The sequence below is a fragment of the Phyllobates terribilis genome, unplaced genomic scaffold, assembly GCF_046119375.1.
Source record: "Phyllobates terribilis strain yellow unplaced genomic scaffold, ASM4611937v1 Scaffold_7__3_contigs__length_470593459, whole genome shotgun sequence".
Taxonomy (NCBI): domain Eukaryota; kingdom Metazoa; phylum Chordata; class Amphibia; order Anura; family Dendrobatidae; genus Phyllobates; species Phyllobates terribilis.
The window spans coordinates 392,414,377-392,552,812 of record NW_027362767.1 but is presented as its reverse complement, the minus strand read 5'-3'; the positions used below and the strand labels follow the sequence as shown (position 1 = coordinate 392,552,812).

General features: G+C 47.6%; 1 protein-coding gene across 1 annotated transcript; it reads left to right on the top strand.

Annotated features, from left to right (window-relative positions):
* The first annotated feature begins 32,042 nt into the window (after positions 1-32,042).
* LOC141154965 (cytochrome P450 2G1-like) lies at positions 32,043-134,133 on the top strand. Its single transcript, XM_073641545.1, has 9 exons — positions 32,043-32,294; positions 32,393-32,555; positions 71,848-71,997; positions 104,827-104,987; positions 105,262-105,438; positions 107,063-107,204; positions 111,487-111,674; positions 130,078-130,219; positions 131,584-134,133. The coding sequence occupies exons 1-9, from the start codon at positions 32,127-32,129 to the stop codon at positions 131,769-131,771; spliced, it is 1,479 nt and encodes a 492-aa protein (XP_073497646.1). The 5' UTR covers positions 32,043-32,126; the 3' UTR covers positions 131,772-134,133.
* The last annotated feature ends 4,303 nt before the right edge of the window (positions 134,134-138,436 follow it).

Genomic DNA, 138,436 nt, shown 5'->3' with positions numbered 1-138,436 from the left:
GAAAGACTGATCCTGATGCATTTAAAACCACCTGCGGCATGGGGGTGGGGGTGGAGTGCTCAGTCACATTTTTTCATTTATTTCCATTTTCTACAGCAGTTATGCTATTCATATTTCATATTTCATATCTATATACTCAGTGTTACAGTGTGCTACTTTATTTATTCATTATATATGGAGGTAGCTGCTCTTAGTAAGCACCTGTTCACACCTAGTTTTTGTAGTGGAAGTGCCGTCATTTTCTTTGTTACTAGATTCAGCGTTGACTGAGCACTCCACCCCCACCCCCATGCCGCAGGTGGTTTTAAATGCATCAGGATCTGTCTTTCCCACACATAAGAAGACGGAGGTCTCTTAGAGAGGTATTCACATTGGTAGGTCCTGACATCGAGAAACTCCTTACCGCGGCTGTCAGGTACACATGAATTGGCCAATTTATGCGTTAAGATTTCTCATTTATTTAAGCAGTAATGCTATTCATTTTCCATACTTCATATTTACATGCGCTAAAAAAAATTTTCAAAAAATTTTTTCATTTATTTCTATTTTCTACAGCAGTTATGCTATTCATATTTCATATCTATATACTCAGTGTTACAGTGTGCTACTTTATATGTTCATTATATATGGAGGTAGCTGCTCTTAGTAAGCACCTGTTCACACCTAGTTTTTGTAGTGGAAGTGCCGTCAAGATTTTAGAATAGACCCACTGATTTTTAACGCCGTTTTCCACTCATCACTAGTGATGAGCGAATGTGCTCGCCACTACTCGGTACTCGCTCGAGCATCACTGTGCTCGACAAGCTCTGCGAGTATTTCTGGGTTGCTCGGGCAGGAGCTCGGGTCCCCGCCCTGCATGTTTGGCGCTCTTTAGAGAGCCAATGAACATGCAGTGATTGTTTGACATGCACTGTAATGCCGTAGCCATGTTGGTTATGGCATTACAGTGATTGGCTGGCAGCATAGTGTCATCGGGTCTATTTAAGACCCCGTGACGCTAGGCTCGTCAAAGTCTACCCCGGAAAAAGGCAGAGTAGGGAGAGATGCTGCTGAGTCAGGAAGAGATTTGCTTGTTTACAGTTAGTAAAAGTATTCCACAGCATATCTATATATCCAACTGAACTAACAGTCCTTCTGAGGACTAATCCAGCTGCATATATTCAGTGGTGATAGCAGGAGTTAGGCAGGCAGACAAGGTTTGTGGCAAACTGCACGTTCTGTTTGCTGCTGCTGTTGTTACAGACATTTGTAGACATAACTCCAGATATCAGGGGCCAGGGCTATTTTTTTTTATCTTAATCCAGGTTATTTGCATAAAAAGCAAGGCAGGCAGGGTATGTGGCAGACAGTGTATACAGCACAAGAGGGTCCATTGCACGTTCTGACTGATCCTGCTGTTACAGATATTTTTAGACATAACCACAGGTATAAGTGGCCAGGGCTAAATTTTTTTTATCTTAATCCTGATTATTTGCGTAAAAAGCAATCCAGAGTACACCATTTTTCTGCTTCATTTGATTGTTAGCACTGGAGAATACATCCAGATCTTTTCCATATTACAGCGATAAAAATCCATAAATTTGTTGTGAACGTGGAAAATATTGGCCTACATTTACATTTTGTGGCAGTTTGTCAGTGAAGCTATTCACATGAGGCCACTGTGAAGAATAGTATTAGTAAACTACAGGACCGCTATTTAAAACCGTGGTTGTCCGTCAGACTTATCACATATACTGTAACTGCTGTTCAAATCCAGCCATTTGTATAGAACGTGGTAAATATTGTCCTCCATTTAAAATGGGCAAGGCGCGTGGCGAGGGACAGGAAAGGGGACGTGATGGTGATGGTGCATGCAGAGGCCGAGGCCGTGGGCAAGCTGAAATTGTGCCACAACAAACACCCACATCATCTCACCCAACCTTCCTGTCCCAATTCCTAGGGGACTGCAGCACACCACTATTGAACCCAGAGCAGTGTCAAAAGGTTGTTGGTTGGATAGCGGAAAATGCTTCCAGTCACTTTGCCACCAACACCACCAGCACCCTGTCTTCCACCTGGTCAAGTCTCAGTAGCCGTGAGTCTGGACTGAATATTCCTCACCCTGTTCCTCCTTCCTCCCACCATGCCGAGTGCCCGGAGACAACTGATCCCACAATTGAACACTCTGAAGAGCTGTTCACTTTTCCATTTATAGATTTGGGCCTTTCGCCCTGTCCACTTGAAGAGGTGCAAAAGGAGATCGCATGTAGCGATGCCCAAATATTTGAGCAGCCACTGTCTCACGAAGGCGACGGTGGGAAAGTGTCACAAGAGGTGGATGATGATGAGACACAATTGCCAGAAAGTCAGGAGGAGGACCAGGGTGCGGAAGTGGAAGATGAGGTGGTGGATGATATAGTAACTGACCCATCCTGGCAGGAGGACATGCAGAGCGAGGACAGCAACACACAGGGGGAGGGAGGCATAGCACCCCAACAGGCAGGAAGAAGCAGTGTGGTGGCCGCAGACAGAAGGCAGGCAACCGTTCCCCAAAACACCAACACGAAGGAAGTTGCCAGTATAACTGTTAGGTCTTCCCGAGTCTGGTTGTTTTTTAAAGACTTTGCCGATAACCCCAAAAAGACCATTTGCACCACATGCCAGGCCAGCATCAGCAGGGGTGGCAAAACGACCAGCTTGACCACCACCAGCATGATCAGGCACATGGCAGCAAAGGACCCGACTTTGTGGGCCGAAACCCACGGTCCAGAAACAGTGTCTGTGTGTGACACCACTACTTCTTCCTCTGTTATGCGTGCATGCCAATCCTCAGTCCATGGCACATGCAAAGATGCCTTCTGCACTGCAGCTGTTGTTGCACACTCTCAACTAGCACCATCAGCAAGTACGTCCACGTCCTTGTCCCAGTGCAGCGTTCAGCCAACACCCCACAGGCCACACTACTAAATTCACAAATTTCACGAATACTTGCTCTCGAAATGTTGCCTTTTAGGCACGTGGAGACGGAAGCTTTCCACATCCTAAGAGCGGCACTTGTCCCTCGGTACACGGTCCCCAGCCACCACTATTTCTCCCAGTGTGCCGCCCTGCATTTCACAAGCACATGTCCCACAACATTAGCCGTGCCCACAACATTAGCCGTGCCCTCAACAACGCAGTAACTGGGAAAGTCCACTTAACTGTCGCGCCCCCTGGGCCGTGGGGTACTCGGCAGACGGGACTCCGGTGGCTGGCCCGATCCGTGACCCAGGGCGGTCAGTAAAAGGGGAGTAGTTATAGGGGATTTAAGTGTTCGTGACGCCACCTGTGGATTGCGGCTAGAGGGAGCCGCTGCTGCGGAGCAGTCCTCTGGAGCTGGTGTTATGTCAGCAGAGATGGTGGGGCTCTCCACAGGTAGAGCTAGCTCCAGGGCAGCATGGGGTGTAATGGATTGTGATGCAGGGGAGAGACAGCAGGACGGTCCCGGAGGAAAGACGGACACTCACACGGGGGTAAGCTTCAGTACCTTTACTGGTGATGTTGCAGGCACGGTCCAGGGTACTCCAGGCGAAGGGCACACATTTGGACTCTCCCCAGTGAGCGGGTATAGGGTCTCCTTATTCGTTGCTTTATTCTCTAAGCTTCTGACCTGCCTGGAGCTAGGCCTAGCTTGGTTACTGTCTCTCTTTGCACCTGCTGACCTGGTGGTAGGGCCTTCTCTTTGGAGATCACTCTCCCTGGACACTGGGGCCTCCGTGACTCCTAGCCCTGGTACTGTAATCAGCGTATGGTGAACCTGGGACCTGTAGTCCTCCAGGGGTTCCGGTGGTTCCTACTGGGTATAAGGAGTCCCTGTAGGTGTGGACCCGGTGTCCGGTATATATATCGGGGTGAGCCTGGTATGCTCCTCTGCCCCCTCACTACTTCTTCCTTCTCCTCTCGCCTTCGGCCCACTCAAGGCCCTCACTAGGCCTTCACACATGCTGTACACCTTGGCTCGCATAAGCACAGCAGCCAGCTTGCTGCCTCTTCGCTGCTCTCTGAGCGTCAGCACGCTCTCTGCTTAACTCTGAGCTCTGTCCCTCTCTGTCTCTAAGCAGGAACTAATCTGAGCTGCTTGGCTCTACCCTCCCTATATATATCCCTAACGTTCTCCCTCTGCTGGTCTGAGGTGGTAGGGTGGAGGTGTGTGAATGTGTGAGGGCCTCTTGTGGAGAAGTCCATCCATGCACCCTTCTGGGTTCTGTGGCACCAATGCGCAGCAGGGCGCCACATTCCCCCCTAGTAAAACTCAGTATTCCTGGACTGAAGCATTTTTCTCAAAACAGGTTTAAACAATAACATTTCTTCCCTTTCTGGGAGGCACTTTTTTTGAACGTTACAGGTAACATTATAATACAATAATAACAATTATAAATAACATTAATTAAGTCATAGTAAGTCCCGTAACCTGGTGTCCATTTCACCGATGAAGGAACATGAGGGACCCGCCTGAAAACCCTCAACGTAGGCCCTGGGAGTGGCTACAGGGCATAGGTGATCCAGGTGCTGGACCACGTCTTCGGCCACGCCAACCGGGTTTTTGTTAGGTGGTCATTTATATGGCACTCCAGGGAGTGCAGCTATGTACATGACAGTTTTTGGGCTGCTCACAGTCCTCAGCCACCGAGTCCTTTATATATACCCTTATGGGTAACTAAATAAACACATATATTTCAGTTTATACAATAAGCATTATGCAATACCCTACTGGGTAACTATTTATACTGCAGGTATTTTTAACTTACTCCTTATACCTTACAGGGGTCTGGCATTTTGTGCTACCTACGTAGTACTGGAATGCGTGTAGTGTGGATGCTTGCGCTATTTTCCGCTCTATGTGTTGGTGGACTGCAAGACTGCCTTAACTTCTCTACGGGACTGGCAAGTACACTGGTGACTGGGCCTACTGGCTCTGCTTCTGCCGGTGATCCTTCTTCCGGGGATTCTTCCTGAGCAGGCTCTTCTGGGGCACTTACAGGTGTTGCTTACAGTGGAGAGTCTTCTGGCTGTTGGTAGAAGTGTAGCACAGGTATTATTACCGCTCCATCCAGTTGAGGCCAATCTGCCGGGAAATCTACTAAGACAGTATGGAGTACTTCTTCTTTAGGCTCCTCCGGTAAGGGGAGTGGCACTTCCTGCTGGGGCTTCAGCGGACTTGGGCACAACTTCATATAATCTCTCGATACCGTTGCAGTTGTTCTTCCTCCGTCTTTGCTAATTAGACAGGTTTTTCTATTGTCGAATCTAGAATTCAACACAGTGTAAGGTTCCCTTTCCCACTGGTCATCAAGCTTGTGGCTTCTTCTCTTTCGTTTCAGCACAACTTCTCCACATGTCAAGGGTTCTGCGGTGCACTCTTTTTATACTGTGCTTCCTGCTTATCTCTCACCCTATTTAGACTGTCTTCTACACAGGCCTGTACTCTCTTGTACTGCTCCTGTCGAGTCACATCCCAATCTTCAGTGGACATGTCTGCTTCCGGCTCTACCACTCCAAGCTCCAGGTCCATGGGCAACTTTCCGGGTCTTGCTCTCATGAGGTACGCTGGAGTACAATATGTGGAACTCACAGGTATGTGATTGTACAGATCTAACAGGTAAGGTAGTTTGTCCGACCACTGGTTTCTTTCTTCTAAAGGTAAGGTCTTCAACAGGTCGATGACTATGTTATTCATCTTTTCACATAACTTATTGGTTTGGGGGTGGTACGGTGTAGCTGGAATCTTCTTACACCCGTACAGATGGCAAAACTCTTTGAAAAACTCGGCTTCAAAGGCAGGGCCTTGATCCATCAGCACCTTTTATGGGTATCCATGGGGTCTGCAGAAATAGGCTTGAAACGTTCTTGCTGCAGTTTCTGCCGTCAGATCCTTGACGGGGGCTACCACCAGGAACCGGGAGTAGTGATCCACCATGGTCAGTGCATAAGAGTAGCCCGACTTGTAAGGTGACAGCTTGATGTGATCCAGGGCGATGATCTCCAGGGGCTGGGTTGTCTTGATGGACTGCAGGGGTGCCTTCTGGCTGCTGTAGTCTTTTCATCTGAGACTGCCGGGTCCACAATCCCGGCACCACCTCTCTATGGAGCTCTGCATTCCAACCAAATAAAACCGACTCTTCAGGAGAGTTTCCAGCTTTTTCCAGCCAAAGTGCCCTGCTTGATCGTGGTAGGCCTCCAACACCATCTGGATGTCCGTCCTGGGTACTACGATCTGCCATACCATCTCATGGGTCGTAGAGTTAACATACCTTCGTCACAGCTTCTCTCTATAGATGAACAGCCGGCTTCTCTCATTCCACAGTTGCTTGGCTTGTGGAGAAGCATCCTTCTCCAGGGAGGAACCTTCCTGGGTTATCAGCTCCTTGATACGGCTGACAACCGGGTCGCAGTCCTGGGTCTCCTTCCAACTGTGGTGAGGTAAAGGGCTTAGTATCTTACCACGATACCTCCTGGAGGTGTGCTGCTCGTGGACCATCCCATTTCTGTGGAAGGCAGGTAGCTCAATCTCCTCCAGGTCATCCACTTCTTCTTCAGTATCCGACTGGTGTGGCATTCTGGATAGGGCATCGGCGTTAGCGTTCTTGCGGCCTGCCGGTACTTGATGGTTTGACAGCTGGGCCATCCAACGCTGTTCCATGGCTCCCAACTTGGCTGTCTCTAGATGTGTCAAGGGGTTGTTGTCAGTATAGGCCATGAACTTAGTGGAGGCCAGGTAGTGCTTGAATCGTTCAGTGATGGCCCAGACCAAAGCCAGGAGCTCCAACTTGAAGGAGCTATAGTTTTCTGGATTCCTTTCAGTAGGATGGAGCTTCCTGCTGGCATAGGCAATCACCTTCTCTTTGCCATACTGCTTCTGCCTTAACACAGTTCCTAGTCCCTCATTGCTGGCATCAGTGTACAGCAGGAAAGGTTGGCTGTAGTCAGGGTAGGCAAGGATTTCTTTGCCAGTCAGGATCTCTTTCATCACTGCAAAGGACTCAGCCTGCTCTTTACCCCACTGGAAGGGGGGGTTCTTGACTCTGTGGGACTGTCCTACCAGGAGATCTTGCAAAGGCACTGCCTTCTAGGTGTAGTCCTTTACAAATCTCCGGTAATACCCGAACAGTCCCAGGAACTGACGTACCTCCTTGAGATTCTTCGGCTCCGGACATTTCTGGATGGCAGAGACCTTCTCCTTGTCTGGGGCTACTCCTTCTGGACTGACGATGGGCCCCAGGTACTGAACCTTCTGTTTGAGCAGGTGGCACTTGGAAGGCTTCAATTTCATCCCATACCAGGACAACGACTCAAATACCTCCGCCAGGTGCTTCAGATGGTCCTCATACGTCTTGGAGTACACTATCACGTCATCCAGTTATAGCAGCACAGTCTCGAAGTTACGGTGTCCCAAACAGCACTCCATCAATCTCTGGAACGTTCCAGGGGCGTTGCAGAGTCCGAACAGCATACTGTTGAACTCGCAGAGTCCCATCCGGGTAGTGAAGGCCGTCTTCTCCCGGTCCTCCTCAGCAACTGCTACTTGCCAGTACCCACTAGTAAGGTCAAGGGTAGAGAAGTAATTTGCAGACTTTAATGCAGCCAGGGATTCCTCTCTACGGGGCAAAGGGTATGCATCTTTATGTGTTATGCGATTTACCTGTCTGTAATCTACACACATCCTCATGCTTCCATCCTTTTTCCTGACCAGGACCAGGGGAGTTGCCCAGGGGCTACAGCTATCTCTTAATACCCCTGCTTTCTTCATGTTGTGCAACATTTCCTTCGCTTTCTGGTAGTGTGCTGGTGGGATTGGCCTGTAACGTTCTTTGATGGGTGGATGGTCACCTGTGGGTATATGGTGTTGTACCCCTTTAATCCTCCCAAAATCAAGTGGGTGTTTCCTGAATACCTGATCTTATTCCTGGACCACCCTGTATACACCTTGTTTTTGATGGACAGGAGTGGCGTCAGTCCCAACATGGAGCTGTTGACACCAATCCTCCAACTGAGCTTCGGAGTCATTGTCCTCCACCGTATCTGGTGGGGTCAAGGATTCCACTGTGTGTATGGCCTCATCATTCATGGTGTACAACCTGGCAACAGTGGCGTATCTTGGTAATTTAACTTCATCCTCCCCATAATTTAGGAGACGTACGGGTACCCTCCCATTGCATACATCAACCACCCCCCCCGGCGGTTAAGAGTGTAGGTCTGTGCTCTGAGCTAATGGGCTCCACTACTGCCTGGTAGTTGTGTCCTTTGAGACCTACTGCTGCCCTACACCAAATCAGCATTTCACTCATCGGGGGAAACACAATGGGTATCGGGTCTGTCACCCGCACATTACCAATTTCACCACCTGTTAGCTTTACCTGTTGCTGGTACAGGAGGGCTCGTATCTCTCTCTGGAGCACCGTCCTCTGCCCTGGTTTGGCGGTGTCAGCAATCTGTTGGAGCAAAAACAACACTTCTCCCAAACAGTTAACGACAATATTTGTACCAAGTATCATGTACAAGTCCGTATCACTAGGGTTAGTTTCCACTACAATCAGTCCCTGGTCCTTTAGCTCCGCTCTCCCCACCTTCACTGTCACGTCCTTAACCCCTACTAGGTTAAGAGGAAGGCCATTAGAGGCATACACGGAGAGGTTCGGGGAGGCGGCCGGAGTTCATCTATGGACCAGTACCTTTTGTAGAGGACATCAGGTATGATGGTTACCTGAGATCCAGTGTCCAGCAGGGCAGGTGTCGCGATGCCATCCAGCACAATGGACAGGAAAGGCTTCCCTCCTATGAACCGGTGGTACCAGCTGGATGGGCCTGCTTGATTTACTCCTGGGTGTCGGCCCTCGGCCCCAGGGTTTGCTCGTTTAAAGGACAGTTCCGCACTGTGTGGCCTACCTTTTGGCAGCAGTAGCAGATTAATTCTCCTGGAGGGTGACGTTGGTCGTTGGTCCTCCCACAGGGTGGAGTTGTCCTCCTCCGGGGTGGTGTTGTCCTCCTACGGGGTGGCGTTGTCCTCCTTCTTCTTCTCATCCAGGGGACATCCTCAGGGCTGTCGGCGAGTAGTATTCTTCCTTCCGGCTCGGGTTCCTCCAGTAGCTGCAGGGTGCTCAGGACACTGGCCAGGGTTTTACTTAACTGGCGCACTTCAGAGCGTAGGCTGTCCAGCTCGCTAGGCGGCACGGTTTGCATCTTTGTTTCCGCCGTTAATGAAGAAGCAGTTGGTGCTGTGGGCACTGGGGTGGCCCTACCCTGGTAACGCTGGATAGCAGTATCTGATGTTTCCAGGGGCTGCAGACCCTTTATAGCCATGTCCTTAAGGGTGTCAAAGGTGGCATCTGGATGGTCTAAGGCCCACCACCGTACAGTTCTGCTCTCCTCCTAGGACCTCAACCCCCGGATGAACTGTTCTGTCAGCATTTTATTTTCATTTTGTATGCTGGCTGGACTAACATGTTTCAGGGCCCGCAGGGCTTCCTGTAAGCTCCAGGCGTAGTCCCGGACACTGCCCTCAGGTTTCTGGACACAGTGGTAGAACCTCATCCGGAGATCTGTCTCAGTGCGGTTTTCAAACACAGTTTGCAGTCTCTTAAAGATGAGGGATACTGATTCCTGGTCTGCGGCTGGCCAGGTTTCAACTTCCCGCTCTGCAGCATCAGTCAATTGTCCCAGCACAACAGAGGCTCTCTGTTTACCGGTCATAGAATACATGTCTGGCACACCGCATATTTTTCTCTTGAACCCGGACAGGGTGTCTGGTTTGCCATTATACTGGGGAAGCCATTTTGCTCCAGGGATATACGGCAGGGCCATGGGTAACAATGGGGTCACAACCCCTGCTGGTGGAGCGGCCGCTCCGGCCTGTGCAGCGCCGGGTGCAGGTTGGGCATCTGGCGCGCTATCTGGTGCTCTGGCGTCTTGCTGGTGGTCGGCCATGGTTGCGTCCCCCGAATGAACCGGAGCCTACCTTCTTCACTTTCTTATCAGGTATGCTGCAGCTCCGCGGGCGACTGTCTTCTTCCAGGACCTTGCGTTGCTCGCGTCCGACGTCAGAGCATCCTCTAGACTCCTTCCAGGACCTGACGCTTCCTGGTTTGACGTCAGGGGCAGGGCGTGTTCTGGGCTTCGCGCGCTTCCAGCAGTTATGTCTCTCCTATTCCCGCTGTTACGCCCCTCTTCTTCCTGCACGGCAACAGGAAGATGGTGGACAATGGCGGGAAATCTCGGGCATGGCGGGAAAACTTCACCACACAGAGGATTACATTCTCTTAAGGCGCACAGTACCCGGTGGCAACGGGCAAGGAATCCCGTTCGTGACGCCAAAGCTGACGCGCCCCCTGGGCCGTGGGGTACTCGGCAGATGGGCCTCCGGTTGCTGGGGGATATCACGGTGGCTGGCCTGGTCCGTGACCCAGGGCGGTCAGTAAAAGGGGAGTAGTTATAGGGGATTTAAGTGTTCATGACGCCACCTGTGGATTGCGGCTAGAGGGAGCCGCCACTGCGGAGCAGTCCTCTGGAGCTGGTGATACAGCATCAGGGATGGTGTGGCTCTCTACAGGTAGAGCTAGCTCCAGGGCAGCGTGGGGTGTAATGGATGGGGGTGCAGGGGAGAGACGGCAGGACGGTCCCGGAGGAAAGACGGACACTCACACGGGGTTAAGCTTCAGTACCTTTACTGGTGATGTTGCAGGCACAGTCCCGGTTACTCCAGGCGAAGGGCACACTTTTGGACTCTCCCCAGTGAGTGGGTATAGGGCCTCCTGATCCGTTGCTTTATTCTCTAAGCTTCTGACCTGCCTGGAGCTAGGCCTAGCTTGGTTACTGTCTCTCTTTGTACCTGCTAACCTGGTGATAGGGCAACTCTCCCTGGACACTGGGGCCTCCGTGACTCCTAGCCCTGGTACTGTAATCAGCGTATGGTGAACCTGGGACCTGTAGTCCTCCAGGGGTTCCGGTGGTTCCTTCTGGGTATAAGGAGTCCCTGTAGGCGCGGACCCCGTGTCCGGTATGTATATCGGGGTGAGCCTGGTATGCTTCTCTGCCCCCTCGCTACTTCTTCCTTCTCCTCTTGCCTTCGGCCCACTCAAGGCCCTCACTAGGCCTTCACACGTGCTGTAGGCCTTGGCTTGCCTAAGCACAGCAGCCAGCTTGCTGCCTCTTTGCTGCTCTCTGAGCGTCAGCATGCTCTCTGCTCAACTCTGAGCTCTGCCCCTCTCTGTCTCAAAGCAGGAACTAATCTGAGCTGCCTGGCTCCACCCTCCCTATATATATATCCCTAACGGGCTCCCTCTGTTGGTCTGAGGTGGTAGGGTGGAGGTGTGTGAATGTTTGAAGGCCTCTTGTGGAGAAGTCCATCCATGCACCCTTCTTGGTTCTGTGGCACCAATATGCAGCAGGGCGCCACATAACCATAGACACGTGGACAAGTGCTTGTGGGCAGGTATGGTACATCTCGCTGACAGCACACTCGGTTAATATAGTGGAAGCCAGGACCCAGTCAGAACTTGGAATGGAACATATATTTCCTATGCCGAGGATTGCGGGTCTTTGGTCAATCAGGGTTGCCCCCCCATTCTACAGCTCCTGCACCTCCTCCTCTTCCTCAGCCTCCATCTCCAAAATTACCACATCAGTCACGAGCTTGAAGCACTGCAGCAATGCCTCGGCCAAGAGGTAACAGGCTGTTCTGAAACTAATATACTTAGGTGACAAACCACACAATGCTGAAGAGTTGTGGACAGCTATGAAAGAGCAGGCAGTTCTGTGGCTGACACTGCTGAACCTATAGCCAGGCATGGCCGTGTGTGACAATGGCAGGAACCTGGTGGCGGTTTTGAAGCGAGGCGAGCTCACACACGTACCATGCCCAGCCCATGTGCTTAACCTCGTGGTTCAGCAGCTTATCAATACCTACCCGAATCTGCAAGATCTGCTTTACAAAGTACGCAGCATGTGTGCCCATTTTAGAAAGTCAACTACAGCTTCAGCCGCCCTTGCTGTACTTCAGCAGTGTTTGCAGCTTCTAGCTTACTGACTGGTGTGTGATGTCCCCACGCGTTGGAACTCTACATTGCAGATATTTGGAAGGATTTTTGAGCAGAAGAAGGCAGTTATTGACTACCAGCATCAACATGGCCATCGGTATTCAGGTCAGACTCCACACATAAGACCTCAGGAGTGGACATGGATGTCAGACATCTGTACCTTTCTCCAAAACATTAAGGACTCCACCAAGATGGTGAGCGATGTTCACGCCATAATTAGCATCACCATCAAGCTTCTCTGTCTTCTGAAACACTCTCTGCTCACAATTAAAGAGGATGCATTGCAGACGGAGAAAGATGAGATGCAGCAAGGAACCATACAGGGAAATTCCACACAGCCCAGCCTCATCTCATCCCAATGTGGATTGGCTGACAATGAGTAAGAGGAGGAGGAAGTTTCCTGCGCTATAGACGGTACTACCTACTCAACTGTCATACCGTCTGTTCAGCGTAGGTGGCCTGAGGACAAGGAGGAGGAAGAGGAGGAGAGCATGGTCAGTCGTCCTCTTGGTGAGGACATGGACGTCTTGCCTGTTAGCAGTCTGGCACACAAGGCTGAGCTTATGTTACACTGCCTTTCTCATGACCCTCACGTTGTCTAAATTTTGGGTGACAGTCATTACTGGTTGGTGAGACTTCTAGACCCACGCTAAAAAGAGAACTTTCTTATTCCCATGCCGGACTGGCCTAATAATATGGGACAGTACAAAAAGGCCCTTGTTGCGGAAATATTGAAAAAATTTCCATCTGAAAACGCTGGCGATAGAGGTCACAGTTCATTGGACAACCAAGGAGTACACGTGAGAGAGACAAAAATCCAATCCAGCAGAGGCAGGGGAACACGGTCAAAGTCCTGGGACAGTTTTCTCAGACCCTCCCATTGCACAGGCCCTGAGGTGCAGGGTACTCTCACAAGAAGGGAAAAATTTGGGAAGATGCTGACTGAGTACATTTCCAACCGTACCAACATCCTTCGTGATTCCTGTGTGCCTTATAATTATTGTGTATCAAATCTGGACATGGACATGAACTGTCTCTTAGGCCTTGGAGATCACGCCTGCCCTGCTGCTAGTGTTTTGTCAGAGTGGTTTTTTAGTGCCGCTGGTGGAATTACACTGTGTGCCGAATTATTAGGCAAATGAGTATTTTGATCACATGATACTTTTTATACATGTTGTCCTACTTCAAGCTGCATAAGCTTGGGAGGCAACTACCAATTAAGTAAATCTGGTGATGTGCATATCTGTAATGAGGAGGGGTGTTGAGTAATGACATCAAAACCCTATATAAGGTGTGCTTAATTACTTGCTTTCCTTTGGCAAAATGGGTCAGAAGATAGATTTGACGGGCTTTGAAAAGTCCAAAATTGTGAGATGTCTTGCAGAGGGATGCAGCAGTCTTGAAATTTCCAAACTTTTGAAGCGTGATCTCCGAACAATCAAGCGTTTCATGGCAAATAGCCAACAGGGTCGCAAGAAGCGTGTTGGCCAAAAAAGGCGCAAAATAACTGCCCATGAATTGAGGATAATCAAGCGTGATGCTGCCAAGATGCCATTCGCCACCAGTTTTACCATATTTCATAGCTGCAACGTTACTGGAGTATCAAAAAGCACAAGATGTGCGATACTCAGGGACATGGCCAAGGTAAGGAAGGCTGAAAAACGACCACCTTTGAACAAGAAACATAAGATAAAACGTCAAGAATGGGCCAAGAAATATCTTAAGACTGATTTTTCAAAGGTTTTATGGACTGATGAAATGAGAGTGACTCTTGATGGGCCAGATGGATGGGCAAGAGGCTGGATCAGTAAAGGGCAGAGAGCTCCACTCCGACTCAGACGGCAGCAAGGTGGAGGTGGGGGTACTGGTATGGGCTGGTATCATCAAAGATGAACTTGTGGGCCCTTTTCGGGTTGAGGATGGAGTGAAGCTCAACTCCCAGACCTACTGCCAGTTTCTAGAAGACAACTTCTTCAAGCAGTGGTACAGTAAGAAGTCGGTATCATTCAAGGAAAACATGATTTTCATGCAGGACAATGCTCCATCACATGCATCCAACTACTCCACAGCATGGCTGGCCAGTAAAGGTCTAAAAGAAGAAAAAATAATGACATGGCCCCCTTGTTCACCTGATCTGAACCCCATAGAGAACCTGTGGTCCATCATAAAATGTGAGATCTACAGGGATGGAAAACAGTACACCTCTCGGAACAGTGTCTGGGAGGCTGTGGTGGCTGCTGCACGCAATGTTGATCGAAAACAGATCCAGCAACTGACAGAATCTATGGATGGAAGGCTGTTGAGTGTCATCATAAAGAAAGGTGGCTATATTGATCAGTAATTTTTGGGGTTTTGGTTTTTGCATGTCAGAAATGTTTTATTTCTAAATTTTGTGCACTGATATTGGTTTACCTGGTTAAAATAAACAAGTAAGATGGGATTATATTTGTTTTTTATTAAGTTGCCTAATAATTCGGCACAGTAAGTTACCTGCACAAACAAATATTCTCCTAAGATAGCCAAATCTAAAAAAAAAACCACTCCAACTTCCAAAAATATTAAGCTTGGATATTTATGAGTCTTTTGGGTTGATTGAGAACCTAGTTGTTCAACAATAATAAAAATAATCCTCTAAAATACAACTTGGCTAATAATTCTGCACACAGTGTATAACTGATAGGCGCATCCGCCTGTCAACTGAAAATGCTGAGAGGCTGAATTTTATAAAAAATGAACAAGGGCTGGATTGGGCCAGACTTCTCAACGCTACCGAATGATAGCAGAGTAACATAAACTCAAATGCAGTGTCTTTTTTTTTGAGAGGTCTAACAACCCATGCACTTCTGTCTTCACATGTCATAATCATTACTGTGGCCCACCTCTATGTGTCTTTAAATTGTTATTGGGGTTTTTTCTAAATTTTGGCAGCCGTTGTACTCACTGCATACCCTATAACTGTTTTGCAGACCCGCTCCTTTCTAATGGGAACATGTCGTTACTGAGGCCCACCTCTATGTGTCTTTAAATTGGTTTTGGGTTTTACCCAAATTTAGGCAGCCCTTGCAGTCACTGCATGGGCATTACCACTATAGAAGACCCACTCCTTTGTAATGGGAACATTTTTTTTTACTGAGGCCCTCCTCTATGTCTCTTCAAAGGGGTATTGGGTTGCGTCCGAATTTTTGGCAGCCCTTGCAGTCACTGCATATGCAATAACAGTATAGGAGACCCACTCATTAATAATGGGAACAACAAAACATAGCCGCCTGATGACTCTCTAACAATAGCGAGGGTCGACTGCTGGCCCTTTAATAATAGTAAAATGTTAAAGTGATATTTCCCGGTGAATGTATTTTTCACCATTGAAAGAAATGCAAAAGTGCAAAAACGCATCAAAAACGCTATGTGTGAACAAAGCCCAAGGTGTGGAGGAGTATTTTTGTTTTTGGCTAATTATTTTATCTTTTATACAAGTCATTACCTTGGAAAGGATGTTTCTTATTATTTTTCCCAAGAAAATCCATTTTGGTCTCGTTTTTATATGTTTTTTTGTGAGTCCGTAAAAATGGCATAATACTCTGACAGCATTGTTGACAGCAGTGACCTGGGAGTTAGAGATGCTTCCAGGGGTCTTCCCCATGCTGTACCCATGTCATTTGAGCACTTTTCCCATAGATTGGGACAATTTTTAGGCCCTCTGCAGACCGCCGGGGGGCCGCCAGAAAAATGCTTGAGTTTCCCATAGACTTACATTGGGCTCGTTGCTCGGGTCGAGCTCTCGAGTATTCCAATTTGCTCAACTCGAGCAATGAGTGCCCGAGCATTTTAGTGCTCTTTCGTCACTAGTGGTGATGTACCTTGCTGGCCCAAGTCGCTCGATCAGCTCATCGACGCATGGCATGGGATATGCGTCAAATTTGGGGACTTCATTCAACTTCCGATAGTCGTTGCAGAACCTCCAGTCACCATCGGGCATTGGGACCAAGACAATTATGCTCGAACAACCGCTCTTAGATTCTTCAATGACTCCGAGTTTCAGCATACTAGCCACCTCTTTGGAGATCACCTCTCGTCGGGCCTCAGGTATCCAATAGGACTTCAAGTTCTCCCGCACATGTGGCTCTGTCAGAACCTTGTGTTCTATGACCCTTGTGCAGCCTGGCAATTCCGAGAACAGATCCCTGTTCTTTTGCAGTAACTTCCGACACTGCTGTTTTTGGGCCTTCGTGAGCGTGTCCGCTATTGCGACTCCTCCAACGTCATCTCCTGCCTCGTCCATCAAGCATGGAGCTTCCACAGCCTTTCTGTCTTGCCACGGCTTGATAAAGTTGATGTGGTATATCTGGAATGGCTTATGTCGTCCCGGTTGATGAACCTTGTAGTTCACCTCACCAACTTTTTCAACCACCTCATACACCCCTTGCCACTTGGCCAAGAATTTGCTTTCCACGGTAGGAATCAGAACGAGGAATCTATCACCAGGATTGAATTACTGCACTCTGGCTGAGCGTTGTAGACCCTGGCCTGCGCCCCTTGTGCCTGGAGGAGATGATCTTTTACAATGGACAGCACCTTCGCAATCCATTTCAGCATCATAGCGAAGTGCTCGATGACGCTCCTGTGGGGTGTGACTTCTGCTTGCCAGGTTTACTTTGCTACATCCAGTAGACTCCGCGGATGTCGGCCATACAGGAGTTTGAGCGGCGAGAACCCCGTAGAGGCCTGTAGAGCCTCTCGGATGGAGAACAACAGATACGGTAGGAGACAGTCCCAGTCTCTACCATCCTTTTCTATAGCCTTCCTCAGCATTAGAGATGAGCGGTGTTCGACTCGAACTGTTCGCCAATCTCAAATTCGAGCTGTTTTGGGCGGTGTTCGAGTCGTTCGACGAACTCGAATGATTTGCAAAAAATTTGACTGTTCGAGGTTATGTTCAATAACTATTCGTGCACCAAAAGCGTAACTGGATTTTTTCACAGTAATACTGTTAATCAATGTTAATAGACAGTTTCAGTGAAGAGTGGGCGGGGGAGGGGCAGGGGATGGATCTCTGCAGAAATAATGCCGATCTCCATTTTTTTTTTCCCGCATTTACAGTGGGGCGGTGCAGTCTGTCAGCCTATCAGCAGTGCACACACCCAGCGAAGTGCTTTTTTTTGCACACAAGCAAGGACATGTGTCATTGGCTGTGTATGTCACATGTCCTTGCCCTATAAGACCCAGCCATTTTCCCCGTCGCCACCATTTTCTCGCTGCTGCAGCTGAGTGTTAGACGGCACCGCTACTGCTTTGGGCGCCATACAGTATAACTGTGTGAATTGCGAGCGAATTTCCTGTTACATAGAGAGATAGGTTTAGGGAGTAGGGACTAGTTCTAATTGCAGCCTTTTTGAGGGCTAGGTTACAGCAGTTCAAAGCACTTTTTGCCAGGCAGGTCTGTGCCAGTGCTGTGCAAGTGTTTTTCACAGCATTTGGTGAAATGTAGCTCAGCCAATCCTTTTGGGCCTGTAGCAGTGTCTGTTAGTCAGCGGAGTAGCCCACCTGTGAAGGAAGCTACACCGCCTGTGTATCCAATTCTAATTTTTTACTGCATCTAACCCAGGAAATCCTTTTGGGCCTAGTAGCAGCGTCTGGTAGTCACTGGAGTAGCCCATCTGAAGCAAGCTACATCACTTGTGTATCTAATAACAATATTTTACTGCATCTAACCCAGTAAATCCTTTTGGGCATAGTAGCAGTGTCTCATAGTCAGCGGAGTAGCCCACCTGTGAAGGAAGCTACACCGCCTGTGTATCTAATTCTAATTTTTTACTGCTTCTAACCCAGGAAATCCTTTTGGGCCTAGTAGCCGTGTCTCGTAGTCATTGGAGTAGCCCAGCTGTGAAGCAAGCTACACCGCCTGTGTATCTGATAAAATTATTTTACTGCATCTAACCCAGCCAATCCTTTTGGGCTAGTACCACAGTTTGGCCACTCACCTCTGCTCGGTATCCATCCATCGTTTTTTGTGCAAACAACTACAGAGTTGCCAATTAGTTAACCACCAAAAGGAGTGGCAAAAGGCCTGCTGCTGGTGGAAAGGGGAATAGGCGTGTTGGAAAAGGAAAAAAAGGTTGTGTCTGTGGGGTAGGTGGTAAAGCAACAGTAACATCTGCACAAGAAAGACCATCCTCCAGCCAAACTAAGATGTCTACTTCTTTTCGTGGACAGTGTGATATGATCCCTTTCTTACTGACATGCCCATCGCTTCAAATTCCAGATGAGGTACACAAACAGCAGGTGCTTCAACGGATATCAAGTGCTCCTTTAAGTGGGCTCTCCTCCACCTCAACTTCAATATCACAAATACTCCAGTCCTCAGAGGTGTTACTCCAATCGCACTTGCTTCCTCACAGCTCCCAAGTCTCCAGCTGCCCGTCTGAATATGGGGTAACACAGATGGTTGATTCTGCAGAGCTGTTTACTCATACTATAGCCTGGGAATCAGAGGTCTGCTCCAAAGCTTCAGTGTCTGCTAGTCAGCGTAGTAGCCCAGCTGTGAAGCAAGCTACACCACCTGTGTATCTAATAACAATTTTTTACTGCAACTAACCCAGTCAATAATTTTGGGCTAGTAGCAGTGTCTCGTAGTCAGCAGAGTAGCCCATCTGAAGCATGCTACAACACCTGCGTATCTAATAACAATTTTTTACTGCATCTAACCCAGGAAATCCTTTTGGTCTAGTAGCAGTGTCTCGTAGTCAGCAGAGTAGCCCATCTGAAGCATGCTACAACACCTGGGTATCTAATAACAATTTTTTACTGCATCTAACCCAGGAAATCCTTTTGGGCTAGTAGCAATGTCTCGTAGTCAGCAGAGTAGCCCATCTGAAGCAAGCTACATGGCCTTTGTATCTAATAACAATTTTTAACTGCATCTAGCCCAGGCAATACTTTGGGCCTAGTAGCAGTGTCTGCTAGTCAGCGGAGTAGCCCAGCTGTTAAGCAAGCTACACTGCCTGTAGATCTAATTACAAATTTTTAACTGCATCTAGCCCAGGCAATACTTTTGGCCTAGTAGCAGTGTCTGCTAGTCAGCGGAGTAGCCCAGCTGTTAAGCAAGCTACACCACCTGTGCTTTGGACACTTAATTTTTTCAAAGGAAATGCTTAGGGCCCCCGAGACACTCAGTCAAAAGCATCGGGGAGGAACCCCAAAGTAGAGGGGCTGGGACTGGCGGTAGCACGCCTTGTGGCGGACCGCCAAGCTCAATCCTTTTAAAAGCTTTTTAACTGCAGCAGCTTTAGTGGACGCTACTGGAGCTGGAACTCTTTTTTTATTATACAAATACAAAACACATACAAAACGCAAATATAACCACAAATACAAACATACAAGAAACAAAAAACCCCAACAAGACATAGCCCAAATCCAAAATCACAGAGTCCAGTTAAAATAACATGTACGGTAAGAAAAAGTCTCTCACTCACCGGGAGACCCCCGGCTAGGGAAGACCTCAACTCGCCCCTCATAGCCATGACCCCTTCCATTCACCACATTCATACCTGCACATTCACACCTAACCCCCTAAGAAAAAAAAAAATAAAATACTGGCCCATCACCCAAAGAAATAAGCCAACCTGGCCAAGAACTTAAACTTACTACTTTGCACTCACGAAAACCACTTCTTTTTTTTTCCCACCACCATTTTTTTTTTTTAATCACCCAAGGTCCCACGATAGTCTGTGGCCTTATCACAGCAAGGTCCCACGAAAGTTTGTGGCCTTCATTAAATTCTTCACACATAATGGGTCCTTTTTCCCCCATCCCTTAGGACGTCATTTTTCCCAAAACCCCTCCCCCCCTGTTACCGCCCACCCAACCTACACTAAACCCCCCCCACATGCAAATTACACATACATATACATACAATACACAACATAAATATACATGTACATACACTATACAACATAACTATAACAATAAACACAACATAACAATAGAACAATATACTTAGACAACTTTTAACTACTTACCATGACATAACAACTGACCAAAACCATGAATCAAAAGTCAGACCCAAGTTCAGTGCTTGCAAGCCCTATATTCGGGTCTCCAATACCGTAAAACAAAAAACTACAATGTGACGGGAGCAGCCCACCACCAGGAAACTGGAGACTACCGAGGCTCTCACCCTAATCTAACACATAACAGCCTGTCCCTCCATATTAAAGAAAAAGAAAAACCTGTTCCTACCGCCCTACCAATCTTTCCCTACCTGTCCCTACCTGTCCCTCTCTGACCCTCACTACCAACCTAATACTAACTACCTATCCCTGAAGACTGTCCCTGTCTGTCCCTCCCTGACCCTACATACCTATCTGACCCTACAAATAAAATATAAAATATAGGAAGAGACTGAACTCACCCTATTACAGACACACGTAACCTAACTCTCCCTAGGGCACGCTAAATGAGAACCCTCTCTACAGAAGGAAAGCCTTACCTGCACCCTGCCTCTCGTACTCCAGCGAGCGCACTTTTGCCAGGTCACCCAGGATGTTCCTAATCACCTCTTCCCGGGGGAGGGCTTTCTGCTGGGTGGATACCAAACACCGTGTAGAACCTAGTCACTAAGCTAACTAAGAAAACTGTGCCCTGATCTCGGTCACCAAGGGACCTGAATGCCCCATAGGCCCACTCCGCATAGGAAAGGCCTGCCAGCCTGGGCCAGCCAATGGAAGCTCCCACCCTACTGTAGACCTCTGTATTAAAGGGACACCGAAGCAGGAAGTGCTCCATGCTCTCAAGCATGCCGCCACACTCCTAGCGGGGACAATCCCGGTCATCAGAGTTCCTGTACTTCAGGTTGTCCCTCACATACAGTCTCCCATGGAAGCAGCGCCAAGTCAAGTCCCAAAACTTCAAGGGGATCCGTTTAGAGTTCAATAACCCAAGCTGTACCTCCAGATCCCGGCTTGGGCAATCCTTGAGCGCCAGGGGCTTCTGAAAGTGGGTCAACAGGACCCTATTGTCAAGTAACCTCCTTGACAAGGTCCTGATCTACCACACTCCCAGACCCCACCGGCGGATCACCTTCAGAACTGGGGTAGCATAAGCCGGAAGATGCCCATGAGGCATTCAAAGGTCCTTCACCTGCCCTCCTGTCTCCCATTCCTGGAAGAAAGGCCAAAACCACCCCCTACAGGAGAATACCCAAGGAGGAGCCCTCTCTACCCAAAGGTTGGAGATGTTTGCCTTAAGAAAGGTGTTTACTAGAAACACCACTGGGTTGACCATACACAACCCTCCTAGTCTCCTCGTGCGGTACGTGACCTCCCTCTTGATTAGGTTCAGCCTATTCCCCCATAATAGCTGCAAGAACAGAGTGTAGACCCGTGTCCAAAGAGGTTCTGGCAAGATGCAGACACTGCCCAAGTATATTAACAAAGGGAGCAAATACCCTTTGGCCAGGCTAACCCTTTCCCTCAGGGTCAAGGACCAACCCTTCCACTGATCCACCTTCTGGGCGGCGACCTTAAGCGTGCCCTCCCAGTTTTGCTGGGGATAGTCTTCCGGGCCGAAACTGATGCCTAATATTTTTGCTCTGGCCTGAGGCCCTGGAAGGGTGTCCGGGAGATCAAAAGTAGGATCTCCCCCTCCCAGCCAGAGACTCTCACACTTATCCCGGTTGATCATGGACCCGGATGCCACCGAGTAGCGCTCCACCTCAGACATGACCCAATCTGCCTTACCTCTCGAGGATACAAAAAGGGAAATGTCATTGGCGTACGCCACTACCCTCAAGGCGGCCTCTTGCTCCGCCCGGTCCATCCCGACTCCCACCATCGGTCCGCGCTCCACCCTCCTTAGAAGGGGGTTGATCGCGAACACATATGACAGTGGGCTCAAAGGACAGCCCTGGCGGACGCCAGACATCACCTCAAAAGGGTGTCCGACCCAACCGTTCACAAGCGGAAAAGTCACTGCCCCATTGTATAACACTCTCAACCAATCAACAAACCTCCCGGGCTGACCGTACCTCAGAAGGACGGACCAGAGGTACTCATGGTTAACCCGGTCAAAGGAATTCGCCTGGTCTAAGGACAGCAAGTACCCCTTCCAGTGACCTGCCCTGCCCTGCTCCACTGCCTTCCAGACACCGAGCACAGCACTAAATGTATTGCGGCCTGGAACAGAGCAGTGCTGGGCCCCCGAAAGGAGCCGGGGTGCAAATTTCACCAACCGATTAAAAAGCACCTTTGCCAGAACCTTTCGGTCCGTATTGGCGCTATGGGACGCCAATTCTCAATATGGGACGAGTCTTTACCCTTTGTCAGGATAATCAGGGCTGACTTCCTCATTGAACTGGGCAGAGTGTCTGAGGAGAGACACTCATTAAACACCTCACTCAAGAGGGGGACCAAGGAGTCCCTTAAATTCTTGTAAAACTCGGATGTTAAGCCATCCGGACCAGGCGACTTTTTGGGCCGGAGCCCATCAATTGCCCATCTCACTTCCTCTTCCCTGATTGCCTCTGCCAAAACATGAAGAGAGGGGTCATCCCCTGGCTCAGGGATGGTTTCAGCCAGGAAAGCCGACATCTCATCCAGAGGTGTATGTAGAAGGATCTGACCACCTCCAAGATCCCTGATTTGGATCTGTTCAGGGATCCCGTACTGTCGATCAGTCCTGTTACCACCTTACAACTGACTGACAACCTGCAGTTCCTGTAAGGGTCGGGCGAGCGGTACCTCCCGAGATCCCTCTCAAAAACCAAGGATGTGTGCCTATCATACTGACACCCCTTGAGCAGGCCTTCACCCTGGAGATTTCCTCACGGTCCCCTCCAGTCGAGACGAGCTGCTCGAGTTTCCTCCCCAGATCCCGATACAGGCTGTACCTATTCAGGCCCCTGAGGCTCGAGAGCTGACGGAAGAACCTTGCAACCCTTCTTTTTAAGATCTCCCACCACTCAGGCTTAGTGCTACAGAGACCCAAGAGAGGTACCTAGCTCTGAAGAAATTCCTCAAAGGATTGTCTTACATCCGCTTCTTCCAACAGGGATGAATTCAGCTTCCATAGGCCTCTCCCCATCCGGGGGGTCTCTGTAACATTCAAGGAAAATAAAATAAAATAGTGGTCGGAGAATTCCACCTCAACAGCGGACACTGCAGAAGAGACGGCTTCCTCCTTTAAAAAAAACCTATCTATCCTAGACCTACTGCTACCCCTATGAAAGGTGAAACCCCCGTGACCTGGGGTGTGCCAGATGTGGACATCCACCAGGCGAGCTTCACTCACTATACTATTCAAGGCTATGCTATCGTAATCGAGCCAGTCGCCGGGGCCTCCCCTATCACGGGATCTAGTTATAGTGTTAAAATCCCCACCGAAGACCACCTGCCGGCTTGTAAAAAGATAGGGCTTGACCTTCAGGAAGAGACATTTACGGTCCCACTTAGACTGCGGGCCATAGATATTAATGTGCCAAAGCTCTTGTCCCCTCATGAAGACGTCAAGAACCAAGCACCTCACCATTTCTACCTCAATCACCCGTCTGCATTCCACCGAAGCGGCCTTAAAAGGACCGCTACCCCGCTATACGGCTCGGCCGCAAGAGACCATTATGAGGGCCCACTCCTCCACTCCCTTTTTGCTTTATAAATGGCCTCCATGTCCGTTAGTCTGGTCTCCTGCAAAAATAAAATGTCAGCCTCAACTCGGGTGAAAAAATCAAAGGCCGTAAATCTGGCCGCATCTGACTTTATGCTGGCGACATTAATCGATGCCAGAGTCAACGTTTAGGTTCCGCCATCATGGGTGATTGAGTTAGATGGCCTTCTTTTTCACCTTACCCCCCTTCTTCCTCTTGCCGTCTGAGGAGGAGCCCGAGTCACCCCTCCTCTTTAGGGATACTGAGGTGTCCATGCCCACTCCTCCAGCATAGGACACCTCCTTCCCAGTAGAGGTTTCCTCGCCCCTAGACCCCGGGGCAGTCCCCCCTCCAGGGGAAACAGAGTCCCTCGGAGGACGGACCCTGCCGCCCTCTGAAGGCACCTCAGATGTTGTCTCCGGCTCCTTACCCCCGACCTCCGACACAGCAGAGTCATCGAGGGCTTGGAACAGATTGGAGAGGGGGATCAGAGGGGAGCCGGTAAGCCCTTCCGTGGGCACCATAGCAGTCGGGGGGGAGGGCTTTAGATTTTTTTGCCCTTTTCCTGTTCTTTTTCCTCCGACTACTGGTCCTTTTGTCACCCGATTTTTTTGGCTGCTCCACCACCTCCTCATCCAGACTTTCATACTGGGAGGAGTTATCGGAAGCAGCCGCCTCCTCCCTCTCCATCCTCCTGATCTCCTCGCTCACCGCCTTTTCCCCCAGGGCCTCAGAGGCTCCAGCTGCAGCCTCTGGGGAGGGGACAGTCATCACCCCAGTTGCCTGAGGTTTATCCTGCCCCCTGTCCCTTCGGCGCCTCACCTGTTGCCAATGATGGGCAGGTGTATTTGCCTCGCCTTTCCTCCCTGACCCCTCAGCTCCCCTCCCGCCCCCACCTCCAGTTCCAGCAGAGGATGCACCGCTGGGGACCCCCCCACGGCTCTCCCCCGCCTGACCAGAGATGGTGTTGGAAAAGGAACGGCGGCTATACGGGTGACCTAGATCACCACACAGGTGGCACCTAATGTCTCCACAGTCTGCGGCCAGATGACCTACCCTGCCACACAAAGCACATTTCTGTACCTTGCAGCCAGCGCTGAAGTGGCGGGGGTCACCGCACCTGTGACAGACCTTTGGTTGCCCCTGGTAGAAGATCAGGATCCTGTCCCTCCCCAGGAATGCTGAGGAGGGGATGTGGGTGACAGTACCACCTGAAACCTTCAACTTCATCATGAAGGTCCAGCCCCCTGACCAAATGCCAAACTCGTCCCTGTTCTTTTTTGGGACCTCCATGACTTCCCCATAGCGAGAAAGCCACGTCATGATATCAATCCCAGAGAGTGACTCGTTATTGGTCAGAACGGTCACCCTCTTTACACCATTTTGGCGAGACACCGCCTGCACGGCAAAGTCTCGCCAGCCGGGCTCCCCCTTTACCAGTTCGAAATTCGACTAGAAAAGCTCTAAGCCCTCCGGCCGAACAAAACAGATGTCATGATCTCTCCCATGACCTGTTTATACCAAGGATGGTGACAAAGATGAGGGGGCACACTATGCGTCTGGAGGAAAGGAGGTTCCTGCACCAGCATAGAAGGGGATTCTTTATGGTCAGAGCCGTGAGACTCTGGAACTCTCTGGGAGAGGAAGTGGTGATGTCCAACTCACTTAATGAGTTCAAGAGAGGCCTGGACGCCTTTCTTGAGAACAATAAAATTACATCTTATGCTTAGTTAATTAATCCAGGGATTTAATCTGACTGCCAGATTGGTGTCGGGAAGTGAATTTTTCCTCAATGATGTAAATTGGCCTATACCGCATGTTTTTTTTTTTTTTTGCCTTCCCCTGGATCAACGCTGCGGAATAGCTGCAGTGCACAAGAAATAGGCTGAACTGGATGGACGCTTGTCTTTTTTCGGCCTTATAAACTATGTAACTACAAAGATGGAGGTACCAAAAGGATATGGATCAGGGCAAAGATGTCAACCGCCCTGAAATCCATCTTCAGGAGGAGCTCCACGACCTTCGCTCTAGGCGGGCATGCTTCACTGCCCCTCCACCGAAGACGGACCACATTCCTCTTGGCCACCCCCTGCCCGGCTGTCGGGAGAGACCATACTGTTTCCCCCTCCCTTTTATCTTGTAAGGCAGCCTGGCCGTGCCTGTCCAGCCACAAGGCCAGGTCCACCTCTCTTCCCTCTACCATGATCGTCCGTTCTCTCTTCTTGAGAGCCTCCAGAAAACGGCGTCGCAAGTCACCGTCCCTGAGATCCAGAGGCGAGGAAACCCCCCGAGAGGACCCCGAGGCCCCGGCCACTACCCCCGCAAAACTCCAAGGGCTTGCGGCCGGGGGGGGCAGATGAACCAGCCCCCTCCCCGTGCACCCCTCTACCAACAGACACTCCATTCGCACCCCCTACCACAGACACACCGCCATTTGTATCCTCAACCACATACACATTCATACCCACACCATCCCCATTTGTGTCCACAATCACCCCATTCGGCCCTCTCTCACTCCCATGCGCACTGGGGTTGGTGTTTTTTGTCTTTTGAGCACTCTTTTTATGCACTGTTTCACTATTACCAGTATCCATATTACCAGTGTTGTTGGTACTAGTAGTGCTGCCATCTTCTGGTGGCGTCTTCCCTGCCGGGGGGTTCTGCACATTCAGTGCTGCTGGACCTTTTAGGACCACAGTGCATGGTTTAAGATGTGCGGCACAACTGTACCCAGCAGACCTGGAGCTTCCTGCCTTACTGGCAGGAAGAGAGCCAGGTGTAGCTCATCCTCCTCCAGCACCATCCAGCTCTGCTGTAGCACTCCTTGAGACACGCACTGCCGGAGCCCCTGCCCCAAACCCCCAGACACAGGGGACCCCGACAGGCAGGCACCCCCTTCAGCCACAGCAGCAGCTCCCCCAGCTGGGGTCCCTACAGCTACAGGAGCTGCCGCCGGAGCCGGCGCTAAGCCCAGCCCCCCCGGGGCGTAGCCATGCCCACATGGGGTGGACCCTGTCCAGGAAGTCACGCCCCCTGCACCTGGCAGCACAGTGTGGCCCTCTGAGGCCACTCCCACCTGGGCAGGGGACGCCAGGGAGGCCACGCCCCCCAAAACCGGCCACGACGGGACCCCCAAAGCCGACCCGGAGCCGGGTCTACTCTCCCCAGTCCAGCAGCACCAGTTCCCAGCGGCACAGCACTCCGTAGCGTCACACCCTTGGCCACAAAGAGCTTGGCCACAACTACTCCGGCGGCCGGCCCCAGGCTGGGCCACTCCCCCTCAGTGTCCACCAGTGGCGGAGCCCCCGGCGCTGACCCATTACTGGGCCCCTGCGCCGGGGACCCCGACTTTGCTGCGGACCCCAGTAGGGGAGCAGGCCTCACCACCTTCTTATTACGAGCCGGCTCTGCCGGAGCCGCGGGCCCTGCACTCTTTGTCTTGCCAGATGCCTTATCAGGTGCCTGGGTCCCCAAAGGTGATCCAGTTTTAACAGATCCGTGAGTGGGGGACCCAGACACCCCAGCACACACCGCCGGAGATGCGGCCCCGGCTGCCAGTGTGCCGCCAGAAGTGCGGGTGGCAGTTACGCTCGCCGCCCCCCACACGTCATCAGGCACACCAGGTGCCAGGCCAGCCCCCTCTCTCACAGGGGACCCAGCCTGAGCACCCCCACAGGTTTTGCCCGCCGCCGGGCTGCCCTCCGTGCCATGCTCCATGTCAGACACATCCGACACACCACCTTCATTACTGCAAACAGAGGCGGCGCTCTGTGTGCCATGGCCTATAGTCTCCCTGCTCCCTCCCTGAGGACCCACAACAGAGCCTGAGCTGGGGTGGGTAGCGGGTGCCGCACAACGGGACCGGGGGGCCCCAGAGAGGGTGAAATATACAAATTTATGTGTCACAGATGTTTTCTTTTTCTTAGCTTTTTTTGCTTTCTTTCTCTTCATCCCCCTCCTTCTTGCCTCATCCTCGCAGATCTCGTCCCCGAATGTCAGCTGGTTAAAACATACCGGGGACTCAATATGACTGATCTGCTTCATGACGAGGCAGCCCCCCTCACTACTACTACCACCATCCTCATCCTCCCCTTCGCTCCCGCTGCCCTCTGAAGGGCTAGAGTCAGGCTGGAGAGCCATCTGCTCAGGGGCTATCCCGCTATGCGATGCCTGGAGATCACTTACCAGGCCACCAGATGGCGGGTAGGGTGCGACCTCCTCCTCGCAGACCTCTTCCTCCTCCTCATCCTCCACCACCACCACCTGGCTGGAGCTCCGTGACCCCTCCAGAGATCCACCGGCCATGGCTCTGAACCGGTCGTCGTTTTCCAGCTTTTTTCTGAAAGGCCCGCTGCCGGCCAGGATGGCACACCGCCAGCTCTCCACCTCCTGGATGGCCATCTTCATCCTTTTGACCGCGGTGGATAGCTCAGGCTTCTTGCTGCTAGAGGCCCTGTCGGACCTCTCCTGAGCTACCCTCAACTCCCCCCAGACGGATTGTAGCTTCTTTGAGGCGTCCTCATACTCACAGAGGTGCGCATGGATGCGGGAGCCATAGGTGACAGTGGATTCCTTCACCACCTTGGTGCCTCGCTCAAGGGGCACCGCTGCAGCATCCCTGCTCATACTCGACCTACCTCCAGGGGGAGGAGCCGCCGCAGCCACGGCCTCGGGGGTCCTCATGCCGGACCCCTTGCCTTGTCTGGACATGGGCACCTTAGCCGGCTTAGACCGGGGGGCAGGAGTCGGGGGCCCAGCCCCGGAGGCCAATCCAAGAACAAGCCTGCTTTCCTGGGAAGGGGGAAGACAAAAGTCCCAGATGGAAAAAAAAACCTCCATTCCCAGGAGCTCTCTCCACACACCAAACACAGCAGCACAAAGCTTGCTCCTCCTCCTACTCTTCCTGTTACCGTGGCTGCTGGCAGCAGACTTGCCCTCCAATAGATCCTTGTAAAAGGATTTAAAGTGTACTCATTCAAATTATAGAGCCAATTTAAATTACAGAGCTTAGACCTGCCTCCCCTGTGGGGGGTCTCGACCAACCAGCGGACAGGCACCAGTATTGGGAGAGGGGGGCTGGCCGTCAGGGTCCACCGCGGCTCTGGCACAAACCCGGTGACTCGGAGGTCGCACAGGCAGGAATGGCCTGGAAGCGTCGGCTTCGCACTCCAGCGTAGTCCCTCTGCCCGCTCGTGCCCGTAACCTCAAAGGGATGCGCCAGCTGCTTTTCTTCCCAGGGCTGTTCCCCGCTCAGCAGGAACGTGGGGGAGCTCAGATCGGCCTTCCACCGTACTCCCTTACCTCCCTCGCCCTCTTTCCTTCTTCCGTTCTCCATCTAACCCCTCGGCTCTGTTGTGTCCACTCTCCCTCCAGCTCTCTACTTCTCACAGGTGGACTATCGCGTGTATTCACACTGTGGCTAATCTTTTGGGCCCAGGCATAAGAAGTCGTCGAGGTAATGGATAATATGTGCCCCTTTAGAAATGTCCATGACGACCCATTCGAGGAAGCAACTAAACGCCTCAAATAGTGAGCAGGATATGGAGCACCCCATGAACAAACAGCGATCTATATAGTATGCTCCTTCCCAGAAGCAGCCCAATAGGCGGACACTATTCGGAGGCACAGGTAGTAAGTAACCGGAACGCCCCCTCAATGTCTGTTTTGGCCATTAGGGTGCCTCTTCCCAACTTCTTGACCCGCCTGATTGCCTTGTCAAAGGAGGTACAGTATATACTACTGTACTTGGTTCCACGTCGATGTTGTCATTTACTGACCTGCCCCTTGGATATGACAAATGGTGGATTAGTCTGAATGTATTGGGTTCCATTTTTGGCACGACTCCCAACGGGGATACCACTACATCTTGTAAGGAAAGTGTTCTGAATGGAACCGCCATTCTACCTAAAGATATTTATTTTTTTAATTTTCTTGTTGCGACGTCTGGGTGTTGGGAGGCTGATTTTAGATTTTTACTCCAGCCTTTCTTGATTTTAGAAGGGCATGACATGCCTATATCTGAGTCTCCTCCTCCTTTTACTCCTCCACCTCTTTTCTTTTCTCATGACTATATGTATTTGTCACTTTTCCATGTGTTAGTTGTGTCTTCTGAGCAGTTTGTCAGCTTTTGGACACCTTTGAAGGTGTTTTCTATGTGTTTTCTATGTGTTTCTATGTGTTTTTGTTTGCCTGCCATTGGTTTTAACGGTGTTCGACGAACCATTCGATGAACCGTTCGGCGAACATGCCGGTGTTCGACGAACCGAACCGAACCTGAACACTACGGGGGTGGCTCAACACTACTCAGCATGCTCTTCAATGTTTTAGTAAACCTTTCAACAAGACCATCTGTCTGAGGATGGTATATTGAAGTCCTCAGTTGGGAGATTTGCAGGACCTTGCTCAACTCCCTCATCACCTTACTCATAAAGGGAGTTACCTGGTCGGTCAGGATCTCCTTTGATAAACCTGTATGGGAAAAAACGTAGACCAACTCGCAGGCTATACTCTTGGCAGAGGAGTTTCTCAGGGGAATTGCTTCCGGATTGCATGTGGCATAGTCCAGGATGACCAATATGTATTGATGCTCACAGGCAGATTTAACCTGGGGACCAACCAAGTCCATGGCAATTCTCTCAAACGGCTTTCAATAATGGGCAATGGCACGAGGGGACTACAAAAGTGAGAGGTGGGGGCGGTTAACTGGCACGTAAGGCAGGACCTGCAATACTTTAATTTTTCCCGGTGACACCGAGGCCAATAGAACCTCTGCATAACACGTTCCTGCATTTTTTCCACCCCTAGATGTCCTCTCAAGAAATGTCCAAACCTTCCATCTATAGGGACCCGGCACTATTAACTATTCCACCAGCTCTTCCCTCACTTTCGTGACCCGGTACAACAATTCCCCAGTTATCATAACATAGGGAAAACTTGTCAGCCCCTGGCTCCTGTGCCTTCCCATTTATGACCTTGACATTATTGAAGGCTTCCTTCAGAGTTAGGTCCCTATGTTGGGCGGACCCAAAATTCTCGATAGTCACCCCTAACTCTGGAATGTCAGACTAAGGGGACCCTACCTCCTCATCCCCCACAAGGACAGAAAAAGGAAACCGGTCTGACTCTAGGTGTGGTGATACCTCTTCAGTGTTACTTGGTTTCTTAACTGCGCCAGTGAACCTTGAACCCTTCCCCCACAGATCCCAATATAAGCAAAAGTCCTGGCCTATAATGATAGGGTGCAACAAGTCCTGAACGACGCTAACCTCGTGGGACTCGGTACTGTGGGCCGTTTACATCTCCACTCTGGCCATAGGATAGTCATTAGCATTGCTATGAATGCAACGTACGCCAACTTTTTCCCCCGAGATCAGTTGGAGAGGAAGAGTAGCCCTCACAAGGGTCACCAGACTCCCGGAGTCTTGCAGCGCCGTTACCTGCTGCCCGTTCACCTTCAAGGGACACGCTTGTGGCCCTATGCTGGGAGGACAGTTCACACTGCAGGCCGGATACACGTAATATGAACAGCTGCATCCTATGCCGCAGTCCATCTGCTCGGGGGTCAGGGGACAATGGGCGACTATATGGCCTGGGCCGTGGCACCTCCAGCAGATCACATCACCCGTAGGGAACTTGGGCACAACCTCCATCGCCCCTTTGGACCTTGGATGCCCCACCCCCTTTTGGGCCTTTGCAACCTGTTGGGGCCCCCAATACAGAGTGGACTGCCTTCCCAAGGAACCTTCAACCCCCTGGTATTTCTCAACCCCCTGGTATTTCTCAACCAGTCCAACCAGTTCACCCACATTCCGGGGATCACTCTGGGCAACCCAAGTCTGTATGGACCTCGTAGGGAGTGCACAAACCTGTCCATTACCACTAACTCTACCATATGCGCAGGCGTAGAGGATTCCGGCCACAGTAATGCCAGTAGCCAACATGGCTATGGCATTATCAATCCCTGCATGTTTATTGGCTAACAGCCGTGAAACAAACATGCGGGGCACTGACTCGAGAATTCTGCTCGAGCACCCACAATACTCGATCAAGTAACGAGCGTACCCAAGCAGCACAATGCTCGATCCAGAATCGAGCAGTGGCAAGCACGCTCGCTGTTATACTAGTTGTGTTGAGCTCTTTACAATGTTCTTGCTTGATTTATTATAATCAGCAGAAAGTTTGTAAGTTTTGCTAATTAACTTAATTTGCAATGAGGGTGCAATCATTTTGATTCCAATTGTAACAAGAAAAGCAAAAGTATATAGTATTACATAAAATGATTATCCAAAATAAATCAATTATATAACTTGTTAGTAAGGAGTTAACATCACTTCTAGTGGAACCTGATCATGCTGTCTCCGCCTAGTCATATCCACAGTATTTCTGATCACTTTTGGCAGGAGAGCTATTTGAGTGCATTCAGTGTGAGATCTAGGTCTGTGAACATGGACATTACATGGACAGGGATCCTGATCCTCATCTGCATTATCATCTATTCAACATGGGACACCTTGTACAAGAAACGTAACCTTCCTCCTGGTCCTACACCCCTGCCTCTCGTGGGAACATTGCTGCACATTAAGAGAGGGGAGATGGTTAATTCACTCATGAAGGTCACTTGCTTTTATTTCTCTGTAAACTAGGAAAATGAACAATTTAGATTATTTTAGTTACATTTTGGAATCATGTCGATGTGTAACCTTTTTTTCAGCTTTGGTCTCAATATGGATCAGTGTATACCCTTTACTTTGGTTCTCGGCCAGTGGTCGTTCTCTGCGGATACGAGGCAATGAAGGAGGCACTTATTGACCAAGGAGAAGTATTTGGTGCCCGGGGACCCCTATATATGCTGGAGAATTTTACCCAGGGTTATGGTAAGCACAACATTTGAACAATATTCCATAAAAAAATAATTGATGCAATGCAAGGATAACTGTATATACAAAACGATCATAGACGTTTTGTATATACAGTGTCTTAAATATGAGTGTCTGAGCAAAGCGTCTGAATACTTATGACCATGTGATATTTCAGTTTTTCTTTTTTAATAAATTTGCAAAAATTTGTACATTTCTGTTTTTTTCAGTCAAGATGAGCTGCAGAGTGTACTTTAATGAGAAAAAAGATGATCTTTTTAGAATTTACCAAATGGCTGCAATGAAACAAAGAGTGAAAAATTTAAAGTGGTCTGAATACTTTCCGTACCCACTATACATGCCAATGTGACCAAGAAGTTAACTTTATTTGTATTTTTGAAACCTTTTATTAATTTGATAAAGGGAAAGAAGTGACCAGTCGGTCCTGCACTTGGCTGTCTTCTCAACACCCGCTCCAGTTGACTAACATGTCTCTCCCTATGCCCACACTTATGAGAGACCTATCAATCAACTATGGTGGGGCAGAGAGAAGATAGGCTGTGACTGGCAACGTGAATCTCGTGACTGGTTCTTTTTAAGGAGTAAGAACTACTCCCATTCCTTACTTTTACATGGGGTAGCTGGCCAAAAATATGTGCATTGGTGTCTACTGGTGAATGCTCAGAGGGTTTGTTTAAGGTTTAACACAATGTCCCAAGAAGAAAGCAGAATCAAGATAGAATCTGGGATCACAGCCATGGCTAAAAGGTTAAACTGGGTCCAAAGAAATCACATGAACGCCGAGCGGGATAGGATACAGCTGCTTTAGGATTGTATAACAAATGTCAACAATGTTTTGTCAGGTGTCCAAAGCAAATGCCTGTGTTCATGTGAGCACCGGACATGTGAGGGAGATACATCTGGATAATACAGAGTTGAATTCAGTTCCTCTGATCAATGTGGTACCTGTCAAATGATACCTGTCTGAAGTAATGCGATGAGCCAGTGCTGAGAAATCAAGCTTGGAAGCCGCATTAGCCTGGAAATGCAATCAGGATGTGTTAATATACACCGACACAACATCGGGCTAATATGCATTCAAAGCTCGATTTCTCAGCGCTGACACATCAGATTACTGCAAGACAGGTAACAGTTTAATTGTTGTACTAGGACCTATACAGCCAAACTGCTAGATTCTGTAGTAAAATCGTCCTTATAGATTAAAGGGGTTTTCCGCCCTGAACTATAAGTCTGCAGTGACTTTATATGATTGCAGACTTGTGAATCCTTACACCGCGCTCACTATGTGAGATGTGTGTCGGTTTACCAGAGTGATATAATTGTGTAAATCTGTATTCACACCAGTATAACACTGTATAACATATGTAAGGTTTTAACTATGTGAATCATAGAATCATAGAATCATAGAATCATAGAATGGTAGAGTTGGAAGGGACCTCCTGGGTCATCTGGTCCAACCCCCTGCTCAAAGCAGGATTCACTAAATCATCTCAGACAGATGTCTGTCCAGCCTCTGTTTGAAGACGTCCATTGAAGGGGAACTCACCACCTCTCATGGCAGCCTGTTCCACTCATTAATCACCCTAACTGTCAAAAAGTTTTTTCTAATATCTAATCTGTGTCTCCTCCCATTTAGTTTCATTCCATTGCTTCTAGTCTTTCCTTGTGCAAATGAGAATAAAGATGATCCTTCTACAATGTGACAGCCCTTGACATATTTGTAGACAGCTATTAAGTCTCCTCTCAGTCTTCTTTTTTGCAAGCTAAACATTCCCAAATCCTGCAACCGTTCCTCATAGGACATGGTTTGCAGACCAGTCACCATTCTGGTCGCTCTTCTCTGAACTTGCTCCAGTTTGTCTATGTCTTTTTTAAAATGTGGTGCCCAAAACTGTACACAGTATTCCAGATGAGGTCTGACCAAAGAGGAGTAAAGTCCAATAATGACTTCACGTGATCTAGACTGTATGCTTCTGTTAATACATCCCAGAATTGTATTTGCCTTTTTTGCTGCTGCATCACACTGTTGACTCATGTTCAGTCTATGATCTATTAGTATACCTAAGTCTTTTTCACATGTACTGTTGCTTAGCTCTATTCCTCCCATTCTGTATATGCTTTTTTCATTTTTATTGCCCAGATTTAAAATGTAATGATTTAAAATGTATTGTATTACATAATTACATAAGGAGAATAAGCAGTTAACATATTGATGATAGGGTAGTAATGGTGAAATCTGCTCAACAACCAAAGGGGAGTTGGAGATTGGTCTAGCTCCAGTGTGGGAGGGGCTTAGTTATTTGTGCTCAGAGGATTTCTCAGTGACAGTTGAAAAACATATGTGACAGGAATAAGTGGAGCGGCCATTTTGGGGATTGTCTGGAATATGTACTGAACAGAAGAGGATGCGCTGGAATGGAATTCGGCAGCATTTGCTTGTGAAAACACCCCATTGACTCCAGAGAAAGGGGATATTGAAGCTGAGATTGGTCATGACCGGAACCCATCCAAATCTGAGGAAATTCCTGTCAGAAACACTGTCCAGATATGATAAAGGCCGGGATCTATGGTGAAGAGGTGTTGAACACCACTAAGAAATTAAGCATCAATGGAACCGCTCACCTGTTAAAGGTGAGTAACTGTTCTCACATTACAAAATATTCAAGGCTAAAGTATAGCCTATAGTTAGTTGGGTATATTGACTTCTTCACACAATGTTTGTTGCTAGTATCAGCGTCCAGATCTTTCGGATTTGCTGCCACGGTTTATGCTGACTTAATAACTATTCCCGATCCACTTTGAGGTACCGACACGGCACACTACGGACTCCGGATCATACTCGAACTCCAGTTTGGTACAGGAGGAAGTTTCTGCACAGCATCTTAATGCTGGACAGTTATTTAACTACGTGCAACTATATGTACGGCTAAACGTCCATCACTTTAGTTTGTGTTGGGTATTTTCATTATAGTAGACGATGGACTGTTCCTCTGTGAACACTACGGGAAGGGAAAGGGAAATTTGATTGGGTAAATAGAGGAAATATTTGTAAGATTGTAAAACCTCTGTTTTATACCGCTGGCTAGCCTGTACATTACATGCATATAATTAACCTAATTCTTAAGGTGTAAAATGGTAATAGGCAGCCAGTTTAGACAGGTATGCCAGCAGGCAAATTTATAAAAAGAGAGAGTAAATACAGATTGCTTAGGAGCCATGCTGTATAGCACTGAGGTTCAGCTGTTAGCTAATGTTCGCATAATATTTAAATGTTTTCTTTTTGTATGGTCTGGGTATAAAATATACAGTTAAATAAGGAAAATAGTTTAGTTTGAGATCAAACTGTGTAAGAGTTTGTTTTCTCGCCCATGGCTCTGCCGTGTCCTGAAGAACACTCTTGGTACACGACTTACAACTTGGTGTAGTCGGCAGGACACAGTGATCGTTATGGACAGGAAAACGGCGGGAAGTGACGCACCCCCTGGGCCATGGGGTACCCGGAGCCGGGCCGGTAGATGCTGGGGTTTGTAGTCACAGTGGCGGTGACCCAGGTGGTCAAACCAAGGGTAGTAGATGTATATAGGTTATATAATGTCCGAATACACCACCTGTGGAGTGCGGTTAATAGAGACCGCCACTGCGGAACAGTCCTCTGAAGCCGGTGGTATAGCAGCAAAGGTGGTATAACTCCCCACAAGAAGAGTTAGCTTCAGGGCAGTGTGAGTGGATGATGGTGGTTGTGCTGGGTGTCGCGGTGCAGAAATAACCACAGAGTCCGTGCAGTGCACTCCCAGGGTCTTTACTGGTAGCAATTAGACAGGCCTGGACTGGAGTACTGGCTAGTGATAAGAGTCTGGTCAGTCTGGGAGCAAGCATAGAGTCTGTAACGGGTCTGGGAGGTGGAACCTCTGAGCTACTATACAAAGGGGCAGTCCTTGTAAGGTGGCTCCCAGGGAAAGTGGGCAGGCAGTCACTTAAAGTGACAGGGATAGTCTCTGGGTAGAAGGGCAGGAGGTCACGGCGAGTGACGGGGACAGTCTCTAGACAGGCGGGTGGTCACGGCAAGTAACAGCAGGATAAGAGTCTCTAGACAGGCGGGTGGTCACGGCAAGTGACAGCAGGGTAAGAGTCTCTCGACAGGCAGGTGGTCACGGCAAGAGACAGCAGGGTAAGAGTCTCTGGACAGGCAGGTGGTCACAGCAAGTGACGGCTAAGCCTCCAGGTAGGGTAGCAGGTGAGCGCTCCCAGGTGAGCGGGTAAGAGTCTCTGGACAGGCTGGCAGGCAGGCAGGTATCAGGCAGGTATCCAGCAGGTATCTGGCAGGTGCTTCCTGGTCCGCAGGCGGACTGATCCATAGACAGACTGGCAGATGCTGATAGGCAGACTGTCGGACCGTAGGATTGCAAGCAGGTAGACAGCACTGGAAAACAAGCTGGCAACGGGACCTGAGGGCTGAAGCAGAGTTGAAAGGCTTTGCAACAACATTGCTCGGGCACCTCCATTTTGGAGGAGGTGCCTTATATATGGTGAGATCCTCCGGCCATTGGCCGGGGACTCCTTAGGACGGCAGAGCGGGAGAAGGACTCCGGGCACGGAGCGGAGAGGTGAGGGGAACGGCGTCCCTGCCTAGCAGGAGGCAGGGACGCCGACGCTACAGAGTCCACCTGGGCAGGTGGAGTTGTAGGCCTGCCGTTCTCACTATTCTCTTTGGCTATTCTGCTTTTAGCTGTGATGTAGCCCACGTCCCTGAGTGTAATGTGCGGTGCTCACCCGTATGGCTGGCTGCTCGGGCCTCGTGGATGCCTCGCTCCTCTGTAGCGGTACTGGTCCCTCGGTGCAGCTGAGCCTCCGGGCGTCTGATGGGGCCAGGAGACCTGCAATCTCCTGCCCTGCGGTATCTGCTGCTGGTCCTGAAGTTTCCCACAGCCTCGGACTCCGGTGTCCGGTTCTCTGTGTGCTCCAGCTAGGACGAGCTATCTCCAGCTCCAGTCCCTAGCTCCTCTCTCTTCAGTGTCCTAAACTCAACTCCCTGCACTAAAACTAAACTAACCCCGCCTCCAGATACCAGTTTCCAAGGGGAGGAACTCCCCTTGCTGGCCTGGAGTCAGGAAAGTGTTGCATGTATAGTGTACCTGACTAAAAGTGCCCCCGCTTGCTTCCAGACATGGTATTACCTCTTTTGAGGGAAGCAATACCACTGTGGCAACCAGGCCCTCTGGGGTGCCACATTCCCCCCTAGTTAATTTCAGTACTCCGGGACTGAACATATTTTTCAAAAGTAACAATAGCAATAATCAAGTACATTAGAATATTTACAAGCATTATAGTCTTTAACAGGTTACAGTATAATCCGCAACCAGGTGTCCATTCCACTGCGCAAGGTGTAATTTGAGGGACCCATCCAAAACCCTCCACGGAGGCCCTGGGGTGGCTGCAGGGCATAGATGATCCAGGTGTTGGACCATGTCTTTGGCCACCTCCAACGGGTTTTAGTTCAGTGGTCTTTCACTAAGGGGGGCACTTTAACAAGTGCAACTATTTACACGGGGAAGTTCTTTGGTTATTCACTGTCCATAACCTAAAAGTCTCTGGATCCCTTTTCGGGTAACTGGATAAACAGGTTAAATGCACGCATATAAAACATTTCAAAATCGGCAATATCTCTGTTATACCTCTACAGGTAACTATATACAGCATACTTTGCATTTTAAATTCTCCAACAAGCAGGGGGCTGACCTCTTGTACTTCTGGTGGATCTGCGTAATACACTATCTGTCAGTGCTCTACCCTGGTCCCTTGTGTCTACCCCTGGTGTGGTGGGTTCAGTGTGAACTGCATCTCTAATATTTTGAGTTGACACTGGTAGGTTGGGCAACTTCCTATGGATTCTTTGGCTTACTGTGGGTACGACAGGTTCACTATTAGCAGAGGGTTGATTCTCCTGGTCTGCTGTCTATGAAACTTCTGCCTCTGGGGCCAACTGTTCTTCCAACTCTTCTGGGACTTCTGCAGCTTCCTGAGGGGCTGGTTGGATAAAGGTAAGGACTGGCACAACAATTGCATTGTTCACTTGTGTCCACGACTGGGGAAATTCTCCGAGTACTGTTTTGACCATTTCTTCCACTTCCTCTGTGGGTTGAGGGCTATCCTGGTCTTCTTTAGTGTGTTGTAATTACTCGGGACATTTCTTCAATTGGTCTCTTGAAACTGTTGCTGATGTTTCTCCTCCATCCTTACTAATGAGGCACACCTTGGTGTTGTCATGACTCGAGGGTAGGATGGTGTACGGCTCTAGTTCCCACTGGTCATCCAATTTGTGGAGTCACCTCTTTCTCTTAAGGACCTGTTCTCCAGGTGACAATGGAACAGCAGGTGCATGTTGATTGTGAGTCTTCTCTTGTCTTTGTCTTGCTTGGGACAGACTTCTTTCAACACTCTCTTGCACTTTGCGGTATTGTTGTTGCCGCTCAGTGTCCCAATCTGCATCTGGGGAGGCTGTCTCTGGTGTTAGGACTCCCATGTCCAGGTCGATGGGCAGCTTACCAGGTCTCGCTCTCATCAGGTAAGCAGGTGTGCAGTTGGTAGAGTTCATTGGGATATGGTTGTATAGGTCCACCAGATCTGGCAACTTTTCTGGCCACAGGCTGCGTCTTCCAGGGGCAACATCTTCAACAGGTCTATCACCACCTGGTTCATCTTCTCGCACAACCCGTTGGTTTGGGGGTGGTACGGCGTTGTCCTGATTTTCTTGCAGCCGTACAGGTTGCAGAATTCCTGGAACACCTCCCCTTCGAAGGCTGGACCTTGGTCAGTAAGCACACGGTCAGCGTAACTGTGCGGGCGGCAGAAGTGCTGCTGGAAAGCTTTGGCTGCTGTCTGAGCTGTCTGGTCCAGGAACCGGGAGTAGTGGTCTACGATGGTGAGAGCGTAGACATAGCCTGACCTGCTTGGGGCTAGCTTCATGTGATCCAAGGCTACCAGTTCATGTGGCTGTTTGGTGATGATGGGCTGCAGGGGAGCCCTCTGGCTGTCACGGTCTTTTCTTCTCAGGTTGCATAGTCCGCATTCTCGACACCACCTCTCGATTGCTTTCCTCATGCCAGCCCAATAGAACCGTTCACGTAGCAGGACTTCCAGCTTCTTCCATCCGAAGTGTCCTGCTCCATCGTGGTACGCTTACAAGACCATTGACGCATCCTGCCTCGGGACCACCACCTGCCAGACCAGCTCATGTGTCCGGGAGTTGATGGCTCTTCGACACAGCTTCCCTTCAAAGATGAATAGCTTGCCTTTTTCTTTCCACAGCTGCTTGGTCTCCTCAGGATCATCTGGATCAGGGTGCGCGTCAGCTCGTGTCAGCAACTCTTTGACTAGGCAGACAGCCGGGTCACTGTCTTGTGTTTCTGCCCATCCATGGTGGAGCAATGGATTAAATGTGGCCTCCCTGTTGGCAGAGCACCTGTTCTTCACACAATGGGAGCACTGGGTTACTCCATGATGATGGAAAGCGGGGATCTCTATCTCTTCCAGCTCCTCCGGGTCTTCTCCCCCATCTGGCAAGTTAGGCATCCTGGACAGCGCATCGGCGTTTGCATTCTTGTGCCCAGCCCGGTACTTGATGGTGAACTCAGAATTAGACAGTCGGGCCATCCATCTTTGTTCCAGGGCACCAAGTTTCGCAGTCAGTGTCCAGGTGCGTCAGCGGGTTATTATCCGTGAAGACGGTGAATTTGGAGGAGGCGAGATAATGCTTGAAGCGCTCTGTCACAGCCCAGACTACGGCGATGGAACTCTAACTTGAAGGAATTGTAATTTTCGGGGTTCCTTTCTGTGGGTCAGAGCTTCTTGCTGGCATAGGCAATCACTCTGTCTCTGCCTTGCTGTATCTGGGACAGCACCACTCCTAGCCCCACGTTACTTGCGTCTGTATGGAGTGTGAAGGGTTGCCCATAGTCAGGGTAGGCCAGGATCTCGTCTCCCGTGAGAGCCATTTTCAGCCTGCTGAAGGATTCGTCTTCCGGCTTATCCCATTTGAATGGAGGCTTCGGGTTTTTGGCCTTCCTGGACTGGCCTACCAGGAAGGCACCTACCTGCATGGGTGCCCCATCTTGGTGAAGCCTTGGATAAATCTTCGGTAGTAGCCCACCAACCCGAGGAACAGGCGCACTTCCTTGATAGTGGAGGGTCTTGGCCAGTCCTAGATTACTGTGACCTTGTCAGGGTCTGGTGCTACACCTTCAGCGCTTACCACATGACCTAGGTACTGTACCTTGGGCTTCAACAGGTGGCATTTTGACGGCTTCACCCTTAGGCCAAAACCAGCTAGGGCTTCAAACACCTCTGCCAGGTGCTTCAAGTGATCTTCACAGGACTTGGAGTATACTATGATGTCATCCAGGTACAGCAGGACTGTCTCAAAATTCTTATGTCCTAGACAGCACTCCATCAACTGCTGGAAGGTTCCTGGGGCGTTGCAGAGCCTGAATGGCATGCAGTTGAACTCACTGAGGCCCATCAGGGTTGTGAATGCGGTCTTTTCTTTATCCGCCTCAGCCACAGGAACCTGCCAATACCCACTAGTGAGATCCAAAGTAGAGAAATAATTAGCAGATCTTAATGCAGCTAGTGACTCCTCAATCCTGGGTAATGGGTATGCATCTTTATGTGTAATGCAGTTGATTTGCCTGTAGTCTGCACACATTCTCATCGTGCCATATTTTTTCCTTACGAGAACTAATGGAGCTGCCCACGGGCTACAACTATCTCTTATCACCCCAGCCTCCTTCATCTCTCGTAACATCCCTTTGGCATTTTGGTAGTGTGCAGGGGGTACAGGCCGGTACCTTTCTTTAATGGGTGGATGGTCTCCCGTGGGGATATGGTGTTGAACCCCTTTCACCTGCCCGAAGTTGAGTGGGTGTTTGCTGAAGACCCTTTCATACTCCTGGACCACCCGGTATACTCCATGTTTTTGGTGCTGAGGGGTGGAGTCAGTGCCCACGTGTAGCTTCTGACACCAGTCCTCCATCTGTCCCTTGGAGCCATTATCCTCCGCCGGTTTGGATGGAGGTAAGGGTTCCACTGTTTTTATAGAATTGTTGCTGACGGTGAATAATTTGGCAAGGGTACCATACCGGGGCAAATGGACTTCTTTCTCCCCAATATTTAGGATGCGGACTGGCACTCTCCCATGGCGGACATCAACCATCCCCCTGGCTGGCAAGATGTTGGGCCCACTGTTAGAGTATACGGGCTCTACCAAGGCCTGGTAATCTCTACCCCTGAGACCGATTGCTGCCCGACACCATATCAACATTTCACTTCTTGGGGGCACGGCAATGGGGAACGGGTCACTCATCCTGACACTGCCAATTTCACCACCAGACAGTTCTACCTGTTGTCTTTTCATCAGGGCCCTGATCTCTCTCTGCAGAACCCGCTGCTGACTGGAACTAGCAGTCTCCGCACCCTGCTGTAACAAGACAATAATTTCTGAAAGACAATTTTCAATGACATTAGTGCCTAAGGTTATCCTGGGATGACTTTCTCGGCAATCAATGTCAACAATTGTTATTCCTTGCGCCGGCAATTCAACTTTGCCAACCTTTATGGTCACTTCTTTAAAACCCACTTGAGATACGGGCTGACTATTGCTGGCATAGATGCTTAAATGTTCATCTGGACGGCGGGTAATGTCCGAATCAGTCCAGTACAGTTTGTAAAGAATGTAGGGGATAGTGGTCACCTGTGATCCAGTCTCCAGCAACGCGCTCATTGGGATGCCATCAAGCACGACAAGTAGGACCGGTCGTACCCCCACATATTTGTCTCGCCAGTTGTGTGGGCCTGGTGGTCTTACCCCTGGGGGTTGGCCCTCTGCCCTAGGTTTTGCTTGTTTAAATTACAGTACCTTGCATAATGTCCTGGCTTGTGACAGTGTAGCACCCCGAGGGCTCGGCTGCTACAGGGGTATTGCACCTCGAACCAGAGGTGTGATATTCCACTCCCGGGTAAGGATGGAGTGTGGACCAGGACTCAGTAAGCTGCATGCACCACACACACCCCATTTCCGAGGGACAGCTCAACGGTGCTCCCACTAGACAGAAGTGCAGGCACGACAGCATCTGTTCCTGGCTGGAGTGGGGAGGGGGAGGAAAACCCAGTGGTGTAGGAGCAGATAGGGGTGGGTCTCTGGGCATAGGTAGGAGCCCATTGGTTGCTAGTCACCTGGGCTCGGGTGTTAGAAGGAGGTATATAAGGTGGGCACCATCTTAGATCAGGGTGCAGTCTGAGGAGAAGTGACAGGAAGCAGAGCCTCTGCATGGGCTCTGCTCCGCAGGCAGGCCTTGTCAGAAGGCTGGAGCCTGAGAGAGGGAGAAAGGAGAAGGAATAGAAAGGACAGAAAGAAAGGAAGCAAGGAACAGGAACACAGAGAAAGGCCCAGAGACACGAGTGAAGAAGGAACCCTAAGAACCCACGAGATAACGGGTGAAGGGTTGGCAGAGCAGGGTACCGGAACCCAAATTGGTGGAGGCGACTAATCCTCAGCCAAAACCGGAGGTTGTGACTAGAGATGAGCGGTGTTCGACTAGAACTGTTCGCCAATCTCAAATTCGAGCTGTTTTGGGCGGTGTTCGAGTTGTTCGACGAACCCGAACGATTTGCAAAAAATTCGGCTGTTCGAGGTTATGTTCGATAACTGTTCGTGCACCAAAAGCGAGTCCTGCATGTCTGGCGCTATTTAGAGCACCAATCATGCAGGGATTGTCTGCCACTCACTGTAATGCCACAGCCATGGTGGTTGTGGCATTACAGTGATTGCCCAAATCGATGGGAACAGTGCCAACAGTGAAACATGAAAAGCCGGCAATTCAGCAGCGGCATACACCTGTACCCGACAATTTAGAACCGAAAGAATAGAGCTTCACACATAGATTAGATAGATATAAACATGTCAGCCACATATATACGAAGTACAGTGAAAGTGCTGCTTACTGTACTTGTCATTTAGCGTAAAGGATTTATCAAAAAAAATAATAGTGTTTTCATGCACCGTCTCTTTAAAAAAGCCGGCCGGCAATTCAGCATCTGTACCCAACAATTTATAACAGACAGAATAGAGCTTCACACATAGATTAGATAGATAGAAACATGTCAGCCACATATATATGAAGTACAGTGATAGTGTTGCTTACTGTACTTGTCATTTAGCGTAAAGGATTTATCAAAAAAAATAATAGTGTTTTCATGCACTGTCTCTTTAAAAAAGCCGGCCGGCAATTCAGCAGCGGTACCCGACAATTTATAACAGACAGAATAGAGCTTCACACATAGATTAGATAGATAGAAACATGTCAGTCACATATATATGAAGTACAGTGATAGTGTTGGTTACTGTACTTGTCATTTAGTATTAAAATAAAGGATTTATTATTAAAAAAATTGGCGTGGGGTTCCCCTTAATTTTAGGCTCTAGCGGAGGTTAAGCAGACGGCTGGGGCAGATGTTTGAAGCCTGGGAAGGGGGTAATACCCACGGAGCTTCCCAGGCTACTAATATCAGCCCCCAGCTGAATACATAGCCTTTACTAGCTATTAAAATGTGGGACACCCCAAAAAAAATGACGTGGGGTCCCCCCTAATTTAATAGCTAGCAAAGGCTAGGCAGACAGCTGGGGGCTGATATTAATAGCCCAGGAAGGGAGCCATGAATATTGGCCCCCTCCCAGGCTAGAAACACCAGCCGTCAGCCGCCCCAGAAATGGCGCATTCATAGGATGCGCCAATTCTGGCACTTAGCCTCGCTCTTCCACGCTGCCCTGGTGCGGTGGCAGGGGGTAATAGGGTTGGGGTTGATGTCAGCTTATAATGCCAGCTGACATCAAGCCCAGGTTAGTAATGGAGAGGCGTCTATAAGACACCCCCATTACTAACCCCATAGTCAAAGTTAAAAAAAACACAAACACCCAGAATAAAGTCCTTTAATTGAAATAAAGACACAATCCTTTATTGTTCTAAATTAAACCATACTTACTGTCACGCCCATTCCAGCTGAAGCCAACGATCTCCTGCAATAAAAGAAAAAGAATAAAGCAACCTCATCCTTACCATTCCAGGGTTCCCACGACAGCTTCAGCTCTGCTACATCGAGATGACAGGCTGGACCGCAGCAGAACGCTGCCATCCAGCCTCTCATCCCGCAGACACTGAGAAGCGCAGGCTTGCTTGCGCTGCTCAGCGTCTCTCTGTGACGACATCCAGATGAGCCGAGTTCATGTCCAATGAACTCGGCTCACCTCATGCACGTCACTGACAGCGTGGGAAAATTCTCACGCTGAAGCGGTGAGTGCAGGAGAATTCTCCCACGCTGTCAGTGACGTGCATAAGGTGAGCTCATGTCCAATGAACTCAGCTCACCTCCTGCACTTCACTGACAGCGTGGGAGAATTCTCCTGCACTCAGCGCTTCAGCGTGAGAATTCTCCCACGCTGAAGCGCTGAGTGCAGGAGAATTTTCCCACGCTGTCAGTGACGTGCATAAGGTGAGCTCATGTCCAATGAACTCAGCTCACCTCCTGCACGTCACTGACAGCGTGGGAGAATTCTCCTGCACTCAGCGCTTCAGCGTGAGAATTCTCCCACGCTGAAGCGCTGAGTGCAGGAGAATTTTGCCACGCTGTCAGTGACGTGCATAAGGTGAGCTCATGTCCAATGAACTCAGCTCACCTCCTGCACGTCACTGACAGCGTGGGAGAATTCTCCTGCACTCAGCGCTTCAGTGTGAGAATTCTCCCACGCTGAAGCGCTGAGTGCAGGAGAATTTTCCCACGCTGTCAGTGACGTGCATGAGGTGAGCCGAGTTCATTGGACATTAACTCGGCTCATCTGGATGCCCTCACAGAGAGACACTGTGGAGCGCAAGCAAGCCTGCGCTTCTCAGTGTCTGCGGGATGAGAGGCTGGATGGCAGCGTTCTGCTGCGGTCCAGCCTGTCATCTCGATGTAGCAGAGCTGAAGCTGTCATGGGAACCATGGAAAGGTAAGGATGATGTTGCTTTATTATTTTTCTTTTATTTCAGGAGATCGTTGGCTTCAGCTGGAATGGGCGTGATGGTAAGTATGGTTTAATTTAGAACAATAAAGAATTGTGTGTTTATTTCAATTAAAGGACTTTTTTCTGGGTGTTGTGTTTTTTTTAAATACTTTACTAGAAATTCATGGTGGTCATGTCTAATATTGGCGTGACCCCATGAATTTCGGGCTTAGGGCCAGCTGATAATGCCAAGCTGGCCCTAACCCCTTTATTACCCAGTGAGCCACCGCATCAGGGCCCTGGATGAGTTGGGTACAGCGCCAGAAGATGGCGCTTCTATGAACGCGCCATTTTCCGGGGTGGCTGCGGACTGCAATTTGCAGCGGGGGTGGCCCAGAAAGCTTGGGCCTCCCTGCGCTGCGGATTCCAGCCCCCAGCTGCCTAGTTGTACCTGGCTGGACACAAAAACAGGGCGAAGCCCCACGTCAATTTTCTTTAAATTATTTCATGAAATAATTAAGAAAAAAAGGGCTTCCCTATATTGTTGTGTCCGGCCAGGTACAAATAGGCAGCTGGTGGTTGGGGGCAGCCCGTTCCTGCCTGCTGTACCTGGCTGGACACAAATATAGTGCGAAGCCCCACGTCAATTTTTTTTAAATTATTTCATGAAATAATTAAAAAAAAAGGACGTGGGGCTTCGCCCTATTTTTGTGTCCAGCCAGGTACAACTAGGCAGCTGGGGGCTGGAATCTGCAGCGCAGGGAGGCCCAAGCTTTCTGGGCCCCCCCCCCGCTACAAATTGCAGTCCGCAGCCACCCCGGAAAATGGCGCGTTCATAGAAGCGCCATCTTCTGGCGCTGTACCCAACTCATCCAGGGCCCTGGTGCGGTGGCTCACTGGGTAATAAAGGGGTTAGGGCCAGCTTGGTATTATCAGCTGGCCCCAAGCCCAAAATTCATGGGGTCACGCCAGTATTAGACATGACCGCCATGAATTTCTAGTAAAGTATTTAAAAAAAACACAACACCCAGAATAAAGTCCTTTAATTGAAATAAAGACACAATTCTTTATTGTTCTAAATTAAACCATACTTACCATCACACCCATTCCAGCTGAAGCCAACGATCTCCTGCAATAAAAGAAAAATAATAAACCAACCTCATCCTTACCTTTCCATGGTTCCCACGACAGCTTCAGCTCTGCTACATCGAGATGACTGGCTGGACCGCAGCAGAACGCTGCCATCCAGTCTGTCATCCCGCAGACACTGAGAAGCGCAGGCATGCTTGCGCTCCTCACTGTCTCGCTGTGACGGCATCCAGATGAGCCGAGGTCATGTCCAATGAACTCGGCTCACCTCATGCACGTCACTGACAGCGTGGGAAAATTCTCACGCTGAAGTGCTGAGTGCAGGAGAATTCTCCCACGCTGTCAGTGATGTGCATGAGGTGAGCTCATGTCCAATGAACTCAGCTCACCTCCTGCACGTCACTGACAGCGTGGGAAAATTCTCCTGCAATCAGCGCTTCAGCGTGAGAATTTTCCCACGCTGTCAGTGACGTGCATGAGGTGAGCCGAGTTCATTGGACATGAACTCGGCTCATCTGGATGTCGTCACAGAGAGACGCTGAGCAGCGCAAGCAAGCCTGCGCTTCTCAGTGTCTGCGGGATGACAGGCTGGATGGCAGCGTTCTGCTGCGGTCCAGCCTGTCATCTCGATGTAGCAGAGCTGAAGCTGTCGTGGGAACCATGGAAAGGTAAGGATGAGGTTGCTTTATTATTTTTCTTTTATTGCAGGAGATCGTTGGCTTCAGCTGGAATGGGCGTGATGGTAAGTATGGTTTAATTTAGAACAATAAAGGATTGTGTCTTTATTTCAATTAAAGGACTTTATTCTGGGTGTTTGTGTTTTTTTTAACTTTTACTATGGGGTTAGTAATGGGGGTGTCTTATAGACGCCTCTCCATTACTAACCTGGGCTTGATGTCAGCTGGCATTATAAGCTGACATCAACCCCAACCCTATTACCCCCTGCCACCGCACCAGGGCAGCGTGGAAGAGCGAGGCTAAGTGCCAGAATTGGCGCATCCTATGAATGCGCCATTTCTGGGGCGGCTGACGGCTGGTGTTTCTAGCCTGGGAGGGGGCCAATATTCATGGCTCCCTTCCTGGGCTATTAATATCAGCCCCCAGCTGTCTGCCTAGCCTTTGCTAGCTATTAAATTAGGGGGGACCCCACGTGATTTTTTTTGGGGGGTCCCCCATTTTAATAGCTAGTAAAGGCTATGTATTCAGCTGGGGGCTGATATTAGTAGCCTGGGAAGCTCCGTGGGTATTACCCCCTTCCCAGGCTTCAAACATCTGCCCCAGCCGTCTGCTTAACCTCCGCTAGAGCATAAAATTAAGGGGAACCCCACGCCAATTTTTTTAATAATAAATCCTTTATTTTAATACTAAATGACAAGTACAGTAACCAACACTATCACTGTACTTCATATATATGTGACTGACATGTTTCTATCTATCTAATCTATGTGTGATGCTCTATCTTTCTGTTCTAAATTGTCGGGTACCGCTGCTGAATTGCCGGCCGGCTTTTTTAAAGAGACAGTGCATGAAAACACTATTATATTTTTAAATAAATCCTTTACACTAAATGACAAGTACAGTAAGCAACACTATCACTGTACTTATTATATATGTGACTGACATGTTTCTATCTATCTAATCTATGTGTGAAGCTCTATTCTTTCTGTTCTAAATTGTCGGGTACAGATGCTGAATTGCCGGCCGGCTTTTTTAAAGAGACAGTGCATGAAAACACTAATATTTTTTTTAATAAATCCTTTACACTAAATGACAAGTGCAGTAACCAACACTGTCACTGTGCTTCTTATATGTGTGACTGACATGTTTCTATCTATCTAATCTATGTGTGATGCTCTATTCCTTCTTGTCTAAATTGTCGGGTACCGGTGTATGCCGCTGCTGAATTTGCCGGCCGGCTTTTTTAAAGAGAGTGTCTTCTGAGCAGTTTGTCAGCTTTTGGACACCTTTGCAGGTGTTTTCTATGTGTTTCTATGTGTTTTTGTTTGCCTGCCATTGGTTTTAACGGTGTTCGACGGTGTTCTAAGGTGTTCGACGAACAGTTCCTCGAACATCCCGGTGTTCGACGAACCGAACCGAACCCGAACACTACGGGGGTGGCTCAACACTAGTTGTGACCACATCTTGGTGCGACCCCTCACTACATCCACCAGGAAAGCATACCACATAGGGTCAGGGAAACCGGAGAGAGGTTTCGCCAACAGAAGGCCCGAGGAAGCTGGACAAAGGTGGGTCACTGGTGGGGACGGCCAGAGAAAGGAAAGGAAGGGAGCCCTGCGCCACGCTCTGGAATTGCCTGGGAGTTGGTCGAGCCCCTTGCCTGGTGGACGCAGCACGGCTTGGGCAGTCACCGCCGGTACCGAGGTGACTAGGACCAGTAAAAAACTGTGAGTAAAGCATTGGAAACTGCAACCACACGTCTCTGTGTTTCATCGCCGCACCAGCACCATTAGTATTGGGACGCTCACACCATCACTCCCATCCTCCACACTAGCTGCCCTGAGGCAATACTTCTCCCGTGGGGAGTTATCCCATACTTGGCTGCGCATACAACATCAGCCTCAGCGGTCAGCAGCGCAGCGGCGGTCCCCACTGACCGCAATCCACGGGTGGCGTAGTCGGACACTTATTACAACACAAATAGACTGCCACTGGTTTGATCACCCTGGGCACGGACCGGGTCAGCGCCACGGAGACTACAACCCCCAGCATCTTACAGAAGGCCCGGCTCCGGGTATCCCCTGCACAGCACAGGCCCAGGGGGCGCGTCAACAGCGGCGGCAGATGGGTTGTCCATCCTGGTCATAGCGGTCACTGTTCCTCCCTCTGGTTGGTGGAATCCTCCTCTGTTGTCGCCACGGGACGTCCTCCGGACTGGAAGCCAGCTGGATCTTCCCTTTGGGGGACACCTGCAAGGACTGCACAGTTTTGGTTAATGCAGCTACACTTTTAGTCAGCTCTTGGACATGAAGGTGCAGGTCTGTAGACGGATCATTGTCCAGAGTCTGTGCATCAGCTCCCACAGGCTGTGGGGAAAAAGGTGCCACCTCCTGGCGGTAGGTGATAGCTGGGCGCCGGTGAGATGTAGCGCCACCTGGTGTTGCTTCTCGCAGCACCCGGATGGCTCTGTCTTTAAATTGTGCAAAGTCCAGATCAGGGTTTTGCAGAGCCATTTTGTGCAGCTGTGTCCGGTGAGCGCTGGACAATAGACCCTCAATAAACTGCTCAGTTAACAGTCTGTTCTCATCATGCACACTGTCGGGGTCTACCTGTTTGATGGCCCTCAGCGCCTCCTGCAGGTTTAAAGCATAGTCCCGTACACTGTCCTGCGCCCGTTGTTTGCACCCATAAAACCTCATTTTTATCTCAGCTGTGGTACGGGTGTCAAAGGTGTCCTTTAGGCGGGCCAGTATCTTTTTCACAGTCCCTTTGTCTCTGGCTGACCAGGACTTCACTTCTCTCTGGGCTGCTCCAATTAACTGGCCTATGAGGATGCTCACTTTCTGCTCCTCGGACAGGGGATATACTTTAAATAAGCTGCTCAGTCTTTCTTTAAAGTCACTCAGGGTGTGTGACTCCTGAGTACTGGGGCAACCACGCCGCCGCCAGTATTTATGGCATGGAGAATGGCATTACCGTGGCAGCAGCTGCGCCTGCGGCTGAAGTTCCCTCCATATTGGGCGTCTTTCTCCCCCCTAGTGAACCGTGGCCTACCTTCTTTCACTTTTCTTCCATAGGCCGCAGTTCCGCAGGCGATGGTCTCCTTTCAGGACCTGGCGTCGCACGCGTCTGACGTCAGCGCTCACTGGGGCTCCTTCCAGGACCTGGCGCAGCATCAGTGCGTGGGGCGGGGCTTGGGATTCACGCACTTCCAGCGGTTACGCCCCTCTTCTTCCCGCGCGGCGACCCGGAAATGGCGGACAATGGCGGGAAACAGCGGCAATTGGCGGGAAAACTTCACCACGGTATGTGACACAGTTCGTGAAGGCGCACAGTACCCGGTGGAAACGGGCACGAAATCCTGCCAACTACGCCAAATGGTGACGCGCCCCCTGGGCAGTGGGGTACCCGTAGCCGGGCCGGTAGATGCTGGGGTTTGTAGTCACAGTGGCGGTGACCCGGTCCGTGACCCAGGTGGTCAAACCAAGGGTAGTAGATGTATATAGGTTACATAATGTCCGACTATGCCACCTGTGGAGTGCGGTTAATAGAGACCGCCGCTGCGGAACAGTCCTCTGAAGCCGGTGGTATAGCAGAAAAGGTGGTATAACTCCCCACAGGAAAAGTTAGCTTCAGAGCAGTGTGAGTGGATGATGGTGGTTGTGCAGGTTGTCGCGGTGCAGAAATAACCACAGAGTCCGTGCATCGCAGTCCCAGGGTCTTTACTAGTAGCAATTAGACAGGTCTGGACTGGAGTACTGGCTACAGATAAGAGTCTGGTCAGTCTGGGAGCAAGCATAGAGTCCTCCTGGGCAGGTGGAGTTGTAGGCCTGCCGTTCTCACTATTCTCTTTGGCCATTCTACTTGTAGCTGTGATGTTGCCCACGTCCCTGAGTGTAACATGCGGTGCTCACCCGTATGGCTGGCAGCTCAGGCTTTGTGGATGCCTCGCTCCTCCATAGCGGTACTTGTCCCTCGGGGCTGCTGAGCCTCCGGGCGTCTGATGGGTCCAGGAGACCTGCAATCTCCTGCCCTGCGGTATCTGCTGCTGGTCCTGAAGGGTCCCACAGCCTCGGACTCCGGTGTCCGGTTCTCTGTGAGCTCCAGCTTGGACGAGCTAGCTCCAGCTCCAGTCCCTAACTCCTCTCTCTTCAGTGTCCTAAACTCAACTCCCTGCACTAATACTAAACTTAACCCTGCCCCCAGATACCAGTTGCCAAGGGGAGGAACTCCCCTTGCTGGCCTGGAAACAGGAAAGTGTTGCATGTATAGTGTACCTGACCAAAAGGGCCCCCGCTTGCTTCCAGACATGGTATTACCTCTTTTGAGGGAAGTAATACCACTGTGGCAACCAGGCCCTCTGGGGTGCCACAGAAGCATTTCCCCAGAGTAGGCTCAGGGCCCTGTTCAGGGTGCCTCAGCCCAGGTAGGGTACCTTCCAGCAGGGACACTATTCTATCACTTGGCCAAGTTTGATGGCAATAACATGGGCCTTCAGGATTGGATGAAGAGGGTGCAGAGTGCAGATAAGGTGTGTAACCTGACTCTAGAGTTATAAGCAGAGGTAGCTCTGAATGCTTTAGAGGGTGATGCCAGCGGACGTTGATGGTGCGCTCTGAATCTGAGAGGGACACCATAGATGGGGGTGGACCGCCAGACCTTGACTCCGGGACAACAAAAGCTTCTCGAAGAATCTTTGTGGGAATTTCAGGAGGCGTTTCCAAGACATAATGAAGACTTCAGATGTGCTAGTGATGCGCCCCCTGAGCCGTGGGGTACCCAGTGCCGGGCCGGTAGATGCTGGGGGTTGTAGTCACAGTGGCGATGACCCGGTCCGTGACCCAGGGCGGTCAATCCAAGGGAAATTATATGTATAGGTTTTATTTAAGAGTCCGACTACGCCACCTGTGGAATGCGGCTAAAGGGGGCCGCAGCTGCGGAACAGTCCTCTGAAGCTCGTGGTATTGCAGCAAGGATGTTATGACTCCCCACAGGAAGAGTTAGCTTCAGGGCAGAGTGTATGTTGGTGGTTGTGCTGGGCATTGTAGTGCAGGGAGTGTTGGTGCAGCAAGAAACACAGAGACAAGGTGGTGCAGTCCCAGGGTCTTTACTCACAGTTATTGCAGTCCAAGTTACAGACCTCAAAGTTACTTCCCGTGCCGTGCTGCATTTACTCGGTGAGGGGATCAGTCCACCCTCAGATATCTCTGGAGTACTTAGCAGGACCCCCTTCTGTGTCTTCTCTCTCGCTGTCTCCCTGAACCTGATACCAAGTGTCCCAGTCCGGTTACTGCGGGCCTTGGCGGGCGACGTCTGTTCTGTCCCCTGGGTCCTATATAGCTACCTTCCTGGTAGGACTGGTATGGAATGTGGGCTACAGGACATGAAATTCTGCAGCCTCCGGTTTCTAGTTGAGATATGCAATCTTCTGCTAGTTGAGGGATCCGGTTCCCTGTATACAGCCTGACCCCTCCACCTCCCAGTAGATGCGGGCGTACGGGTGGCCTTCTGCACGGCCGTACCCCTAGGGTCCCTTCTTCCGTTCCTGGAGCCTCTCCGCTCTCTCTCCTCTTTTCTCTCCTTCTCCTCTCAGACTTGGGCCTCACTGTCCAGGCCCACCTCTGGAGCAGAGCTCGCACAAGCCTCTGCTCCTGTCACTTCTCCTTCTCTGACTGAACTCTGATCTAAGATCTTGTTTTATTTTAAATCTTCCTCTCATGTGCTCCCCTAAGCTGCTTCCTCCACCCACACTCACTACACGATTCCCTCTCTCTGGGTTCCCCCCACTCCAGCCAGGAAAGGGGCTCAGCAAGTACGTGGGAGGCATCTTGCCCCTCCTGCTGGCCTGGAGTGGTGTGTTGGATGCAGGTGTTTGGGTCCTGAGCTGTACTCCTTCCTTACTTGAGAGTGAGATACCACACCTCTAGCTGAGATGCAATACCTCTGTGGCGACCGAACCCTCAGGGGTGCCACACCCCCCCCTGGTAAAACACAGCACGTCCGCAGGCTGGAACAGAGTAAAAGACAAAGTATTTTAAAGATATGCAACATTTTTTAATGCATTCGCATAGAAGATTACAAACACAACATTTCTTCCCTTTATGGGAGGTTCTCTTTCTTTAACGTTACTGGTTACGTTTTCTCTTTCAAAAATATTATAAAACTTTATAAAGGACATTTCTCTTTCCATACACATATAAGACATTATTCAACAGGTTAATATATCAAAGCATTTTTTAAGAACACTGTTAATAACATTTTTCTTCATATTAATCATTTGTCATATCAAAACATTTTTCTTGGCAACACATTTTTCACACAAAAGTTTTGTCAACCAGTCACAGTGCAATTTGCAACCAGGTGTCCATTTCCTTTAATAAAGTGCTAACTGGTAAACAAGAACATGAGGGACCAGTCTGAAAACCCTGAACGTAGGCCCTGGGCGTGGCTGCAGGGCATAGGTGATTCGGCGTTGGACCACGTCTTCGGCCACGCCAAACGGGTTTTTGTTCTGAGGTCATTTGTTGTACATTTATAAAACCAATAGGGGGCACTTTAAGAAGTGCAACTATTTACAAGATCAGTTTTTGGCTGCTCACAGTCCTCAGCCTGTCAGTTTTTGGTACCCTTACCGGGTAAGTATGCACACATAACTTTTCAACTTATGGTGGTACCCTGACGGGTAACTTATTTACAGTTCAAGTTCCAGCTATTGTGCTCAGTAGTGGTGCTCACTCCGGGGAAACTCTTGCCCACTGTAGGCTGACCCAGCCGGGTCTTCAGCACTGTAGGGTGAGGAGCTGCTCTCTTTACCCACCCGGTGGACATTCAAGGCATACCAGCCTAGTTCACCTCGATGTCTGGTGTACGTGACATAATCACCCGGATACAGATCCCGGTCCGGGTGACCTTCTTTTAGGTGGGACTCCACGTCCCTCCGGTTAACGGAGAGGTCAGTATCGGTATGCAGGTCCCAGATGAACCCCCAACCCCCTTCCAGATTAAACTTTACAATGACCCTTTACGCACGGGGGCCGGATGCTGCTCTGCTGGTTCTGCGGGCCTGGGCCTTCTCCTCCATGTTGCGGGCCTCCAACTTCTCCCAACGTACCCGCCGGACGAGTTGCTCTGTCTCCAGTTGCGCCAGCTCCCGCCTGCGGGCCACCGCTGCCTTGGTTTCTTGGGAAAACCCCATGAGGTCTTCCCCGAGATTATCCCACTCATACTCCTCTTCCTCACCGCGGGAGTCGGCAGGGGGCTGGGGAGCTGGCAGGAGTGCGGGCTGCAGATCCTCCACCTCCGTGGACCAATCCCACGGACGGCGTCTGCACATCCACTCGAGTGTGGGAGGAGGCGGTTCCTGCAAGGGGCCCAGGAGTGGGCCGGTGTCGCTGGTGCCGAGAGGTAATGGTTCTGGGGCCTGGAGGACGTTTGGGGTGGGCTCGACCGGGGACTGGTGTCCTGGGAGGAGGGTTCAGAATGGGTCCTCGCTTGCCGCAGCCGGGGGCAGAGGGCCTTGCTGGGGTGTCAGGATCGGGCCGGTATCTGTAGCGCCCGGGGTTGGCGGCTCCGTCAGAGGGCCCAGGAGCGGGTCAGCGACTCTAGCACCCGGGACAGGGAGGCTCCTCTTACCTGCTCCCGTGGCCGCGCTCGCACTGCACTCTGCCTCCTGGCGCTGGTCCGGATCCGCCACAGCTGGGGCGCTGCCCGTGCTTGGCAGCAGTGCTTGCTGCCGACTCGCCAACCTTTCCACCATTTCTTTCTTCCAGCCGATGATAGCGTCTTGCTGGGCCCTCCCCATCCTCTGGCTCAGGTCTTCCATCCTGGTGCAGAGGAACTCGGAATACTCCCGGGACAGCCTGGCAACTAACTCCTCCAGGGTGAGGGGTGCCTCCTGTGATGGCAGGCAGCTTGCAGGGATTCCGGCTTCACCTGACTCCATCTTCCCTGCCGGGTATGGTCCGTCTGGAAGGATCCAGACCACACCCCATCTTCCAGTTTTATTCTTCCCTCTCCCCTTTTTGGGGCGGTCCCATGTCTGCCTGCTGTCGGTCACACCTGGGGGCGTCTCTTCCAGACTGATGGACAGGTCCAGGGTTAGGACCACAGTTGCAGTGGGTGGCCGCGCTTTTGGCACCAATTTTTGGACCTGGCCTACAATGGGAGGTGATCTTTGGTTGTTGTTTGGCTGGCACACAATGGCGCCCGTTCTTCAGGGGCGGGCGCCACATTCAGTAAGAAACACAGTCTTTTAGGCACACAATACCCGATGATAACAGGTGGGTTATGTATCCTGCCGACTACGCCAAAGTTGACGCGCCCCCTGGGCCGTGGGGTACCCAGTGCCGGGCCGGTAGATGCTGGGGGTTGTAGTCACAGTGGCGGTGACCCGGTCCGTGACCCAGGGCGGTCAATCCAAGGGAAATTATATGTATAGGTTTTATTTAAGAGTCCGACTACGCCACCTGTGGAATGCGGCTAAAGGGGGCCGCCGCTGCAGAACAGTCCTCTGAAGCTGGTGGTATTGCAGCAAGGATGTTATGACTCCCCACAGGAAGAGTTAGCTTCAGGGCAGAGTGTGGATGTTGGTGGTTGTGCTGGGCATTGTAGTGCAGGGAGTGTTGGTGCAGCAAGAAACACAGAGACAAGGTGGTGCAGTCCCAGGGTCTTTACTCATGGTTATTGCAGTCCAAGTTACAGACGTCAAAGTAAGTTCCCGTGCCGTGCTGCGTTTACTCAGTGAGGGGTTCAGTCCACCCTCAGATATCTCTGGAGTACTTAGCAGGACCCCCTTCTGTGTCTTCTCTCTGGCTGTCTCCCTGAACCTCATACCAAGTGCCTCAGTCCGGTACCTGCGGGTCTTGGCGGGCGACGTCTGTTCTGTCCCCTGGGTCCTATATAGCTACCTTCCTGGTAGGACTGGTATGGAATGTGGGCTACAGGACATGAAATACTGCAGCCTCCGGTTTCTAGTTGAGATATGCAATATTCTGCTAGTTGAGGGATCCGGTTCCCTGTATACAGCCTGACCCCTCCACCTCCCAGTAGATGCGGGCGTATGGGTGGCCTTCTGCACTGCCCGTACCCCTAGGGTCCCTTCTTCCATTCCTGGAGCCTCTCCGCTCCCTCTCCTCTCTTCTCTCCTTCTCCTCTCAGACTTGGGCCTCACTGTCCAGGCCCGCCTCTGGAGCAGAGCTCGCACAGAGCCTCTGCTCCTGTCACTTCTCCTTCTCTGACTGAACTCTGATCTAAGATGGTGTCTTATTTTATATCTTCCTCTCATGTGCTCCCCTAAGCTGCTTCCTCCACCCACACCCACTACATGGTTCCCTCTCTCTGGGATACCACACCTCTGCCTGAGATGCAATACCTCTGTGGTGACCGAACCCTCAGGGGCACCACACTAGCGCATTGAGCACAAAATCCCCAGTGGTAATACTGTGCCAATTCGAGAAAGATACCGGCAAATTCCCCCAAAAATGTATCAGGAGGTGAAAGATATGGTGGCAAGCATGTTAGAGAATAAGGTGATCCAGGAGAGTCAAAGTCCTTGGGCTGCCCCAGTGGTCTTGGTGCAGAAGAAAGACGGGTCCCTCCAGTTCTGTGTGGATCACCGAAGATTGAATGCCCAGACTGTCCAAGATCCCTATCCTCTTACGGGGATCGAAGAGTCATTATCCGCCCTGAGTAGTGCAAAGTTCTTCTCAACTCTTGACCTGGCCAGTGGGTACTTGCAGGTACCGATGGCAGAGAGGGACAAGGCAAAGACGGCCTTCATCTTACCCATTGGACTGTAGGACTTTAACAGGATGCCGTTTGGCTTGTCAAATGCCCTAGGGACTTTCCAACGGTCGATGGAACATTATTTGGGTGACCTCAACTTTGAGTTAATATAGATATACTTGGACGATGTGGTGGTGTTTGGGGCCTCCTTCAAGGATCACTTGCTGAAGCTGCGACAAGTCCTGGGGCGGTTGCGAGATCACAGCCTCAAGATCAAATCCAGAAGGTGCCAACTGTTTCAACATCAGATAGAGTACTTGGGACATGTGATAACCTCAGAGGGGGTGCAGTCGGCTACCAGCAAGGTAGAAGCAGTCCAAAAGTGGCCTCGGCCGAATACTCTCCGGGAATTGCGGGTCCTTCTAGTTCTGGCCGTGTACTAAAGAAGGTTTATACCCAAATTTGCCCATTTGTCTGGCCCACTAAAGAAGCTTCTGAGGTGCATGATGGGGGGCAAAGAATCGACCCATCAAGTAGGGACCACAGCAGCATGAGGCCTCTGAAGCGATGAAGAAGGCCCTTATCAGTTCTGGCGTATACGCGGTTTGATACTCCATTTTTGTTGTACACTGACGGGAGTCTACATGGACTGGGGACTGTGCTATCTCAAGTCCAAGACGGACATGAGAGGGTGATTGCTTACGGCAGTCGATCCCTGAGAGAGTCGGAGCGCAATCCTGACAACTATAGCCCCTTTAAGTTGGAGCTTTTGGTACTAGTGTGGGCCATGACCGAAAAATTTGCCGAGTATCTGACAGGTGCCGAAGTGACTGTAATGACGGATAATAATCCATTAGCGCATCTGGAAAATGCTAAATTGGGGGCTCTTGAACAAAGGTGGTTGGCTCACCTTTCCAAGTACCAATATCACATCCGGTTCCGATCAGGAAGAGAGAATGGTAATGCTGATGCGCTCTCTCGAGTTGCAGTAGGATTGCCGATCCAGGATGTCGATAAAGAGCTGGAGGACACTGAAACACCAAATTTCAGCCGGTTACCTACATTCCAAAACTTGGCACATTCAAGTCGGGTAGCTTCCGGGATGCTGGTGGTGTTAGGGAAGACTTTGGCTGATTGGGGAAGAATTCAGAATGACTGTCTGGACCTACGGAGACTGAAAGATTGGGTCCGGATCAAAGTCTGGCCAAGGGCGGAAGAGCAAGCCTGCCTGTCCCCAGAAAGCCAGAAGCTGCTGAGGTAGTGGGATAAGTTGATCGTTACCCAGGGGCTGTTGTGTTGAGCTGTTTACTTACAATCGGAGTTGCAATACCGACAGCAGATAAATATTCCCATGTCTTTGGGGCCGGCGGCTGCCCGGGAGGCCCATGAGAGGGGTGCCCATTTTGGGAGTGAGAAAACATACAGATTACTCCAGTGCCTGGTGTATTGCCCGGACTTGAAAGACATGGTGACTGAGGCATGTTTCAGGTGTTGGCCTTGCGGACTGAGTAAGAGCCCTGAACAACAGGCCCCTATCCAGACCATTTGAAAGTCTGCGCCCCTAGATATCCTGAAGATTGATTATGTACAAATTGGGTATTCAGTCTCGGGACACTCATACTATCTGGTCATGACACATCATTTCACAAAATATGCGGTACCTACCAGGGATCAGACAGCAGAGTCAGCCGCTGAGGTGGTCTGCAAACACTTTATACAAGTGTTCGGTTGTCCGCAGAAAATTCATTCGGATCAGGGGGCATGCTTCCAGGGCACACTGATGGCCGAGCTGTATCAGCTTTATGTCATTGAGTGTTCCCGCATGACTCCATATCACCCCCAAGGGAACGGGGCATGTGAGCGGTTTAATCGCACTCTGCTTCAGATGCTGCGGACTCTGGATAATAGTCAAAAGGCTCGGTGGCCGGAATACTTACCCAAACTGATGTGGATAACAACAGGGTACACAGTACCACTGGTTGCTCCCCACATATGCTCATGTTCAGGAGAGCAGGCCGGGAGATTGAGGATCTCCACATGCCCGATCCAATGGGGCCACCGCCGAGAGATACCACTGCATGGGTGAAGGAGCACCACCGCCAGCTGAGAGCAGTTCACGAGGTTGTGGGGGAGCACCTGAGACAAGTGGTGCACCCAAGCCCAGGACCCGTGCAGAAGGATGAGTATGCTCCGAGCGACCAGGTGATGGTCAGGGCCAAGAGGCCCTCCCGGAAGTTAGATAGGCGGTGGGAGGTGGTCCCATATAAAGTGAAAAGGAGAGTGGACCAAACCATTCCGGTCTATGAGATCGAGCCAGTAGGGACAGGGGGATCCTCTCAGAATCTGCACCGTAACATGTTGAGGCACTCCACTTTTGAGGAGCCTATGGCCGCGGAGGAGGTATCTGCTCCTACCTTGAGAACCTCCCATGGAGGAGGAGTGGTGGGTGGTTTCGGTCCCAGAATCTATACCACCTCCAGAGGTTGCTGAGCCACCACAGAGGGAAGAAGTTGTGCAACTTCCTCAAAGTACGTACCCGTTCCCACTGTGTCCGATCCTTCATCTCTGCGTAGGACAGCTAGGTCCAATTCTTGTGTATCTCCACAGAGTAATGCGCAAGATGAATTTGTATGGGGAGGGTTGCCGAGAACGTCAACCTGTAGTGGGGTGGTATGTGAGATGAGTGTCGGTTCACCAGAGTGATATAATTGTGTAAATCTGTATCCACACCAGTATAATACTCTACTTGTTAAAAGAATGTATGTATGTATGTATATGTGTGTGTGTGTATATATATATATATATATATATATATATATATATATATATATATATATATATATATATATATATATACTGTATGTAAGATTTAGCTCTGTGAATTATTTAAAATGTATTGTATTACTTGACTATATAAGGAGAATAAGCAGTTAATATATTGATGATAGGGAAGTAATGGTGAAATCTGCCCAACAACCAAAGGAGAGTTGGAGATTGGTCTAGTTCCAGTGTGGAAGGGGCTTAGTTATTTGTGCTCAGTGGATTTCTCAGTGACAGTTGAAAAATACGTAGCAGGAAAAGTACGTGACAGGAATAAGTGGAGCGGCCATTTTGGGGATTGTCTGGAATATGTACTGAACTGAAGAGGACGCGGTGGAAGGGCATTCAGCAGCATTTGCTTGTGAAAACACCCCATTGACTCCAGAGAAACGGGATATTGAAGCTGAGATTGGTCATGACTGGAACCCATCCAAATCTGAGGAAATTCCTGTCAGAAATGCTGTCCAGAGACGATAAAGGCTGGGATCTATGGTGAAGAGGTGTTGGACACCACTAAGAACTTAAGCATCAATGGTACCGCTCGCAGTGAGTAACTGTTCACACATTACAAAATATTCAAGGCTAAAGTATAGCCAGTAGTTAGTTAGGTGTATTTACTTCTTCATACAATGTTTGTTGCTAGTATCAGCGTCCAGAACTTTCGGATTCGCTGCCACGGTTTATGCTGATTTAATAACTATTCCCAATCCACTTTGAGGTGCTGACACGGCACACTACAGACTCCGGATCATACGTGAACTCCAGTTTGGTACAGGAGGAAGTTTCTGCACAGCATCTTAATGCTGGACAGTTATTTAACTACGTGCGACTATATTTTTACGGCTTAACGTCCGTCACTGTAGTTTGTTTTGGGTATTTTTATTACAGTAGACGGCGGACTGTTCCTCTCTAAACACAACAGGAAGGAAAAGGGAAATGTGATTGGGTAAATAGAGGAAATATTTGTAAGATTGTAAAACTTCAGTGTTATACCGCTGTCTAGCTAGTTTGAGATCAAACTGTGTAAGTTTGTTTTCTCACTCATGGCTCTGCCGTGTCCTAAAGAACACTCCCGGTACACGACTTACAACTGCACGCTCTGAGGAATCTCCAGTGCCAGTGCTGGGAGCGGCAGACCTGTGCACGCAAGTATGTGATTTACATATATGTGGACATGTGCCAACTAGACGGTTGTGGCCTTGATCAATGCCAGTGTATTGAGAGAGCATACCTCCCAACTTTTGCAGGAAAGAAAGAGGGACAAAATATTTTAGCCATGCCCCATGCCACGATCCAATCCATGCCCATTTACCATTTCTTTCTCCCCTGGCAGGAGAAGATGTCAGAGGGGCGGCGGCAGTTAGAGAAATTCTACAGATGCCTGAGACTGCAGGGTGTAGACCGAAATCAGAGACTGTCCGCTGTATCTGGGATGGTTGGAACTAGAGATGAGCGGATCGATTCATGGGACTTTGGTCCAGTGTCCGGGTCAGCGCTACCTGGCAGCTGGACAAGAGGCCACGGATCTCTTACTATCCGGCGTATTAGCCAAGGCTGGCACGACATCATCTGTGCGTCCTGCTCATCTCTAGTTGGGACCTGTGGATTTATGTTTTGTTCCTTCATTCACAGTCGGAGCCTCCAGAACTTTCTCATCTTTACGTACCTTCACTATAAAACATCTGACTTTTTGTTGTCTGTAAGGCCGTGTCCAGCATAATTACTGTTTTTTTTGTTTTCTGCAGGTGTCCGCACCAAACTACACAATAACAATCTTCTCTGATAATTGCGTCACTGCTGCATTTTTTTTAGGCTTTTGTCCCGGTTATTTGATGCGTTTTTGTTGCAGTTTTGAAGCCACATTTTTTTATAGTACAGAAAAAGCTTTGATACTGCACTTAAAAAAGTAATGTGTTTTTTTTTATGCACCACGTAAAAGCCTCTAGAGAAAAAAAAGCTCAGCGGTGTCTTTGCACTATAGGGGACGCAGTTTTCATGAAATCACATGCACTTTGCTTGGACAGTTAAACACAGCAGAATTTCTGTGAAAAAGAAGCAGACGAAAAAATGCAGCATTTACGCTACATGTGAACACGGCCTAAATTTCCAAGCAAAGTGGATGTGATTTCATGAAAACTGCACCCTCTATGAGTATAACGATGCTGCTGAACGCTGCAGTTTTTGTGCTTTTTTCTCTATAGACTTCCAAGTGGAGCCTCAAAAAAAATGAGGAAAAAGAACGCCATTGCATTTTTAAGAGCAGAATCAAACCTTTTCTGTATTGTCAAAAAAAAGCGTTAAAAATGCGGCTTCACATCTTCACCAAGAGGTGCATCAAATAAGAGGGAAAAGACATAAAAGTAACAGGGGATTACCACTACAGGACTAGGTCTCACATGCGGACCAGTCAGGCTAAACGGTTTAACCATGCTCTCACCACTGATTGACAGCTTGCTGATAATGTACTCTGTACACAGGAAGCTGCCAATCTGGGATACGGACAGGGTTATACACAGCATAGCATTCTGAGCACTGCTTTATCTACATCAGAGAAAATAGTGATTGTATCCTAACTATGTAACACAGGTACTTTAGATGCAGCGACACAGAAACACAGAGCAGCCAATACAGGGTTAATAAACAGGGGAAGTTTATAATAACAGGGTAAATCTCCATGCAGGGAGTATCAGGGAAAATATGGGGGAAAACAAGGAAAGTAGCAGATAAAAGTCTTTAACTGACAGTTCACAGTTTAAATAGATATAGAAGAGTCAAACCGGTTGTAAACAGCAGTTTTTACACTTAGCTGACTCTTTTCCTCCTCAAGGCAGTTGCCAGCTGAGGCCGGTGTTGATTTCTTCAGGCTTCCCCGCCCAAATAATGCTCCTTCTACTGGCAGCAGCGGGCGGTCTCCGGTTTTACCCGCTGAGCCCCTAGTCCATAACATGGCACCTCACGTGCCCGGCTCCACTGACTACTGCGTCTCTTCTCTAGTCGGCTTGACTCCTCCAGTCCACTGCACTCGGCTTTTGCTCCCAGTCCTGGAGCCAAGAGCCTTAGCCCCTCTCACACTGCTTTGCTGAGCAGGATCCAGCTCCGCTTTACCGTGCAAACATCCTCGTCTCTTCTTCTCTCTCCCCACACCACCAGTCTCTTGGTCACCTGACCTCCCAGCTCTCACTCTCGACACGCCCCCAGCTTCCCAGTCACCTGACTACTGTGCTCGCAGTTTGTCTTCCCCCTGCAACCAGAGGCATGGCCCCAGCAGTTCCGGATCCCTTGCTCTGAAAGTACTTACACCCCGGTCTTCCCCCTTACAACTACATAATGCAGCCTAGTAAGTGACACATTGCTGGAATCAGGCTCTCTGTCCCTACATCATGCTGCTTTCAGTTTGCATAACAAAAACTTGCTGATAGATTTCCTATAAGGGCTAAACCCAATTATTAGTATTTGGTCAGTATTCGGTCAGTATTTTTTCTCAAGAGTTGGAGCCAAAACCAAGAGTGGGTGATAAATGTAAAATTGGTGACTTGTTTCTATTATACCTTTTCTCTGATTGTTCCTCACCTGGTTTTGGCTCCCACTCCTGAGAAAAAATACTGATTGAATACTGACCAAATATTGATAGTGGGGCCGTGGCCTTAGACTGACCTTTTGCCTGCCAGTCTTAATGAAAAAAATGCTGGAGTAAGTTGCACCTAATTCATTAAGAAGCATCATGTCAGGCCAACTGGTGGCTTTGTCATGGTCTCTATGGACCATGCAGTGAGAGAGGAAGAGATAGAGGCAAGAGCAGAACAAACATCCTTTGTACTCTCCCCATAAGGCAAGAGGGTCTTTTATTAGACAGACGGGGTACTTTGCAGTATTACTCACTACTGTATGACATTGTCAGAGTAAAAATTGATCTGGTGTCAACACAGTATCCAAATAAAAGGATAGCCAGATATGTAGGCTGGTCAGAAGAAGAAGCTGTCCCTATATTTCCCTCTCCACTCCATCAAATAACATGGGAGTTTCCTTTGGAAAGATGTCAAGCTTTCCTAGTTTATAGCCTTGAGGCAATTATGAAGCGATGGTTTGTGGATATGTGCGGTATGAAAAATACACAGAACATAAAAAGTTGGCAGCAGCTTCTATAACTGTCCCAACTGTATTGAGGTCAAAGTGAACTTTAGTGTTATAACGCAGATGGAATCAGCCGCCTGGTGACTATGTTGAGTAGCTATACTTCATAGAGGTAATCGGACACCTTCGGATGGTACGTCAGCGCTAGAAGAGCCTACACTACTGCAGAAAAGCCAATAGTTACACTCCCTTTAATTAAAAAATGATATCTTTATTGAAAATATAAATCAATACAGAAGAAAACACATTAAAAACAATAAGCAAGATTGTACTGCAGTAAACACAGGTAAATATGCATACAGATATTATGTCAGTCCAAAAGATATTTCTGAATGTTACCCATTTCCTACTAATGACACATATGGAGAAAATACATTACATTTTATACATATTATATACTTCAGATAGAAATGGGTATTAGGTCTCTATCTAGTCACCAAAAAGAGTACATACTACAAAAAGTAGGTAGATTCATACAATTCCAATATCATAAAGTGCATGTGCTAAATAAAAAAAGGCCACTACGAGGAGAGTTAAATAAAAGCTAATCCTAATGATCAAATGCTCCAGTACCTCAAACAAGCATATATATTAACAATAAGGGCTTATAGGTGGTAAATATGGAAATGTCTTTTCTTGTCTTCTGCAATGTGCAATGTTGGCTGAATTTCCTTTCCCTTTTGGTCTGATGCTCCCTGTTCCTCTACCTTCCTGTTTTCATGCACTTGCACCTTATTGTTAATATACATGCTTTCTTATATTCACTAGTACTAGTTCTCATATTCACTAGTTGACAAGTATTTTTGCAAAGATCATTCAAAGTACAGTTTCCCTTTGAGGCCCTTAATTTGGATTTACTCTATTCCCCAATTTCCACCACCAAAGTTAAGAGGTTGTAAGGTGGCTATTAGACACCTAGTTTGGAAGTAATGCTACATTAAGGACTAAAAGGGGTTCATCAGCCATGACAGCTTGATTAGGAGCAGTTGAAGGGCTACTCACCATATCTCCACCACTGGGTGGGATCGACTGGGTAAATTGAGAGCTGTTTTTCTCACACATGGTGAATGTATGAAGGTTGCAGGTCTCCTGGATTGAATGTGCTTTGCTAAAGGACATGGACGCTGGACTCTAAGCCAGGTGGGCTAACCAGCACTATTGTAAGGACTTGTTATTTTGTGTTTTACCTTGTCCCAGAACAAAGGCAGTATTTAAGTTTTCTGGTGACGTGGTTTATGATGATTGAGGTAAACTAATAATTACTAATAATCTGATAGGAAGTAGAGATGAGCGGACCCATGGAGGTTCAGTTTTGCTGGGTTCAGACAAACTTTAGTCCAAAGTTCAGTTATACAAACTTGACCTGGAACCCCTTAAAAGCCAATGGGGACCCGAACTTTGTTGCTGTAAAATGGATGACATAGGGGGTAGTGGGCTGCAAAAGTATGCAAAATGGCAGTAAGAGCAGGCAAATGGCCTGCAAACAAATGCAGCAAACATGGTGTGTAAACCACTGGCACAGTTTTTTGATCCCTATGGATGGATCTCTTTTGATGAATCAAAGATATTTGAGGAAACGCATTGGGAGGACCGTAAAGGATTATCACTCCACTCTCTATTATGGACAGAAGCATGGTACTGCAAGTTCCAAAAGAACAGTAGAGTAATTGGGTGAGATCAATCCTTTCTTTCAGGATATTCCTCTATATTTAGCAAGACATCCTATTGTGTTTCAGTACAAGCTCTGTGCTACAAGGCTATTGTAGCATTATTTACATGTTTACTAGTGATGAGCGAGTATGTTCTATTAACCCTTTTGCCGAGTATGCTCGGGCCGAGCCCCGAGTAGTTACAGCTGCTCGGTGATAAGGTTGAATCGCTCCCGTGTGCATGATTTGCAACTGTTTGACAGCTTTACTACATGGGAGGAATGTCTATTTCTTACACATTCCTCACATGTAATAAAGCTGCCAAACAGTTACAAATCATGCACACGGGAGTGATTCAAGCATATCACCGAGCAGCTGTAAATACTCGGAGCTCGGCCCGAGCATACTCAGACAGAACATACTCGCACAACCCTAATGTTTACCCATTGAATGCATTTCTGAAAATGCTGCATTTCTTAAATTGAACTTTACAGGCTTATATATTGTAATCTGATGTGCTAAGAATTACCTTTGTTGGTGAATACCTATAACGACTGTGCTCATCAATGATTACCACCTGCTGTTTCTTCTATCTAAATTGTACATGATACCCGGGGTCCACTGATAGGCTATTCCATTAACTGAACTGAATAATAGCACATTAACAGTGGTATTAATACATGAGATATATGGTACACAATATTGCTACATAGTCTATTAAAGCCATAAGGCTTCTATTGTTGGAATATAGGCAATGATGGGCAAGAAAATGGTATTAAGGCTTCCCCGACTGACCAATACTGAATAGCCACTACTTGGCTACCGGGTCTGTAACAATATTGTTTGGAATAGCGGGATATCATATTTGTTTGTGTCGTTGTTCATTAGATTGGATATTTTACTGCACCTTAGGATATTTTAATAATTGAAATGAAAGGTTTTTTTTAAATACACCCTATTTTTTGCTAATATCAGTGTTGGGTATATACGTAAACCCTTGGCTATATCTTATTCAGTTCTGAAATAGATTGCTTCTTTATGTCAAGGAAGAGGCCTTATGGGAAAAGGATGCAAAACACATTCGCCCGCTTTCATCAGTGTGGGAAATGGTGATGGGGAAAATTTTATTCCAAACCGTAAATCAAATCTCAAAGTGTTTGAATTTGCATGAAACCATGAATTTTATGAAATTCGATACAATCTCAATATTTCTCAGATTGATCCACTCATCTCTAGCTGCAAGTCCAGAAGTCCCTGCCCTTGAAAATCTCTTAGAAAATAGAAACCCACACCAACATGCCTCAATCTAGGGTCAACCATTAAATTCTGTGTGAATGCCGGACATTCCTGGTTGCCACGCTTGAATTTCCTTTCATCCTCTGCTGCCATTCATTAGCTTTCCCTTCCAAGCGCTCAGATATGTCTTTCTAAGGTGTAGAGTTGATATAAGTTGACAGTGCTTTAGTTATACGAGATGTACAAGCCATTTACCTTTGTTTTCTCTTTCTGATGGCCTTCATTCTGAATCTGGGTTCGGTTGTATCTGCTCGCTTATAGTGTATTGACTTGCACTGACTTCAACCATGTGTTCAGAAGCAGACCAATTACTGTCAGTTTACCTCTCTGTTCCCATTTTAAGCAACGTCATCATATCATCCTTCAGACACAATAAGATGCTTGTCAGGTTCCTTTTTTGCTTAATGATTTCTTGATGTCTTTGACCAGAGGTGTATCTAGGTTTTCTGAAGCCAGGGCAAGAATTCTGTTTGGCACCCTTCCTCCCTTATCCCAAACAATTATGCGATTTGCACAGTTACAGTCACTTGCCGACGAGCTGTTCTTCCTAATTCTCTCAATGTTCAGTGAAAAACTGAGAGAAGCAGAAAGAGAAGCTAATTCTCACATGATTGTAATTATGAATATCTCATATGAATGAGATTACCATGTGATGACTAAAAGAACCTGCAAGCAGAGCTGAATCCTGACAGTGACTATATTACACGCTGTTAGAATTGCCATGTTACAATGCTTTATTTTATAATTGAAGGGCTTGTTCAGGTTTGAGATAAAAGTCTGCAATCGCTCTAGTTGACTGCAGGCTTTGGAATTCTCAAAGCGCGTACATTGCACACTTTTAGCATTCTCCCTTTCCCGTTGCAAGAGTGGATGGTCACATGAGCCCAAGTATTCGATTTGTATACTTCTGGCCACATTCTGACTAGACATGTCCTGCGTCGCTCAATTCATTTTCATTGACTGAAGCTACGCATGTCTAGCCGGCACGTGACCACATGTATGAAAATCGCCGGCACCAGAGAATCCTGACAGTGTACAGTGCGCACTGTGAAAATTCAAAAATCTGCAGTGACATAGAATGACTGCAGAATCATCATAAACTTGGACAACCCCTTTAATGCTCCTAACAAATAAAAATGAGAATTAGTCAGTATCCCAAAAAAAACATTTACATCCAGGTACCTTATAGATCAGGGGTCTCAAACACGCGGGCTGCATGTGCCCTCTCCGGCTGCTTCTTGTGGCCCGCAAGCTCATAGACCCCGTAACGATCGCAGCTGCTCCAGCAGCCACCGACATCAGTGCTGTAGTTAAGTATATTGCCGCACAGAGACCGGCTCTCTGCAAAGCAATACCAATGCCAGTCTATCAGAGGCCAGCAGCTGACATCTGCGCATGGCAGTGACGTCATACGTCGCTGCGCTGGGACGCAGACGTCAGCTGCTGGCCTCTGATAGGCCGGTGGCTGACACTGGCATTGCTGTGCAGAGAGCCGGTCTTTGCGCGCCAATACACTACACTACAGCACTGATGTCGGCAGCTCCAGGACCGGGCCGCAATCGTCAAGAGGGCTATGGTGCCTGAGGGCCACAGGTGCAGCAAGGACGCCGAGCGAACGGAGGATAGGTGAGAAGAATCTTTTTTTTTTCTGTCATGTTTATGTGAAATACAATATGGAGGGGGTGACCTGTGTGCAGTATGGGGGGGGGAAGCTGTGCGCAGTATATGGGGGGTGACCAGTGCGCAGTATATGGGGGGGTGACCTGTGCACAGTATATGGGGGGGTGACCTGTGCACAGTATATGGGGGGGTGACCTGTGCACAGTATATGGGGGGGTGACCTGTGCACAGTATATGGGGGGGTGACCTGTGCACAGTATATGGGGGGTGACCTGTGCACAGTATATGAGGGGGTGGGAACCTGTGTGCAGTATGGGGGGGGGACCTGTGCGCAGTATATGGGGGGGTGACCTGTGCACAGTATATGGGGGGTGACCTGTGCGCAGTATATGAGGGGGTGGGAACCTGTGTGCAGTATGGGGGGGGGGACCTGTGCGCAGTAGATGGAGGGGTGACCTGTGTGCAGTATGGGGGTGGACCTGGATGGGGGACATGTCTGCAATATGGGGACCTGGATGGGGGACATGTCTGCAATATGGGGACCTGGATGGGGGACATGTCTGCAATATGGGGACCTGGATGGGGCACATGTCTGCAATATGGGGACCTGGATGGGGGACCATGTCTGCAATATGGGGACCTGGATGGGGGACATGTCAGCAATATGGGGACCTGGATGGGGGACATGTCAGCAATATGGGGACCTGGATGGGGGACATGTCTGCAATATGGGGACCTGGATGGGGGACATGTCTGCAATATGGGGACCTGGATGGGGGACATGTCTGCAATATGGGGACCTGGATGGGGGACATGTCTGCAGTATGGGGACCTGGATGGGGGACATGTCTGCAATATGGGGACCTGGATGGGGGACATGTCTGCAATATGGGGACCTGGATGGGGGACATGTCTGCAATATGGGGACCTGGATGGGGCACATGTCTGCAATATGGGGACCTGGATGGGGCACATGTCTGCAATATGGGGACCTGGATGGGGCACATGTCTGCAATATGGGGACCTGGATGGGGGACATGTCTGCAATATGGGGACCTGGATGGGGGACATTACAAGAAGAATGGGAACAGGATGGGGACGTTACTTCAAGATGAGGACCAGGATGGGGCCATATCTACAATATGGGAACCTGGATGGGGATATACTTACAATATGGGGACCTGGATGGGGCACATTACTACAAGATAGGGACCATCATGGGGCATTACTACAAGATAGGGACCATCATGGGGCATTACTACAAGATAGGGACCAGCATGGGGCATTACTACAAGATAGAGACCAGCATGGGGTATTACAACAAGATGAGGACCAGTTCAAAAGGTGTATATAAAAAAAAAATGGTATCACTAAAAATGTCACTTTGTCCTGCAAATAATGCGGCCCCCCAAATTAAATGTTTTTCCGTGTGCGGCCCATATAGCCATCTGAGTTTGAGACCCCTGTTATAGATGGTACTGTCTCAGATTGGAAAAGTCATTCTCTCTCTTTTCTTCATCTTATCCAGACACCATGATGACTTTTCACAGCCACAGCTCACCTCTGTAGACTTCTATCCTCTCCGGTCTTCTGCAGCACATCTCCATAAAATGCCTTTAAAAATAGCAGTGTCATTATAATGCTTCTGAATAAAGATATCTGCCTTATGCTGAGCTCCTGAATAAATATTTGCCCCTCACTATATTCCCTGCACAAAATATGACCCACACACACTGTATCTCTTATGGTACATGCTCACACTGGGTCGATCCTATAGGGCCCAGTCTCTATATTGTGCCCCCTCATTACACTTCCCTTCCTTGGCTTACCATCCCCTCTTCACGGTGCCCTTACACTGTTGCCCCATGTTACCCCCCCACACTACTTTGTCTCTATTCTGTGCCTACTCACACTTTTCTCCTTCCATATCATCTCCTCACACTATTCCCCTCAATAGTCTCCTCACACATTTCCCTTCACTCGTCTCCTCACACATTTCCCCTCTCTCATCATACTGTCTCCTCTCACATCCCCCTGCTAAGCATATGGGCTTCTCATATATTTACCCCCTCGCTCTCCATACTGCCACCGCACACATCTTCTGACTCTCCATACTGTGTCCGCACCCATGTCATCACCCTCGCTCCCCATACTGTGTCCGCATACATTCCCCCCTGGATTCTCAAACTGTGCCTGCACCCATCCCCCCACTCACCATTCTGTGCCTGCACCCATCCCCCCACTCACCATTCTGTGTCTGCACCCATCCTCTCATTCACCATACCGTGTCTGCACTCATCGCCTCCCCATACTCTGTCTATACCCATCCCCTCCCTCACTCCCCATACTGTGTCCACATACATTCCCCTTTGCTCCTCATACTGTGTCTGCACCAATCCCCTCAGTCACCATACTGTGTCTGCATCCATCCCGCCAGTCACCATACTGTCTCTGCACCCATTCCTACATACTGTCCTCAAACATGCCCATCATAACCACTTTTGCTCCTCATACTTTGTCTTTAAATTTCTGCATATTGTATCTGCATCTGTCCCTGCCTTGCTTCCCAAACTGCATCCTCAAATCTTCCCTCCCCCCTTTACACTAAACCTTCTCCCCCCAATTACACTAAACCTTCGGTGTCATCAACTTCACTGGAGCACTTACCACCAATGTTGTTCGTGTCTCTGCAGCGCTGGCGAGAGATGTCTGCAGCGTGATCACATGACCTGATCACGCTGCTGACAAAGCCCTGATCCAGCAGGCAGACTTTCAATTGTACTCACTTCTGAAAGAGTTCTTTAGATGGGATATGCTTACCAGATAACAGCCCTCCTTCTAGACTGAGAATATACAACATACCTTTTATGATAGGGCTAAATTCGACCATTTTTTAATGGTGCATATGAGGACATTATGTCCGATTTCGTCTTATGAAAACTGCTTCCATCAGCAAAATAAATTGTTTCCATGTCATCTAAATGAAGTTCTGCTAAAAAAAAAAAAAAATAATTGCGTGACTTGTTTGGTACATTGTCATTGTCTGATACATGCTACCCAATCCATGCCCAGCATGTATCAGCTGTCAGGTTCCCTTTAAGACAAAATGTTGTCTACATCTGTATTTCCTCTTCTTGCAATTTAGAAATTGTTGTATTGTAGACAGTCCAAAAAATATATACAAATGCCATTCCTTGTTTCTATTTATATCAATCTTGTATCAGAACTGATGTTCTACAGTGTTCTCTTGTAGGCATCAGTCTGAGCAATGGCGAAAGGTGGAAAGTCATCAGGACGTTTGCTGTGAAGACACTGAAGAGCTTCGGATTTGGGAAGAAAAGTATCGAGTCCAAAATTCAAACCGAAGCGCAATGCATTGTGGAGGAATTTAGGAATTCTAATGGTAAGATGAGCACGCTTCCCAAAATTTAGAACACACAATTTGGGACATTTTAAGCCCTGCTCCTCAAAAATGCCTTCCAAAAAAACACTTTCGGGCTTGGTTTTGTTAAACCTCACCCCTTTTGCAGTCTTGGGATTGTCACTTGAAAATTGGGACTGTTAAAAACTATATAAAAGGTAGTGCAGCAAACTGATATTGAGACCTGAGCTCTTGTAGAAATATGATGGACTACAGCACCTTCTAGTGGAAAGAATATAAATATTACAGGTTCAGAGACTACATACAAGCACAAGGCCATAGGCTGAATATTTATAAAGGGCATCCATATGTAGCAGAGCTGATTTTATTGTATAATGCTTTAGGTATAGTTGGATTGTACTTTTTGATTCCACTCTTAGCAAGGGTTAAATGTAGGAGGAACCTGAGACACATGTTGCGCCAATTCCTCTCCTCAATGTTTTCCAACTACATTGAAACTAAATTAAGCAATTTCTTCTGTTTGTGCAAACTAAGAATAATGATGATTGACTAGTGAGCGCCTCTATTACAGCACTTGAGACAAAGCGACCAGGGAATTTTTAATTGCAGGAAGAAAATGTTGATTCTTGGGGCTTTTTATCTTTATGTATCTCTAGAATTCCCAAGTAAATGTGAGACATGAAATATATTAGCTCAGTCCTTACATTCAATCTGTTCAATCCAATACACAATCGGGAAATAGATAGATAGTAAAAATTGGAGGCAGCACATCAAATAGAATTATGGAAAAATTAGTGGTTTCATAGCCCATAGTGATGAAGACATTTCGGTGCATCTATTGCCCTTTTATGGGTGCATCAATTACAACAGTAATCATAAAAATAAAGTGCAAAATGCTAGTTATATCCATGATAATATTGTGATAAATGCAGTGACATACAAAGAATTACGCAGATCATAATAAAATAGATGACAGTGATGATATTGCATTACTGACAGTGTAAAGAATATGAATTAATCATCATAAAACAAATGTGTATAACTATGTCTAAACATGACACACCCCGGCATACATTCATCATTAACGTCTGGCAACGGCGTCTAACAATCCCTATTGCGCATGACAGTAGTACATTGGAAGTATAGAAATGAAAGAGGAAGTCAAGTCACTTAGCGCAAGTGCCGAAAGCCGAAGAGATGTAAAGCGTCATACTAGAATAGGTCAAATTCAATGCGAATGTTCGCGCATGCGCGATTGAAAAACTTCAATATTCCGATATCGCGTCCCAGCGTCCAATCTAGTGCAATGCGGGATGCATGCGCACTGTTGTACAATGAGGGGAATTATACCATTTCAAATAAGGGACAGTTATATCGGATAATGTAAAATGTAATTTAAAGAAGGCAAATATAATCAGAGAGGCTCCAATATACGGGGTATATGTAGAAACTGCCTTTATGGACATTCACGAGGCCATAAGCACAGAGTCATAAGATAACCCCTACGTGCTGGGGCTGGCATATCAATTACAGTGAGAAATAGGGGAGTATATATTCCGTGAGGGACAGAGTCTCCTAACCTAGTCTAATATAGAATAAGCGTCCAATAAATATATCCAATACTAGGCATAGCCAGAAAAAAAATACATTCTACAAGAGCCAAACTCAGAATTCAAAAACCTACCTATAGTTTCATAATTGCTCTTATGAGCAATTGTAGATTGCAAGCTCTTACGAGCAGGGTCGTCATTATTTTTGCTTTAATTATTGTATTATCTTTAGCTATGTTACTTATGACTTTTGTATATAAACCTCTGAATTGTAAAGCGCTGCGGAATATGTTGGCGCTATATAAATAAAGATTATTATTATTAGGCTATATCAGCTTCCAGGAAATACCAAAGACAAAGAGAAAATAAGAATAGAAATTGTATCTTTATTAATATCCAAAATATATATTATATTTTGTAAAATAATACAGAATTGCACATTGGGATGAGGCATATTCCAGATCCAAAATCCATCATTGCAAGTGATCGGCAAAAAAAATGAAAAAATGATATAAATTACTGTAAAACTAGCTACACCATATCAAATCAAAAAAAGATCCAAAAAGAAGAGAGATGAGACATAATTTATGTCTTCAAAAGGTCATATGTAATTTAAATTCCACATTTAATCCATTAGGCTTCAAAGCATTGTATATCTATCGATTGAAATTCTTTACTTTTAGGTAATTTAATTACATCACCGCCTCTTCTCAAAGGTGGTACATGATCTATAATGTGGAATTTGAGATTATTCTCATTGTGTCCCTGCTCAAAAAATGTTTTGAAAAAGGTAAATCTAACCTTTTCATTCTTATAGTATATCTATAATGGTTTATCTGGAATTTAAAATCACGTGTTGTTTCACCATAGATTGCAAGGACACTGTAACAAATAAATAGCATGCTCTGATTCACAAGTCAAATAATGCTTAATAGCAAATATTTCCCTGGTGATGAGATGTGTAAACTGGTCATCTTATAACATGTTTGTACAGTTAATAGAGATGAGCGTTGTTCTACTCGAACTGTTCGCCAATCTCAAATTCGAGCTGTTTTGGGCGGTGTTCGAGCCGTTCGGCGAACACGAACAATTTGAGAAAAATTCGGCTGTTCGAGGTTATGTTCGATAACTGTTCGTGCACCAAAATCATAACTGGATTTTTTCTCAGTAATGATGAAAATTAATGTTAATACGCAGTTTGAGTGTACAGCGGGGCGGGGGGAGGGGCAGGGGATGGATCTCTGCAGGAACAATGAAGATCTCCATTTTTTTTTCTCTTTCCCGCATTTGCAGTGGGGAGGTGCAATCTGTCAGCCTATCAGCAGCGCACACACGGAGCGAAGTGCTTTTTTTCACACAAGCAAGGGCATGTGTCATTGGCAGTGTATGTCACATGTCCTTGCCCTATAAGACCAAGCCATTTTCCCCGTCGCCACCATTTTCTCACTGCTGCAGCTGCGTGTTAGACGGCACCGCTGTTGCTGTGTGCGCTATACCTTGTTAATTTCAAGCCAATTTTCGCACAAATATACAGATAGCTTGGGAGTAGGGAATAGTTGTGATTGCAGTCCTTTTAAGGACTAGGTTACAGCATTTCCTACGACTTTTATCAGGGAGGTCTGTGCTCTTAAATAGATAGGTTGTGGGAGTAAAGACTAATTGTAATTGGAGTCCTTTTCAGGACTAGGTTACATGAGTTCCTATCAGTTTTTGCCAGGCAGGTCTGTGCCAGTGCTGTGCAAGTTTTTTTCACAGCATTTGGCTGAATCTAGCAAAGCTAATCCTTTTTGGCCTATTGCAGAGTGTGTTAGTCAGTGGAGTAGCCTATCTGTGTTGCAAGATATAACACCTGTGTATAGAATACCAATTTTTTTACTGCACCTAGTGAAGTAAAATCTTTTGGGCATAGCATCATTCTATTAGTCCATCTATACTGACCTCCATCAGGTTGCAAACTGAATATAATTTTTTTCTGCATCTAGCTCTGAAAAAATATTTGGGCTTCTAGCAGTGTGTGGGACTTGGTCTATTAGTCCATCTATACTGACCTCCATCAGGTTGCAAATTAAAAATAATTTTTTTCTTCATTTAGCTCTGAAAAAATATTTGGGCTTCTAGCAGTGTGTGGGACTTGTTCTATTAGTCCATCTATACTGACCTCCAGCAGGTTGCAAATTGAATATAATTTTTTTCTGCATCTAGCTCTGAAAAAATAGTTGGGCTTCTAGCGGTGTGTGGGACTTGGTCTATTAGTCCATCTATACTGACCTCCATCAGGTTGCAAATTAAAAATAATTTTTTTCTGCATCTAGCTCTGAAAAAATATTTGGGCTTCTAGCGGTGTGTGGGACTTGGTCTATTAGTCCATCTATACTGACCTCCATCAGGTTGCAAATTAAAAATAATTTTTTTCTGCATCTAGCTCTGAAAAAATATTTGGGCTTCTAGCAGTGTGTGGGACTTGGTCTATTAGTCCATCTATACTGACCTCCATCAGGTTGCAAATTAAAAATAATTTTTTTCTTCATTTAGCTCTGAAAAAATATTTGGGCTTCTAGCAGTGTGTGGGACTTGTTCTATTAGTCCTTCTATACTGACCTCCAGCAGGTTGCAAATTGAATATAATTTTTTTCTGCATCTAGCTCTGAAAAAATAGTTGGGCTTCTAGCGGTGTGTGGGACTTGGTCTATTAGTCCATCTATACTGACCTCCATCAGGTTGCAAATTAAAAATAATTTTTTTCTGCATCTAGCTCTGAAAAAATATTTGGGCTTCTAGCAGTGTGTGGGACTTGGTCTATTAGTCCATCTATACTGACCTCCATCAGGTTGCAAATTAAAAATATTTTTTTTCTGCATCTAGCTCTGAAAAAATATTTGGGCTTCTAGCGGTGTGTGGGACTTGGTCTATTAGTCCATCTATACTGACCTCCATCAGGTTGCAAATTAAAAATATTTTTTTTCTGCATCTAGCTCTGAAAAAATATTTGGGCTTCTAGCAGTGTGTGGGACTTGGTCTATTAGTCCATCTATACTGACCTCCATCAGGTTGCAAATTAAAAATAATTTTTATCTGCATCTACAGTACCTCTGAAAAAATATTTGGGCTTCTAGCAGTGTGTGGGACTTGGTCTATTAGTCCATCTATACTGACCTCCATCAGGTTGCAAATTCAAAATAATTTTTTTCTGCATCTAACCCAGCCAATAGTTTTGGCCTAATACCACAGTTTGGCCACTCAGCTCTGCTCGGTTACCATCCATTGTTTTTTTGTGCAAACAACTCCAGAGTTGTGAATTAGTTAACCACCAAAATGAGTGGAAAAAGGCCTGCTGCTGGTGGAAAGGGGAATAGGCGTGTTGGGAAGGGGAAAAAAGGTTGTGTCCGTGGGGTAGGTGTTAAAGCAACAGTAACATCTGCAGAAGAAAGACCATCTTCCAGCCAAACTAAAATGTCTACTTCTTTTAGCGGACAATGTGATAAGATCCCTTTCTTACGGCCACGCCAATCGCTACAAATTCCAGATGAGGCACAAAAACAGCAGGTGCTTCAACGGATATCAAGTGCTCCTTTAAGTGGGCTCTCCTCCACATCAACTTCAACATCACAAATACTCCAGTCCTCAAAGGTGTCACCCAAATCGCACTTGCTTCCTCACAGCTCCCAAATCTCCAGCTGCCCGTCTGAGTATGAGGTAGAACAGATGGTTGAGTCTGCAGAGCTGTTTACTCATACTATAGCCTGGGAATCAGAGGTCGACTCCAGCGCTTCTGTGAATCCAGACGAGGAAATGATCTGCACTGATGCCCAGAATCTTTATGAGTCGGATCCAGGACCAGACGCAGAAGGTTCTGACCATAATGTAGACCCTCATTCCCAAACTGTAACTCCTGTTGGTGGAGACAATGAGGAAGACGATGATAAGACTCAAATACCTGATTGGAGCGACAACTTTAGTTTTTTGTCAGGGCAGGAACAGGTTGGCTCTGAGGACGACGGGTGTGATAACGCACAGGGTGATGATGATGAGGTCGGAGATCCCACTTACTGTCAACCCACAGTCAGCCAAGAGATGAGGTCAGCAGAGGAGGTGGAGGAAGATGCTAGTGACGACGAGGTCAGGTTGCGCCTTCCTGGACAGAGACGTAGTACTGGAAGCACGTCACCAACTGCATCCTCAAACACAACTCTGCCTCTCACCACAAGTCGTGGTGGCTCTTCAGGTCGCATGGGTGCTAAGCCTTGCATAGCCTGGGCATTTTTTCAGATCGATAAAGATGACCCAACTCGTGTTATCTGTAACATTTGTCAGCAAAAGCTAAGTAGAGGCCAAAAAATACATAGTTTGAGTACTTCATGCATGAACCGGCAAATGGACATGAAGCATAAGTTGCAGTGGGAAGCTCAGTGTGCTACAATGCGGCCTAGCCGGCCGGGCCAATCACCGTCTGCCATATCTTGTGCATCCGCGGCCTCTTCATCCTCTGTGACTGGGGGGACAGCAGTCACACCTGTTTTGGGGCGCAGACCTGCCACCTCTTTACCTGCAACAGCCAGCGTGATTGGCAGGTCATAATTTTCTTTGGAGGTGGTAACACCAGCTGGTGTTGAGCGCTGTCCGACATCGATAGCACCACCTTTGGATCAAGGCAACCTAACATGTCCGCCTGCATCTTCCTCACAGACCGGCAGTTTGCCGGGGACACCCTTATCAACCCCGTCTAAGCACAATAGCCAGCCCTCGGTCCCTCAGATGTGGACAAGTAAAAGACCATTTCCTCCTAGCCATGAGAAAGCTAAGAGGTTGAATTTCACCATCTGCAAGCTCTTGGCTACAGAAATGCTGCCTTTCCGCCTGGTGGACACAGAGGATTTTCGAGACCTTATGTCCGTCGCAGTGCCCCAGTACCAGATGCCCAGTCGGCACTACTTCTCAAAGAAAGGTGTGCCTGCGCTCCACCAGCATGTCGCACACAACATCACCGCTTCTTTGAGAAACTCTGTGTGTGACAGGGTGCATTTCACCACAGACACTTGGACGAGTAGGCATGGACAGGGGCGTTACATGTCGCTGACTGGGCACTGGGTTACTATGGTGACAGCAGGACAAGGGGCTGCTGTCCAAGTCTTGCCGTCCCCACGAGTTGTGCGTCAATCCTCTTTATGTCAAAGTTCCTCCACTGCTTCTGCCTCCTCAACCTCCTCTCGGTCTTCCACCTGCACCCAAAGCCTGTCTGGTCATGCCACAAGCTTTCTAACTGCGCAGAAGGGATCCTGCACACCTCCTTACTATGCTGGAAGTAGGGCTCAACGTCATCAGGCGGTTTTTACATTGAAATGTCTGGGAAATGTGAGTCACACAGCTGAGGAGTTGTGGTCAGCTCTGGAGAACCAATTTCATGAATGGTTGTCTCCACTGGACCTGAAACCAGGGAAGGCCGTGTGCGACAATGCTGCAAACCTGGGTGCGGCCCTTCGCCGGGGCAATGTCACACACGTGCCTTGTATGGCTCACGTGTTGAACCTGGTTGTCCAGCAATTTTTAGCCCACTATCCCAGACTAGATGGCCTTCTGCAGAGGGCACGGTCGCTGTGTGCTCACTTCCGCCGTTCGCATCCCGCAGCTCAGCGACTTACATCTCTACAGAAGTCGTTAGGCCTGCCACTTCACCGGCTAAAATGCGATGTGCCTACCCGGTGGAATTCAACTCTGCACATGTTGCAGCGACTGTGGCAGCACCGACAAGCCCTGGTGCAATACGTTCTCACGTATAGCCTGGGCCAACGAGATTCAGAGGTGGGGCAAATCACGCTGGAGGAGTGGTCTCAGATCAGGGACCTATGCACCCTTCTGCACAGTTTTGAAATGGCGACGAAGATGTTTAGTGCTGACGATGCCATTATCAGCATGACTATTGCGGTGATTTACATGCTGGAGCACATGTTAAACAGAATTCGGAGTCAGGTGGTGGCACAAGAGGAGGTGGAGGAAGTAGAGGAGGAGGAGTTGTATGCGGAAGCGCTAACATCTGCAAGATCCACCAAGGCGGCAGGCATGTGAGGGTGGGGGAGATGGTTTTACCAGGGCGCATGGTAGCAGCCAAACTAGTGAGGAAGGTGCAGGAGCCCAGGAAGAAGTGGAGGACGAACTGATGGAAGACTCATCAGATGAGGGAGACCTTGATCACATTTCTGTTGTGCGAGGTTGGGGGGAGAGGACAGAGGAAGGAAGCATGATTGTTACCTCGCCACCAACACAACAGGGACTTGGTGCTCCTGGATGCCCAACACACATGAGTGCCTTCTTGCTGCACTACCTGCAACATGACCCTCGAATTGTGAGAATTAGAAATAATCCTGACTACTGGGTTGCCACACTGTTAGATCCCCGGTACAAAAGTAAATTTGCAGAAATTATTCCTGCGATAGAAAGGGATGCACGCATGCAGGAGTATCAGCAGAGACTGTTGCAGAATCTTACATGTGCTTTTCCACAAAATACCAGTGGTGCACGTAGTGAATCTCACAGTTCCAACTTGCCAACCGTGGGACCGTCAAGTGTTCAGCACTCAAACCGTAACAGAACCACAGTATCTGCTGGTAACATCAATTTTGCGGAATCATTTCACCACTTTTTTAGCCCATCCTTTGCAAGGCCACAGGAGACAAGAAGTCTGACACATAGTCAACGCCTAGAGACGATGGTACAGGAGTATCTCCAAGTAAACATTGAAGCCACGACTGTGTCACTGGACCCTTGCTCTTTTTGGGCTTCCAATCTGGATAAATGGCCGGAGCTAGCCACTTACGCCTTGGAGATCTTGTCATGCCCCGCAGCCAGCGTTCTGTCTGAACGTGTGTTCAGCGCTGCTGGTGGTGTGCTGACAGATAAGCGCACGCGGCTCTCCACTGATAATGTAGACAGACTCACGTTCATAAAGATGAACAAATCATGGATCCGAAACGACTTTTCTACCCCTGTGTCATCCTGGGGAGAGTAAAAGCTTGATGATTGGTTAAAATCACCCTACCAACCGTTTTAAGCTTTCAAATTACTAATCATGTTTATCTGTATCTTGACTGGAAAATAATTTGGGCTTTGTAGCAGTGTGCAGCACTGATCCTATTAGGCCATCTATACTAAAGCTTCACCAGATTTAAAATTAAAAATAATTTTTAGCTGCATCTAGCCCGGAAAATAATTTTGGGGCTCCGAGATGCGCAAGGCACATAAGTGCCTTCTTGCTGCACTACCTGCAGCATGACCCTCATATTGTCAGAATTCGAAGTAATCATGACTACTGGGTTGCCACACTCTTAGATCCCCCAAACTTTTCGATCAACCTTTTCATTTTAATAAAGACCAAAAAAATGGTCATTTTTGAAATTATAAGCATTAGCAGGTTGTTAGAAACTGAAATCAAACAGTTTTCAACTCAAAACTTTATTCTAGGTGATGTTACATTTTCATATAGGACCCCTTGTTCGAACGGAGCTTCTGAACTCTCTCGTCCATTGAATTTGTCAGGTTTTGGATGGTTTCTGCTTCAATTGTTTTGCATGAGGACAGAATACCCTCCCAGAGCTGTTGCTTAGATGTGAACTGCCTCCCGCCATCATAGACACTCCTTTTAATGATGCTCCAAAGGTTCTGAATGGGGTAGAGGTCAGGGGAGCATGGGGGTCACACCATAAGTTTGTCCCCTTTTATGCCCATATCAGCCAGAGATGCAGATGTTTTATGTGCAGCATGAGATGGTGCATTATCATGCAGAAAAATGATCTTGCTGTGAAATACACGGTTCTTCTTCTTGAACCATGGCAGGAAGTGCTGTTTGAGAAAATCCACATACATTATGGAGTTCATCTTTAGCGCCTTCAGGGACCCTAAAGGGGCCGACAATCTCTCTCCCCATGATTCCAGCCCAAAACATTACTCCACCTCCTCCTTGTTGGCGCTGTAGCCGTGTTTGCGTGGGGTGTCCATCAACCAGCCATCCTCCACTCCATCCATCTGGACCATCGAGCGCTGCACGGCACTCATCCGTGAACAAAACAGTTTTGAAATCAGTCTTCATGTAATGTTTGGCCCACTGGAGCCGTTTCTGCTTGTGTGAAGTGGATATAGGAGGTCGACAGGATGGCGCATGCACAGCTGCAAACCTCTGAAGGACCCTGCATCTTGTTGTTCGGGGGACGTTGGAGGCACAAGCAGCTTCAAAAACTTGTCTGCTGCTATGACAAGGCTTTTTTGCCGCTGCTCTTTCAACCTGACGTAATTGCCTGTAGGAAAGAGTCCTCAATTTGCCCTTATCAGCACGCACACGTGTGTACTGTGAATCAGCTACATACTTCTTGATTGCCAAGACACTTCATCCTGATCATCGCACAATGTTGATTGTAGTCATGCCTTGACCTAAACACTCCACAATTTGTTGCTTCTCAGCAGCCGACACATCCTTTTTCTTTCCCATTTTGGCAGAAAATGTAGGCTGCTTAATAATGTGAGAGAGCCTTCTTAAGTAGTCTTGCCTTTCATTGGACACACCTGCCAAACTAATTAGCACAGGTGTCTGCAATTGCTTACAGTGATATAAAGAGCCCTGACACACATCACCATCAATGAGTTTAACTGACAAACAAACAAATTCTTCCCTTATCACTCCTAAACACTTTTTGTATAATAATTTGGAACGCAGTGTACATGTGCTTTTCCACAAAACACCAGTGGTTCACGTAGTGAATCTTACAGTTCTAACTTGCCAACCGTGGTCTGTATGGAGTTGTTCAATAAAGGGCCCAAAATTAAGATAACATAGATGGGAGAGGTCTCTATGAATAGGAATTCCTAAGTATTTGATACCCTGTGAGGGCCAGGCAAAGGGAAAGTTGGACTGGATGGAATCCTATATGGATTTGGGGAGGGAGACATCGAGGGCCTCAGACTTCGCTGCATTGATTTTAAAATTTTACCATGTAACAAAGTGATCTATTTCAGCCATAACAGCATGGATGGATATATGTGATTGAGTGATATATACTAGGACATCATCAGCAAATAGAGAGCACTTGTACTCGGTGCCTCCCACCTCAATCCACCTAATATTGGGGTTATGGCGAATTGATGAGAGCAGGTGCTCCATCACTAGGATGTATAAGAGAGGGGACAGAGGACATCACTGCCTTGTCCCATTGGTGATTGTGAAAGGTGATGAAAATGTTCTGACGCACCCCCTGGGCCTTGGGACACCCGGAGCCGGACCCTTTTTGGTGGATGCTGGTGGTTGTAGTCTTCGTGGCGGCGACCCAGTTCCGTGGCTCAGGGCGGTCAAACCAGTGGCGGAACTATTTATGTGGATTTCATGTTTAAATGTCCGACTACGCCACCCGTGGATTGCGGTCAGAGTGAACCGCCGCTACAGGGCAGACCACTGAGGCTGGTGTTGTGGGTGCAGCAGAGCGTAGCATAACTCCCCACGGGAGGAGTATAGCCTCAGGGCAGTGTATGCGGAGGATGGGGGTGATGGTGCAGGGCAGCAGCAGTAACGACACGGAGTCAGTGATGCAGTTCAGGGCCTTTACTCACAGTTCTTATTATCCAGACCACGTCTGCAGGTAACGGCTGCCCACGTCGTACTGTGCTCACCAGGTGAGGGGCTCAGACAACTCCCAGATAACTTTGGAGCACTTCACAGGACCCCCTTTTTGTGTCCTTTGTCTGGCCTTTCTTACCAACACTTCTGTCCGACTGCCTCGGGCCTCCTCTTGGTAAACTTGGCGCCAGTTTCCCTGACCCTATGTGGTGCCTTACTAGCGGGTGTAGCGAGGGGCTGCGCCACATAAAATGTCAGAGCCTCCGGTTTCTAGCTGAGGGTCATTTCCTGCCTCCACTAGTTCGGGGACCGGTCTCCCCCTTTGGCCTGACCCCTCCACGCAGGTGGATTCGGGCGTGCGGTGGCGACTCGCCCGTCCGCACCCCTGGGATCCCTTCATTCCTCGTTCCTGGAGCCTTCTCCGCTCCTCTTCCTTCCTTCTCCCTCTTCCAGGCCTGGGCCTCTGTTACTAGGCCCGCCTCCGGAGCAGAGCTCATGCAGAGCCCCTGCTCCCTGCCACTTCTGCTCAGACTTCTCTGCACTGAACTAAGATGGTGCCCACCTTTTATACTCCCTTCTCAATGCACCCAGGAACTGCTTCCTCCCTGCTCCTGCACTACAGGGTTCCCCTTCCTCAGTGTTCCCTCCCCCCACTCCAGCCAGGGACAGGGACTGTCGTGCCCATCTCAGGGGCATATTGGTCGCCCTGCCCCACGGTGATGTGGTGTAATGCATGCAGGTGTCGGGTCCTGATCCACACTCCATCCTTACCTGAGAGTGAGATATCACACCTCTGGGTGAGGTGCAATACGTCTGTAGCAACCGAGCCCTCAGGGTGCTACAGTTCCATTTATCTTCAGCCTAGGTGACGTATTGCGATACAGGGCCGTGATTTTGGCTATAAAAGGGTCCCCTAGACCCCTACCCCAAGCTTTTTAAGAGAATCATATATGGCGTGCCAGGAGACTCTATGGAATGCTTTCTCAGCATCCAACGAGAGTATCTAATTACAAATTTTTAACTGCATCTAGCCCAGGAAATACTTTGTGCCTAGTAGCAGTGTCTGCTAGTGAGCGGATTATCCCGGCTGTTAAGCAAGCTGCACCACCTGTAGTTTAGACACTTAATTTTTTCAAAGGAAATGCTTCGGGACCATGGGATACTTAGTGAAGAGCATCAGGAGGCACCCCAAGGCATAGGGGCTGGGACTGGCAGTAGGATGCCTTGCGGTGGACAGCCGAGCTCGATTCTTATAAAAGCTTTTTAACTGCAGCAGCTTTAGTGGACGCTACTGGAGCTGGAATTACGCGGCTGCTGGCATGAGACTTGCCCTCCAATAGATCCTTGTAAATGGATTTAAAGTGTATTCATTCAAATTAGAGAGACAATTTAAATTAAAAAGCTTAGAGCTGCCTCCACCACAGGGGGGCTCGCTCGACCCACCAGCGGACAGGCACCAGTATTGGGAGAGGGGGGCTGGCCGTCAGGGTTCACCGCGGCTCTGGCACAAACCCGGCGACACGGAGGTGGCACGGGCAGGAGCGGACTGGCCGTGTCGGCTTCTCACTTTTTGGATTTTAGAAGGGCATGACATGCCTATATCTGTGTCTCCCCCTCCTTTTACTCCTCCACCTCTTTTATTTTCGCATGACTATATGTACTTGTCACTTTTCCATGTGTTAGTTATGTCTTCTGAGCAGTTTGTCAGCTTTTGGACACCTTTGAAGGTGTTTTCTATGTGTTTCTATGTGTTTTTGTTTGCCTGCCATTGGTTTTAACGGTGTTCGAAGGTGTTCGACGAACAGTTCGGCGAACACACGGGTGTTCGACGAACCGAACCGAACTCGAACACTACGGCGATGGCTCAACACTAACAGTTAATACAATGTGAGCAAGGAAAACGTCCCAACCTTGGTTTACCTGTCAAGCATGGCTGATTATGGGATTTTAAAGAATCAATATCTGAGTATACTAGTCTATACTTAATATTTTTAGATCATTTGTAGGAGAAAAGTGGAGGATTCCTATATTCCACCACTTCAGGCAAACATTTACCCAGCATTGACCAATGTTGTTTTATGATACCCACAATGTCTAGGCTCTATTTACAGAAGGTTGGAACACATGGGATCCTTTTAGATAACTTAGCCTTATTATGGTTACTGGAGAGAAGACTAGCACATTCTTTCCAATCTTTTGTTCACATGTAACCAATAGCTTTTTAGGATAATTTCATCATGTAAATTTGTTGGTCATATCCTTAAGAGATATACTGTATTTAATCTTTCAGGTTTACTTACTATTCTTTTAACTTGTAAAAACTGTTTATAGGGTAATGATTCTACCATTTTTCTTGCATGATGACTCTCATATTTCAAAAAATTATTTTTATCCATTGATTTAGTGTACAGTAGTAAGCAGACTTTCTTCATTATTAGTAACCAATACATTGAGGAATTGGATTTCAGTTTCAGAATTCACTACAGTAAAATGGATTTAATTGCCCAAACCATTCAAAAATTTCTGAAAAGAGTTCAGTTCAGATACACAGTGAGATCACAGGAGGAAGACATTGTCTATGTATCTCCACTACCTGACAACATGGTTGAAATGGTGCAACACATAGACTATGTCATCCTCCAAATTCAACATCATTAAATTAGCATACGCAGGCACCATTTTGGCGCCCATCACGGTCCCCTGCTGTTGAATATAAAAATCATCACCAAATAGGAAGTAATTGTTCCAAAGTATTATATATGAAATATAAGTATAAAATCAATTCTCTCTGGTGTATATGATGTGTCACTCAACTTCCTACTAACCGTTATAAGTCCTTTATCATGATTAATTGATGTAAAAAGTGATACAACATCAAAAAATGCTAGAATAAAATCTTTGTTACAATTTAACTTTTCACAATTTTGGGTCCATTTGCTAGGTCATTAAGATCTTACATACAAGACACTACCTACTTTCTTTGTAAACTGCGAGAAGTTAACCCAGATTTTGTGGGTATTATTAAACGACATTGGTTGATGCTGGGTAAATGTTTGCGTGAGGTGGTGGAACATAGGAATTCTCCCCTTTTCTCCTAAAAATGAGCTAAAAATGTTAAGGATAGATTAGTACACTCAGATATTGTATTTTAAAAATCCCTTATTCAATCATCCTTGACGGGTAAACAAAGGTTGGGATGTTTTCCTTGCCAAGGTTGTATTAATTGAACAAACTTGTTATAACTAGATGGTGGCCTGATTCTAATGCATCGGGTATTCTAGCATATGTCTCCCGACCTTGGCGTACTTATTTTACATCTGCCGCCAATTGGCCGGAGACCGTGTTTAAATTTGGCGCCACAATCGCAGATTGGTCGCGGCGGCCGGCCGCGAGCAATCAGCAGTGCGGTGTTTAAATTTGGCGCCGATATCACTGATTGGTTGTGGCCGGCGGCTGCGACCAATCAGCGAACCGTGTTAGTGAGGACTGGGGAGCATCCACCTGCCTTATAATGCCCCAAGCAGGATGTCACTCCCCCCCTATATAATGCCCCATGCAGGATATCACATCCTCCCTCCCTTATAATGCCCTATGAAGGATGTCACATCCCCCCAACCATATAATGCCCCATGCAGGATGTCACATCCCCCCTCCGTTATAATGCCCCATGGAGGATGTCACATCCCCCCTCCTTTATAATGCCCCATGCAGGATGTCACTCCCCCCACCATATAATGCCCCATGCCGGATGTCACATCCCCCCTCCCTTATAATGCCCCATGCAGGATGTCACATCCCCCCCTCCCTTATAATGCCCAAATGCAGGATGTCACTCCCCCCACCATATAATGCCCCATGCAGGATGTCACATCCCCCCCCTCCCATATAATGCCACATGCAGGATGTCACTCCCCCCTCCCTTATAATGCCCCATGCAGGATGTCACCCCCCCTCCCCTATAATGCCCCATGCAGGATGTCACTCCCCCCTCCCTTATAATGCCCCATGCAGGATGTCACATCCCCCCCTCCCTTATAATGCCCCATGCAGGATGTCACTCCCCCCCTCCCTTATAATGCCCCATGCAGGATGTCACTCCCCCCTCCCTTATAATGCCACATGCAGGATGTCACTCCCCCCTCCCTTATAATGCCCCATGCAAGATGTCACATCCCCCCCTTCCTTATAATGCCTCATGTAGGAAGTCACATCCCCCCTATATAATGGCCCATGCAGGAAGTCACATCCCCCCTCCCTTATAATGCCCCATGCAGGATGTCACTCCCCCCTCCCTTATAATGCCCCATGCAGGATGTCACATCCCCCCCTCCCTTATAATGCCCCATGCAGGATGTCACTCCCCCCTCCCTTATAATGCCCCATGCAGGATGTCACATCCCCACCTCCCTTATAATGCCCCATGCAGGATGTCACTCCCCCCCCTCCCTTATAATGCCCCATGCAGGATGTCACATCCCCCCCTTCCTTATAATGCCCTATGCAGGAAGTCACATCCCCCCTATATAATGGCCCATGCAGGAAGTCACATCCACCTCATAGTGCCCCATGCAGGATGTCACACCCCCCTCGCCTATAATGCCCCCTCCACGATGTCACACACCCCCACCCCACCATTTAATGCCCTATGCTCCCATACAATAAAAAAAAATAAATCCAATACTCCCCTCACTTCTCACCTGCTGGTGCTGCCACTGCTCCGGACTCCTCACGCGCGCCGGCGTCTTCCCGCTCTGCGCTGTGACCGCTCAGGAGAGAGCACGGTGGAAAGACGTCACCGCGCCCTCTGACCTGAGACGTCACAGAGCTGAAGCAGAAGAGACAGGAGCTGCTGAGGAGGCACGGGGAGGGGTAAGTTTTGCGCCGGGTGCTGATCTCCCGACGGTAGCCGCATGGAGGTCAGCGACGCCTCAGGTCGGGGAACTTATGCTGCGAGCAGCCGGCTGCATCGCCGCTGACCTCCATGTGGCAGATGAGCCGCTAACGGCCGCCATCTTTTTCTAAAATGCCGCGTCGCTGATTGGCCGCAGCTGAACCAATCAGCGATGCAGGATTTCCTGGACAGAAGGAAAGACAGACAGACAGAAAGACAGACGGGATAAGACGATTATATATTAGATAAGGTTACCGGTTTACACATCCCATCACTAGGAAAATATTTGCTATTAAGCATTATTTGACTTGTGAATCAGAGTATGCTATTTATTTGTTACAGTGTCTTTGCAATCCTACCAACTTTGAGAAGGGGCGGTGGTAGAATTTAATTACTGGGTTAGGACACAGTGTTCCTCATGAGATTATACTCCCCTTATGTCTCACTCTCATTGATATGCCAGCCCCAGCACATGGGGTGTTATTTTATTGCTCTGCAGTTATGGCAAATCAGCAAGGTAGAGCGTAATAAATATATAAAATGTAACTTTTAATAGGATATATCTAAAAAAGCCCTTAAGCTAGAAACCACATAAACAGACCACACACCAAAAAGAAGCAAGACACAAACGAACACCAAAGAGGGCCCTTGACTTCCAAACACATAAATTGTACAGAGACCACAATATATTTATATATAAATGGCCAGCTGAAATGTAGATCAGGTGTGATAAATCTTAATACCTCCAGAACACACCAATTCACTATGATGTAATATGGTGTAATACAGCTCAGCAAACACAGAAGAAGTGGAACAGTCTCACCATGCTTCCAGATGATGTGTGTCACTGATAGGATCCAGATCCGAGAGGAGGGGGGGGCAATCTCCAAACAGCCGCACAGTACCTCACCAGAACGAGCTCCCAGGATCATGTAAATGAGTGTCCCCTAATACTCCCAACGCATTTCTCAGGGGAGAAAGAAACAAGAAAACTATAGGGGCCATTGTGGCTGAATTAGAAGAATCCCCCATCCACTTGTGGGGGACAGTTGGCTCTGTGGTTATGGCCTTGTAAATGTCCACTAAGGCAGTTTCTATGTATACCCCTCTGATTTTACTTACCTTCGTCAAATTAAATTTTACATTATCGGATACAATTGTCCCTTATTTGAAATGTAGTCATTCCCCTCATTGTGCAATAGTGAACATTGAAGTTTTTTTGCGTGAACATCCGCATTGAGTTTGACTTATTCCAATATGGCGCTTTGTATCTCTTTATCTTAAAAAGCTTACCACGGGTAGGCACTGAACTACTACCCTCATCAGTCAGCGCCTGCTAACACTATTAACAAGGACCACAAGTGCCGCTGATGGGAGGAGTAATCTCTCATCAGCCGGTGCTTGCGCAGTGAAAGCAAAAGTAAAAAAAAGTTAAAATTAATAAATAATTATTTTTAAAAAAATTAATAAACACCTTATACTCACCTACACCTAATCGCTGATGTTCTCATCCCCTATAAAAAATAATCATCATATACTCACCTTAACGCCTAATCCACAATGCCCTCGTCCCCTGAAATAAAGAAAAAATAATAAACTACTATAATCCTTACCTATCCACCATAGTCCAGGTAATATTGAATGTCCGACACAGATTTCACTGATAGCGCAGCCACATCCGGAGATGTGGCTGTGCTATCCAGCAGCCGGCAAAATAATGACAGGAGCATGATCGCTCCTGCAGTGTTTCATGATGAGCTGCCGTGAGACGAGTCACACGAGTTCATCAGCTGATGAGCTTGTGTGACCTCAATTACTGCACTACTGCTGCGTGAGAAAATTCTCACACAGCAGTGGTGCCGTAAGTGAGGTCACCAGAGCACTCAGCTAATTGAACTCCAGTGAACTCTATCACTGCAGCTCAGTGCTGTACACTGACACAGGAGTGATTACACTAGTGTGTCAGTGTATAGCCGGCTGTCTTGTAGAGCAGTCACACCAGTGACTGCTGATGTGACTGTTCTACAAATTATTGCTGTGGGACACTCGAGATTATATCATCACGGCGGACAGGTAAGGGATATGGTTGTTTTTAGTTTTTGGTTTCTTACAGGAGACAAGGGCATCAGGGATTAGGCATTAGGGGATTATACAGTGTTTTTTATTTTTGAATAAATGATTAAACTTGTGTGGACTTTTATTTCAAATAAAGGATTTTTTTCAGGCCGTGTGTTTATTTCCAAACCTTACTATCGGGTTAGTATTGGGGTCGTCTTATAGATGCCTCTCCATTACTAACCTGGGCTTCTGGTCAGCTGACATGCACCCCAACCTTATTACCCCATTTGCCTCCGCCACAGGGCAAGTAGAAAGAGCAAGGCTAAGCGCCAGATTTGGTGCATCTTATGGATGTGCCATTTCTCGGGCCCCTGAGGGCTGATATTATTAACCTCAGAGGGGGCCAGAAACCATGGCCCCTACCCTGACTATTAATATTAGCTCACAGCTGTCTGTTTAGCCTTTGCTGGTTAGATTTTATAGGGGGACCCAATGTCAATTTTTTTCTGGGGTCCCTCTGTATTCTATTGTTACGGACGACCTGCAGTGGGTTGCAGGAGATCTCTACATTTGGCATTGCAGACAGCTCCTTAGATGAGAGGCTGTCTTTAGGACTGAGCGGCTACCTCACTCTTGCTAATTAGCTCTCTGCCTGGATGTATATATATCTGGTGTGTCTGAGAGGGAGTCACCTGTTATAATCATTTCTACTTGTGAAACTTAGCAGGAGCAGCACTTCGTCCTCTCTGGAGCTTGAGGCCATGGGCTTATTTAGAGTTCATCTAAAGCTAAGCCGTTTTCCCTCTGTTTTGTCTATCCTTGTGGTTTATAGAGTTTAGTGGAGGTTGACTAGTGCTTGTCTCCTCCCATCCCTAGCCATAGCCATATGCCAGGGAGAGTATGGCGAGGCACATGTGTGGCGATTGCTGAAGAGGCAATATAGGGACGCTAGTTGAGACCGGGTGGTGCCAGATCAGACTAGGAGGTCTCCACTTCCCCCTTTCCCCCTTTTCGCATTTTTGGTGTGTTTTTTGCATTCCTTTTTTTGTACAGCAATGAATGCTTTTTGGAGCTAAATAAAGATATGTGAAAAAAGAAACGTGGGACATCGCTTTTACCATTGGATTACAGTCGGACCCGGGGGGGAAGTATTTTCGCTGCATCCAAAATGCTGCATTCCAATGCCGCATTTCTTTTGTCAGTACATGCGGATCCACCGCATTTAATGACATTTCAATCAGTCAAATTCTGCAGTGGAGACTAGTGAAATGCTGTGGGTGAGTTTACGCAGCGTGAAAAACAAGCACAGTGGGCATGGGATTTCTTATGGATGAAATAAAATGAAGAATTAAATAAAAAAAATTGCGTGGGCTCCCGCGTAGTTTTCATAACCAGCAGAGAGAAAGACGACCGCAGGGGGCTGATATTACTAGCCAGGGAAGGGGCCATTACCCAAAGATTTTCCCTGGATATTAATAACAGCTCACAGCTGTTTGCTTAACCTTTACTGGCTAGATTACAGGGAGACCCCAGAAAAAAATTGGCATAGGGCCCCCCTATAAAATCTAACCAGCAAAGGCTAAACAGACAGCACTGAGCTGATATTAATAGCCAGGGAAGGGGCCATGGATCCTGGCCCCTCCGAGGCTAATAATATCAGCCCTCAGTGGCCCCAGAAATGGCAAATCCATAAGATGCTGCAAATCTGGCGCTTAGCCTCGCTCTTGCCACTTGCCCTGTGGTGGAGGCAAGTGGGGTAATAAGTCAACTGACATGAAGCCCAGGTTAGTAATGGAAAGGCGTCTATAAGTTGCCCCCATTAATAACCCCATAGTAAGATTTGAAAATAACACATGGCCAGAATAAAGTCTTTTATTTGAAATAAATGTCCACACAGTTTTAATCATTTAAAAATATGGCCATGTGAGGGCTTGTTTTTTGCTGGGTGAGTTGTCCTCTTGAACGACACCATTGGTTTTACTATATCTTGTACTGGAAAACAGGAAAAAAAATCAAAGTATGGTGAAATTGCAAAAAAAAATGCAGTTCCACAATTGTTTTTTTTTTTTTTTACCATGTTCACTAAATGCTAAAACTAAATTGCTGTCATGATTCCCCGGGTCATTAAGAGTTCGAAGATTCCAAACATGTATAGGTTGTTTTTTATTTTTAAGTAGTGAAAAAAAATTCCAAAGTTTGAAAAAAAAAGGTCGCCATTTTCCGAGACCCGTAGCATCTCCATTTTTCAAGATCTGGGGCTGGGTGAGGTCCTATATTTTGCGCTATTTTTTGGGTTAGATACAATATTTTGATCAACTGTTATTACATTTTATTGCAATGTTGCAACAACCAAAAAAACGTAGTTCTGGCGTCTTTATTTCTTTTCTCATTGCGCCGTTTATCGATCGGATTAATTATTTTTATAGATCGGGTGATTCTGAAAGCAGTGATATCCAATATGGGTATTTTTTTTTTCATTTTGAATGGGGCAAAATGGGGGTGATCTGAACTTTTATATTTAAAAAAAAAAAATTATATTTTTAAAAACATTTTTTTTTTACTTTCCACATGCTTCAATAGTTTCAATGGGCTTCAGTTTTGCTATGTGTAGCAAAAATGCTCACTTGCTATGAGCACCGATCGCTGGGTGACGCTTATAGCCTCCTGGCAATGACAACCGCAGGGGTCTCCTGCAGACCCCGGGGTGTTATGCCAACCCATCGGCTACCCGCGGTCATGTGACACAGGCACTGATGAGCGGAATTAGTGACGCACTTCTGGCGCGTGCATGTTAAATGCCGCTGTCAGAGATGGACAGCGGCATTTAACATGTTAACAGCCGCAGCTGCTAGGGACACATGACAGCTGTACAGATCAGCTGTCATGTGCCTGAAGACATGCGAGCTCAGCGCCAGAGCCTGCATAGAGTGCAGGGAGACAACCTTGGACGTACTCATACGTCCAAGATTGTCAAGGGGTTAATGCAACTGTGGATGTGCCCGAACTAACCCGAGACTGCTGTCAGTCATTCAAACAGCATGCTGATATCATGCCCAACCAAGGAGTTACAAGGAGGAGAAGAGATAAGTCTGCCAGCAATAAAAAGTATGACTTGTTATGACTAATGGGCACACACAAATTAGCCAATTTGTGTAACTAAGTGCCTCAATCTTGCAAGTATATTCTATATGGAATTAATGGAGTTCAAAATTCATATATTCAATGTTTGCATAATATACTGTGCAAAAGTTTTAAGCAAATGTCGGAAAAATGCTGCAATGTTAAAATTCTTTGAAAAATAGAAATGTTAAAGAAGTGTTAAAAGTTTACTTATATTAATTAAAAAAATGCAAAGTGAACGAATAAAAGAGAAATCTAATTCACATCAATATTTGGTGACTGCCCTTCAGCATGAATTGTTGTAGGTACTTACACAGTTTTAGAAGGATTTGCAGGAGAGACATCTACAGATCTGTGGTTTGTTCTCCAAGCTGTTTTGAAAAAACCTACTGAGGTCTTCCAGTCTCTTCCTATAATCCCAGACAAACTGGATGATGTGAGATCAGGGCTCTGTGGGGGCCGTATCATCACTTCCAGGACTTCAGTAATGGACATGATGATTCCTGACCAATTTCCCATCTACATTTGCTGAAATGTTGTCCTAAACTTGCAAAGACCCTTCACCGTGCATCAGGGGTGGACACTGAACAGTGATGGGCCCATGTGCGGGATTTGTGTTTGGGCCCCCCGCCATCAAGCCCCACCCATGTAAACACATGCACATTTACATGTATATTCACAATAAACACAATATAATAAAAATCACACATAACCATTTAAACATTACATTAGTATGTACATAATTAACAAATTCACTAAAGAATATATAAAATTTGCACATACACAATGACAATTTTGTGATTTACTCATTCACATTACTAAACGATTTTTCTGGTTTATTCATTCATAGTTGTAACAGCCATAACTTTTTTCACTATATAAGAAGATGTTAAGGGTATGGCCACACGATCAGAATTTGAAGCTGCAGGTTTATGCAGCGTCAAACCTGCAGCGTCCAGATGTTACAGCGTAGTGGATGGGATTTCTAGAAATCCCATGTCCACTATGTGTGCATCTGAGGCTGCGAATCACCCGCGGACACTGACATGTGTCGCATCTTCCAGACTGACAGCATGTCAACTTCTCTTGTAGGTCCACTTGTGGACTTTCCCCATAGACTAACCTCTATGAGAAAGGTCTGCATATGAAAAAAAAAATTGCACCGCTCATTTGCATAATGAGGATAGAAGCCGCGCAGCTGCTCTGCAGCGTCGGGGCCGCAGGCGGCTCTGGATCGTGGGAACATACCCTTACTGTCACTTTGCCAAACAGGTATACAAAAGTGTTAAAATAATATTAAAGAGAATCTGTCATCAGGATTTTATACCACTAACAAATGGCATATATACAGTATATTAAGGCACTTTAATGCTTATTAAATCCTCACCCTGCTTGTAGAAATCCATTTTTCTGTTTTTGAGTAATCCATATTTGAAATTGTATGCTAATGAGCTGCCAGTGCACTTCCAGCTCTCCTGCCTCTTGGCCTTTTCCCCGCCTGCTGCTGGCCTTCTGTCTGACTGACGGGTCATTGAAATAGGAGTGATCTAGAGACAGGACTCAGGAAGCAGGAATAGAGAGAAGCAGGAGAGCTGTCAGTGCAGCGCCTGCCCACTGCACTTGTGATTTTTACAAGTTAAGCATTTACTCAGAATCAGCACCTTTATATACCGTATTTTTCGGACTATAAGACGCACCGGACCATAAGACACACCCCAAATTTTGAGGTGGAAAACGGGAAAAAATATTTTTTTATAAGATGGGTGTCCGTCTTATAGTCCAAATAGGTCTTTTACCTGGGGGGCGGTGGAGCGGGGATCACAGGAGGCAGGGTCCCTCAGGATGTCGGCAAAAGTGTAGCATTGCAGAGGGCCCTGGGTGGGAGAAGGCAGTGCCACAGACGCACGGGGTTGCAGGGGTGGTGGAGCGTCATAGCAGGAATTAGGTTCCCTCTTTCAGGAACCTGGTGGTGACAGGAGCGGTGAGATGCTGTGCACCCTGTGTAGGCGATGAAGCAGAGTGCAGTACACGGCTTTTCCAGCAGCCACCTTCCAGATGCCGTGGTCTACAGGAAAATGACCGCCCAAGCCGGCGCATGCACAGTATGGAATCTCGGCAGCCATTTCGCTGAGGCCCACGGCTTCAGGAAGATGGTCACCAGAGGCAGCGCATGCACAGTTGAGATCTCAGCTGGATCGAGATCCAAGTCTGCTCATGCGGCCGCCGGGAAAGCTCTGCCTGACCACTGGATATTGGGCCCACAGCATCACTCAGCTTCTGCGGCTGCCAGCTTCCAGATGGCAGGACCCTGCTTCCTTTGCGATCCCGCTCAACCACCACAGCAAATCCTCTGTAAGCCTGTTTTCGGACCATAAGACACTTTCCTCCCAAATATGGGGGAAATAAAGTGTGTCTTATGGTCCAAAAAATACGGTACATGTTATCAGTTTAGGGTAAAAAATCAGTGGATGTCAGAGCCGGCTGCAGCTGGGGTCATGTGATGCCTGTGAGCAGCCAGCGATAGAGCCGCTCACAGACAACGAAAGGTATTTACAAAAAAACTTGTTGGCACAATTTAAATCCATTGGGCAATATTAATAGTAGTGGACAACCTCTTTAATGAAATTCCCTATGGATAGCAGATATTTACCTTTAGGGTGCAGTCTGACAAATGTATTATTTGGACTGCAGGCTTGGACTGGCCGGTGGTTCTCTGACCCGAGTGTGACAGCTTCATAGAAATACATGAAGCTGTCACACTCTGGTCAGGAGAGCTGCCGGCCAGTCCATGCATTGCAGTCCAGTCTTGGTTCGAGACATCTGATTGGACCCTAACACATACTCATAAACTCACTATAGTGACTCCATACGTAAATCATGGGGCTTTAAACATTGTAGGGAGATTTTTTGAGGCTAGTGTAAGACAAAAGTGACATTCACTAGTTGCCTTTTGTCAATGAGCCAGTATGTAGCTAAGTATAATACAGTATATATCGATATGCACTGCACATAGATGGAATATACTCATATATAATACACACCCATGTACTATATATGTGTACATACTATACATAATTATATATACTGTCTGCAGCTATACAAATGCTGCAGTGGAGGAAGGCTGCGGTCAGGGGCCACTCTGAGCCTGATTTATTACAGCAGCAGTGACAGGAGGTGTCTGGGGTCAGTACAAGATGTGAATCAGTGACTGAGTCCCATGCTATCAGATCGGTGCAGGATAAGGTTTCTCAGCCACTCACAGCACCGAGCACAGTCACTAAATGAGTGCTGTCATCAAGGACAGAAATGCCTCCTGTCACTGCTGCTCTGAAGAGTCTGACCTGCAGCAGTTACAATTCCTGGCCATCCTTCACCTTGTGCTCTGGGAGAAGAGGCCACCATGGCAGATGGAGGGGACACAGGATGGATCCAGGAGCCGAGAGAAATTCAACTTGCAGAGAGGGGGAAGCAGCTATCTGCACTGACAGACCTCCACACTGTAAGCTTCTGCAGAGGGTAACACTGCTAGCCACGCCCCCGCACATGTGACTGAGGAGCCACGCCCCCGCACATGTCGCTGAGGAGCCACGCCCCCACACATGTGACTGAGGAGATGCTGCCAGCCAGCCAGAGCATCAACAAGAGGAGAGGAAGGGGCCCCTAATACAGCTTCATTTGCAGACTGCACGCCCCTTATACGTCCTTCTGCAAATTAATCAGGTACGGGCTCTTTCCTCTCATCTTAGTCTTAAAGCTGGCATTGGCTCTATGACAGAACAAGGAGTTTCAGCAGTTGATCGGGCCCCCTCCCCTTGGGGGCCCCGGTGCACCAGCGGTATGTCCGCCCCTGCCGTGCATCACTGCTGTCTGCAGTCACTCATTATTGTGTGATCTCCAGCCATTCAGCGAAAACTGCCTTTGGTTACATGATCCAATTATTTCAAATTTTGACTCATCAGTCCACTGCATGTGCTGCTATTTTTCTGCACTCAGTAGCTCGAGGTGCCTACCTGGGCACAGCTGCTGAGCTCAGTGATTCACTACAGCAGTGATGTATGCAGTCAACGTGACATCACTAGTGCAACCAGAACTTCGAAACCCAATCAACAGCAATAAGCCAACTCTGGACCTAGGGAAGGTAAGTACCTGAATTGTGTGTTACTTTAGGTATTGCAGAGTGTTGTGTTTAGGATCCAATTTCCCAAAATTGGAAAACTCATTTAACACTTCTATTTTTGATAGCATTCTTACCTTGCAGTATTTTTTCCATAGCTGATTAAAACTTTTGCACTGCACTGTACTGTATATCTTGGCACCCACATTATGCTGTTCCACTCTTCGGTATGTGTTGCATCCACTGCAAGTTGTAACTTTTCACTTTTCTTCATTCTGTGAGGAGGTGGATTTGAAGAGAGTGATGGCCTCCATATTTAGCTGAGCACTCATCCTCCCATCAGTCTAAGCTTGTTTTCAATTAGATCTGGATCCTAAGTGCCCTTTACATTTTCTTACTTTGGCCAAGTAGAGGTAAGTAGATACAGTAGATTGTTATCAATAAGAGATAATCCTTGTTGTGGCTGCTGAGAACACACAAACTGGCCAATAGTGATGAGCAAGCATGCTCGCTACTGCTTGGTGCTCGCCCGAGCATCTCACTGCTCGAGATGCTCGGCGCTCGCCAAGTATTTCCGTGATTGCTCGGCGGGAGCTTGGGTCCATCCCTGCATGTTTGGTGCTATTTAGAGAGCCAATCAACATGCAGGGATTGTCTGCCACACACTGTAATGCAGCAGACCTGATGCCGCCATGCTCGTAACAGTCTACTCTGGAATCAGACAGTGTAGGGAGAGGTGCTGCTTAGCTAGGGAGAGATTTGCTTGTTTCTTAGTTAGTGTAGGTGTACCAAATTATATTAGATACACATATCCATCTCAACTAACAGTCCTTCTGAGGACTAATCCAGCTGCATAGATATCAGTGCTAGGCAGGCAGGCAGTGTATGTGGCAGACTGCAGTGCATATAGCAAGAGGGTCCATTCCAGTTATGTCTGCTGGTGCTTTTACAGATATTTCTAGAAATAGCCAAGGTATCGGGCCAGGAATAATTTTTTTTTGGATCTTAAGCCTGATTGTTTGCTTAAAAAGCAATCCAGAGAACAACATTTTTCTGCTTAATTTGTTTGTTGGCACTGCAGAATACAGCCAGATCCTTTCCATATTACAGTGCTAAAAATCCATCTATTTAAAACTGTGGTTTGTCTGTCACATGGATCACATATAAGTGCGCTAAAAATTCTGCCATTTCTGGCCTCCATGGAAATTTTGTTGCAGTGTCTCAGCGAAGTTATTGACACGAGGTCGCTGTTAAAAATAGTTACCTACAGGCCAGCTTTTTAAAACTGTGGTTTGTCTGTCACACAGATCACATATAAATGCATTGAAAATTCTGCGATTTCTGTCTCCAATGAAATTTTGTTGCATCGTGTCAGCAAAGTTATTGACACAAGGTTGCTGTAAAAAATAGTTAACTACAGGCCCGCTATTAAAAACTGAGGTTTGTCCGTCACATGGATCACATATAAATGAGCTAAAAATTCTGCCATTTCGGGCCTCCATTGAAATTTTGTTGCAGTGTGTCAGTGAAGTTATTGACACGAGGTTGCTGTGAAAAATAGTAACCTACAGGCCAGCAATTTAAAACTGTGGTTTCCGATCACATGTATCACGTGTAAGTGTGCTCCAAATTCAACCATTTCTGGCCTCCATTTAAATTTTGTTGCAGTGTGTCAGTGAAGTTATTGACACGAGGTTGCTGTGAAAAATCGTAACCTACAGGCCAGCTATTTAAAACTTAGGTTTTCCATCACACGTATCACATATCACTGCGGTTCAAATCCAGCTATTTGTAGTGAAAGTGGAAAATATTGTCCTCCATTTAAAATGGGCAAGGCGCGTGGCGAAGGATGGGGAAGTGGACGTGATGGTGATGATGGTACATGCAGAGGACGAGGCCGAGGCCGTGGACTGAAATTGTGCCACAACAAACACCCACATCTTCTCGCTCGACCTTCCTTTCCCAATTAATAAGGTACCGCAGAACACCACTATTGAAATTCCACACGGTCAAGTCTCAGTAGCCGTGAATCTGGACCGTATATTCCTCACCCTGATCCTCCTTCTCCCACTACGCCGAGTACCCAGAGGCAACTGATCCCACTCTTGGACACTCTGAAGAGCTGTTCACTTTTCCATTTATAAATTCTGGCTTCTAGCCCGGTCTGCTTGAAGTGGGGCAAGAGGAGATCGCATGTAGTGATGCTAAAATATTTGAGCAGACACGGTCGCACGAAGGCGACAGTGGGAAACTGGCACAAGAGGTTGGCGATGATGAAACACAATTGCCAGAAAGTCAGAAGGAGGACCAGGTGCGGAAGTGGAAGATGAGGTGGTGGATGATATAGTATCTGACCCAACCTGGCAGGGGGACATACAGAGCAAGGACAACAGAACACAGGGGGAGGGAGGTGTAGCATCACAACAGGCAGGAAGAAGCAGCATGGTGGCCGCAGACAGAAGGCTGCCAACCTTTCCCTGTGACATCAACGTGAAAGAAGTTGCCAGTACAACTGTTAGGTCTTCCCGAGTCTGGTTGTTTTTTAAAGACTCTGTCGATAACCCGAAAAAGGACATTTGCACCACCTGCCAGGCTAGCATCAGCAGAAGTAGCAAAACTTTCGCCCTGACCACCACCAGCATGATCAGGCACATGGCAGAAAAGCACTTGACTAAGTGGGCTTAAACTCAAGGTCCAGAAACAGTGTCTGCGGGTGGCACCACTGCTTCTGCGGTTGTGCGTGCAATCCAATCCTCTGTCCATGACGCATGCAAAGATGTTTCCTGCTCTGCACCTGTCGTACTTTCTCAACTAGCACCACCAGCAAGCATGTCCATGTCCTTGTCCCTGCACAGCGTTCAGTTGTCCCTACCTCAGTCCTTGGAATGCAAGCACAAATACGCAGTTAACACCCCACAGGCCACACTACTAAATTCACACATTTCGCGACTGCTTGCGCTCGAAATGTTGCCTTTTAGTCTCGTGGAGATGGAAGCTTTCCGCAACCTGATGGTGGCAGCCGTCCCACGGTACTCGGTCCCTAGCTGCCACTATTTCTCCCTGTGTGCCATCCCCGCATTACACAAGCACATGTCCCACAACATTAGTCGTGTCCTCTACAATGCAGTTAATGGGAAAGTCTACCTAACCACGGACACGTGGACAAGTGCTTGTGGGCAGGGACAGTTTATCTCACTGACGGCACACTGGGTTAACATAATGGAAGCCGAGACCCAGTCGGACCTTGGGACGGAACACGTCGTCCCGACGCCGAGGATTGTGGGCCCTGGGTCAATCAGGGTTGCCCCCACATTCTACAGCTCCTGAACCTCCTCCTCCTCTTCAGCATCCATCTCCGAAATGACCACATCAGTGGCAAGCTGGAAGCACTGCAGCACTACCTTGGCCAAGTGGCAACAGGCTGTGCTGAAGCTAATATGCTTAGGTAAAAAAACACACAACACTGAAAAGTTGTGGATAGCTCAGAAAGAGCAGGCGGATCTGTGGCTGACACCGCTGAACCTACAGTCAGGCATGGTCGTGTGTGCCAATGGCCGGAACCTGGTGGTGACTCTAAGGTGAGGCGAGCTCACACACGTACCATGCCTGGCCCATGTGCTTAATGTCATAGTTCAGCGGTTTCTCAAAAGCTACCCGGTGCTTCCAGATCTACTTGTCAAAGTATGCCACCTGTGTGCCCATTTTAGAAAGTCAACTACAGCTTTCGCCACCCTTGCTGTGTTTCAGCAGCGTTTGCAGCTTCCGGCTTACCGACTGGTGTGTGATGTCACCACGCGTTGGAACTCTATGTTGCAGATGTTGGGAAGGATTTGTGAGCAGAAGAGGGCAGTTGTTGAGTACCAGCATCAACAAGGCCGTCGGTATTCAGTTCAGACTCCACACATAAGACCTCAGGAGTGTTCATGGATGTCAGACATATGTACCATCCTCCAAAACTTTGAGGACTCCACTAAGATGGTGAGCGACGTTGACTCCATAATTAGCATCACCATCCTGCTTCTCTGTTTTCTGAAATGCTCTCTGCTCACAATCAAAGAGGATTCATTGCAGGTGGAGCACAATGAGATGGAGCAAGGAACCATACAGAGTGATTAAATACAGCCCAGCCTCAACTCACCCCAATGTGGATTGGGTGAAAATGAGGAAGAGGAGGAGGAGGAGGAGCTATTTTCATGCTCTATAAACGGTACTACCTGTACATACCGTCTGTTCAGCTTGTATGGCCTGAGGACAGGAAGGAGGAGGAGGAGAGCATGGTCAGTCGTCCTCTTGGTGAGGACACGGAAGTCTTGCCTGTTAGCAGTCTGGCACGCATGGCTGAGTTTATGTTACGCTGCATTTCCCGCGACCCTCTCATTCTCCAAATTTTGGGTGACAGTCAATACTGGTTAGTGACACTTCTAGACCCACGCTACAAGTAGAACTTTCTATCTCTTATTCCCGAGGCGGACAGGTCTACTAAAATGGGGCAGTACCAGAAGGCCATTGTTGCGGAACTATTAAAAAAATTCCCATCTGAAAACGCTGGCGGCAGAAGTCACAGTTCATTGGACAACCAAGGAGTACAGGCGAGAGAGACAAAACTACAAACCAGCAGAGGCAGGGGAACATTGTCAAAGTTCTGGGACTGTTTTCTCAAACCCTCCCATCTTACAGACCCTGAGGCGCAGGTTCCTGTCACAAGCAGTGCAAAGTTTGGAAGATGATGAGGGAGTACCTTGTTGACCGTACCAACGTCCTCCGTGATTCCTCTGTGCCTTATAATTACTGGGCATCCAAGTTGGACACGTGGAATCAACTGGCTCTCTACTCCTTGGAGGTACTGGCCTGCCCTGCCGCTAGCGTTTTGTCAGAGCGGGTTTTTAGTGCCGCTGGTGGAATTATAACTGATAATTGCGTCCACCTGTCAACTGAAAATGCTGACAGGCTGACTCTTATAAAAATGAACAAGGACTGAATTGGGCCAGACTTCTCAACACAACTGAATGATAGCAGCATAACCTAAACTCAGAAACAGCGTACTTTTTTTGGGAGGTCTAATTCTATTCCCATGCACCTCAGACTTCACACCCAGACATGGGTATATGATTCCTGATTTTGTCTATTTGCTCTTGTCCTCCTCCTTCTCCTCATCCTCTATCACCATATCATTCACCACCATATCTACCATATCACCTGCTCTCCGTGTCTTGCAAGGGGCATTGGAGTGCCTTTAAATTTTTGGCAGCCCTTGCAGTCACTGCATACGCAATAACAGTATAGGAGACCCACTCATTAATAATGGGAACAACAAAGCATAGCCGGCTGCTGGCCCTTTAAGAATAGTAAGGCCCTATAAAAATAGGCTTTGTGACTTTCAGAGTCTCTCCATCATAAATGAAACAGGATGTGTCTGATAATGTGTCATACACCACATGGCCAGATAAGGTTGTAAAATATTAAAATGACATTTCCCAGTGAATGCAGTTGTCTTGGTTGAAAGCAATACAAAAGTGCAAAAACGCATCAAAAATGCTACGTGTGAACATAGCCCAAGGTGTTGAGGAGCACTTTTGTTTTTTTATATTTATTTTGCCTTATACACATGTCATTACCCTGGAAAGGATGTTTCTTAACATATTTCCAGGAAAATCCATTTTGGATTCGTTTTTGTATGTTTTATTGTGAGTCTGTAAAAGTGGTGTAATACCACTGACAACGTTGTTGACAGCAGTGACCTGGGAGTCAGAAATACTTCCAGGGGTCTTCCCCATGCTGTTCCCATGTCATTTGAGCACCATTCCTATCGATTTGGGCAATTTTTAGGTCCTCGGCAGACCACCAGGGGGAGCCGCCTCAAAAATGCTCGAGTTTCCCATAGACTTACATTGGACTCTTTGCTCGGGTCGAGCACCCGAGTATTCCAATGTGCTCAACCCGAGCATCGAGCACCTGAGTATTTTAGTACTCGCTTATCACTACTGGCCAATATATTATACAATTAATCACAATTTTATGCTTTCTATATGAATGAAATTATAATAATGTACAATTCTGTCACTGTTGAACATCACACTTGAAGGATCATCCCATATGAATGAAACTTATGACTAAATCACTGTATCTAATTAACTGCATTTATTAATTGTCAATTATATAGTTATGTGACTGTTGCATATACTTAAAGAAGCACTCCTCCTCCTCCCATTAAAGTTTGTATTCTCTTAATATATTGCAATCATCATATTATATAGCACTGTGTACTTACAATTGCTCATTTTGCTTTTCTACTCAGTTATTTCTTCTGTTTTCTCTGCTATATGTAATTATAGGAAATCTCTTGTCCCTTTATTTATCATTCCCCTCTTCAACTCCTGACCCAGCGGCTCTGCTCCTCAGTCCTGCCATAGACTTTTGCAGTGACTCATGACTCATGCAGGGAAAAGAAACTTCCTGTTTCTACATAGAGCTTAGGCTGTGTGCCCACGTAGCGTTTTTCAAGCGTATATGCTGTGGAATTTCCGCAGCGTAAACGCTTGAAAAACGCATGTAGATCCGCACCCCATGGTCCCCAATGGCATTCCGCAATGTCAATGCCCATGCTGCGGATTTTTACCGCAGCGTATATGCTGCAGTCAAAAATCCGCAGCATGTTCATTAATTTTGCGGAAGCGCAGCGGAATCAATGTGTGGATGGTACCCAAGTCTGGAGGAGAGGAGACTCTCATCCAGACCTGGGTACCAAAGAACCTGTAAAAAAAAGAATAAAATAAAGTTTATACTTATCTTCTCATGTTTTCCCTCCGTCGCGCTGTTGTCTGAAGGACCTGCCACGTCATTGAGTCATGTGACCCACCACATGACTCAATGACGTCACCGCAGGTCCTGCACACAACAGCGTGAGCCGCTCAAGCCTCCAGACGGGGCAGAGAATGCATCGGAAGGTGAGTATAAAGTTTATTTTTTTATTTTTTACCATTCTGAACAAGTTGTCAAGCACTTTTCCAAGTGATGCTTGGAGAAGTGCTTGATAACCCGCATGCGGAAATGCATGCAAAGACGCCTCACAAACGCTTCTACCTGGCGGGAAAACCGCATGTAATATCCGCATGCGATTTTCCCGCCAGGGAGAAGCGTAAAAAATATGCTTCAGGTCCGCAACGTGGGCACATTGCCTTAGAAGGATTCAGCTAGTCAGTTTTTAATCACGTGATGTCATAGACCTAATGGAAAAGAGAAGAATTAACTGGGTAGAAGGGAAAATGAGCAATTGTAAGTACACAGTGATGTATAATATGATGATTGTAATATATTAAAAAGATAACTACTTTGATGGGAGGAGTGCTTCTTTAATTGGCACTCCAGAACACTGCTTGAAAAAGGTTATATGTGGAACTTAAATGTTGCACTTTTTGATGTAGGAGAATAAATCATGTTACTTTTTTGGAATGCTGCCATGTTTTTACTAGATAGCTAGACGGATATATAGACATGTAGATAAATAATTAGTGAAATTCAATTCCAGGTCAACCTTTGGATCCAGAAAAGAATCTCATGGATGCTTTTTCTAATGTTCTCTGTTCTGTCATATTTGGAGATCGTTTTGAGTACAAGGATGAGAGATTTATTAAGTTCCTCAAAATTGCAGAAGACACTTTCCAACAGTTAAGCTCCACCTGGGGACAGGTAAAGAATGATTACAATCTGCTGGTGATAAGACCTATAATTAAGGTAGAGGAGAATGCTGGTATCATGTCTAAGGTGTAGTAACCCAAACAATGTGATCCTCGAGGGAGGGGAGTCCTGCTCAGGTCTTAACCTGTAGGACCAACAGGGACTGAGCCCATTTTCCTGAAGGGCCCCATAGCACTTACATGGTCTGCCAACTTTTGATAAAACGACTGTTATTGTACTCCCTATCTGACTAATCACCATGTTCATGTTCTCCTTGGCACTATAGCTACAGAGCATTCTTCCCACAATCATGAAGTATGTTCCTGGACCTCACCATAGATTGATCCCCCTCTCACAAGAACTGGAAGATTTTATACATGAGAGGGTCAAAGCCAGCATGGAGACCCTGGATCCCTCCTCACCAAGGCATTACATTGACAGCTTCCTCATCAAAATGAAAGAGGTATTTATTCATATAATAAAAAGGGAAACTCTAAAGTCTAAATATTGATATGAATAGGTTCGGAAAGGTAACTATGAGGATTTTGCTATAAAGAGAAAACAGCGGCATGATTGTCTTTGGGCTGCATCTGATATTGCAACTCATACATATTCAAGTCAACAGGACTAAGCTGCAATACTGGATACAGCCTGTAGACTCTGTGGGCGCTTGTAAGCTATTTTTAAGATAGAACTCTCCTATATTTGAATACCGAAACAAACTTATAGTACTATTCAATATTTTTGTTGTTACACCTTGAAAGAAATTTGACAGGACATTAATGCTGCCCGAACGACGGACAGCATGAATTAAACACCGGCTACTTTATAGCAGCTGTGATTTTTTTACCTTGGAATGCTGCTTTGGGATGATTCTTCTCAGATAACTAATCCAAGGCAGGTCCCAGTGGCTTCTTTCCCATCCCCATACCATTGAAAGAGATGTCTCACCTAGGTAGAAGCCTGTCAGTCTAGGGGAATAGAGCAAAAAGAAGCCAATAGATTCTGTCATCAGACTAGTCATCAGAAACTCATCATCAATGGTCAGATTTTCAAAATATATTTTTTCTGAAATTCCGCAGCATTAGGTTATTGTGCACTTTTGTTCATAGGACTGGAGAGATGTGATACACCTTCATCATAGATAACAGTGAGAATATTTAGTTTATCTCAGATTTCGGGGGGAAAGTGGTTTGGCATGATGGGGTGCAGTGTATGGAGTATCCAACTTTGGTGTTGTTACTCTGTGGTTAGAATAAGCAGGCCTTGGACTAACTCTGAAAGGCACATCAGTGAGTGGGAAGGAATAATAGACTCGTTTATTGAGTGAGCATCAGTGGCTGGAGGCCAATGTGGACATCTTCAGGAATCATTGGTGGCTGCTGGCCAGAGTATACATCTATGGAGAGCATCGGTAGCTGATGACTAGAGTGGACAGCTACAGGAAGCCTGGTGGCCAGAGTGGACATTTACAGAGAGCATTGGTGCCTGGTTCAGGAGGCATCAGCGACTGGGGGGCCAGAGTAGACATCTTCAGGGAGCATAAATAACTGGATGCCAAAGTGGACATCTTTGGGAACGTTGGTAGCTAGAGACTAGGAGTGATATGTTTATTGCAGGGGAGGTAGAGGGCTGGAGGTAGGGGAGTGTTATTTAGAGCTTGAGTAGACACTGTGCAGTGGGTTGATGCTCATCAAATCAGCATTCGTGGCTAGAGTCCACAGTATACAGGGGATCATCAGTGACAGGAGGCCAAAGTGAACATCTTGGGGTGCATCAGTGCCTGAAATCCAGAGTGGACATTTTGGGGAGCTGGAGACTATAAAGCAGTTTGTTTATCAAAAGAGAGGCACCAGGTTGGTTCCGGGGAGTTTTACTTGGTGCTTGTGACTATACTGTGCGAGACACATTGGCTGAAACTTATCGCTGAGAAAGCCTTGCAGTTTGTTACAAGGAGAACACTAGAATATCCCATTACAAGCCCGCAGCCACAGTGAGAAATGGATAAGCCAATAATGTAATACTCTTTAAACCGTAGCTAAATAGTTATTAATGAACTATGGGACTGAACTTTGATTTCTTTCCAGGAAAAGAATAATCCCAACACTGAGTTTAATTTAAAAAATCTCCTAATGTCAACTCATAACCTGTTTGTAGCGGGTATAGAGACGGTCAGCACCACCCTGCGATACGGACTGCTTATCTTACTGAAGTATCCAGAAATACAAGGTGTGTAAGGAGTCACTACTGCATATATTACTCCATGTAGGAATCTAGTGAAGCACACAACACATCCAACTTACATTCTAGGGTAGATTTCTCACGGTATACCAGGATGGTGGCCGTTTTATGTTTCAGCAATTTCTCCCCCAAGAGAAGAAAGAATTTAAATAAAGGATTTTATAGATGTTTTTATTATCACAATTTATTTATTTTTTTCTTTTTCCAGAACACTCCTTAAGGCTATGTTCAGTATTTGGTCAGTGTTTTACATCAGTGTTTTACATCAGTATTTGTAAGCCAAAACCAAAAGTGGATGATAAATGCAGAAGTGGTGATTTGTTTCTATTATACTTTTCCTTTGATTGTTCCTCTCATGATTTTGGCTTACAAATACTGAACAAATACTGAATGTGTGAACGTGGACTTAAAAAGGTTGCACATTATTATAAAAACATGACTGTTTTCTTTCAGATATAGTGCCACATCTTTCCATAGGTCGTCTCTACATCTATATAATATACTAGATGGTGGCCCGATTCTAACGCATCGGGTATTCTAGAATATGTATGCGGCCGACCAGGCGCAATCAGCAGGACGTTGTTTAAATTTGGCGCCAAAATCGCTGATTGGTCGCGGCCGGCAACCGCGGCTAATCAGCAAAACTGTGTTTAAATTTGGCTGCAATTTCGGTGATTGGTCACGGGTGGCAGCCGCGACCAATCAGCGAACTGTGTTAGTGAGGACCGGAGAGCTTATTTAAATTTGGTGATAAAATCGAACAATCAGCAGAGCGTTGTTTAAATTTGGCGGCAATCTCGCTAATTGGTCTCGGCCGGCCGGCGGCCGCGACCAATCAGCAGAGCGGCGTTTAAATTTGCCGCCCATCTCGTTGATTGGTCGCGGCCGGCCACCGCGACCAATCAGTACAGTGGCGTTTAAATTTGCCGCCCATCTCGCTGATTGGTCGCGGCCGGTCACCGCGACCAATCAGCAGAGCGGCGTTTAAATTTGCCGCCCATCTCGTTGATTGGTCGCGGTCGGCCGGCCACCGCGAAAAATCAGCAGAGCGGCGTTTAAATTTGCCGCCCATCTCGCTCATTGGTCGCGGTGGCCGGCCACGATTAATCAGCATAGCGGCGTTTAAATTTGCCGGCCATCTAGCTGATTGGTCGCGGTCGGCCGGCCACCGCGACCAATCAGCAGAGCGGCGTTTAAATTTGCCGCTCATCTCGCTCATTGGTCGCGGTGGCCGGCCGCGATTGATCAGCAGAGCGGCGTTTAAATTTGCCGGCCATCTCGCTGATTGGTCGCGGTGGCCGGCCGTGACCAATCAGCAGTTTAAATTTGCCGCCCATCTCGCTGATTGGTCGCGGTCGGCCGGTTACCGCGACCAATCAGCACAGAGGCATTTAAATTTGCCGCCCATCTCGCTGATTGGTCGCGGCCGGCCACAGCGACCAATCAGCAGAGCGGAGTTTAAATTTGCCGCCCATCTCGACCATTGGTCGTGGCCGGCCACTGCGACCAATCAGCACTGCGGCGTTTAAATTTGCCGGCCATCTCGCTGATTGGTCACGGCCGGTCACCGCGACCAATCAGCAGAGCGGCGTTTAAATTTGCCGCCCATCTCGTTGATTGGTCGCGGTCGGCCGGCCACCGCGAAAAATCAGCAGAGCGGCGTTTAAATTTGCCGTCCATCTCGCTCATTGGTCGCGGTGGCCGGCCACGATTAATCAGCATAGCGGCGTTTAAATTTGCCGGCCATCTAGCTGATTGGTCGCGGTCGGCCGGCCACCGCGACCAATCAGCAGAGCGGCGTTTAAATTTGCCGCTCATCTCGCTCATTGGTCGCGGTGGCCGGCCGCGATTGATCAGCAGAGCGGCGTTTAAATTTGCCGGCCATCTCGCTGATTGGTCACGGCCGGCCACCGCGACCAATCAGCACAGCGGCGTTTAAATTTGCCGCCCATCTCGCTGATTGGTCGCGGTCGGCCGGTTACCGCGACCAATCAGCACAGAGGCATTTAAATTTGCCGCCCATCTCGCTGATTGGTCGCGGCCGGCCACAGCGACCAATCAGCAGAGCGGAGTTTAAATTTGCCGCCCATCTCGACCATTGGTCGTGGCCGGCCACTGCGACCAATCAGCACTGCGGCGTTTAAATTTGCCGGCCATCTCGCTGATTGGTCACGGCCGGCCACCGCGACCAATCAGCACAGCGGCGTTTAAATTTGCCGCCCATCTCGCTGATTGGTCGCGGCCGGCCACCGCGACCAATCAGCACAGCGGCGTTTAAATTTGCCGCCCATCTCTTTGATTGGTCGCGGTCGGCCGGCCACCGTGACCAATCAGCAGAGCGGTGTTTAAATTTGCCGCCCATCTCGCTCATTGGTCGCGGTCGGCCCCCGCGACCGATCAGCACAGCGGCATTTAAATTTGCCGCCCATCTCGCTGATTGGTCGCGGTGGCCGGCCGTGATTGATCAGCAGAGCGGCTTTTAAATTTGCCGGCCATCTCGCTGATTGGTCACGGCCGGCCCCCGTGACCAATCAGCAGAGCGGCGTTTAAATTTGCCGCCCATCTCGCTGATTGGTCGCGGCCGGCCACCGCGACCAATCAGCGTCGTATTAGTGTGGCCCGGGAGCGGCGCTGCTTGTGCGGCTCCGTATTAGCGATGACCGGGGAGCGGCGCTGCCTGTGCGGCTCCTTCTGCTGTGAGAAGCCGGGAGATGAGCGGCTACTCGCAGCAGAAGCATCCCGACCGGCGGCGCCGCTCCCCGGTCCTCCATTCACACTTGCTGTCAGGAGATCAGCGGGCCAAGCCGCTGATCTTCCGACGTTAGCCGCATGGAGGTCAGCGGCGCCGGTCGGGGTAGTTGTGCTGCTATCGCCGCTCATCTCCCGGCTGCATCGCCGCTGACCTCCGTCCGCCAGATAAGCCGCTAACGGCCGCCATCTTTTTTCAGAAATCCCGCGGCGCTGATTGGCCACTGCCGGACCAATGAGCGACGCGGGATTTCCAGGACAGACAGACAGACGGGATAAGACAATTATATAGTAGATGGGGTTGTTCTGCAATACCACAAATAAACTGCCACTGTTTTTGAAAGAAATCAGCCATGTTTATTCTAATATTGTAAATTCTCTTTAGAGGTTGTCCCATGACATAATATTGATAAGTCCTCAATATCAGATTGGTTTTTTTACTTGAAAAAGACGCCGGTATGGCGTTGAAATGCGTTGTTAATAAAAAGCTTTTTTCATCATCATCATCTCTGAAGAATTGATTCACTTCAGCAGCACAGCCCACCTATGTGTTTATACAACTGAATCAATATCAGATTAACAGACTCAAACACCTCGTAAACCCAGAGACCAGCTGTTATCATCAACAGTGGTGGTACAGCACACCTCCACTCAATGTGCAGCTGCCACTGCCGAGGACTTCCGATTAGCTCCTATTCAGCTGCCACTTTGCAGTTTCATTCGTTATGTACTTTGGTGGCATTTGCACAAAGCTGATTAATGGAGGTGCTGGCCCCTCACCAATCTTATATTGACAACCTTCCAAAGAATAGACCTGAACAACCCCTTTCATTCAAGCAAGAATGAAGCTATTGGGGGATGCAGAGATAGCAATTACATCTGGGCCTTGGCACATTAGTAGCCGAGAGGCTCGTTTTTAATATAAGATGATACTAGTATTACAAAGGTAAGTGATGGGCCTTTTACACATTTTATTTTAGGACCCTAAAGCTTCAAGTTGCAAATAGTTAAAGTCAAGAAGATACCCACATAGCAAATATTTACTCAACTTTTTATGGTCTATGCTACTTTCCTATAGATTTCTAATTAGTGATGAGCGAGCATGCTTGTTACTGGAGATTTACGAGCATGCTCGGGTGTTTTCCGAGTATCTTCAGCGTGCTCTGGTGTTATGTTTGAGTCACTCCGTGCTCATGATTTGCGACAGTTTGACAGCTTTAATACGTGTGAGGAATGCCTGTTTATTAGGCATTCCTCACATGAAATAAAGCTGTCAAACAGTCGCAAATCATGCACACGGAGTGACTCAAACTAAACACCTGAGCATGCTGAAGATACTCGGCGAGCACCCGAGCATGCTCGCCAAAAGGGTTAATAGAACATGCTCGCTCATCACTAATTCTAATACTAAGTATACAAATCGCGCATTATGTAAAAGCATAGGTTCAGTATGGTAACTGTAGTTATTTTGACACTTGCTACATTTGTAACTGAATACTTCAAGATAAATCTATAATTTCAGCTAAAATCCACAAGGAGATTGATCAAGTGATTGGACAAAACCGGTCTCCAAATTTCGAAGATAGACTTGAGATGCATTATACTCAGGCTGTTATGCAGGAGATCCATCGGTTCAGTGATGTTATCCCTCTGAATCTACCCCATTTGGTGACCAGAGATATCCAGTTTCGAGGATATCAGATCCCCAAGGTATGGACTTCTTATGTATCAATCAATTATTTTTGAATTATCTGTTATATTGGTCAAAATAGGGGGACCGCCATGGGGACTAAGAGTACTGGAGGAATAATAAAATACATACAGTGCTGGCCAAAAGTATTGGCACCCCTGCAATTCTGTCAGATAATACTCAGTTTCTTCCTGAAAATGATTGCAATCACAAATTCTTTGGTATTATTCTCTTCATTTAATTTGTCTTCAATGAAAAAAACACAAAAAGAATTGTCCTAAAGCCAAATTGGATATAATTCCACACAAAACCTAAAAAAGGAGGTGGACAAAAGTATTGGCACCCTTTGAAAAATCATGTGATGCTTCTCTAATTCGTGTAATTAACAGCACCTGTAACTTACCTGTGGCACCTAACAGGTGTTGGCAATAACTAAATCACACTTGCAGCCAGTTAACATGGATTAAAGTTGACTCAACCTCTGTCCTGTGTCCTTGTGTGTACCACATTGAGCATGGAGAAAAGAAAGAAGACCAAAGAACTGTCTGAGGACTTGAGAAACCAAATTGTGAGGAAGCATGAGCAATCTCAAGGCTGCAAGTCCATCTCCAAAGACCTGAATGTTCCTTTGTCTTCCGTGCGCAGTGTCATCAAGAAGTTTAAAGCTCATGGCACTGTGGCTAACCTCCCTAGATGTGGACGGAAAAGAAAAATTGACGAAAGATTTCAACGCAAGATTGTGCGGATGGTGGATAAAGAACCTCGACTAACATCCAAACAAGTTCAAGCTGCCCTGCAGTCCGAGGGTACAACAGTGTCAACCCGTACTATCCGTCGACGTCTGAATGAAAAGGGACTGTATGGTAGGATACCCAGGAAGACCCCACTTCTTACCCCGAGACATAAAAAAGCCAGGCTGGAGTTTGCCAAAACTTACCTGAGAAAACCTAAAATGTTTTGGAAGAATGTTCTCTGGTCAGATGAGACAAAAGTAGAGCTTTTTGGGAAAAAGCATCAACATAGAGTGTACAGGAAAAAAAAAGAGGCATTCAAAGAAAAGAACACGGTCCCTACAGTCAAACATGGCGGAGGTTCCCGGATGTTTTGGGCTTGCTTTGCTGCTTCTGGCACTGGACTGCTTGACCGTGTGCATGGCATTATGAAGTCTGAAGACTACCAACAAATTTTGCAGCATAATGTAGGGCCCAGTGTGAGAAAGCTGGGTCTCCCTCAGAGGTCATGGGTCTTCCAGCAGGACAATAACCCAAAACACACTTCCAAAAGCACTATAAAATGGTTTGAGAGAATGCACTGGAGACTTCTAAGGTGGCCAGCAATGTGTCCAGACCTGAATCCCATAGAACACCTGTGGAGAGAATAATACCAAAGAATTTGTGATTGCAATCATTTTCAGGAAGAAACTGAGTATTATCTGACAGAATTGCAGGGGTGCCAATACTTTTGGCCAGCACTGTAGTACATGTATTGCAGACACGGTGTAGACACAAATTTTATGATTTTTTTTATGTGGATGCAGCAGACATAAATTAACCTTTGATACATGCTATCAGCAACCGTATTGACCGAGTTGAGAAATCAGAGAACACTCACATCCTGTCATGGCACCATGGCTGTATTTAGTAAGCCATAATGATATTTATTTCTAATTATATCTAAAGTACAAGCAATAAAAACAGCAAAGGGCATTAAATCAGTCCTGGGTGGCGATTATCCGCTACATTACGATAGTACAGCAGGGTATTTCAGATAGAATGTAGGCAAAATGGGCAAAATGTTAGGCAATCCAGACAAAAGGGGGTTGGAATTTAGACAAACCCTACCACAAAAAAGTACTATAGGGTGGGCCTTAATGAATTTCTACTCGAAACGCATAAGCATTATGTTTTTTTTTATTATGTGAATATTCTGTCATTTTTTCTATCCAATATGATTAAAGGCTACATTTTAACTGCTTTCCTTTGGTGCTGCAAAAAATTCCATTTTGGACCAATGAGAGCTATTTGACCTGGAAGCCAGACCAGTGCATACTCCGTGCACCACACCCAGAACCTAAGACGCTCTACCGTGGAAGTCTCTGGGGATACTTATTTCTTTTCCAATAATTTTTATTACATTTATATTTAACAAAGGGAAGGGAATGATAAAGAGGGGAAGGAAAGGGAGGGGGACGGAGGGAAAGTGAGAAATGTATTTACTTTTCCACAGGACAAGGAAAAGGGAGGGTGGAGGATAGGGAAAAAGGGAGAACTTAATTTGTTACAAAGCAGATAGTAACAAGAGCAGTATTGCAGTGAACAAATTAGAGATTAAAAAATAAATAAATAAGTTTGAGAATTATCATTAGGTGTATAATTAGTGTTGAGCGAGCATACTCGACACTGCTCGGCACTCGCCCGAGCATCTCACTACTGGGGATGTTCGGCGAGCACCAAGCATTTTCGGGTTACTCGGGCGGGAGCTCGGGTCTCCGCCCTGCATGTTTGGCGCTCTTTACAGAGCCAATGAACATGCAGGGATTGCCAGCCAGTCACTGTAGTGCCGCAGCCATGTTAGTTGTGGGCATTACAGTGATTGGCTGGCCGCACAGCGTCACCTCGAGTATTTAAAACCGGGCGCCGCCATCTTGGACACAGTCGCTCCGGATCAGACAGTGTAGGGAGAGTGCTGCTGATATAGGGAGTGATTTATACTACAAAATAGGTAGTGTAGGGTCTCTAAAGCCTGCAAAATCAAACAAACAGTCCTTCTGAGGACTAATATCCATCCCAGATATCAGGAAGGCAGGCTGTATAGGAGACACAGTGGTTTTACCAACAAACACTGCATTACAGTCCTGTGTGCTGCTGCTGCTCAAATTGCTAGACTTAGCCCCAGGTCTCAGGGGCCAGGAAAAATCCTTTTTTTTCATCTAAATCCTCTTTTCTCTTTTTTTTCCTCAGTCAGACTGTACAAATACCCATCTTATTAACCTTTTGGTATTTTGGTATTTCCCCCCTCCCCCCCCAAAAAAAATTCAGTGTGTCTGTGAGCGTTCAGACACAAATATATCTGTTTAAAAGAATCTGGTTTCGGCCAGATAACTAGAACTGTGGTTTTGCAGTTCCACGGTTCAAATCTCTGTATTATCCACTTTTTTGCCTTTTTTCCATAAAAAAAAAAACAATTTAAGTGTCTCGTTGACTGTTCAGACACAAATATATATATATATAAAAAAGTCTGGTATATGCCAGGAAATTAGAACTGTGGTTTTCCTCTTCCACGGTCCAAATCTGTGTGTTATCCACCTTTTTGCCTTTTTTACATAAAAAAAAACAGTTTGAGTGTCTCGCTGACTGTTCAGACACAAATATATCTGTTTAAAAGATTCTGGTGTAGGCCAGAGAACTAGAACTGTGGTTTTCCTCTTCCATGGTTCTAATCTCCTTTTTATTACCCTTTTGCCATTGATAGTGCAAGTGTAAGTTATTTTATTTCATTTACAATGGGCAAGGTGCGTGGAAAGGGACGTGGAACTGGATGTTCTGGTGATCGTGCGTGCAGAGGACGGGGCTGTGGCCAAGGTGAAAATGTGCCCAACCAACAGCCACATCTTCTCGCTCCCAGTTCTTGACCGAATTACTAGGGAAGCACACAACAACACCACTATTGCGAACTGATCAGTGTGAACAGGTTATTAATTGGATAGCAGATAATACTTCCAGTCACGTGGGCACCACCACCTCCTGTCTGTCTTCCACACGGTCAAGTCTTAGTAGCCGTGAGTCTCGACCGCATACTCCTCCTCACCCTGATGCTCCTTCCTCCCACCATGCTGAGTGTTGTCAGACAGCAACTGATCCCACAGTTGGACACTCTGAAGAGCTGTTCACTGGTCCATTTCAATATTTGTGCCCCTCGCCTGCTCCGCTTGAAGTGGTGGAAGAGGAGATCCCATGTAGCGATGGCCAAATATTTGAACAGCCACGGCCACAGGAAGTCGACGCTGGCAATTTGTCACAAGAGGTGGATGATGACGAGACACAATTGCCACGAAGTGAGGAGGAGGACCATGGTGCGGAACTGGAAGAGGAGGAGGTGGTGGATGATCTAGTAATTGACCCAACGTGGGAGTAGGACATGCAGAGCGAGGCCAGCAGCACACAGAGGTAGGGAGGCAGAGTACACCAACAAGCAGGAAGAAGCACTGTGGTCGCCGCAGACAGAAGGCTGGCAACCGTTCCCCGTAACACCAACACGAGGGACGTTGCCAGTACAACCGGTAGGTCTTCCAGAGTCTGGAATTTTTTTAAAGACTCTGCTGATAACCCACCACCAGCATGATCAGGCACATGACAGCAAAGCACCCGACTTTGTGGGGCAAACCCCAGGGTCCACGGCCAGTGTCAGCGTGTGTCACCACTGCTTCTTCCGCTGTTTGTGTAAAAGAACCCCCTGTTGTGCGTGCAAGGCAATCCCCTGTCCATACAGCATGCAAAGATGCCCCCTTCTCTCAGTCTTCACTTGTTATGGCAGTTTCTCAAGAAACAGCCTCAATGTCCACGTCAACGTCCCACCGCAGAGTTCAATTGTCCATATCCCAGAGCTTTGAACGAAAGCGCAAATTCGCAGCCAACGCCCCACAGGCCACAGTCCTAAATTCGCACATTTCAAGACTGTTTGGATTGGAAATGCTGCCTTTTAGGCAGGTGGAGACCGAATCCTTCCACAACCTTATGGCTGTGGCCGTCTCTCGGTACTCGGTCCCCAGCCGACACTATTTTGCCCGGTGTGCCATCCCCGCACTACACAAGCACGTGTCCCAAAACATCTGCCGTTACTGGGAGAGTCCACCTGACAACGGACACGTGGACAAGTGCTTGTGATCAGGGACTGCACACTGGGTAAACATAGTGGAAGCCGGACCCAGTCGGACCTTTGGACGGAACACATCCTCCCCACACCGAGGATTGCGGGCCGTATGTCAGTCAGAGTTGCCCCCACAGTGTACAGCTCCTGCGCATCATCCTCCTCCTCATGTTAAGCATCCATCTCAGATATCGCCACACCAGTTACAAGCTGGAAGCACTGCAGAACTGCCTCAGCCAAGCGGCAACAGGCTGTGCTGAAACTCATAAGCTTAGGTGATAAACCTCACACTGCTTGTGAGTTGTGGACAGCTGTGAAAGAGAAGGCAGATCTTTGGCTAAGGAAGCGGAACCTACATCCAGGCATGGTCATGTGGTGACAATGTCCGTAACCTGATGGCGGCTCTGAGGCGAGGCGAGATCACACACGTACCATGCATGGCTCATGTGCTTAACCTCGTGGTTCAGCGGTTTCTTAAATCGTACCCCAAGTTGCCAGATCTGCTCATCAAAGTACGCCGCCTGTCAGCTCATTTTCGCAAGTCGGCTACAGCTTCCGCCGCCCTTGCTATGTTGCAGCAGTGTTTGCAGCTTCCGGCACACCGACTGGTGTGTGATGTCCCCACACGTTGGAACTCTACCCTCCACATGTTGCAAAGGATTTGTGAGCAGAAGAGAGCAGTTGTGGAGTACCAGCTGCAACAAGGCCATCGATATTCAGGTCAGACTCCACACATAAGACCTCAGGAGTGGACATGGATGTCTGACATATGTACCATCCTGACAAACTTTGAGGAGTCCACCAAGATGGTGAGCGGCGATGACGCCATCATTAGTGTCAGCATCCCACTTGTCTGTCTTTTGCAACGCTCTCTGCAGAGAATTAAAGAGGAGGCATTGCAGCCAGAGTATGATGAGATGGATCAAGAAGCCGTAGAAGGCAATTACACACAGCCCAGCCTCATCTCATCCAAACATGCATTGGGGGACAATGAGGGAGAGGAGGAGGAGGAAGAACAGGAGCTGGTATCATGCGCTGTAGACGGTAGTACCTGTACAACTGTCATACCGTCGGTTCAGTGTGGGTGGCCTGAGGACAGAGGGGAGGAGGAGGAGGAGGAGGAGAGCATGGTCAGTCGTCATCTTTGAGAGGACACGGAAGTCTTGCCCGTTACCAGTCTGGCACGCATGGCTGACTTTATGTTACGCCTCTTTAACCGTGACCCTCGCGTTGTCAAAATGTTGGGTGACAGTCATTACTGGTTGGTGACACTTTTAGACCCCCGCTACAAGGAGAATTTTCACTCTCTTATTCCTGGGGTGGAGAGGTCTACAAAAATGGGGCAGTACCAGAAGGTCCTTGCTGCAGAACTGTTAAAAAAATTCCCATCTGAACACGCTAGCGGCAGAGGTCACAGTTCGTTGCCCAACCAAGGCATACAGGCGAGAGAGACGCAACTCCAATCCAGCAGAGGCAGGGGAACACTGTCAACGTCCTGGGACAGTTTTCTGAGACTCGCCCAGCTTACGGGCCATGAGGCGCGGGGTACTCTCACAAGGAGTGGAAAGTTTCAAAAGAAGGTGAGGGAGTACCTTGCCGACCGTACCAGCGTCCTCCGTGATTCCTCTGTGCCTTTTAATTATTGGGTATCCAAGCTGGACACTTGGAATGAACTCGCTCTGTGCGCCTTGGAGGTCTTGGCCTGCCCTGCCACTAGCGTGTTATCGGAGCGTGTTTTTAGTGCCGCTGGGGGAATTATAACTGATAAGCACACTCGCCTGTCAACTGACAATGCTGACAAGCTGACCCTTATCAAAATGAGCAAGGGTTGGATTGGGCCAGATTCTCATCACCACCAAATGACAGCAGAGTAACATAATGTCAAATCTACTGTGTTATTTCGGGAGGTGTATTCCCATGCACCGCTTCACACCCACACATGGGTTTACGCTTCCTCATTTAGGCTGTTTTTTGCTCTTCTGCTTATCCTCAGCCTCCATCACCACTAAACCACCAGGGTGACCATGGTCCATGTTGCCAGCATTGCAAGTTCCTCCGTCCTACTTTTTGGCAGCTTTTGCTTGGAAGGCATAGACTATGGGAGACCCTCTCCCCAATAATGGGAATAATGTTTTTAGTATGCTGTACTGCATGGCTCTTGTAAGGGGCATTGCAAGTTCCTCTGTCCTAATTTTTGGCTGCTTTTGCTTCGAAGGCATAGGCAAACACTATGGGAGACCCACTCCCCAATAATGGGAATAATGTTTTTAATATGCTGTACTGCATGGCTCTTGTAAGGGGCATTGCAAGTTCCTCTGTCCTAATTTTTTGGCAGCTTTTGCTTGGAAGGCATAGGCAAAGACTATGGGAGTCCCACTTCCCAATAATGGGAATAATGTTTTTAATATGCTGTACTGCATGGCTCTTGTAAGGGGCATTGCAAGTTCCTCCGTCCTAATTTTTGGTAGCTTTTGCTTCGAAGGCATAGGCTAAGACTATGGGAGACCCACTCAATAATGAGAATAATGTTTTTAATATGCTGTACTGCATGGCTCTTGTAAGGGGCATTAAAATCATCTTGTTAAGCTACTGTGACCTCGACGTCTCTTCCAAGGGTCATTGATATTTTCTTTTTATTCCACTGGGACCTCGACGTCTCTTCCAAGGGGCATTGATATTGTCTGTTTATTCCACTGTGACCTCCACATCTCTTCCAAGGGGCATTAAAACCATCTTGTTAAGCTACTGTGACCTCCACGTCTCTTCCGAGGAGCATTAAAACCATTTTGTTAAACCACTCTGAACTCCACGTCTCTTCCAAGGGGCATGAAAATTGTCTTGCTAAGCTACTGTGACCTCCACGTCTCTTCCAAGGGTCATTGATATTGTCTTTTTATTCCACTGGCACCTCCACCACTCTTCCAAGGGGCATTGATATTGGCTTTTCATTCCACTGGGACCTCCACCACTCTTCCAAGGGGCATTGATATTGTCTTTTTATTCCACTGGGACCTCCACGTCTCTTCCAAGGGGCATTAAAACCGTCTTGTTAAACCACTCTGAACTCCACAGCTCTTCCAAGGGGCATTGAAATGCTGTTTTTAATTACCTCTAACCACCACGACTCTTCCAACAGGCATTGCATTTCCTCCTAATTTTAGTCAGCTTTTGCTTTTCAATGCATAGGCGAACACTAAGGGAGACCCACTCCCCAATAATGGTTAGAAGAGTTTTAGTACGCTGTAATCCAAGTCTGTTTCAAGGGGCATTGCAGTTCCTCATAATTTTTGGAAAGCCTTCCATTCACTGCTTAGGCCAACAGTGTACAGGAGACCCAGTTGCTATAAATGGAAAAAACGGTTTAATTAAGGCCCTCTGACCTCCATGTCACTTCCAAGGGACATTGGAGTGCCTCAAAATTTTTGGTATGCCCTATAACTGTGTAGCCAAACAGCTCCTTTTGGTACAGAAACATATCCTACAAGACATGTGTGGTTGATTGGCCTGATATTGATGTGAATGGTCCCTGTTCCTCCTGCTCTTTCTCCTTTGCCACCACCTCATCCATCATTCATCACCTGAAGCTTTGTTTTAACTGGAGTCATAGAACTGGGATATTAGCAGAAAAACATCCAGCAATCCTCGGAGGAGGTAGGATATGCGCCAAAACGTTGAACACCTCAGGCCTAGCTGCTACTAAATACATGCGCTTGCATTCCAAGGAACAGAAAGCTAAGGTGATGGATGGCCTCATGATCATGAAAAATTTACTCATTGTGTAGGAGCCCGACCACTGCTGCTGTCTACCTTCTGAACTTTGTGTTGAAGCCTGATTGACCCAGGACCCGCAGTCCTCTATGTCTGGAGGACATGTTGCATCCCAGTGTCCAACTGTCTCCCGGCTTCCACAATATTAACCCAGTGTGAAGGCGTCAGTGAGATGGACCATTCCTGGCCACATTCACTTGTCCACGTGTTTGTGGTTAGGCTCTCCTTCCCACTAAATGCACTGGGGAGGGCACAGGTAATTTTTGGGTATGCGCGCTTATGTGTAAGGCGCACCTGGACAAATAGGGGCGGCTGGGGACCGAGTATGGACACCCGGCCGCCCCCTGGCGGCTGGGGACCAAGCGAGGACAACCGGTCGCCGGGCGGCTGGGGACTGAGTATGGATACCAGGCCGCCGATTTAGCCATGACATGGTGGCCAGATTCCGCCTCCACATGCCTAAAAGGCTTAATTTCAAGTGCAAGCAAGCAAGCAGTATGGTATTGCAGCCTGGGGGTGGGTGGGTGGCAGACTGCATACTTGCGCTTGCATTGCAAGGAATGGGGGAGGTACAATTGAACACTGCCCTGGGACAAGGACTTGAACAGGGATAGTTGCAAGTCTGCAATGACAGGTGCAGGGCGGGAGGCATCTTTGCATGTGCCATGAACAGGGGGTTGGTGTGCACACACTACAGTGGAATAGGCTGTCCTTCTCACTAAATGCACTGGGGAGGGCACAGGTAATGTTTTGGTATGCGTGCTTGTGTATAAGGCGCACTGGGACAAATAGGGGCGGCTCGGGACCGAGTATGGACTCCCGGCCGCCCCCTGGCGGCTGGGGACCGAGTGTGGACACCTGGCCGCCGGGCGGCTGGGGACTGAGTATGGATACTAGGCTGCTGATGCAGCCAGGACATGGTGGCCGGCGTCTGCCTCCACAAGCCTAAAAGGCCTCATTTAAAGCTAGCAGTATGGTATTGCAGCCTGGGGGTGGGTGGGTGGCAGGCTGCACACTTACGCTTGCATTCCAAGAAAACAAAGCAGATGCTAACTTCTATCATCATCATCATGCTCCTCATCTTGGTACTCTCAACTCCCCTGATGGAGAAGCCAGGGCCCACTGGAGGAGTCTCTGGTTGTCTGGTGGGCTCGTCCAATGCTGCCCTAAAGCAGGCCAGGCAAAGAAAAGTGTGGGGAAGGTTCCCGGGACAAATAGTGGCGGCTGGGGAATGAGTATGGAAACCTCGCAGCCGACTCAGCCATGAGGTATTGGCCAGCTTCGGCCTCCTCCAAACTAAAAGGCCCCATTTCATGTGCAAGCTATCAGTATAGTATTGCAGCCTGCAGGTGGGTGGGTGGTTGGCTGCATATTTGCGCTTGCATTGCAAGGAATGGGGGAGGTACATTTGAACACTGCCCTGGGACAAGGATTTGCACGGGGATAGTTGCAAGTCTGCATCTTCTGATGCGGCAAGGATCACTTCTGATGGGCACACTTTTAGGCTGTAACCTGGGTGTCAGAGATGCTTCCAGGGGTCTTCCCCATGCTGTCCCCATGGCTTTTCAGCACTGTATGCATGTGTCACACAGCACATGGCCAGATAAGGTTGTAAAATGTTAAAATGACATTTCCCAGTGAATGCATTTGTCATGGTTGAAAGCAATACAAAAGTGAAAAAACGCATAAAAAATGCTACTTGTGAACATAGCCCAAGATGTGGAGGAGTATTTTTGGTTTTGGTTATTTATTTTACCTTATACGCAAGTCTTTACCCTGGAAAGGATGTTCCTTAACATATTTCATAGGAAAACAGTTTAGGTTTCGTTTTTGAACGTTTTACTGGGAGACCGTAAAAGTGGCTTAATACCTCTGACCACGTTGTTGACAGCAGTGACCTGGGGGTCAGAAATGCTTGCTGGGGCGATCCCCATGTTGTCCCCATGTCATTTGAGCACTGTCACTATCATTTTTGGAACTTTTTAGGCTTTCTACAGACGGCCGGGGGTGCCGCCGCAAAAATTCTCGGGTCTCCCATAGACTAACATTGGGCTCGTTGCTCGGGTCGAGCACCCGAGTATCACGGTGAGCTCGGCCCGAGCTTCGAGCACCCAAGCATTTTATTGCTCGCTCAACACTATTCATAATCAATATTTAAATTACCCACGAGGGTACCAATTGAAAAAAGAGAAGTATTCAAATAACAATGTCAAACAGAAGAGAATCAAGGGAATTTTGAGGTCCAGCAGTTACATTTTTTGTGATATTTAGGAAGATAGTTATTGATTAGGGCATATCTAGATTCTAATGAGCTATGAAGAGAGATTTTTTCAATGATGTCACAAAGTTTAGGAGGTTGAGAATCCTTCCAAAGGGTGGCAATAGAATTCTTGGTTACGAGAAAGATGTGTATCAGAAGTTGTGTTTGAAAAGGTTCAAAATTTTCTAAATCTAGAGAGAGGAGGGCCATTTGAGGAGTAATTAGGAAATAATTATTGAATAAATTTGTTATCAGAGAAAAAACCTGGCTCCAAAGCAATTTAATTTTGGGGCAGCTCCAAAAAATGTGAAAAAGTGTGCCTGGTTGGCCGCAGTTTCTCCAACAAAGAGAGGAACCATCATTACAAAAATGAGCGACCAAGCAGGAGTGAATTTAAGGTTAAACCACCCGTTACTTTGTTTAACTAAATTAGCGAGGTAGTATGCGTGAAGATTTGGTAGACTCAATCAACCATGAAGTTTGTTTTTATACAGAACCATAGAAGCTACTCTAATTTTCTTATGATTCCAAATAAAATAGTTTAGTAATTTCTGTAGTTTGGAGAGATACTGTAGAACATAGGAATGATAATGGGGAGAGTCCAAAAGATATAGAAGATTTTAGGGAGTATATAGGTTTTGACTACCATTACCCTACATACCTTTAACGGGTCTGGGAGGCGGAACCTCTGAGCAACTTATACAAGGGGCAGTCCTTGTAAGGAAGCGGGTGGCGACCAGGGAAGACAGGCAGGCGGTCACAGCAGGTGACCGGGACAGTCTCTGAGCAAACGGGCAGGAGGTCACGGCAAGTGACCGGGACAGTCTCTGGGTAAACGGGCAGGAGGTCACAGCAAGTGACCGGGACAGTCTCTGAGTAAACGGGCAGGAGGTCACAGCAAGTGACCGGGACAGTCTTTGGGTAAACGGGCAGGAGGTCACGGCAAGTGACCGGGGCAGTCTCTGGGTAAACGGGCAGGAGGTCACGGCAAGTGACTGGGGCAGTCTCTGGGTAAACGGGCAGGTACGACCTGTGACGGCTGAGCCTCCAGGTAGGCTAGCAGGCAGATGGCAGATGAGTGCTCCCAGGTGAGCAGGCGAGAGTCTCAGGATAAGCAGGTGGTCACAGCATGTGACGGCGGAGCCTCCAGGTAGGCTATCAGGCAGGTAGCAGGTGAGCGCTCCCAGGTGAGTGGGCAAGAGTCTCTGGACTGGCAGGTGGTCACAGCACGTGACGGCGGAGCCTCCAGGTAGGCTATCAGGCAGGTAGCAGGTGAGCGCTCCCAGGTGAGCGGGCAAGAGTCTCTGGACTGGCAGGTGGTCACAGCACGTGACGGCGGAGCCTCCAGCTAGGCTATCAGGCAGGTAGCAGGTGAGCGCTCCCAGGTGAGCGGGCAAGCTGGTCCATAGACAGACTGACAGGTGTCGGAAGGCAGACCGTCGGACCTCAGGCTAGCAAGCAGGAAAGCGGATGACAGGCAGGAATCAGGCAGCAAACTGGCAGGAGACTGGCAGGTAACTGGCAGGTAACTGGCAACGGGACCTGAGGGCTGAAGCAGAGTAGTGAACAGTGCAACAACATTGCTCGGGCACCTCCATTTTGGAGGAGGTGCCTTATATATGGAGGGATCCTCCGGCCATTGGCCGGGGACTCCTTAGGGCGACGCGCGCGGCCCCTTTAAGAGAGGGGGAGCGCGCGCGCCCTAAGCACGGTGACCGGGGGAGAGCGGGCGCTGCAGGCAGAGCGGGAGGAAGCCGCCGGGCACGGAGCAGAGAGGTGAGGGGAACAGCGTCCCTGCCTAGCAGGAGGCAGGGACGTCGACGCTACAGTACCCCCCCTTTAGGCCCCCCCTTTTTTAGGCCAGACAGAAATTTAGCAAGGATGAGAGGGGCATGGATGTTCTCCCGGGGCTCCCATGTTCTCTTCTCAGGACCAAACCCCTTCCAATCCACTATAAAAAAGGTCTTTCCTCTTACCCTTTTGGTGGCCAGAATGTTCTCTACCTCAAACTCGTCTTCAGCAGAATCCGGAGCAGGAGGCGTACCTGTAGACTTGGAAAAGGAGTTAAGTACCACGGGTTTGAGAAGAGATACACGGAAGGAGTTAGGGATCCGTAAGTTGGCCGAGAGTTTCAATTTATAGGCCACCGGGTTGATCTGTTTGATAACCTCCAGTGGGCCGATGAACCGAGGCCCTAACTTATAGGAAGGAATCTTGAGCCGGACATATTTGAATGAGAGCCAGACTTTATCTCCGGGACGAAATTGTGGGGAATCCAGGCGTTTTTTGTCGGCGTGTCTCTTCATCCGCTCGGATGACTGAAGGAGTGCGGATCGGGTGCTCTCCCAAATGGAGGAAAATTTGCTAACGAGAGATTCCGCGGCCGGGTTGTCCACAGAGGTGGAGACAGGAAAAGGTATCCGAGGATGCTGACCGAAGACTACAAAAAACGGGGATTTAGAAGAAGATTCGCTCTCGTGATTGTTGTAAGAGAACTCGGCCCATGGTAGGAGATCCACCCAGTCTGAATGGTGGGCATTAACGAAGTGCCGGAGGTAACTGGTCAAATTCTGATTGATCCGCTCCACTTGACCATTGGACTGTGGGTGGTAAGCGGAGGAGAAGTCCAGGGTGATGTCGAGCAGTTTACATGTGGCTCTCCAGAAGCGTGAGGTGAACTGAACCCCACGATCCGACACGATGTGGAGAGGCAGACCATGGAGACGGAAGATGTGGCGGATAAAGTCCTTAGCTAGCTCGGGAGCAGACGGGAGGCCTGGCAAGGGAATAAAATGAGCCATTTTGGAAAAGCGGTCAGCGACCACCCAAATGACCGTACAACCGGCAGAGACGGGGAGATCTGTTATGAAGTCCATAGCTATATGTTGCCACGGGGCAGCAGGCACAGGCAGAGGAAGAAGGCGGCCGGCAGGCAGGTGTCTCGGAACTTTGTTGCGGGCGCAGGACACACAGGCAGAAACAAAGTCAATTACATCCTTGTGCAGGGTAGGCCACCAGTAGTGCCGGGTAATAAGCTGGAGGGTCTTTTTCTGACCGGCGTGCCCAGCTAGCTTAGACGAGTGACCCCAGTGTAGAATCTTCTCCCGATCGGACTCCGTTACGAACGTCTTACCGGGAGGGAGACGATTTAGGCCCACGAGGGGCTACCTGCATTACTCTGGCGGGATCTATGATGTGTTTAGGCTCCTCCTCAAGATCAGACACCAGAAAGGATCGGGACAGGGCGTCAGCTTTGATGTTTTTGTCAGCCGGACGAAAATGAAGAATGAAATCAAAGCGGCAAAAAACAAAGACCACCGGGCTTGGCGCGAGTTAAGTCTCTGGGCGCTCTGGAGATATGCCAAGTTCTTGTGGTCAGTGTAAATTATTACCGGGTGGAGAGCCCCCTCGAGCAGGTAACGCCACTCCTCCAGTGCCATCTTAATGGCCAACAATTCTCGGTCTCCTATAGAATAATTGCGCTCAGAAGAGGAGAAAAGTTTGGAGAAAAAGCCGCAGGTTACCTTTCTTCCGGAAGAAGATTTTTGGGTAAGTACCGCCCCAGCTCCGGAGGAGGATGCGTCAACTTCTAGGAAGAATTGTTTGTTGCCGTCCGGACGATGCAGCACCGAGGCGGAGAGGAAGGCCTGTTTTAAGGAAAGAAATGCCTTCTCTGCTTCGGGCGGCCATTCTCTGGGGTTCGTACCTTTACGGGTGAGAGCAGAGATAGGGGCAGTCCGGGAAGAGAAGTGCGGTATGAACAGGCGGTAATAGTTGGCGAAGCCCAGGAACCGCTGAATAGCCTTCAACCCCTCTGGTCGGGGCCACTTCTGGATGGCAGCCAGTTTCTCAGGATCCATTTGTAGACCAGTCTGAGAGATTATGTAGCCCAGAAATGGAAGAGAGGTCTGTTCAAAGATGCACTTCTCATATTTAGCGTAGAGGTGGTTCTGCCTGAGCCTGAGCAGGACCTGACGAACGTCCCTCCGGTGAGTAGGAAGATCCGGAGAGAAGACCAAGATATCGTCCAGGTACACCACCACGCAGGAGTAGAGAAGATCACGGAAGATGTCATTGACCAACTCTTGAAAGACGGCAGGAGCGTTACAGAGACCGAAGGGCATCACAAGGTACTCATAGTGGCCGTCCCGGGTATTGAATGCCGTCTTCCACTCATCCCCCTGACGGATACGGACCAGGTTATATGCCCCACGGAGATCCAGTTTGGTAAAGATTCTATCCCCCCTCAGACGGTCAAATAATTCAGGAATAAGCGGAAGGGGGTATTTATTCTTCACAGTAATCTGGTTTAGGCCTCTATAGTCTATACATGGACGGAGTGAGCCTTCCTTCTTTTTGACAAAGAAGAAGCCTGCTCCCGCCGGGGAGGTAGATTTCCGGATAAATCCCCGGGCCAGGTTCTCCTCAATATATTCAGACATGGACCGGGTTTCAGCAGCGGACAAAGGGTAGATTCGCCCAAGCGGAGGAGTAGAGCCGGGCATCAGGTCGATTGGGCAGTCGTATGGTCTATGAGGAGGTAAAGTCTCTGCCTCTTTTTTATCGTAGACATCCGCATAAGACCAATAGGGAACCGGAAGACCGGGCAGATTGGCTGGGGTAGGAGAAGGACGGGCAGGATGAACGGGAACTAGACAAGTCTTATGGCAGTCCTGTCCCCAGCGAAGGACCTCTCCGGTCTGCCAGTCAAGCACGGGTGCATGTCTCTGGAGCCAAGGCAGGCCAAGCAATAGTGCGTGAGAGAGTCCAGGCAGAACATGAAAGGAGATGCTCTCGGAATGCAGCATTCCCACCTGTAGAGTCAGAGATTCGGTGATGAGTTGGATGGGATGTGGTAAGAGGCCCCCATCCACGGCGGCGACAGATATAGGTACGGCCAGAGGTTTGGTGGGAATGTGGTATTTTTCTACCAGGGATTGAGAGATGAGATTTCCAGCAGCTCCAGAGTCAAGTTGAGCCAGTTCAAAATAGCGGTTCTCTCCGCAGAGGATAGAAACAGACAGCATCAGGGATGGAGAGGGCTTACTTTTGTCTAGGGCGACCTCTCTGAGCGATCCTAGACACAGGCGTTTCCCGACCTCTCAGGGCAGGAACGGATCCGGTGCTCCTTACTGCCACAGTAGAAACAGCTCCCCTCGGCACGACGTAAGTCTTGACGGGTCTTGACCATCTTGGTCTGGTCGACCTGCATAGGCTCAGGTGAGTGTGCCTGGGGAGTAACAGGGGGAGTGACGGGTCTCTGGAAGGTAGGGACTAGACGTGGAATCCTCCTCTCACGGGTGACCTCCCTAGCGCGCTCCTGGAACCGGATGTCAATCCGGGTGGCAAGTGTAATCAAATCGTCGAGAGTGGTAGGAATGTCCCGACCGGCGAGTTCATCTTTAATACGGCCGGACAGACCCTCCCAGAAGACGGACACCAGGGCGTCGTTATCCCAGGCCAGCTCCGAAGCTAGGGTACGGAACCGTATGGCATATTGGCCCACGGTGAGACTCCCTTGACGGAGGCGTAGCAGAGATGAGGCGGATGAGGTCTTCCGTCCGGGTTCGTCGAAGACCTTCCGGAAAGCCGTGAGAAAGGCTGGCAGGTCGGACACCAAAGGGTCTCCTCTCTCCCATAGAGGATTTAGCCAAGCCAGTGCCTCTCCCGTGAGATGGGACATGATGAAGGCTACTTTGGCCCGGTCGGAATTAAACTGGTGGGACTGGTGTTCAAAGTGCAGGGTGCACTGGTTAATGAAGCCCCGAGCTTGAGCGGAGTCGCCTCCGAAGCGAGGAGGTGCAGAAAGCCGGATTCCAGAGCAGGATACTATGGTATTGGTGGGCAGCGGAGCAGTCAAAGTGTCCAGGCGAGTATTGACCTTCCGCAGGTGACCCAGGATGGACTCCTGTTGGGACCTCTGTCGGGACAGTTCATGACAAAGGTCCGAGAGCGAGGGAGCTTGGGTGCCACCGGGTTCCATGGCCCGAGCAAACTGTAATGGGTCTGGGAGGCGGAACCTCTGAGCAACTTATACAAGGGGCAGTCCTTGTAAGGAAGCGGGTGGCGACCAGGGAAGACAGGCATGCGGTCACAGCAGGTGACCGGGACAGTCTCTGGACAAACGGGCAGGAGGTCACGGCAAGTGACCGGGACAGTCTCTGGGTAAACGGGCAGGAGGTCACAGCAAGTGACCGGGACAGTCTCTGGGTAAACGGGCAGGAGGTCACAGCAAGTGACCGGGACAGTCTCTGGGTAAACGGGCAGGAGGTCACGGCAAGTGACCGGGGCAGTCTCTGGGTAAACGGGCAGGTACGACCTGTGACGGCTGAGCCTCCAGGTAGGCTAGCAGGCAGATGGCAGATGAGTGCTCCCAGGTGAGCAGGCGAGAGTCTCAGGATAAGCAGGTGGTCACAGCATGTGACGGCGGAGCCTCCAGGTAGGCTAACAGGCAGGTAGCAGATGAGCGCTCCCAGGTGAGCGGGCAAGAGTCTCTGGACTGGCAGGTGGTCACAGCACGTGACGGCGGAGCCTCCAGGTAGGCTATCAGGCAGGTAGCAGGTGAGCGCTCCCAGGTGAGCGGGCAAGAGTCTCTGGACTGGCAGGTGGTCACAGCACGTGACGGCGGAGCCTCCAGGTAGGCTATCAGGCAGGTAGCAGGTGAGCGCTCCCAGGTGAGCGGGCAAGAGTCTCTGGACTGGCAGGTGGTCACAGCACGTGACGGCGGAGCCTCCAGGTAGGCTATCAGGCAGGTAGCAGGTGAGCGCTCCCAGGTGAGCGGGCAAGCTGGTCCATAGACAGACTGACAGGTGTCGGAAGGCAGACCGTCGGACCTCAGGCTAGCAAGCAGGAAAGCGGATGACAGGCAGGAATCAGGCAGCAGACTGGCAGGTAACTGGCAGATAACTGGCAACGGGACCTGAGGGCTGAAGCAGAGTAGTGAACAGTGCAACAACATTGCTCGGGCACCTCCATTTTGGAGGAGGTGCCTTATATATGGAGGGATCCTCTGGCCATTGGCCGGGGACTCCTTAGGGCGACGCGCGCGGCCCCTTTAAAAGAGGGGGAGCGCGCGCGTGCGCGCCCTAAGCACAGTGACCGGGGGAGAGCGGGCGCTGCAGGCAGAGCGGGAGGAAGCCGCCGGGCACGGAGCAGAGAGGTGAGGGGAACAGCGTCCCTGCCTAGCAGGAGGCAGGGACACCGACGCTACAATACCCAAGATAATTCAGAGGTGTTAAAAGAGATTAGGTCATTAGAAATAGTTTAGAAATATTATCCATGTTTGTAGGAATTAGGGATTTCAAATTTTTAGTTAGGAAGATTCCAAGATACGATATTTCCTTATTTTCCCAGTTGAAAGAGGATAAATTCCTGATGTCGTCGAAGCTAGAGCTTTTTAGATTATAGTGAAGAATTTGAGATTTGTCAGAATTGATTTTAAAGTGCGAGACTTCAGAAAAGGCTTTGGGATACTTATTTCTAACACAGGAGTGTTGAGCTGAATTAACACTTTTTGTATTATTTTTAAGGGCACAGAAATTTACCCTTTACTCTGCACCGTTCATCGTGACCCTGAACAGTTTGCTTCTCCATGGAAGTTTGATCCGAACCGCTTCTTAGATGAGAGTGGCAAGTTCAAGAAGAATGAAGCAGTGATGCCTTTTTCAGTAGGTAAGAAACTAAAATTCCTGCAGCGGTACAGCAATCATAGAGGTTGAGAACACGACTGGTATGGGGTATGAGAAGCTATATTCTCTGAATGTAAACAATTATTAATAATTATTGACTGCAAGCAGAGATCTCAAGAGATTATTTTTTATTATACAATTAATCAAGTTTATCCCCAAATATTCACTTAAAATATAATCATTAGGATATGCACGCTAAGTGGAATCCAGATAAGCATAATACGGGAGCATTTATGTGTCTGTATTACTAGTGCAAGTACTAGCCAAACTGTTGGTCTAAGGACACAAACTGAAGCTTTAAGTTCAAATCATTAGACCTACTGTACATTGGTACCAGGACATGTATTTGTAATATAAGTGAAAAATGCACCAGTAATACACTCATCTATATCTAGCCTGTGGGAAAACTCATGTTTCTGATGTAGAGCTGCAGAGTAGGAAAATAGTTAATGCTGCCCTTTACTTCCTCCCTGCTTAGTTAGGCCAATTTCCCTCTGGGTTTTCCAACTGGAGAATGTTTTTGCAAGGGAAAACCTGGCTTGACAGTGGGGTGTTTCAACCTGAGCTGACTATTTTATTTGCATATATGAAACAATTAGCTCAGATGAGGAGACCTGGATGATCGATCCGGATCTTCCGGTGTAAGAACTATCCATGTTTCATGGATGTGCGAAACCTACCTAGTACTAACTTGCTTATTTTACAAGTTGTTTGTGCATCTGAAGTGAGAACTCATTCCCAATAACTGAGCTGTTTAAACAAGGCCAACAATCAGCCATCAAATGAACAAAACGCTCTTTTGTCAAGTGGTTAGACAGTTTATCTCAGCATAAATATCATCGTCATCAACAGTACGTTGTCCAGTGTACACAGGGGACACACTGTTAATAACATGGATGCTGTATGATGACAGAACGATGGTATTAATGATCATTCTGTCCTCATCCATTTGAATTCGCTTTTATGAATGGGTCTGGTGTAGGACCGGTCATGATAGTGCCTAACTTTTATTATTAAATATTAGAAGAAAGCTGGTGATCTGCTCTGCTGGTACTGTAATTCCAATAAAATCCAGGAGACAGTGGACAGGATAGTCAGTGCGGTTTAATATCCATGTGTTTCGAAGTTGAACAAACTTCTTCCCCTGAGGAACAAGTTTGTTCAGCTTCGAAATGCGTTGACAATAAACTGCTCTGACTATCATCTACATTGTCTACTGGATTTTATTGGAGATGATAATGGTGAACAGTTACCTCAACTATTTCAACCTCTTATTCATCACATTAGACTCTGTTGGGCTTATATTTTCCCCCTATCTATCTAACTTTTAATATTTACTCTTTTTAGGAAAAAGGATCTGCCCAGGCGAGGTTTTGGCCCGTATGGAGCTTTTTATCTTCCTTACCACCATCTTGCAAAACTTTAAACTGACTTCAATGACAGAATTTACAGAGTCTGATATCGCTCCAAAATTGGAGGGATTCTTAAATGCTCCCATTCACTATGAGCTGTCATTTCTACCTCGCGAGGCCTGATTTTTTTTTTTGCTGTTCCCAGGCATTTTCTGGAAACATGTGTGGACTTTCTATGGATAATACTCGATTATTCATCCGACTACTTTTCTTGTTCAACCTAATCATTACTTTGCTGGACTAATTATTTTTTTTTGCATGATTTTATTTCTTCTGTCTGATTTGTATAAAATGCATGCATAGGCCCATCTACAGTAGTGTTCAAAATAATAGCAGTCCAATATGACTAACCAGATTAATCACTGTTTTTGGTATAAATTATATCACCACATGTCAGACAATTTACCAGTTGGTGCAGTATATTCTAAAAAACCAACAGACTCCGCATTCATGATCTGCAGGTTTTTGAGTCTGTATATTTGAATAATTGATTGCACGGGGGTGTGTTCAAATTAATAGCAGTGTAGAGTTCAATTAGTGAGGTCAATCATTCTGTGAAGAAACAGGTGTGAATCAGGTCGCCCATATTTAAGGGTGAAGCCAGCACATGTTGTACATGTATTACTTCTTGAAAATCTGAGAAATATGGGTCATTTGAGACATTTTTCAGAAGAACAGCGTACTTTGATTAAATAGTTGATTGGAGAGGATAAAACTTATAAAGAAGTGCAGACAATGATAGTATGTTCAGCTAAAATGATCTCCAATACTTTGTAATGGAAAGCAAAACCAGAGAGACTTGGAAGAAAATGGAAGACTACCATTCGAATGGATTGAAGAATAGCCAGAAAGACAAAGACTCAGCCAATGGTCAGCTCCAAGATGAACAAATACAGTCTCAAGTTACCTGTGAGTACTGTGACAGTTAGAAGACGCCAGTGTGAAGCTAATCTCTTAGCAAGAAGTCCCCGCAAAGTTCCACTGTTAGGCTGTGTGCCCACGTAGCATTTTTCAAGCGTATATGCTGCGGAATTTCCGCAGCGTAAACGCTTGAAAAACGCATGTATATCCGCACCCCATGGTCCCCAATGGGATTCCGCAAGTTCTATGCACATGCTGCGGATTTTTCCGCAGCGTTTATGCCGCGTTCAAAAATCCGCAGCATGTCATTTAATTTTGCGTTTCCGCAAGCGGAATTGCCTTAGTTCAATGCATAAAAAATGCAAGGCAATTCCGCATGTGGAAAACGCGTGATAAACGCGCGAAAAATGCGCGATAAACGCGTGCGGAATTCCGCATGCGTTTTTCTGGGAGAGGACTTGCATTTATGCAGCAGAAATTTTCTGCTGCATAAATGCAACGTGGGCACATAGCCTTAAAAAAAAAGACATGTACTGAAGTGGATACAATTTGCCAAAGAACACATCAACTGGCCTAAAGAGAAATGGAGAAGCATTTTTGGACTGATGAAGGTAAAATTGTTCTTTTTGGGTCCAAGTGCTGCAGAAAGTTCATCAGACGACCCCCAAACTCTGCATTCAAGCCACAGTACACTCTTAAGACAGTGAAGCATGGTGGTGCAAGCATCATGATATGGGCATGTTTCTCTTACTATGGTGCCGGACCTATTTACCGCATGCCAGGGATCATGGACCAGTTTGCATATATTAAAATACTTGAAGAGGTCATGTTGCCTTACAGTGAAGAAGATATGCCCTTGAAATGAGTCTTTCAACAAGACAACGACCCTAAGCACACAAGTAAATAAGCAAAATCTTGGTTCCAGTCCAACAAAATTAAGGTTATGAAGTGGCCAGGCAAATCCCCGGACCTTAATCCAATAGAACACTTGTGGGATAATATCAAAAACGACATTTTTTGAGGCAAAGCCAACAAATGTCAAAAAATTGTGGAATGTAGTCAAAGCATCCTGGGCTGGAATAACAGTTGACAGGTGCCCGAAGTTGGTTGACTCTATGCAACATAGATGTGAAGCAATTCTAAAAAACTGTGGGTATACAACTAAATATTAGGTTAGTGATTCACAGGAATGCTAAATCCTCAAAAAAGAAGAGGACATATTGTGAGTTTGTAAAGACAAATGCAGACACTGCTATTTTTTAGAACAGCCCAATATTCATTTTTTGTTATTTTCTGTAAACTAGTTAAAAATTTTATACATTTCTCTTCATGTTTTGATCTAGAAAACAGTGTGCAATGTTCCCAATGCATGTAAATAAAAACTAGTTTAAAGATTTTGGGCTTAACTCATGTATTTGAACACTTCTGTATATACATTGCTTCAAATTCAAGACAATGAAACATAAAGTAATGGAAGAATTAAATGATTCCTGTGCTTACGCTCCTTCTCTATCCAGGATTAGTTTTAGATAAAGTTTGGCCCTGGGCAATATTAAAAGTTCGGCACCCAAATGCTAAAATATTGCACCATCGCACACACTTACAGTGGATTTAAACTGCTGATTTCACGCTGTAAAATAAATGCTGATTGACTTTATAAAAGTCAATTGTTAATTGTTTATAGGCCTCTTTACACAGGTTGATAAACAATGTTGGGCACACAAATATCGCTAATGATGGTTCAGTCCCCATATACAGTAAAAGTTATCAACTGCACATACTGGAATTATATGGGACAATGTGCAGCCAACACCGGTGATATTTACACTGGTGTCCAATTCTGGTGGGCCACTGGGGAGGCGCAAGATGTTGAAGAAGGGCCAGCTGGGATATGTAGTCTCACTGGCAGCAGATAATGATGTCACGGTAGCTGAAGTGGGTCGCTGGACCCCTCAACGCTTCCCTCGTGTCCACAACAATTTCAAAAGCGGGAGGTGGCACTTGTGGATGGTATAGGACCCCCCTGGGGGGGGGCACTCCTGTAGCGGTGCTGTCTGGGTGCAGGTTTTGGAGCGCCCGTGATGTTTGTGCAATCTCAAGCAGATAGACACGCAGGTGAACTTGTAAACATAACAATTTTACTGAATGAGGTAACAGGGTACAGTCTCTCTTACAGGCAAAGTTCACAGTATATTGTGCATATGAAAGTAATGGTTCTCTCCTCATGAGGCAAGAATTGTTATGGCCTCTCAGGGCGGCTGGAGCAGAGTTCTCTTCACTAGTAGAGGAAATACTATGCGCAGTCCAAGAAATATTAAACTGATGCAGGGACCTTCACAGATTGACTCTCTGTGGAAAACACACTAAAGTGTGGATGTACTCATAGTTTTTATCCCACCATTCCCTCTCGCAGGGGTAGGTTTACACAAAGTAGATGGCATGGCAGCCACGTGGATCTGGTCCTGGCTAGAAGCGATTAGGATAACCAGAGAGCAGGAGAGTCCATGTACAGCATTATCTCTCCTGACTGGAAGAGGCTTCACTCTTTTGTGAAGGAGATTATGTGAGGAAAAATGTCCCCTCAGCGTAGACTGGCATTGAGAACTCTTCTCTGAGAGAAAAGTGTCTCTCCTACATCTTCCTTAGGCAGCTGGAACAGCCCACAACTGGTTTGAACCAGTGCTTCAGTCAGAGTGAGAGCCCTGAGCTGGGAGGCTCCTTCCAGCCATTGCTATGGCAGCTTGTTGTGAGGAGATTAATCACTTAACTTTCATATACACACATTGGCCAGTAGATGGCAGGAAAATACTAATTTACAATTCAATGTATTATATCTCACAACTCAGTACACACAATGGAACAAATCTACTACCACAATACAACTGTCTCATTTAGCAGGAGTAGAACGGGTACCGGGATGCCACACAATCACCCAACGAACAAACACCTTGCTTATTCTTTGGGTGATTGTTGGCATGTTTACACCAGTTGATCATCGGGAATGAACTATATACACATAGTCTACACTATATAGGCACAATCTATGTTATATACACACAGTCTAGGCTATATAGGGACAGTTTATGCTATGTACGCACAGTCTTTGTAATATATGCATGTGTCTGATATATACAGTGAAGGAAATAATTATTTGATGCCTTGCTGTTTTTGTAAGTTTGCCCACTGACAAAGACATGAGCAATCTATAATTTTAAGAGTAGGTTCATTTTAACATTGAGAGATACAATATCCCAAAAAAAAAAAATCAAGAAAATCACATTGTATAAATTAGATAAATGTATTTGCATTTTGCAGTGAGAAATAAGTACTTGATCCCCTACAAACCATTATGAGTTTTGGCTCCTACAGAACTAATCAACTCATTACCTGCATTAAAGACAGCTGTCTTACATAGTCACCTGTATAAAAGACTCCTGTCCACAGACTCAATTAATCAGTCAGACTCTAACCTCTACAACATGGGCAAGACCAAAGAGCTTTCTAAGGATGTCAGGGACAAGATCATAGACCTGCACAAAGCTGGAATGGGCTACAAAACCACAAGTAAGATTCTGGGTGAGAAGGAGACAACTGTTGGTGCAGTAGTACGAAAATGGAAGAAATACAAAATGACTGTCAATCGACATCGATCTGGGGTACCATGCAAAATCTCACCTCGTGTGGTATCCTTGATCATGAGGAAGGTGAGAGATCAGCCTAAAACTACATGGGGGGAACTTGTTAATGATCTCAAGGCAGCTGGCACTACAGTCACCAAGAAAACCACTGTTAACACATTACGCCTTAAAGGTTTAAAATCCTACAGTGCCCACAAGTAGAGATGAGCGTTGTTCTACTCGAACTGTTCGCCAATCTCAAATTCGAGCTGTTTTGGGCGGTGTTCGAGCCGTTCGGCGAACACGAACAATTTGAGAAAAATTCGGCTGTTCGAGGTTATGTTCGATAACTGTTCGTGCACCAAAATCATAACTGGATTTTTTCTCAGTAATGATGAAAATTAATGTTAATACGCAGTTTGAGTGTACAGCGGGGCGGGGGGAGGGGCAGGGGATGGATCTCTGCAGGAATAATGAAGATCTCCATTTTTTTTTCTCTTTCCCGCATTTACAGTGGGGAGGTGCAATCTGTCAGCCTATCAGCAGCGCACACACGGAGCGAAGTGCTTTTTTTCACACAAGCAAGGGCATGTGTCATTGGCAGTGTATGTCACATGTCCTTGCCCTATAAGACCAAGCCATTTTCCCCGTCGCCACCATTTTCTCACTGCTGCAGCTGCGTGTTAGACGGCACCGCTGTTGCTGTGTGCGCTATACCTTGTTAATTTCAAGCCAATTTTCGCACAAATATACAGATAGCTTGGGAGTAGGGAATAGTTGTGATTGCAGTCCTTTTAAGGACTAGGTTACAGCATTTCCTACGACTTTTATCAGGGAGGTCTGTGCTCTTAAATAGATAGGTTGTGGGAGTAAAGACTAATTGTAATTGGAGTCCTTTTCAGGACTAGGTTACATCAGTTCCTATCAGTTTTTGCCAGGCAGGTCTGTGCCAGTGCTGTGCAAGTTTTTTTCACAGCATTTGGCTGAATCTAGCAAAGCTAATCCTTTTTGGCCTATTGCAGAGTGTGTTAGTCAGTGGAGTAGCCTATCTGTGTTGCAAGATATACCACCTGTGTATAGAATACCAATTTTTTTACTGCACCTAGTGAAGTAAAATCTTTTGGGCATAGCATCATTCTATTAGTCCATCTATACTGACCTCCATCAGGTTGCAAATTAAAACTAATTTTTATCTGCATCTACAGTACCTCTGAAAAAATATTTGGGCTTCTACCTGTGTGTGGGACTTGTTGTATTAGTCCATCTATACTGACCTCCATCAGGTTGCAAACTGAATATATTTTTTTCCTGCATCTACCTCTGAAAAAATATTGGGCTTCTAGCTGTGTGTGGGTCTTGTTCTATTAATCCATCTATACTGACCTCCATCAGGTTGCAAACTGAATATAATTTTTTTCTGCATCTAGCTCTGAAAAAATATTTGGCCTTCTAGTAGTGTGTCGGACTTTCTCTATTAGTCCATCTATACTGACCTCCATCAGGTTGCAAATTAAAACTAATTTTTATCTGCATCTACAGTACCTCTGAAAAAATATTTCGGCTTCTAGCTGTGTGTGGGACTTGTTGTATTAGTCCATCTATACTGACCTCCATCAGGTTGCAAACTGAATATATTTTTTTCTGAATCTACCTCTGAAAAAATATTGGGCTTCTAGCTGTGTGTGGGACTTGTTGTATTAGTCCATCTATACTGACCTCCATCAGGTTGCAAACTGAATATATTTTTTTCTGCATCTACCTCTGAAAAAATATTGGGCTTCTAGCTGTGTGTGGGTCTTGTTCTATTAATCCATCTATACTGACCTCCATCAGGTTGCAAACTGAATATAATTTTTTTCTGCATCTAGCTCTGAAAAAATATTTGGCCTTCTAGTAGTGTGTCGGACTTTCTCTATTAGTCCATCTATACTGACCTCCATCAGGTTGCAAACTGAATATATTTTTTTCTGCATCTACCTCTGAAAAAATATTTGGCCTTCTAGTAGTGTGTCGGACTTTCTCTATTAGTCCATCTATACTGACCTCCATCAGGTTGCAAATTAAAACTAATTTTTATCTGCATCTACAGTACCTCTGAAAAAATATTTGGGCTTCTAGCTGTGTGTGGGACTTGTTGTATTAGTCCATCTATACTGACCTCCATCAGGTTGCAAACTGAATATATTTTTTTCCTGCATCTACCTCTGAAAAAATATTGGGCTTCTAGCTGTGTGTGGGTCTTGTTCTATTAATCCATCTATACTGACCTCCATCAGGTTGCAAACTGAATATAATTTTTTTCTGCATCTA

Excerpts from the sequence above, each read along its gene's own strand:
- LOC141154965 (XM_073641545.1), top strand. The coding sequence starts at position 32,127 with ATGGACATTACATGGACAGGGATCCTGATCCTCATCTGCATTATCATC. Across the intron at positions 32,295-32,392 it reads TGGTTAATTCACTCATGAAG|CTTTGGTCTCAATATGGATC; the intron begins GTCACTTGCTTT and ends CCTTTTTTTCAG. Across the intron at positions 71,998-104,826 it reads GGAATTTAGGAATTCTAATG|GTCAACCTTTGGATCCAGAA; the intron begins GTAAGATGAGCA and ends ATTCAATTCCAG.